At 40.4% G+C, this 113,642-nt stretch overlaps 1 protein-coding gene across 3 annotated transcripts; it reads right to left on the reverse strand.

The window, feature by feature from the left end:
- Positions 1–32,457: 32,457 nt before the first annotated feature.
- On the reverse strand, positions 32,458–113,399 carry LOC113448614 (sodium- and chloride-dependent betaine transporter-like). 3 transcript variants are annotated; one of them, XM_087935037.1, is made up of 15 exons: positions 113,293–113,399; positions 84,143–84,354; positions 77,023–77,157; positions 72,890–73,030; positions 66,851–66,929; positions 64,505–64,637; positions 59,727–59,861; positions 55,282–55,385; positions 53,983–54,107; positions 53,381–53,493; positions 52,366–52,503; positions 50,057–50,159; positions 44,249–44,349; positions 39,775–39,945; positions 32,458–33,792 (listed from the first exon to the last, which is right to left on the reverse strand). In XM_087935037.1, the coding sequence occupies exons 1-15, from the start codon at positions 113,331–113,333 to the stop codon at positions 33,643–33,645; spliced, it is 1,881 nt and encodes a 626-aa protein (XP_087791163.1). In that variant the 5' UTR covers positions 113,334–113,399; the 3' UTR covers positions 32,458–33,642. The 3 variants fall into 3 exon arrangements, with proteins under 3 accessions (XP_087791163.1, XP_026575151.2, XP_087791164.1); XM_026719366.2 differs by lacking the exon at positions 113,293–113,399 and adding an exon at positions 96,695–96,815; XM_087935038.1 differs by lacking the exon at positions 113,293–113,399 and adding an exon at positions 86,322–86,447.
- Positions 113,400–113,642: the final 243 nt, after the last annotated feature.

A 113,642-nucleotide genomic window follows, 5' to 3' on the forward strand; every position in this document is an offset into this window, starting at 1 on the left:
CAAGTCAAGCTGAACCAAGAATATGTTGAAGCCAGCAGATTCAACCCTTCTTTGCTGAGTCATCAGCAAATGTCCTTGCATTGGCTAATAAAACGTGCTTTACATTATGAACAGGAATGTGAATTTTGGCTTATCAGGAATCAACTGCAATTCCCCTTTATTCCCAGACTTCCAGTTTAGCTTTTGAAGTTACCTTCACAAGATTGATGTTGTTGGAAATGTCTATAAAAGATCAACTTGGCTAATTCTCAACTCTGGGAACTATGATTCTAATGCCAAATTAGAGAACGCAGCTCGATGCTAAAAAAGTTGTTTGTTCACATTTTCGTCTGAGTCAAACAAATATAGGTAGTGTCATGCCCCTGTCAGAATCTGATTCCAAGGGGGAAGCCAAGCAGCTGACAGGGAGTGGGAGTGTGGCTCTGTTGGCTGTGGAAGAAACTGGGGAAGGGCAAAGTCCAGCTGGGCAGAGCAGGGGAAAAAATAGACCAAGGCAGAGGAAGATCCAGGGCCACCCCCTCTTCAGCCTAGGGCATGCAGGGAGGAATGCAGAAGGGAGCAATGTGAGTTGTGTGGCTTACGGGGAAGGAAATGGCTCTGGTTCCCTTCATTAGCTGCAGCTGGGAACACAGTGTTTTAAAAGGGAGATTGCGCACAGCAATTTGTTGGAAGCAAATCGTGAGTTATCTGTTATTGCTGAGGCTTATCTGGGTTCCCGGCATCTTTCCAACTATGGGTGTTTTGCTGTGCTTTCAAGTCTGCAATTCCTTCTCCTGCCCTGTCAAGTTAATTACTGCAGCATGGTTTATGTGGGTTTTTATTTACAGTTTGTATGTATTTTGTTTTCAGACTGAATTTCCTCCACTTAAAGACTGTTCTTGGGAGATATTTTTTTCTCCAGCCAAAGGTAACCTTGACATTGGGGGCAAAATTGGAGGTATTAAAGGGACTCTTCTTCCTTCTTACTTATGTGACTGTGTTACCTTTGTGCCATGCCCTGGGTCATCACAGGTAGTCCTCGACCTACGGCCACAATTGAGCCCAAAATTTCTGTTGCTAAGCGAGACAGGTGTTAAATTAATTTTGCCCCATTTTAGGACTTTCCTTGCCATGGTTGTTAAGTGAATCTGGCTTCCACCATCGACTTAGCTTGTCAGGAGGTTGCAAAAGGGCATCACGTGACCCCTGGACATAGCAACTGTCATAAATATGTATCAGTTGCCAAGTGTCTCAGTTTTAATCACATGACCATGGGGATGCTGCAATGGTTGAAAATGGTATGAACAAAGGTCATTTCTATGTTATTATATAAAATACAAAGAAGAAAAGAAAATGGGAAATTAAGGGAGGGAAAGGAAGTGGGAAAAAGGGGGTGTGAAATACAAGAGGAAACAGAAAAAGAAGAAAAGGGGGCATTGACTTCCAGCTTTTCTTAACACAGTACAAGATAAACATATTCTAACTTCAACTTTTTGCTTTTACACATTAATATATAACTAGCCATTCCTAAAAAAAACCCAATTCTTTCTAATCAGCAAAACCAAGGTCAAAGTTTCATTTCCCCCCCACAAGCACAAATTCCAGAAGTGATATATAAATAAGAACATATTTTCCTCTTTGAATCAAATAATCAATTTAACCATTCCTGCTTGATCTTCCTTGCTATGGAAATAATTTGTATTTTTGTTTGCACCTAGGAATCTTAGTGAACTGCCATCACTTTTTATTTACAAAATTTACTGTATTCTTTCAAATTATTTGACCTCACTGGAAAAAAAACCCACCTTTTTTTCCACCTTTTTTTCTTTCAAAGTACTAAACTTTTTTTAAAAAAAAAAACCACTTAAGAATAGCAGAATAACAGCATTAGAAGAGACCTTGGAAATCTTCCAGTCCAACCTGTTGCTCAAACAGGAGACCCTAGGCCATTGGAGACAAATGGATGTCCAACCTCTTCTTAAAAACCTCCAGTGTTGGAGCACCCACAGCTTCTGAAGCAGTGGTGGGATTCAAATAAATTAACAACTGGTTCTCTACCCTAATGATTTCTTCCGACAACCGGTTCACCAAATTGCTCAGAAAGTTAACAACCGGTTCTCCCGAAGTGGTGCAAACTGGCTGAATCCCACCACTGTTCTGAAGGCAAGTCATTCCACTAATCAGTTGTTCTAAAAGTCAGAAAATTTCTCCTTAGCTCTGAGTTGCTTCTCTCCTTGATGAGTTTCCACCCATCGCTTCTTGTCCTGCCTTCATGTGCTTTGGAAAATAGCTTGACTCCCTCTTCTTTGCAGCAGCCCCTGAGGTATTGGAACACCACTATCATGTTGCCCAGTGGTGGGATTCAATTTTTTTTACTACTGGTTCTGTGGGCATGGCTTGGTGGGCGTGGCTTGGCTTAGTGGGCATGGCTTGGTGGGCGTGACAGGGGAAGGCTACTGCAAAATCCCATTCCCTCCCCACCTGACTAACCTGCTTTCCAGTTCTGTTCTCCTGTGAAGGGCAACAAAAGAAGACCCAGCCAATCAGCTGGGACCCAGGAGGCAGAGAATAGATGGGGGCGGGGCCAGTCAGAGGTGGTATTTGCTGGTTCTCTGAACTACTCAAAATTTCTGCTACCGGTTCTCCAGAACTGGTCAAAACCTACTGAATACCACCTCTGATTTCCACCCCAGTCCTTCTTTTCATTAAACTAGACATATCTAAAACCTTCATGTTTATGATATTTTTGCAATGAAACTTTCCACACTGAAAATGTGCACATGAGCAAACACTGTTTTTTGTGAATAGGAGGCATTCCCATCCCAAGAGATCCGTTTACTGAAAGCAACCAGATTAACCAGGCAACATTGCTGCCAAAGCCAAAGAGCCAAAGTGCAAAGTTGACTGCATAACTCTGAAATAACAGTTGTTGGAAAATTACATGAATAAATATGAGTGGCTGCCAGTTACCCACCAAAGGTGACTATAGAGAGGACAAATGATAAAATGTCCATCATGACACAAATTCTGCAACTTATACTTACATCAGATGCCAAGATGTGTAACAGCCTGATTTGCATCATGTTATCACTGTGGAACATTTTTGCATCCTCCTCCTCCTCCTCCTCCTCATTTATTATTATTGTTGCATTTTTGCATGGCTGCTGCTGCTGTACTCTCTTCTCATAACAATAGCAATAGCACTTAGACTTATATGCTGCTTTATAGTGCTTTACAGCCCTCTCTAAGTGGTTAACAGAGTCAGCATATTGCCCCCAACAATTTAGGTCCTCATTTTACCCATCTCGGAAGGATGGAAGGCTGAGTCAACCTTGAGCCTGGTGGGATCCAAACTGTCCAATTGCAAGCAGCCAGCAGTCAGCAGAAGTAGTCTGCACTCTAACTACTGCACCACCACAGCTCCTCATACTTCATGAAGACTCATTTCTTCATTCTTCATTATTCTTCATGTTTAACTTTTTATTTGAAAACATTATAATAGGAAGAATGGCTCTTTCAGCCATTATTCTCTCTATGACTTCAGTGATGGTCAAAATAATGAAATTGGTATTTTTGACCTACTTTGTTTATCTGAATAAATATGGTAGCCAATGTTTTCTGTTTCAACAACTTGTATTTGATTATAAAAGTATTGTACATGGTCAGGATTCAGGGTCTGAAATAAAAGATTAGCAAGCTGTACAACACATGAAAATTTAGATGTATTTTTTTATAATGGAAATACCATTAGATAGAGAGTCATTTTGGTGTCTTGTTAAAGGCACCAATCTATGAAGTGAATAACTGAACTGTAATCCTTCTTGAGACATGAAGGTGGCTGGGTGACTTTGAACCAGCTATTCTCTCTCCATATCCAAAAATGGTGCCAAGAAAACTTGTCCAGGAAGCTTCCAGGAATCAAGATGGACTTGAAGGCTATAAACAAACAAATATGCAGAAGCAGCAGCACCCTCATAAATGCAGATGCCAGGGAACTTAACTGGGAACAGAGACCAGAAGGTAAAGAGACAGTTTTACATTTTTTTTAAAAATGGGATGTCTCATGGTCAAAATATTTTAAGGAAAGAAGAAACACATATATCATCGGCAGATACATGAATGAATATTCAAGCTGACCCTGGCATCTGGTTCCCAGTGGTCTCCCATCTGGTGAGCTAATAAAAACAAATGTATTTATCTTGAGCTGCGGTGGCGCAGTGATTAGAGTGCAGTACTGCAGGCTGCTTCTGTTGGCTGCTGGCTGCCTGCAATTTGGCAGTTCAAATCTCACCCGGCTCAAGGTTGACTCAGTCTTCCATTCTTCTGAGGTGGGTAAAAATGAGGACCCAGATTGTTGGGGACAAGATCCTGACTCTGTAAACTGCTTAGAGAGGGCTGTAAAGCACTAAACTGCTTAGAGAGGGCTGTAAAGCACTGTAAAGTGGTATATAAGTCTAAGTGCTATTACTATCTTTGGTGATCGATTTGTTATCTCTTTCATGACCAGCGACCAACCATTTTCAAAGAGTGATGCACCAAACCCTTTCTTTGGGACTCCCCCAAATCTTGAAAACTGTATCAGGAAAATGTAGTTGCAAACAACTGAAATGCAGAGACATGTTTTTTTCCTCCAGTTTTCAAAGGAAAGAAAGAAAAATAGATAGATGATAGATAGATGATAGATGATAGATAGATAGATAGATAGATAGATAGATAGATAGATAGATAGATAGATAGATAGATAGATAGATAGATAGATGTCAAGGTTTGGGGTAGAATTGATCCCTGAAAATAATTTAACATATCCCCATAAACATGAATTCTAATCCTTTTTACTAACATAATTGCATTTTCGTACATCCCTTGCTCCCTCTGCCTTGTGTATACTGACTTTTTGTTTTAAAAGAGGTGTAATTAATGAAGTTGACTCTTCTAGACGTAAACCCTATTCTCTATCTATTCTATAGCTACCCTTAGAAACCGGTCTTTTTCAGCCTTGGTAACTTTAAGATGTCTGGATTTCCACTCCCAGAATTCTCCAGCCAGCACTGGCACAGACTAAAATAATTTTGTGCATTTCTCAGTTGTTCAGGAAGTTTGAGAGCCTCGCCAGTTAATAACATCAAGACTCCCCAGAGAGAAGAGATCTGATTGTGCTTTTTGTGAAAAGGCAAAACCAGCACAGTTGCGTCAGCGCTTTATGAAGTGGTCATATTTCTAAATAGTCACAGCCTCAAAACAAGCTGGCTGTCATTAAAACTTGTGGGCAGAAGCAGATGTCAAATTGGGTAAACAACAACACTTTCTCTCTAATTAAATTAATTGTAGTGTACCTGCCTGGATTTAAAAAAAAAAAGTCGGGAGAACTATTGCAACTTCCAGAAAGGCAGTCTGAGTATGCGTGTATATCTACATAAGAGTGGTATATACATAAACATACTTCCCATAGCTTTTTGGGAGCATCCCCCCCCTTTTGTTGTGTGCTCTATTGAAAGTCATTTTCAATTTTATTTCCTGCATGATATGAAGAATTAATGGCTCTTTCCTCCACAAGCTGAAGCTTGTTTTGAATTGTCATCCTTCACAAGTTTAGGACTTCAAATTTTCAGGTAGAAATAATACATTTAGAACACATCTACTGTAACAACAGCCATTACCACCAACCACAGCAGATATAAGGAAAGTGATTCCAAAATTAGGTCTTGAATATAGAATGAATGGCAAAAAACTGGAGGAACTAAAACTTAAACTTTGAAACACAGCATAGAGATTTTGGTCTAGTAAGAAAGATAGAGGTTAACGACTGGGAAAGGCAGAATTAAAATTCCCTAAAGGTGTCCCTCGGACATATGTGCTGGTTGTTCCCAACTCTGGGGGGCAGTGCTCATCTCTGTTTCAAAGCAGGGCTGTCCAAAGACATCTCCATGGTCATTTGGCCAGCATGGCTAAATGCCAAAGGCTCACAGAACACTGTTACTTTCCCACCAAAGGTGGTCCCTATTTTTCTACTTGCATTTTTACATGCTTTCGAACTGCTAGGTTCGCAGAAGCTGGGATAAATAACAGGAGATCACCCCGTTATGTAGCACTAGGGATTCGAACCGCTGAACTGCCGACCTTTTAATTGACAAGCTCACCATCTTAACCACTGAGCCACCGCATCCCTTTTAAAATTCCCTAGAAGAAATAAAATTGAAAACCATATTTTATATATAAAATTTATAAAATGTATTGGCCGTTGACCATAGGGTAATTCTGGGTGACTTAACAATATTAAATATTGTACACACACACACAATTTGTATTTTTTAAACAATAAGATAAAAACTAGCACAAACAAGTGGGCTTTTGGCTCCTTTCAAAAAAAAATAAAAACCCTGAGCATATGATTCTATGAATAACTTTGTCTGGATTGTACATCGTTTCTTTGATTTGGCTTACCATACTGAGTAAATCTTTTTGATAGAAAGACTAAAGTTAAAACTTAATATGATGTTGCAGTGTAGCTATTGTGGCACATTCAACAGAGCATATCAAACCAAACCATGTTTTGGGAATAATGTGTGAATTAGGGTGGAAATAAGTTCTACTGAAGGTTAGCTGAAAGAGATGCTTCATTTTGAATGCAAAACACCCAAATTTTGTCTTCCTCTAACTAGTAAACAGACACTCCCCTCAAATCCATGGGTCTACTTCATAGAATAAGTAGAAGCAACATCAAGAGATGTTCATATAAAAGGCATATATGATTGGCGCAAATACATCCTGATGTGTAGCTGAGCATATAGGTTTCTGTGTGGAAAGAAAATAGAACTGCAACAGGGATAAATGATTCAAAAAGAAGACAATGTTTTTGAGTTTACAAATCGTTTTAGGCCAGTGACTGGTTTGTTTGCATTGTTCAATTGACTATTATTTTAAAATCCACCCTTAATGTTAGGTGTAGGTGTGAAAGATAAGCTTCAGTGGAGTACAAGGCAAACCAGAGGGGAGTCAGTCAACCTTTTTTCCAAAGCATCAGAAGGCAAGACAAGAAACAATGGATGGAAACTAATCAAAAAGACAAGCAAAGTAGAACTAAGGAGAAATTTCTCAACGGTGAGAACAATTAACCAGTGGAACAGGTTGCCTTCAGAAGTTGTGGGTGCTCCATCACTGGAGACTTTTAAGAAGAGACTGGATAGCCACTTGTCAGGATTGGTATGGAGACATGACGGAGAACCTATGGCACACATGCCAAAAGTGGCACGCAGAGCCATCTCTCCAGGCACACACTAGCCGTCACCTATTGCTCTTCCGGGTTCTGGCGCATGCCAGTGATCTTCACGTGCGCAGGAGCACCGGAAACCAAAAGAGCAGTTCCCTGGTACGCATGTGCGCATCCGGAATCCGAGTTTTCGGTTTCCAATGCGCACATGTGTGCCGGCTGGCTGGTCTTCATGCGTGCATGCACACCAGAAACCGGAAGACCCGGTGGAAGGTGTGCATGCACTTACTGAAAACCAGAAGCTCAGTTTAATAGCAGCTCTTCTGGTTTCTGGCACTCCCACATGCATGCACCAGGGAACTGCTCTTCCGGTTTCTGGCACTACCCCACGCGCATGCTCTAGAGGTGGTATTCAGGAGGTTCTGACCAGTTCTGGAGAACCAGTAGTGGAAAGTTTGACTAGTTCAGAGAACCGGCAAATACCACCTCTGACGGTGGATTTTACAGTATCCTTCCCCTGCCACGCCCACCAAGCCACTCCCACAGAACCAGTAGTAAAAGAATTTGAATCCCACCACTGGTGCACTCAGTGCTGAAAAGGTTCGCCAACATTAATATAGAGTTTTCTGCTTTAGAAGACCTCCAACTCTGTTATTCTGTCATTGGAAACCATGATAGCTAGGTATTAATTCTAATACTGAGCATCATATGCCTTTTGCTGAAGAACATGGTTAGCAAGTGGCACTTATTTCAATGACCTAGTTATGGGCTGCTTACTCATTGCAAGAGAAGGCTGAACTTGTTTGATTCAGCAAGGTCTCCTTGTGCTCTTTCTCTTAGATTTTACAAATAGACAGTTTCTGGGATACTAACAGTCTCTAGGGATCTTTTACTGGGGAGTCTATGGATTTGGGACTGCTCAATGGATGCTTATGATAAGTTTCCATTACCCTTCCATCTGTCTCTTTATGATTGCAAATAGGCTTTGAAAGCAATTGGAAAATGCATATTTTGAAATGGAGTTGGTTGGTGGGGCAAGGCTAACCAAACACAGAGGGCGGGATTCTTATTTATTCTATCACAGCCTATTTTCAACTCCACTAGAGGCAAAATTCTGGTGTAACAAGCACAATCTATTTTCATTTGCTCAGTTTAATGCAAACCGGCAAGGATTTTCTTAACATGATTTTTTAAAAAAAAATAAAACACAACTCCTGCTTCAAACTTGGTAAATGATTTTAAAAGGTACTTTTAATAGCATAACATCAATAACAAAACATTTTTCTGTTATATCAGCTGTAATATGAATACCAAACAAAACTGTGAAATAAAATGGTTTTCATTATTCCCCTCTGTCCTCATTTCTGATGTCTTCAGGCATTGCTAATTATCTTGCCATTCCCCAACTCCAACTCCTTTCCCAAAGGTTTTTTTGTCTTTCACCCTCTCTGCTATTGCTTTCTCTTAATAAGCTTTTCTTTTTTTTTTAATTCTATCCGTTTTAAAAAAAAAGTTATTTAAAAGCCAGGCTTTTGGTGGCAATTTTGATTCTGCTATCAAATCAAACTGGACAGACTGAATATCTGGTAATAGAAGTTAATTAAAGTGTCAGGGTTTTTTAGCATCAAGAAATGGTTTGTTCTGGCATGAATCTCAAGGTCTTTTGACAAGCGCATCTAATGTATAGTTTTGTGTTTAGAAAAATAAAAGGACCTCATAAAGAATAGGGGCGGAGAAGCATAGAGGAATAGGATTGTCATGTCCCTGTTGGAATCTGATTCTGGGAGGGGGGGAGGTTGAACAGCTGACAGGGAATGGGAGTGTGGCTCTAGTGCCTGTGGAGAAAACTGGGGAAGGGCACACTCTGGCTGGGCATTCAGAAGAAGACCGAGGCAAACCCCCTCTTCATCTTAGGGCATTTAGAGAGGAACCGATAAGGGAGCAAAGTGGGTTATGGGAGAGAAAAAGGGCCTGATCCCCTTCATTAGCTGCAGCTGGGAAAACAGGATATAAAGGGTGTTTGCGCACAGCACCTTGTGGGAAGCAAAGTGTGCATTATCTTTGTTTGTCAAGTCTTATCTGGGTTCTGGCATCCTCCCAACTGTGTGTGTTTCATTATCTTTTGAATTCTGCAATTTCTTATCTTGCCCTGTCTCGTTAATTGCTGCAGCGTGGTTTGTGTTGGTTTTTATTTATAATTTATGTGTACTTTGGGTTTGGACAGAATTTCTTCCCTTTAAAAACTATTCTTGGGAGAGTTCTTTCTCCAGCCAATGATAACTGGACGTTGTGGGCCAAATTAGAGGTTTTAAAGGGACTTTATCTATTTTTGTAACTTTGTTGCTTTTGTGCCATGCCCCGGGCTATCACAGGACCTCATAAAGAATAGGGGCAGAGGAGCATAGAGGAATAGGATTAGGATTTGGAATAAGGATTATTTTGCGGGAGGGGCAGGTAAAAGAGAGAAACAGACTAATTTCCCGTGATGCCTTTCATGAAGGTTAACCAATGGAGTAAACTCAATTCATGGAGTTAAAAGGGCTAATCTTTTTAGCTCAATATGGTCTACACCAATGTTTTTCAAACTTGGTTACTTTAAGATGTGTGGGTTTCAAAACTCTCAGAATTCCCCAACCTGGGGAATTGTAGCAGCTGAAGTTCACATGTCTTAAAATCAGAGGTGGTATTCAGCAGATTCTGACCAGTTCTGGAGAACCGGTAGCGGAAACGTTGAGTAGTTCAAAGAACCGGGAAATACCACCTCTGACTGGCCTCACCCCCATCTATTCTCTGCCTCCTGAGTCCCAGCTGATTGGCTGGGTCTTCTTTTGTTGCCCTGCACAGGAGAACAGAGCTGGAAAGCAGGTTAGTGGGCTGGGGAGGGAATGGGATTTTGCAGAAATCTTCCCCCAGGAATGGGGTGGGAATGGAGATTTTACAGTATCCTTTCCCTGCCATGCCCATCAAGCCACACCTACCAAACCATGCCCACAGAACCAGTAGTAAAAAAATTTGAATCCCACCATTGCTTAAAATAGCCAAGTCTGCGCAAAAATAGGAAGACCCTTTGATACCTACCATGGAAGAATGTTTGCAGAAGTTGACGGAGTCGGCTGAAATGGCAAAACTGACTAGTCTGATTAAAGAAAAGAACACGAGTACTTTTGTTTCCACATGGAAACCGCTTCTCAGTTTCATCCTTGATGTGGAAAAGAATGTAACTTTGACTTTGGGTTTTATAGATTAGATTGACAGATCGTTGTAGAAATGACTTGTTCATACTATTGTGGAAAAGCAAAAAGCTGCCTTATTCTACTGCAACAAAGAGAGTCGAAAGTCAATGCTTCTTTTTCTTTTCTTTTCCTCACTTTTCTCTCCCCTTTCCCCTCCCCTCTCACTGCTCTTTTATTTACTTTTGTATTTTGCAGTTTATAATACTTTATAACCTAATTAAAAATGTTTAATAAAATGGCCAAGTTTGGAAAACAATGGGTTACATCATTCTTTTCAGGAGTGGGCTGTTGTGGGTTCACATGGGCTCAGGGGATCCTCTCGCTAGGATTCTGCCCAGTTCGGTGAATCCGAAAATCCCACCTCTGGTTGGACCTGCCCACCCTGCCCCACCTTTCCCAGGAGTCCCCATGTGGCCCGTTTTGGATGCCAGGTAAGTACAGGGCCTGAGTGGAGGCCCAGAAAATCCAGAAGGCCAGAAACAGGCTCGTTTCTGGCCTCCAGAGGGCCTCCAGAGCCTGCGGGAGGCTGTTTTTGCCCTCCTGGAGGCTTGAGGAAAGCCTCTGGAACCCAGGGAGGGCGAAAACAGCCTCCCACCATGGTGCAGGAGGCTGACACACCTACCATGGCCACACCCACCCAGCAACCGGGCAGAGAACCAGTTGCTAAAAATTTTGAAGCCCACCCCAATCCTTTTCCAGTCTGCATAATGTTCGGATGGAAGCTTCTACATTTCCTTGCTAGCATGCAAAATATCTGGAGATTATTGAATTGGAAAAGGTTGGTCTCCACAGTTCTACAAGTTTCCTGGAGTTTCCAGCCATCTGTGGATGTCCCGGATTGAACTAAAATGCCAACCATTCCTCAAGAACATCTTTGATGACATTGCTTTCAACTCATTCCCCAGTGCAACCAAAGAAGCAATTTACAATCGTCTTTAATTCTTTCAGTTTTAAAAAAGTAATGTGTTCCCTTTTCCTTGGACACCTCTTATGGGTATGAAACACTTCATCTGCAATGCTGGAGATGATACCTTCAGGGAATGGGAATTGCCCTCTTGTTGGCCACTTTAAGCTAGAGTGGATTTGCATCCTCCTCTCCAATCATTTGGCACTGACTTCCATGACCATTTGGTTTAGGCTGCAGAAGAACCTCCTTCTTCTGGAACAGCTGTTTGTCTAATGCCTGGCAGCACTTTCTGAAACAGCTGTCAGATATTATACAAAGATGGGCTCATTGTAAACTCAGTGGTGTTTTTTTTTTTTAAAGAGTGGTAGACTTATCCTGGAAAAGGATTGGTATCTTGGGTATGTAAGTTGCGTTAAGTGCTTATAAAATGAAGACATGCTGGAGAAATTGACTACAGAAATTAAGATGAGATGCAGTTTTATCTGTTCTGTTCCAACCTGAAATCCTTGGTCATCTTCAATAATAAATGGATAGGGGGCTATCTAAATTTCTTCCCCAATTAAAATATACAGTATTTATGAATGTATGTCCTCTTCAACAACCTTGGCTCTAAATGGAAAAGGAATAGTCAGGACGTAACAGAATGACAGAGATGGAAAACACCTTGGAGAGCTTCTATTCCAACCCCCTATTAAAGCAGGATACCCTATACCATTCCAGACAAATGGCTGTCCAATCCCTTCTTAAAAACCTCCAGTGTTAGAACACCCATGATCTTTGGAGACAGCCCATTCAACCCATTAAGTGTTCTCATTGTCAGTAAATTTCTCCTTAGTTCTTGGTTGCATCTCTCCTTGATAAATTTCCATCTGTTACTTCCTATCCTGCCTTTAGGTACTTTGGAGAATAGGTTGACCCCCTCTTCTTCATGACAGCTCCACAGATATTGGGAAACTGCTATCACATCACCCCTAGTCCTTCTCTTCGTTGAACTAGATATACCCAGTTATGGCTCTCAGTTTCCCATACCTTCTTTGATGGCAGAAGGATATCAAAACTGAGCTCTTACAGACGCCAGAGGTTTGCCCTTGAGATGTATAGGCAGCTAATTCTCTCTCCTTCTTTCAATTCACAATTGCCACCCCATTTCCATACCTATCAGACAGTTTTGGACTTTTTTTTAATTAAAGGATTAGCATTGTTCTAAAATGGCACCATTTCTGAAATAATGTCATTCTGGAACCCGTGCTCAAAACGGGTCTGATCGTCAATCTCCCCATGGATGCCCGCATCACAACACACTTGTGCAAAGGCAGAGGAGAGCTGTGGCTGCTGGCTATACCTGTTGCTCTAGTTACCTTTCAAAACATGCCTCCATCTGCAGCTCCCATTACAGAAAGCAATTTGTAGATGCTTTTCCAATTAGCTGGTGATGTTTTGTGAGAATGCAAATGAAGCCAGGGGAATCCACCAAATGACTTCTTTAATTTGTCTTTCATTAAAACTTGGAAGGTCAGTGCTGGTCTTATGCCTCGTTCCTGCAGCAGAATATTGCTAAGCAAGGGAGGCAGTGTGAAGAATGCCAACTTTTTTTTTTTTTTGCAGCCTCAAGAATGGGAGGAAAGTCATGCATAATGAATGTAGGACAGGTTTGCCAACCTCAGCAATTTTAAAATGTGGACTTCAACTCCCAGAATTCCCCAGCCAGATCTCAGAAATTCCAGCTGTTGAAGTCCACACTTTTTAAGGAGGCCAGAAAATGTGGCAACTTTAAAGAGGAGTTAAAATGATGAGCTGAGGACATAATAAGAGAGGATTATTATGATCATGTACTTTGCTTTATTTTGGTTTTTGAAAACAAAAAAAGCTGTCATCAATCCTATTGAGAAATTACTTCTATTAAGATAAAGGTGTGGGCAATGGTGGGACACTGCCAGTTTGGACCGGTTCTAGTGAACCAGTAGTTCCAACCATCAGTTGGCCCCATCCATCCACCCTATCCTGTCCTATATTTCCTTCTTTCTGGCTCAGTTGATTCACACAGCACAGCTAAGCCTTAGCTGTTTTACTTACCAGGGCTGCCCTAGAAGGTAAGCAGTTGAGCTTCAAATTACTGTATTTTGAATGCTGCATGCATATACAAAGCGCGTGCTCACAGAACTGGTTTTAAACCAGTTGCAACCCTCCACTGGGTGTGGGAAGGATTATCCATCTGGTTCAGTTCCAAGCTGGGAGGAAGGCACTGGAAATAAAATGGAGGCTGGAAGCTGACTGGAAAGAGGGTCCATTTACTGATGAAGCAGAACCACCAAGCACATGTGATTCTGGGCAGCTGACAAAATGGAGTTGAGAGTGAGTGGCTTTTATACCTTCTTTTGGACTTTGTATTTGAGCTTTCTGTTCCTGTGCAAGAACATTTATTCTATTGGCTGTTTTCAGATTTCTATGGGGTCATGTAGAGGTTATGTAGAGATCATAGCTGGCTCTATAGGCAAAACAGGAAATGCAAATCCTAGGTGCTTGTCTGAGCTAATTTTGTCAACCTTTTGTTTGTTGCTTATCTGAGTTTCTGCCTTGACCCAGTCTTTCTGAATGGATTACCAAATCTGCATTTCTAAAAGCTGGCCTCCTCAGTTTCTGCTTGGGGCAGGGTAACTGAGGCTGGTTTCTGAATAGACTAGCCCAATCTTTCTTAATGGGCACAAAATATCTGCTTTTAAAAAAGACTTGGGGGTTGCTTTCTGTCTTCAAGAGCATGTTTCTTCTTTTCTCCTTTAGGGAAATACAATATTCTGCCTTTTTCATATTCCTCAAAATATTTCATTCTTTGGCGGGGGCATCCTGGAAAGGCTTGTCCCATTGGAAAAAAAAGAGTTCTACTTCAAAAGTCATCCAGCTCTTAAAAGTAGAGGAGCAATGGGACATTAAAAATATCTTAGGGAACTCAAATTTGGAGAATATGTAGCAAAATTTATAGTATAGACACACAACAGAAGTTCAACTAAACAAGAATAATTCCATATACACACAATTACATGATTACATGGTACATGTAATCACATACAGATTGATTTTTTTAAAGGGGGTTTAAATGCTTATAAATATTGCAAATTAGTAGATGTATAAAAGCAGGGAAGTCAGACATTCAGCAGCTTCTTTTTTCCTTTTATATTTTTATTCTTTTTTGCCTTCTTTTTATTTTTCAGATTTGCTAAACATTTTCTATTCATTTATTTTTCTCATTAACACATTCAAAAACACACAGTACATCCATATTTATACTGACACAGAGAGCTGCATGCATGCACCAAGCAACAACACAATGGAGATTTTAATATCAAGTATTTTATCTTAAGACTAAACATTTATTATAAAAGAAATTCCTTAATGTATGTTCTTCCTTCATTTTCTCATTTCATTTCCAATGTTATATTTAGTTTTGAAGAAAAGTCAAATAATTATAAAGCTTGTAATATCTAATCCCTCCCCCTTTAGCTGCAGTCTAAATCTTAAGCTGTAAGGCACCTAAATAAAAGAATATTAAGATTCGAAGTATATTGTATAAATACCATTATATTGAAATAACATATTGTACCAAAACTAAGATGGAGCAAGAGATGGTCTAGAAGGCTAGATTTAATAATATGTGAAAGATTTTGAGCTAGTTCTAAATTAATATTTTATGGATATATTTCTAGCTTCTACAAATGTCACTATTCAGTATATTCTTTTCTGATTTTATTAGTGTTCTTATATTTTTGATTGTACTTCACCATATCCTCTGGCTATTATTCTTGCCAGTAATATCCTAGTACGATATGATCTTCTGGAAAATCATGTCTCTTTCCCTAGCTCCCATTACAGAAAGCAACTTGTAGATGATGCTAATTACAGGTAATCCTTGATTTATGCCCACAATTGAGCCCAAAATTTATGTCGCTAAGTGTTCTGACCCAACTGGGTTCCCAAAGAGCAAACACAGACAAAGGCAGCAGCCCCCACCTTTTAGGGTTAATAACGAATTCTGTTCTGAAGGCTGCTTTCCACTAATTAGCCCCGACAAGAAAGAGTCTTGCCAAGTTGTTTGTCAAGGCTGCCAAAAACCCAGAGATAAGAACTAATTTACAAAATTCTCCAAACACGAACTAAGATGTCCACCAGTTGAATTTCAGAGCTTCTTTGCTTTCTGCAAACCTTTTTCAAACCTGGCTTTTATCCTCTTGAGGGAGGGGCCATTACCTTGTAGCCTTACTCCCAAGTCGCTTGTGCTGCTGTAATTGTTCTTTACTCCAAGTAATCCTTCATGCACGTGCACTTGGCACAGGCTCCTTGGGAACCTCCTCCTCATTGCTGCCAGCCCCTGCAATCTCTGAAGGCAGCAGTCCACTCCCTAATGGTCCTGGCCCCTCATCAGAGTCACTAAGTGAGATATTTGTTAAGTCAGATTTTTCCCACTTTACAACCTTTCCTGCCATCATTGTTCAGTGAGTCACTGCAATTGTTAAGTTAGTAACACAGTTGTTAGATGTATCTGGCTTCCCCCAGTGACTTTGCTTGTCAGAAGGTTGCAAAATAGAATCACATAACCCTGACACAATGCAATCGTCATAAATATGAGTCAGTTGCCAAGGGTCTGAATTTTGATCATGTAACCTTGGGGATACTGCAACAGTCATAAGTGTGAAAAACAGTCCTAAGTCACTTTTTTCAGTGCTGTTGTAACTTTGAATGGTCACTAAATGAACTGTTGTAAGTTGAGAACTACCTGTACCCAAATTACCCATTCTTACCCAAGTAAGAATGATGTTCTAGCTTTTTCTCTCAAGTCATGGGATTGTATAGTTATGGAGCCATCATTGGTTGTTTCATATGATGTCTATTGGAATGTATAGCTCCTTCTTATTGCTTTTGGTTATGAACTTTTAAGTGTAGGCCATCCAAAGTCATTCTGGAACTGGACAGCTTCTAAATCAACTGATAAAAAAAAAGAAACAGTCCAATGGTTACTTAATTTCAATCAAAATAGAGCTGGCAGGGACGTTGGGGGTCTTCTACAGCAGTCCAATCTATATCATTTTAGACACATGACTGTCCTGTCTCTTCTTAAAAGTTGTTCTGACTTAGGCTTCCCCAAAAAGCATTAAGCAGACTTTTTGTCCCAGCAATACTGCTACCCTTCAAAAAGACCTTGACTATGTATCAGAGTGGTCAAACAAATGGCAACTTCAAATCTCAACAAATAAATGCTCTGTTTTACATATTGGCAAAAAAAATCAGAAAATAAAATACACGCTGAATAGTCAATACCTTGTTGATGATCCAAGCTCTGTCAAGGACCTTGGAGTTCTCATCTCTAATGATTTAAGTACTAGAGCCCACCATAACTACATAGCCAAAAAGGCATTAAGAGTTGTTAACGTAATCCAACATACGCTAGCTTTTTCTCTGGTAATATCACACTACTAACAACAGCATACAAAACATTTGCTAGACCAATACTCGAATACAGCTCATCAGTCTGGAACCCACATTACGTTTCTGATATTAACACAGTTGAGAAAGTCCAGAAATATTTCACAAGAAGAGTTCTCCACTCCTCTACTCGTTGCAGAATACCTTATGCCACCAGACTCGAAATTCTAGATCTAGAAAACCTAGAACTATGCCGCCTTCGGTCAGATCTAAGTATAGTATATAAAATCATACATTGCAATGTCCTACCTGTCAATGAATACTTCAGCTTCAACCATAACAACACAAGAGCAAGCAATAGATACAAACTCAAGGTTAATCGCACCAAACTTGATTGCAGGAAATACAACTTCAGCAACATAGTGGCCAATGTTTGGAATACTGTACCTGACTCTGTGGTTTTTTTTCCCCAAACCCCAAAAACTTTAACCTTAGACTGTCTACTATTGACCTCACCCCTTTCCTAAGAGGTCTGTAGGGGGCGTGCATAAGTGCACCAATCGTGCCTACCATCCCTGTCCTATTGTTTCTTTTATATATATTTTTCTTATATGTATCCATGTATTCATAACTATGTTTTTACTTATACCTATTATCTTGTAAGCAGTTGACAAATAAAAATAAATAAATAAAAAATAAAATAAATTTTCATTGTTAAGCAAAACCCCTTTTATTAAATGAATGTGAATTTCTTGCATTCACATTGAGCCAAAGGCCTGGCAAACAGTTTTCAAGGGTCTAATTAGGAGCACAGACCTTATCTAGCTTGGAGAGCTGCCAAGTAAATATTTTCAAACGTAGTGCTGACAAGGAAGGATTCAGCACAGAGTCTCTGAGATGCACAGACAGATCTTCACACTGCTGCAACGAATGAACCAACGAATTGTTTCCTGCGAAAGCCCCCTTCCCTTTTGCTCCTCTTTTAATCCCTGTGGGAGGGGCCATTCACCATTCACCTGTGGCCTTACTCCCACGTCAACCCTTAGTTCGTAATTGTTCTTTTCTTTTGGCATCTCTGTGCATGCTCAGTCTGGGAACCGGCTCCAGCTGCTCCACCGTCTCACTGCTGTCTGACTCAGAAGACAGCTGATAACTGCCAGCCTGCCCGGGCCCCATCTCTGCCTCTGACACAGAGTCCTCGTCCGAGCCTTCTTCTGCCTCCAGGACTGGCCCATGTTCCTCCACAACCTCCTCACTGTCCATCTCTGCTGCTAGCGCCACTAGCCACCTGCAGGCCACAACAAAAACCTCCAGTTAAGAAGTACCCACAACTTCATAATGCAAGCTGTTCCACTGGTTAATTGTTCTCATTGTTAGGAAGTTTCTCCTTAATTCTGGGTTGCTTCTCACCTTGATTAGTTTACATCCATTGTTTCTTGTCTTGCCTTCTGGTGCTTTGGAAAATAGGTTGAGTCTCTCTTCTTTATGGCAGCCCCTCAAATACTAGAATGCTGTTATCATGTCACCCTTAGTCCTTCTTTTCTCTAGACTAGGCCATACCCAATTCCTTCAACTGTACTTTATATGGTTTTGTCTCCAGAACTTTAATTGTCTTAGTTGCTCTTCTTTGCACTTTTTCCAAAATCTTTAACATCTTTTTTGTAATGTGGTGACCAAAACTCAACGAAAGAGATACGAGTTTTGAACACTGGAAAGAGGAAAGGAAAACTAAGACTCAATCCACAGGTTTTGCATATTGTGGGGGGTACAATCAGTCAAAACAAATCCTTACAAATACATCAATTAGACACTAATTAATCTTGCACTCAGCTTTCTGGCAATGGATTTGTTTGGGTACAGTCAGATTCCCTTGTGATTAGTCTCTCCAAGAATTCATGCTTACAGATTTAAAGGAGTTCCTAACAAGGTTTTGCATAAGTTCTTTTTGTGACAGCTGTAGGGAGCATCTGGTGGAGGGAACACACACTGAACAGCTCCTGTGCTAGGGGAGAAGTGAGCCCCCTGCCATCATGAGCGTTCTGCTTTCTGTTCTTCCCCAAACACTGTGTAATTACAGGTATCAGACAAGCTGCTCATGAGGTTTGAGCTTGTTTCTGATCAAATCAAGGGATGGAACTGGGAGGACAGGTGCAAGAGAAGACATTTTAGATAGTTTTGGAGTCTTGGACTGGATGGTAGATTATTCAAGGATAAAGGTAACAAAGATGGGGGAGGCATTACCAAAAGTGGAAAGTGGAATTCTTGAATAATTTAAGATTGATAATCTGATCACAGACTTTATATCTAAAGTTGACTGAGCACAGTGGCTAGTTTGCAGGTTAATGACCCTAAGTGGCTATCTGTTTATGGAGAGACTCAATCATCCAGATCATGGTTGGTTATCCCAAAGGTGCTTTTTCAAGAGGCAACTGGACTTTCTTTGTTTTTCCTTGAAGGCATTTTGCTTCTCACCCAAGAAGCTTCTTCAATCCAGAACTGAAGAAGTTTCTTGGATGACAAGTGAAACATCTTCAAGGAAAAACAGAGAAAGTCCAGTTGCCTCTTGAAAAAGCACCTTTGGGACTAAGTGGTTATCAAACAGAGAAGAACACCATAACAGGCAACATTATTCCTATAACTTTTCCTATGCCTTGACAATGTTACCTTTCTGCTTCTTTGTCATAGATATACATCATTCCACCTTCAGATACATGTGCAGCCAGGCAGTTACAGCTGCTTCCTGGCCAGTACAGTTCCATGCAGCCTTCATAGGGCTTTCTAAGCTAGGCTAAGGGTTATCTAGACTCAGCTTGCCTCCTGTTCCATGAAGTCAGTTGACCAAATTACTTTCTAATCACAATTCACAGTTCACTAACTCACATTGCTGTGAAATTCCAATGAATTAGCTTTGTAGCCTGGTCAAAAATTGCCAGCTATTCTAAAACTTGTGGCTAATGCAGAGAAAGCACCCATAGCACCCATACAGATATGTTACATCAGGACATCAATTAACTATGGGAAAGGAAAAAGAAAATGGATTCTGAAATAAAGAAGAAACAAATAACATTTACATTCTGCTTTTCACTTTAACCAGACAATGCAGTTTATTAATTTATGAAAAACTAGACTGACTGGATATTTTGTGGTCTGTGAGCAGAATCTTCTACAAAAATATGAAAAATTCAGGGTCTATTAAATAATCAACTAACTACACATAGCACACATCATGAATACTCAAATCTCCTACCAAGACTTAAAGCAAATACTCAAAGTAATAGAACTTGTGACCTGATGTTGATACATAGCTGGTGATCATTGTTGTCATAATAATACCTCACTCCAAATAGATGTGCTACATTTCCCAAGCATTTATGTTAACTTGGGATTCTACAAGGCATTAAAACAACATCAGAAAGCAGAGAAGATAAACATAGTGGGATAAATAAATCAGATTAAAATATAAAGTAACTATGTTAGCTAACAAGTTATAAAATCATGTGCCCCTCAGGTCTCTTAGTTGCAACCTCCACCTACAGCTAAAGTCAACTTAAAGCCATTATTTCCCTAACAAACTGAAGATCCAACATGTAACATCTGAACTGGCCTTGCTTTGATCTATCCAGACCCTTTCTTCCTTGAGACATCAGGTCAGCATCTGATATAGACTGGTGGATGTTGATGCATAGCTGGTGATCATTGTTGTCATAATAATACCTCACTCCAAATAGATGTGCTACATTTCCCAAGCATTTAAGTTAACTTGGGATTCTACAAGGCATTAAAACAACATCAGAAAGCAGAGAAGATAAACATAGTGGGAAGAGAAGGAAAGAATTGTATATTCTATGTGGCTTTGTGAACAATTACAGCTTCCACTATACAGTCCCAAAGGTCCTTTTTCAAGAGGCAATTGGACTTTCTTGGGGTTTTTTTGTGGTGGGGGGGAGATGTTTTGCTTCTCATCCAAGAAACTCCTTCAGTTCTGACTGGATGACTGAATGGTAAGGAATGGAATCCTGTCAGAGATGAAGAAACTTCTTGGATGAGAAGCAAAACGTCTTCAAAGGATAACAAGAAAGTCCACAGTCCTTAGTAAGGCTGATAGCCTGAAATGTCTGAGCAAATATAAATGCACCTTCCAAGTGGACCATTTAAAATCACAACTGCCAATCAGGGAGACATTTATCTGAGCAAGATTTGAACAGCTTGATACAATAATTAGATTTGGGCAATTCCATTCCATCCCATACAATGAACATACATGTATCTGTGGAGCTGAAGAGGTAGAAAATCTGACTCATATATCATTCGATTGTTGTTTGTACAGAAGGGCGAGAGATAAGTACCTTGACCCACATATTAAACATATGGCCCAGTGCGAGGCCCATATTAAAACAACATACCTCATATGTGGCCAGAATCTGAAAATGACATTTAATACTGCACAATTTCTGACTGAATGACATCAGCATATATGGGCCTGATTTGAGTAGATTGCAGGGGTGATACAGAAATATAATTTTATGTCATTTTATTCTATTTTACATATTCATGTATTAAATTATTGTATTTTATCCTATAGCTATTGTATTTTACCTTATTTTCATTTTAAATTGTTTGTTTGGAATTTTATTGGGAATATGTGTTGGAACCTGTATGTTGATATGGCCTATAACAGTGATGGCTTTTTTGGCACCGAGTGTCCAAAGTGCGCACGGTGTGCATCCCCAAAATGCAATGTGTGCATGTCCCCCAAACATGCGCCCCTCCCCCAGTGCATGCATCCCACCCCTCATGCATATGTGCACGTGGGCCACTTCAATGTGCGCCGCCACCCCATTGTGCCCCTACCCCATGCATGTGTGGCAGAGACCCAAAGACCAGCTGGCCAGTGGGAGGCACATGCGCGTATGCACAGCAGAGCTGAGCTGGGGCGATGGCTCACGGGCCCACAGAGAGGGCTCTCTGGCATGCGTACAAGAGGTTCACCATCACGGGCCTATAGCCTAATCAATAAATATTTTAAAAAAGAAAAAAGAAAGTCCAGTTGCCTCTTGAAAAAGCCCCTTTATGATCATGACCTGGGTGACTGATAGTCTCCATAGATGCTTCCACTATGTAATGCTTGTACCTTTTAAAGCATGTGTTACATTTACATTATAGTTCCACCGGCATATGAAAAGCTTTAAGCAAACAACAGGTTGGCCTTAATGAATAGACTGCAGCAAAATGAAGGAAACGAGAACGAAGAAGGAAAGAATGGCAGAAGTAATGAAGGAACAAGGGCTAGGAACTTGACTCTATTGGGAAGAGTGTTTAAAAAAGAAACAGAGCAGTGTAACACATGATAGAAAACGTTGCAGCTGAAAACAGCTCATGGGCCAGCTGGCAGGAAATGAGCATTCATTTCTAGAATCATGATTTCATCTCCCTCGGGAGTTATTGCTGCCAATGGAATTGGACACTTGGACATCACTTTGCCGTCACTTTATGAGCCATGCGTCAATCCTTTGGCAGGACGGCCGCTCAAAGGACGTGTAGGTGCATCTGATACCTCTGCCTGGAGTAACAGCACCCTTGCTCCCTGCTCCTTCCTTTCTGTTCTATTCTTATTTCTTCCAAAACGGGAGGGAGACTTTTAAACATTTTATTCCCATTGCAAAGTAATCTCTATTTATAGTGCCAGACCAGTCACACATGCTTGTAATGCCAACAGTGATATATTTCAATCAACTGAATCCTGTCCTAACATGTCCATGAGGGTGGAGTAATTAAGAAAGTGAAAATGCAGAGGCATCCGCTTTCTTACAATGCTTCTATCCGAGTGCTGAAGAGCAGAACAAATAAACTGCATACAGAAAGCAATATCCTGATCTGGGTCATAAATCAATATTTTAGGGAAAACAACTGAAAATATTCCTGCGTCCCTACTGCCAAAAAAAAAAAAATGGGTAAGAAGAATTCTGGATTTTGTAATCCTTGGCACTGTATGAGCAGATGTTTTTTTTTATTATTTAAGTTTTTATTGGTTTTTAAAAACAAACATAAACAAACAAAACATAAAAACATCAAGCCATCTCCCTAAATCTTTTTTTTAAATGGTAGATGAAATAAACTTAAAAGATACATGGAGAGAGAGAAATGCTAAAACTAAACAATATACTTTCTATTCAAATAGACACTTATCATGGTCCAGAATAGATATGATATGGATGTCAACAGAATTGTTAACTAATATTCAAGAAATAAATATTGAAACAAGTACTTGGGCAGACCACAATCCAATGACAATTAAATGGAAAGGACAAAAAAGAAGATCTAGATGGATGTTAAATAATACTATTTTAAAGGAAAAAGATTTTACACAATGGATGGAGAAAGAATTGGCCTTTTTCTTTAGAGAAAATACATCAATTCAGAATGTATGCGAAACAATGAAGGTATATGCTAGAGGCTTGATAATAGACTATACAAGGAAAAGGAATACTATGAAAAGGCTAGCCTCTAAGGCCCTAGAGGATGAGCATAAAAGACTTGAAAAAGAGCTACAGAAAAGGCCACAGAAAAAGGACATCAAGTTAAAAATGGAAATAATTAAACACAAAATGGGTCAAATAGAAAAAGAAGAATTAGCACAGAAAATTAGAGGTGCTAAACAGAACTACTTTGAAGACGCAAATAAACCAGGTAGATGGTTAGCATATAAATTTAGAAAGGAGAAAGAATCAAGGAAAATATTGCAATTAATAGATGACCAAGGCCAAGTTTGCCATGGTAGCAAAGAGAAGAAAGAAATCATTCAAGACTTCTATGGAAAGAAGAGAATATTGATGAAGAGAGAGTCAAGCAGTAATTACAGAATGCTAATTTACCTCAGATACCTAAAGAGACTGAAAAAATGTTAGAAAGCAACATAACAATGATGGAGTTAACTGAAGCACTCAAGAAGCAAAATAATGGAAAGGCACCAGGCCCAGATGGACTTCCGGCAGAATTTTATAAACATTACAAGAATTGTTGAATCTTCCATTGCTAGAAGTTATGAATGAAGTTATGTTAAAGAAGAAGATACCTAAATCATGGTCAGAAGCCTATATTACACTTATTCCTAAAGAGGAGGCTGTCCCATTACAAATTAAGAACTATAGACCCATTTCTTTACTAAATGCAGATTACAAAATCTTTGCTTCAATATTGGCAGAAAGATTTAAAAAATATTTAAATAATTTTATCTATCCTGATCAAAATGGATTTCTGCCAAAGAGACAAATTAAAGACAATATGAGAGTAATCTTGGACACCTTGGAATACTACGAGGCACATCCTGAAAAACAAACGACTCTGATATTTCTAGATGCACAGAAGGCATTTGACAATGTGAATTGGCGATTCATGTTATTACTGTTGGAACAGATGGGTTTTGCTAGAAAATTCATCCAAGCAATAAACTCAACATTAGAGATTCATGATTTAGGTGAGTACTAGCTGGCTAGAATGACTGGGTTACATCCATGTAGTTATTTAGGTTAGGCTATTTATTTAACTGGCCAAGTAATTCATTGCTAGTCAGTTGTTTAATTCTACATCTTCATTTTAGTCGAGTGAACTCTCATTTATATCTCCATGGGATGAAAAAAAAGATCTAAAAACTTTGCAAAATGCATAATTCTCTACCCCATTATGACAGTTTCTCAGAATTAGCCTTACCAACCTCTTCTTTGCTGAGATACAGAAAAGTTTCTTTTTCATCTCCCCTGCAGATGATCAGATGGGTATCTAATATTTTTTTAAGCAGGTAGCCCATAAGGTCCCATGCAATAATTGTTTCTCTAGAGTCTAGAATAGGGGTGTCAAACTCAAGGCCTGAGGGCCAGATGCAGCCCACAGGGTGCTTAGATCTGGCCTGCAGGGCTGCCCTGGAAACGGTGAAGAACCAGCCTGCGGTGTCTCTGCCAGTAAAAACAGCTTGTGAGGGCCCTCTTGAGCTCCACTTTCGCTGACAGGGGTTGCAGGAGGCCATCCCAGCCTAAAATGGAGCTTGGGAGCTTATTTTCGCTGGCAGAGTGCTGTGGCCACCATAGCACCCCCTGACATGAGTGATATCATGCTGGCCACACACCCCTGGTTCCCCCCCACCAAGGTCAAACACTACCCTGATGTGGCCCTCAATGAAATTGAGTTTTATACTCCTTGTCTAGATAGATATACTTTCTGGAAAATCTATTTCTTCTTGTCTCCAGATCAGCCTGCCTAGATAGCATGGGACATCCCATGATAAACTTTCCTAAGCCGGCAGTCTTCCTTAAGCTTTTAACACTGTGCCATACTTAATTTAGTGGCTCCTAAGGACTAGTTTGGAATAGTGGTTTAGGCATCAGCTAGAAACTGGAGTGTTAGCCACACTTTAGATGTGTCACATGACTTGGGTGAACTTAGGCCACAGGCTCTCCCAGACCTAGAAAGCAGATAATGGCAAACTACTTCCCAAAATCTTGGTAGGAATACTGATGACATGTCTAGACAGTCATCAGGAGTCAGAAAGTGACTCAAAAGTAGGGGAAAAAGCCACTACTCGGGGATTACTCTCCAGCTAACTAATATGAAAACAACACACACACACCAAATTCTAATCAGTGACCTGCTCCTTGAGCCCCCACAGGTTCTGTAACATCAGAAACCTCTTTCCCTCCACTCCGATGAAAAGGAAATGAAACAAGCTGCTAGCATCTGCTCCCTTGACATTGTCAGGTTATGTCGATTGCATTTGCAATACAGCAATAATAATAATACTTAGACTGATATATTGCTTCACAGTGCTTTTACAGCCCTCTCTAAGCAGTTTACAGAGTCAGCCTATTGCCCCCAACAATCTGGGTCCCCATTTTACCCACCTCGGAAGGATGGAAGGCTGAGTCAAACTTGAGCCTGGTGAGATTTGAACTGCCAAATTGCAGGCAGCCGGCAGTGAGCAGAAATAGCCTGCAGTACTGCACTCTAACCACTGCGCCACTGCGGCTCATATAAATGCCTCCAAATAGTCACTATGAAGGGAAGCCTCCTTACTGCAAATTTGCTATGCCTCTATTGGATTTAAAAGCTTATAATAAGTTAGAAAGGTAAAAAATGATAGTATATCTTTTGTAGCTCGATGCTTTCTGCAATAGCTGCATGCTGCTGCAGTGACTGACCATTGGAGAAGATGGATACTGAAGCTGTATGCTGGGGGACAACAGTAAGCATGATGACGAAGAGTTCCAACCAGCAAGAAAGCATCTTATCTTCAACTTCTGTTGAACTGCAAAAGGTGTGGGGAGACTGGGGAACAGCCTTGCTTCAATTTCAAATAAAGCAGCATAGAGCCAGAAAGAAATCAATTCAGCTTCACAAAGCAGTTGACTCCTGATGTCAGAATTCTGCCCCAGTGCCTTATGTAGCACTATATCAGATACGCTGTGATCACTTGGGGCATGGCACAAAGGCAACACAGTCACATAAGTAAGAAGAGTCCCTTTAATGCATACAACTTGGCCCCCAATGTCAAGGTTACCTTTGGCTGGAGAAAAAAGTCTCCCAAGAACAGTTTTTAAATGGAAGAAATTCAGTCCAAAAACAAAGTACATACAAACTGCAAATAAAAATCCACACAAACTATGCCGCAGTAATTAACTTGACAGGGCAGGAGAAGGAATTGCAGACTTGAAAGGCCAGCGAAACACACACAGTTGGGAAGACGCCAGGACCCCAGATAAGCCTCAACAATATCAGATAAGTCACGATTTATTTCAACATTTGCTGTGCTCAACCTCCCTTTTTAAACACTGTGTTCCAACTGCAGCTAATGAAGGGAATCAGGGCCCTTTCCTCCCCCGTAAGCCACACAACTCACATTGTTCCCTTCTGCATTCCTCCCTGCATGCCCTAGGCTGAAGAGAGTGTGGGCCTGGGTCTTCCTCTGAATTCCCTCTCCCTTGCTCTACCTCTTCCCTGCTCTGCTCAGCTGGACTTTGCCCTTGCCCAGTTTCTTCCACAGCCAAAGGAGCCACACTCCCAGTTCCTGTCAGCTGCTCAGCCTCCCCCTCAGAATCAGATTCTGACAGGGGCATGACACATGCCATCTTCAGCATACCTTGCTTGGCTGGCACCCTGCCCTAAAATGCAGGGTGGGGGGAAGGATATTGAGAAAGTAGGAAAAGGGCATGGGGAGGAAAAGGGGGAATGACAGGTTGACAGGAACCAGAGGTGTCAATCCAAAATGAATTGGTTGATCAAGAATGAATGCAAAACTCCACCAAAGAGGCACCAAACCTCAAAGCCATTCCCAAAACATCCAAAACAAATGCTGTTGGACACTGATGGACTGGTCAAAGGGGAAGGGCTGGGGAGATGGGAAAAATACATGCTTTTTGCAGGAATATTAGAGCCAGCTTTGCTTACACTGTAACCAGAGGTGGACTGCTGGGGGGTCGCAGGGGTTTGGGAGAGCCCCTAGCTAAGATTCTGTGCAGTTCAAAGAACCCCCAAATCCCACTCCTGGCTGGCCCTGCCCTCCCCTCCTCTCCCAGGAGTCCCCAAGCAGCAGGGCATGCATGGAGGCTCAGGGAGGGCAAAACATGGGCCTCCTGGAAGTTTGGGAATGCCAGAAATGGGCCCATTTCCGGCTTCTAGAGAGCCTCCGGAGGCTCGAGGAAAGCTTCCAGAGCCTGGGGAGGGCAAAACATCCCCCCTACTGTGGTGCAGGAGGCCAACTAGGCCATGTCCATCATGGCCACGCCCACCCGGCAACCAGGCAGAGAACCGGTTGCTAAATTTTTTGAAGCCCACCCCTCAACTTCGTAAAAGTGAACCCTTCACTTTACCAACAAAATTCTATGTTCCTAACACACTGCTTTATGTAGCTTTCCACATATGATGAGCTAGAAAAAACCTACAAGTCTAAAAATAACACCTCTCCTTTATGAAGGCAGGGATTGACAATAGGAGATACCGATCAATGCCTATGTTCTCCAACCCAGTAAGGAGGAGTTGATGTTATTTTCCTTTAAAGTGCTTTTAAGATTCAGTTGTGTTGTGCCCTGGTTCCCCAGGCTGAGTCCCTGCTTTTTTTGATAATTGCTGTGGTGAGCAATGAAGCATAAAGGAAGATAAACATTCATTGCAGATGGGGAAAGGCAATAACACACACACAAAAAGAACTCTTTCTGTGGGTTATCATAATTTGATGGATTCTAGTCAAAAATGCCATGTGATCTGCATTCTGATCCAATACTTTGCCACCCAGAAAGGAGAATGTGAATTCTAATTTACCTCAGAGTTGGCTAGCCAAATTCCTCCCATTTTGCAATGATGGGCTTCTGGGATAGAATAGAAACTAGGAATATTCAGGGGTTCCTTTGGTGCCCACCACACTTTCCCTGCCTCACCTTTCTGAATGTTTTTATAAAGATGATGCTAACATTAAAAAAAATATATAAATGGGAAACTGGAACGTAACAAAACAGTTTTCTGTGAAATTATCTTTATTTTCACAATTGCTTCTGATCTCCACATCAGCATTCTTTGAAAATAAACACCATTGAGATATACAGCCTAGTTTTCTGTTTGGAAGAAAGGCTGGATAGTGAAAAGCATTTTCATCCATTTTCCCCCATCCCTTCCACAAAAATACATGTTGTGTGAATTTTCATACATATAGATTTTGGCCCGCATTTATTACATGAAGTTTCAGATTTTTATGATAGCATGACTTTCATAGTTTTTAATAGATCACAGGCACTAAAATATTTCTCATAACTTTCATTTATGTCTTTAGTATCAGCATGGCTATCTTGTTGGCACAGTGTTATTTATCTAAGCTGTAGCACATAATAATGGCCGAGGAGCATGTACCTCTAGTTTATTTCCAGTGAAAGCAGAATGCCCTCACTTTAAAATTTATTAGCCCATTTCCGGCTCTACCAGCATCTATGCAGAGGTTGAAGGCCAATTATAGATCTACTCTATCAATAATTTTAGCTGCCCCCAACAAATCATAGCAAAGTGACCAATTTTGATGAGGCAACAAATCAGCTACGGTTTTCACCTAACCTTCTGTAATCGATGTATGAGCCAGAGGCTCTCAAGTTGTAAAAATGAGGTGCATTCAATATCCAAGTTTATGGCTCAAAAGTGCCATTAGCTACTAATTAATTACCACATTTACTGCATTTCTTTCTTAGGCACAGATCACCTCAGTTTCTGAAAAATCTGAAGGAAATTTCAACCATTGCATTCATAAATTAAGGAAATGGGACTGTATCTTATGTACAAAGGATTATCATATATATAGATGTGCACTCATGAAATATAGCTCAAGATACTTAGAAGGAAGGAAGCTAACATTGTTTCCATGTGGGGTACCTCAAAGAAATGTCTCAATTGTCATCATCTCCTATTTAAATACAGAGGCAACATTAATAGATGAGAGGCATTCACATTGAAGTGAGCATCATAAATTATACAGAGGTTCTTTTTGTATGTAGTGAACTGACCAATTGGAATGGATTGAAAAATAATTAGAAATTAAAGCTTGGTTGATTTGGTTGACTTCCAAACTGGAATAGAAGCCATTCACATGCTAAATAACTGCAAGTCAGAATATTGTGGAAGGCCAGAAGTAGGGCTAATTAAAAAAAAATAGTTAATTGGTAACTTTACATGGACCACCTTTTTTGCATGACGACGCTGAAGACAAGAGTGTTTCTTATGATTTTGCTTCACAGTGGACAATTAGGAATGTATAAGTTAGAGATATAGAACATATGTGATATGTCCTTAGTTCATATTTTCATACAGACAAATCTGCTTTATCTTTCCAGTCAATATGCAGAATGAAACAGCTACCCATTGGCATTTACAGTTTTCCATATTCTACAATGCAGTTCTGTTTTTTTAAAAAAGGCATAGAAAATGCACATAGCATGATACAGTGCATACAAAAATGCATATCTTGGTGAAAGAGCACGGCAAATATAAACATTGTTTTCATAAAATGTGTGCTTGTTAGACAAAAAATTGTAAAATGTATTACAATACAAAAGATGTATCATTTTCATGGATTTTCTTTTTAAATCAAAGGATCAGAAACACTATAGCATTATATCAGAAAAATTAAAAATTGGAAAAAACCAAAGCGTATTAATTTGGTCTGATCAGAGGAACCCTCTACATGAAAAATGTCTGTGAAGGGAATGCTGATGGGAAAGCGTTCCCATTCCAAACATAAAATTTCTATTGAATGAATGAATGGATGGCAGTCATAAAATCACCATGCACCTATACTCCTTAAAATGCCTTTCCTCCTTTCAAGTAAACTAAGCACATAGTTTATTAAGCACATTGATTAAGGGTTATAGATAATGGAGATTAGTACTTTGGAGGTCTTCTAGTCCAATCATTTGTTCAAGAAGGAGACTTTATACCATTCTAGACAAATGGCTGTCCAATCTCTTCTTAAAACCCTCCATTGATGGAGCACTCACAACTTCTGAAGGCAAGCCATTCCATAGATTAACTGCTTTCACTTGACAGGAAATTTCTCCTTAATTCTAGGTTGGAAATCTCTCTTTCTCTCTCTCTCTCTCTCTCTCTCTCCCTGCCTCCCTCCCCTCCCTCCCTCCCTCCCTCGTAAGCTTCCATCCAATGCTTCTTGTCCTGCTCTCAGGACAACCTCCTCTTCTCTGTGACAGCCCTGAAATATTGGAAGATTCCTAGAATTCAGCCTTCAGTATAGTCTTGCTTCTTCATCCATCTAGTTCTCAGAGACCCCAGTTGCCTGAATAGGTCTCATTTAAATTTTCTCTTTTTGGTTGATGAAGCTTACAGATTAACAGAGTTGGAAGGGATCTTGTAGGTCATCTAGTCCAATCCCACCATCCAAGCAGAAGACCCTATAGCATTTCTGACAAATGGCAGTCCAATCTCTTCTCGAAAGCCTCCAGTGATGAAGCTCACACAACTTCCATAGGCAACTTCTGTTCCATTGGTTGATTGTTCTCACTGTCAGAAAATTTCTAATTTCTGGGTGGAATCTCTCCTTGTTCAGTTTCCATCCATTATTCCTTGTCTGGCCTTCAGGTGATTTGAAAAATAGGTTGACCCCTTCCTCTCTGTGGCACCCCCTCAAATATTAGAACTCTGCTATCACATTTCCCCTGGTCCTTCTCTTCACTGATAGCTGAAGTTTACAAACATAGCCATGCTACATCCATTAATGAAACTTAATATGATAAATTAGACTTAGCTCTATCCTCATCTCACTGAGCATGTAGAGCTCAATGGAAACAATCAGCAAATGTGCAAATGAGGTTTCTTTTATCCCATTGCTATGACCATCTTATTCAGCCCTTTCTATCTCAGCTCCTCCTGTTAGTCAATCTTGACTTCCAGTTATAATAGCTATTAAACTGGCTGAACATTCTGGCAGTTGTCATCCCTAGACATTGAGATAACACTTCTGGTTATGGAAGGAGGAAGCTAGGGGCAAAGAGAAGCTACACTGGAAAGAAGGAATTGTGGAAAAGATATGGGATATTTTGCCAGGTTGGAAACTCTTTAGGGCAAACGTGGACCGGGAAAAGTTAATTATTCCTCAGAAACTTCTTGTGAGCTATTGTGTCATAAAAATAAAACCAAGCAAACTATTATGAAATGCCTTGACTTTCTTTCTTTCAAGGGAAGGTAATCCTCAATTTACAAGCATTCATTCAGTGACCATTCAAAGTTGCAACGGCACTGAAAAAAGTGACTTACGACAGTTTCCCACACTTACAACCATTGCAGCATTCCCATGGTCACGTGATCAATGCTCAGGCACTTCACCACAGACTCATAGTTATGACAGCTGCACTGTCCCGGGATCACATGATCTCATTTTGTAATCTTCTGACAAGCAAAAGACAATGGGGAAGCCCGATTCATTTAACAACTGTGTTACCAACTTAACAATGGCAGTGATTCACTGATCAACGGTGGCAAGAAAAGATGTAAAATGGGGCAAAACTTACTTAACAAATGTTTCACTTAGCAACATGAAATTTTGGGCTCAATTGTGGTTGCAAGTCAAGGACTACCTGTGCTACGGGTGTCAAACTCGCTGCGTCATGTGATGTTTTGCACGTAGGCCATGCCCAACATTTTGTGACATAGGGCATGGGCTACACTTGGTGCATCCGACCCATGGTCCACCAGTTTGACACCCCTAACCTGTACTATGTACTTGCTCTCAGATAAATGAATATAACATTTAATCTTCATCTCAAATAAACCTTAAACATTTTCTACTGCAGTCTGAAATAGCATCATGCAACCTAGTAACAATAGAAAATTTCCTGCTTTGGGCAATGTTATTTAAAGGTAGGTTGGAAGCAGGGCTGTTAGTGGCAATCCAAATGGGGACTACAAGCCCTACCCCTTTTTTATATGCATCACTGGTGCAACTCCTGCAAAAAAAAAGCAGGGGGGGGGCAAGGCTTTAATTATACAATTATGGCCACCGTTTTAACTTTTTATATTTTACAGAAATGCCTCTGCGGAAAAGTCAAATTCACAAGCACTATCACAGCAAGGGACAATGACTTCAATTGTATATACAATTTCTTGAAAACTGCATTGCTTGGGATACAGGGCATTTCTGAAAACAGATGCAAAGAAACAAAGAATTCTGTCAATTTGTAGGAGTACTAAGTGCTATGGGAGAAATTCTGAGGACATTCATGCTGCATAAGAGTATATTAAATTGTCTTTTTAAAAAAGAGCAGTTACATAGGAAATACAGGCAGGCAAACCAGCTAGCTCTGCACAACTCTCGTTCTCCTGGCTGATTGTAAATTGCATTTCTTATTTTGTTACTTTTGTGTTATTGATCATATGCAAGTTTTTGCATCGCTGTGCCAAGATACTTGTCCAGGAGTGGCTCATTCTCAAGTTGGTTATTTCTTACTGCTTCCCACAAACACTAAGGCAATTTGAGTATTTCCTTTTTGCAGCAGTTCCCACTTGAGTCACTTTTCCCCCTTAGTTTTCCAACAACTCAAAAACATCACATAGAGCACTGTCAGTTGAGGTATATTCATCCTGAAAGACTGTCAGCCTTTCAGTGCCAATCTTTTCTCCAAAAGATAAGGGAGAGAATGTGAAGGAAGTATCTCACAAAATTATTTTGCTTCCAATTTGCCACTTTTCCCTCCTCTGGGCTGTCACCAGTGGGAGAGACTGTTCAATCAATCTTAATTTAGAAACTCCAAATAGATTGGTATGATGTTCGTTGAAAGAGGCCCTCACCTGTAGCAGATTTATGTAAACCATTGAGAACAATAGAAAAAAAAGTAATCCATCAAATTCGTCCAAGACGCATTCATCCTGCTGTCACATGAGTACAAATTTGGCTAATCTCAGAGGTTCCTGGATTAGGGATTTTTCACAGAATTGTTAACATTGCATCAAAGAGTGGAGGTAGCAGTAGAAGAATGATTAAAGAAATGATGACTCTGCTTGACCATCTTCAACAGATGGTTTTCAGGTAACCTGATTGTGCTGCGTATTTAATTCTTGCAAATAGAACACAACACAGTTCAAGATGATAGATCATAGATGTATATGCAGCATGCACAAAGTGATACTCCATTCTCCAACAATGTCAACGAGAAGGGTTTCATGGAGATCTTGAGCCATGATCCCCACCGCGATGATTTTGCTGCTGCTCTTTTACTCATGGTAAAACAAGGGTTGGTTCTTTTCCATCCCATGATCAGTTCTTAAGCATTACTGACATCTGAAGAGAATAAGGAAGACCTCGGAGGAAACTCAGCCTGGATATAAGCAGAAGTCTTCAGAAACATGGAGAGACTCTTCCAGAATGTCAGAAAGCTCTAGAAGTTGGTTTCCTTCCCCGTCTTGCCAAGTACTTCCTTGATTGGCTGCTGGGATCCCACTTCAGAACATTCCCACTGAGAACTGCCAATCAGATGCTTCTTTGGCTGGGGCAAGTCTTCGGATGGAGCAGTGAGTTGGCATATGCGCTGTGGAGAGACAAGGAGAATGGCAGGCAGTATCTCTGTTAATTAAACATCAGGAAAATTGACACCCAAATTAATCTGCCTCAGTTGGGGTGGACAAAGGCAGTCCAAAAGCCCATCCATGAAATTTTCATAAGGCAGGTTTATTGGAATATACATTTAAAAGAGCAGATGGGAAATGGCTTAATGCTTTGTGCCATTTTGCTTTTAGAATCACTGCTTGATGACACATGATAGCACACAATAGAATCCCCAGCAATGCTTACAGTAGGGATGTTTTAATAGATTGCATAGTTATAAAAGTATGGGATTAGGAAGGAAAACACACTCATTTATTGTGGCAATTAGAGATGAGAATTTTGTTTCCATTAAGGCGTTTGGGTTTTTATTTTCCAATCTTAAATTTGTTTTGCCCCATTCCTATAAGAATTTGCTACTTTGTTTTTACTTCTCATGAGAATATGCATATTGTCACTGTCATTTCTCCAGTACATGCACATTCATGCAATTATGGCTAACTAGATATTTTTATATTCAATTTTTAATCAGAAAACAACATGATAACATTTGCAGTATTGTTGTTTTTGGTTCATATATTGGTTTGAGAAGTGTAAATTCGATAAATGTGCATTTAAATGCAAAGCAAACTAGCTATTCTTCCATACCCATGTGGGGAAAGGTTTCATAAGTCAGACTCCTATGTGAATAGTTCTGTCTCTAATAGCTTTGTAATAATCAACAACTTCATCTTTTCTCTCTGTAATGGTCTCATGAATAAACTAAACAGTTTCACAACCTGGAGACCCACACAGGCCGTAGGACTTCACTGGGCCTTCAACTTCACTTCGAAAGCCCTGTGCCAAAAATGAGCTAAGACTCCTGAAAAATGCTATAGATTTATTCCCTGCTAGCCTCTCTTTTTCAGAACTTCCTTTATTTGCTTCTCTACCACCTTCACCCATTGCTAGTCATTTGAGAAATGAAGATTCTCATACAGTGTTGCATTAAGTCACCAGTTTTGTTTCTGAGAACCATCTGTTCTTAAGGCTCTAATACAACTGTGGTACAACAAGAATAGAATCTCCTCAGAAGGTTCATCATGAAGATGGAAGTGGAGATACTGTTTCTATCATGGAAACTGGTATAAATAGTAAATAAAATTAATGAAACATTTTTTTCATTGCGTTACCCAACAATCAAGAAGCCTCCACTCAAATTCAGAGGTCCTTGTACAACTCTGGCTTGCTCATGTAGATTTCTACCCATTTGAGATCAAGTTTGCTCTATGTCAAAGAACAAAATATTGTCCTCTCCTTACTACAGTTAACATAAGAGCTCTTCGTTTTCACAGCTCCTGATGTTTTCTAAGAGATTCTCTTTACATTCAAAGGGAGGCTTTATCATGTGAGAAGTTGCCAAATGGATATGATTAGGCCACCTCCGATGCAAATTGCTGTACTCCAGGAGTTATATGTACTGAAGAACAGTATGGCTGTTCTCTAGAGTATTTCAACATTATTTTTGTAAAATGATTATGTTCTCCAGAATGGTTGCGCAAATGGAAATATTAGTAGTTATAGTACTTATATTATTTGTTTATAGCACCCAACATGAGCCCTATAATCAAATTCACTGGTGGTGGCTAATATGTTTTTAAGGTACTTGGATTGTAGAATGTTCATAAACCATATGTTGGTTTGAAGAGTAAAACTGGGGTTGGCTGTGCTTTTCTCTGTGGAAATAATTTTAAAAGTTTCTACTTCTGCTACTATTAATTAACAGATTTTCTCACTATGATGTTCCACATCTCTACTTTTCTATTAAATGATGCACAAAATTTACTCTTGGTCAAATGGATTTTTTAATTTTAATTATTGTGTAATAACTGATGTTTTAACATTTGTTCCAGCTGTTTATGTTAATTATATTCTGTGCTGTTTGTTTTGGCCCCTGGCAAGAACAATAAACTGAATTGCAAAAAGCAACCCCAATATAAATTATGTTTTCCCCTCACCTTCATCATTTAGTCTTGTTACAGTCTATTACATCAAGCTCCATTCAGACTCAACCTACACTGTTCCATATTCAGATTGAAAGGATTCTACCCTAGATTTAATGCAATGTGGTTTTCCCCATTCCATTCCATAATATACATTTGCAGAGCTGAACCTCAGGTAAACTCCACATGCTGGATTGATCCTATTTTTAAAAAACAAAAATGTGATCTAAGAGCACAAGACTTTTTTAGATTAGACTTCCTCAAATGGAATATTGTCTAGATGAAGAATTTGAAAAATTTGAATTCACGACCCGACGTAACAGTTGCTGAGATTTTGAGAGATGATGGCTGAAGCATTGCCAGGTTGGCAGTTAAAAAGTAACTTGAAAATGACTCCCAATACTATGATGCTACCTCAGAGGAGTATCTGCAATCTATCATAATCTTTTAATGACCCCATAATCCCTTGTCTGAACAACTGAATGAAGCTAGCAAAGTGTTTAATGGCTGGATGCTCTTCCTATCACCAATGCGGAGTTTTGTTTAGCTGATAAATTCTCGTTGTGCACAGAGAGAGAAATATCAGCCTCCACCTAGGATCAAACTCACAGCCTCCTGACTGTGAGGCAAGAGCTCCACCTCTAGGCCACTGCACACTCCTAGGAACATCTGCAATCTATGTAACATGTAAACAAACAAATGAAGGTGATTTCAGAGGAAATGGCTAATAATTATATCTTGGTAACTCTACTATTTCTTTCAAGCTTAGGCTCCAAATGATAGAAAGGTACAAACTAAGGTTCATAATGTAGGAACTACAACAGGAGTAACTCTGGCATACAAACTCATGCAGACAAATTATTTGTGCCAAATAAGTGGCCAGATGTGAGAACAAACGGACCCTAGAACTGGGTGTCCAACCTTAGTAACTTTAAGACTTGTAGACTTAAAGTCCCAGAATTCCCCACCCAGCAAGGCTCACTGAAGAATTCTGAGAGTTGAAGTCCACATGTTTTAAAGCTGCCAAGGTTGGAACCCTTGGAGGGAAAGATTTGAGTTAAATTGGCAAGAGCTTGTTTTCCAATTATTTAACAATAAAAGCAACAACCCAGGTAGCCCTATATAAATCAAACTACTTAAAAGATGATTATTTTAAATATCCATAAGTGATATGTGAGCTGTCATTTCAGAACAAATTTTTAATCTAGAAATACATGAATTATGTCTGCATATATTCTGGTTGACCTTCAGTTTCTGAGAAAATGTCGGGTAGAACTTTCAAACTCAAAGAAACTAATTCTTGGTTTAAGATGGAATCATACACATACATAGCATAAATCCCATTTAATTTCATGGGATTTCAGTTTGTGCAATCTTCTTGCAGCAGCTAACTAGGTGTTCCACTATTTCTTCAGCTTCTTTGCAAAGATGGCATTTGCTATCTGCTTATCATTATTGGGTTTTTAATATGTTAATTAAAATTATAAAAAGGAGATTAAAAACTAGCAAGAACTAATAGAAAGTAAGAAAAAAAAGAAAAAATAGGAAAGAAGTCAAAAGCATAAAAAGAAAGAATGAAAAGAACTAGAAAAAGAGCATTTCTGATTTCCTTTACTGTGGTTATAACTACAAATACTTACTTTATGATTACAAAACACCTTACTTTTCCCTACAATCTATATAATCTATCTGTGGTTTTTCCTCAAAACCACAAATCATAAGATCAACTGTTTCTGTTTGATGCAAAAAGTATATACTGAAAGAGGAAATCCTCTTTTAGACATATATATAGACATTCTCTTTTCTCTGGTCAAGGAAGTCAGTTTAGCCACCTCTGCAAATTCCATCCTCTTCAACAATTGTTAGTCTTGGTTGTTTTGGCTCTTTATCATATTTTGCTTTAAGCTTCACTTCCTTTCCTTTGCTCTCTGGGTCTTTGTCTCATGTTATCCACGTTAGGTGGATATTAAACCACGGCTGACATATAATGTCATTTGTTACTACATTGGTATCCTTAATCAGTAAATAACGTTCTGGGGATATGGCATCACCTTTCTAAAGTCTTGGGGATGACATTGCTCTAAGGTTTATTTCAGGATTTATGTGGAGTTTCTGTGATGACCCAGAGTGTAACACAAACATAACAAACTCCAAAACGTAAATAAATGTCCTTTAATGCCTCCAACTTCGCCCCACAGTTCAATAATTCTCAGTTGGAGATAAAACGTATTCAAAAATAGTCTTCAAAAGAAAGCAATACAGTCCGAACTTAATGAGCAGATAGAGGTGAAATAAAAAACCAAAACAAACTACAATGAAGGAATTTCCACAATGGCCCAGGATAAGTAATTACCAACTTCAAGGAGATAATAAGGCACAGTCTGTTGGAAGGACGCCAACCAAGATAACTTCAGCCCAGAATAACACATGCTTTGCTTCTGGCAACGCTGTGTTTTAACCATCTCTCTTATATACTATTCTTCCCAGCTGCAACTAATGAGGAGGATCATGGTCACTTCCTCTCTCGTAAACCAAGTTGTTGCCTTCTCTGTTCCTCCCTGCATGTCCTAGGATGAAGAGGGGATGGCCCTGGTTCCTTCTCTGACTGCCCAACTGGCCTCTGCCCTTCCACAGCTTCCTCCACAACTTCTGGAGCCACACCTCCACTCCCTGTTGGCTGTTCCTCCTCTCCCTCAGAGTTTGACTCTAACAAGGGCATGACAATTTCCCAGCGTTTTCAACTGAATTGCATTTTGAGTTATTCCACTAAGATAAATGTTCATTTGCATGAAAGTATTGAGTTCTATTGTTCTCCTCTATTGTCATCCCATAATCTACATGTATCAGTGAAGAAACATCTATCAACAAGAAGAAATGGCTGGGTTTACACATTGGCTTCTGCTGTAGTTTATTTTAATCATGGTTTGTGGAAACAGAAATCCAGGACTTTTTCAGTGGTTAGATAAATCGTAGTAATTGAACATGTAAAATTAAACTGTCATGAATGCATTATTTATAATGCTGAAACCAAACAATTCACATTATGGATCAGTGTGATTTCTGAATTCAACCAATGATTACCTATAGTTATTGCAACATATTATATTAACCATAGTTATAACCCAAAGCAAGTTTTGAATTTTACAGGTATTTCTTAGCTTGCATCCCATTTGCTCTGTGCTTCAGTCTTCTGAGGTAGAGCAATAATTATAACCATGATTGTCAATTAGGCAACATAATCTATGGTTGGCAGTGACTGGGTTTTGATTTGTTATCATTTGCACAGTGTTAAGTTTCTAAGTTGGAAGACAAAAAAATGCATAGCTAGAAGAAATAAAAAGTGCATTTTGTCATCTTGAAAAAGGATCGAGGTGTGAAACATTTCTTAAGGATTTGGGAATTATTTCTCCATTCTGTCTTTGATTATTTGCACATATTTTCCACTTGATTTGATCAATGTAATGGCAGTGATGATTCAGAACAAGAGGCAGACAAACTAGATTAAAATACACAAACAGCCTTTATGAAGAAGTTTTTGAAGCACTAAGGCAAGGCTGTGAAACTTGTGTTGTCACAGTAGTGTCATGTGACCTATTGCGACTTTTTCCCCTTTGCTAAACCGGGCATGGGCGTGGCCAGTGTGTGACACATCTGGGCCCTGGGCCCAAGTTTGACACCCCTACACTATGGGTTTAGTCTTCTACAATTAACGGTAACCAAATTTGCTTTTGTTAGTTAGTTCTTTCATGTATCAAAAGGCATCTGACTTTCTTCCATTATAAAGAGGCACCAACCCAGCTTTTATGGTGTTGCTTTACTTTAGGGCTTATGTTACCTTGGAAAAACAATTGTCCTAGGATGCAGAATACATCTCTTTCAGTAACACAAATGGCCTGAAAGAACCTGTCAATTCTCTCTCTTATGAATGATCATGTAAAATAACCAAACAAGGTTCTGTGACCTCAGAGAAGTTCTGTCGTTATTACCTCTTTGAAAGATCCTTTGGTTCTCAGGAAGCTGAATATAATATAAGATGGTATGCAGATCATAGAAGACAACGCCAACACCCAACCCACTGCAATCCCCCACGGAGGATATTCATAAACATTGTTGTATTTGAGGGGTTGGTATCTAATGAGTGAAAACAGGAAGGTAGCCTGAGGATGACAAGAACAGACAGCATGACAGCTATGCAGTAGTAAATTAGAAACATCTGTAAGAGATAATTAAGGAGAAGAAAAAGTACATTTAATCAAGGTCTTTCAGCATGACCTTTTTTCAGCCTTGAGCAAATAGTGTCTATAGTCAACTCCGATTGAGATGGTTATTAAGATCTGCTAAGTAGCTGCTGGCTTCTGCTCAGACTTTGGGTTTTAGCTCCCCATTTTTGTTTTTGCTTTCCACCCCTGAATATAGGAAGTCCTTGACTTACGACCACAACTAAGCTCAACATTTCTGTTGTTAAGTGAGACATTTGCTACGCGAGTTGTGCCCCGTTTTATGACCTTTCTTGCCACAGTGATTAAGTGAATCACCGCAGCTGATAAGTTAGTAACATGGTTGTTAAGTGAATCTGACTTCCTTGTTGACTACCATTACCTGGTTTAGGTAATGAAATCTTTCCAAGAAAACAAGCAAACTCAGAGAGCACAGACCCCCATTGACTTTGCCTATCAGATGGCCGTAAAATATGTTCACATGACCTTGGGACACAGCCATGGTCATGAGTCACATGACCATGGAGATGCTGCAATGGTTGTAAGTGTGAAAAATGGTCATACTTCACTTTTTTTCAGTGCTGTTGTAAGTGGTCACTAAGGGAATGGCTGTAAGTCGATAGGACTCTTCCATGGTTACAGCCGGAATGGTTATATTAATCCAGAGTGCCCTGCATGATTTCTTAGGCAGCTCAGCAGAACATGTGTCAACACATAAAATATTTCTGTGGTCTTTTAGAGTTGCTAATAGAAAGGGAGGGGGAAGCAGTTGGTACCTTGCATTCCATAAATGTTTTCAAAGATAGTTTCTAGGTGACCGAACTTTCTGCCATGCAAAATTCTAACTGGAGAGCATGATTGATGACTCTTGGCTATGGATTTGTCCCATTGGAGAATATAAATTATGATACACCCAGGGGGTGGGGGGAAACCAGGGCCAAGGTTGACAATAAATTATGTGTCTCAGAGTCAGATACACCCAGGCAATACCCGCATCTTTTAACTCCCAATAAATCCTTTTGGAGATTGGCTAGACTCATGATTTAAATGGCGTTAAGTGTTGGAATCCTGACAACATGTTTATTTTGACTTCACAACACTTTCCATACAGGGATGGATTTGATTGAGAAAGGGAAGGTTGTTGTATTTTCCCTTCAAAACCCCTGATGGCTTCTCATTAAACCTGGCAAGACTTAAGGCTGTATTGTGAAGGAGAGGGAGAATTTTGTATAAATATTTCAGAAGAGATAAAGTTACAAAGGTCAGTGTTGCAGTGATAAAAAAAAACAAATTCTGCTCCTCTGTTCCTTCTGTGATTCTAGATCACTTGCAAGGCTCTCTCAGACTGACCTAAGAATCTACAAGAGGTCAAGTTTGAAGCTATGGTACATGTCCATGAGGAATCGTACTTGTTGACAAGGATTAACTCGATGCAATAGGCCGCTTTTCCCCCAAATTAATTTTAGGAAATATATCCGCTGGAAAATCCTGGTGCAAAACTATTTGAACCTAGGTCTAGCTTCAAGCATGTGTTTGAAATGCAGCAAGGGACATGGCGCATAGCTCTTAAGGACTTGGATTGAATTGCCTCAAATTTCTTGATATCTTTATAGACACAATTTCCATGCCATCGAGTATTAGCTCAGCAGTTTTGCTCTACAGTATAAAATGAGACTGCAGTGGAAACATAATTATTTCCCTGCTGGCTGACAAATCTAATTATTACATCAGAATTTTTTTTCTGCATGAGATGAAATATATTTTTTTATTACCCTTTCCAGGTATTACAGAATTGAAACACAATTCCTAAGGCATTAAATGTTAAGATGTTTAAAGATCTTAATTTCCTCAATCAAATTGTGGGTAGTTTTCCATTCATGGATGACTTTAATTCATTGCTTTGTGCATATAATCACTTTTAATTTACTACAATTAATTCCTAGTTTTTGTTCTCCACAATAAGCATTTGAAGCTTGTAAACTCATGAATACCAACTTCAAGATCTTCAAGAAGTTGATCACATCATTGGTGTAAACTCTTTTGTTAGCACTATGGGATAGAATTCAGTTTTCCTTAGGGTCTGAGTTAACGAGTGGATTAAATAAAGATTAACTAAAAAGGGGGCCAGAATACAACCTTGCTTAGTTAGCAATAGCACTTAGACTTATATACCAGTTCACAGTGTTTTCCAGCCCTCTCTAAGTAGTTTACAGAGTCAACATATTGCCCCCAATAATCTGGGTCCTCATTTTATCCACCTCGGAGGGATGGAAGGCTGAGTCAACCTTGAGCCTGATGAGATTTGAACTGCCAAATTGTAAGCAGCCGGCAGTCAGCAGAAGTAGCCTGCAGTACTGCACTCTAACCACTGCACCACCACAGCTCTTCTTCTTATAGTGAGAATTGGAACTGAAACAACTGTGCTTACTGTACAATCGACATATAAATATCTTGTAAAGCATCATAATTAATCTAGTAAAACAGAAATCCATAAATGTCTTTAATAGTTTCTACCACAATCCTTCAAACTTTCAAATCTATAAAGGCAGCAACAAGGAAGCCTCCAGATAAAAGAGTAACGTTTTTTTTCTGTTGGATGGTTTACAAAAATAAAAGTATTCAATAGTTGCTTGTTCTCTCTTGAAATGTATTTCTTAGTCAGTCGAAACTTGCTCTTTTTCTAAACAATCACTGAGTTTCTCACATGGATGTTTGGCACCTGGTTTATTAAAACATTTCAGAGATTGATCAGATGGATAGCAGGATTAGATTTATTGCCTTTCTTAATGATTGGGACTACAATAATAGCAATGTTTAGGCACCCGGAAACTGCACTCAATATGTGTGAGGAGGAAGACTAACACAGAGGACTGCCATTCTGCATTAGCTTTTTTCTAAATTCTGCAAGAATCAGAACTCCTCCACTGCTTTTCCGTTGTTTAGATGGGATATGAGTTTGTAAGTTTCCATAGTTGAATCTGGAAGCCTGCTAAAAAGGGACTTCATGCACTAAAAAGATTGCTAAAATATTCAACCTATTTAATAGACACACAATTTAACAGAAATGTTGGGCTTTATGCTTGGGCATAAAGGATGCTGAACTAGCAATCAACTGTCAGAAGGCAGGTTTTAATTGCTTATAAGAATTTTCTCCACTTTTATGCTTGTGTTCTCATTATATTCTCTTTGGAAACATACAGAACCTGGTCTTGGGTCCATCTATGTACCCCCGCTTCTCCTATGTGATTTACTTCCTGGAAACTTGAAGGGTCATTCCTCAAAGATGAACCTGTAATTCATTCAGATAATCCAAAGTGATCATCCTAAACACCCTGTCATTATTTATGGTTCCCAGGTCATGATGTTGTAGATTATTTATTTGTTTTTTGCATTGCGTTGCACTTCCTTTATCCTGGAACTCCCCTAACTACAGCCATCTTATTTAAATAGTCTTGACGACATTTTATTTACCTGTAAACTTCCTTCATTTTGTGCTATGCCATCTATTGATGTAAGTACCAATAGAAGAGTATAATTGTAGCTCAGGTTTAACTGTGGGCTACTTGGTGCTGTCTGAGCTTGGTGGTTTTCTTGCAAACATTTCATTACCAAATGGATGATATTATCTAGTTTGGTAATAAAATGTCTGCAAGAAAACCACCAAGTTCAGAGAGCACCAAGGGTGTATCTGTATCTGTATCTCTCTTTTTCTGTAGATTCCTATTTTTGGCATCTCATTGTAAGCCACCTGAATAGCTCATGACATGTAAAAATATTTAAACTAAATTAAAAATAGCTAACAAGAATTACTACAGCGAACTATGCTAATAGAAAGAATTATACAATAGTTAGTAGTAATATTTCTGTAATTTCAGGCAAGGGAAATTAAAGGGTTTTTTCTACACCATCACCACCAATGCAGAGGTGGTATTCAGCAGGTTCTGACCAGTTCTGGAGAACCAGGAGCAGAAATTTTGAGCAGTTCGGAATGACTGGCCCTGCCCCCATCTATTCTCTGCCCCCTGAGTCCCAGCTGATTGGCTGGGTCTTCTTTTGTTGCCCTGCACAGGAGAATGGAGCTGGAAAGCAGGTTAATGGGGTGGGGAGAGAATGTGGATTTTATAGTATCCTTCCCCTGGAGTGGGAGGGAATGGAAATTTTACAGTATCCTTCCCCTGACATGCCCACCAAGCCACGCCCACAGAACCGATATATGTGTAAAAGACACAGTCAATGTACTTACCAGACAAAGACCAGGTGTGAGGTAGAGCCAGCAGTATTTAATCAGGGGCCAGGGTTTGTAGCCAATCATATCTTCAATATTGTCAGAAAAACGATCAGCTCCTTGACCATTGCAAAAGAGAACTTTATATAAACTCATGCTGTCAGAAACCAGTCAGATAAAGAAAAAGCCACCCCTCTGCCTCAAATTCAATTGTATATCTTCCCTAGGAGTTCAAAGCAATCTAAAACTCTCCATAGGAATCTGCTAGCTTAAACCAATTTTCTTTAACCCTCCAATCATTCAATATTTCTCACGATTCTGGATTAGAATTCTTACCATTTTTTTAAGAATGTTACCTGTTACCTTCAGGTAAATTGGATTATGGCTGCTTTAATCTCCAGCCTTCATGGGCAATGGAAGAGACATTTGTATTATTAGACATTAAGCAAATGTGAGATACTCTGAATGATGGGAACTGTAGCCTAACATATCAGCAGGCTGAGATAGGCTGGTCCAAGGAATAAAGAAGCAATTTTGTCACCTTCATGAGTGGATTATTCATGAGTTTTAAACCAGGTCTCTCAGACTTCTGTACAATATGCTGTCATTATTAATATTGATCACATATGAAGAAGCAAATAAAAGGGATATTATCCAAATCATTAGATATAGTCAAATGATGATAGAAAAAAGTTAGTACTGACAAATTTATAGAAAATCTGTAGAAACCTTTCATATTTATTTACCTCAACTTCTGTATGAAGACTTTTAGAACTAATCCTTTCAAGATGACAGACATACTAAAATGCATATTTATAAAACTGAAATGAAAGGCGAACATTAGAGTTTTTATTGAAACATTAGACTAATAACAATGGAATCAACTTGGTAGTAAATGCCTACTAAATTCAGGGAGACTTCTGGCCATAAAAAGCCCTTATATTACCCAGATAAATTGGATTTTAACTCTTATAATCCTTTATCATAAAGGCGGGCAATCCCATTGCACTAGTGGACATTTCTAATTTGTATTTGTCAAGAGGCAGATATGGAAGAGCCTGATTTAGTAATAAAATAGTGGCCGTTGCATCATGTGACAAATGATGCCAAAGGAAACAATTGGATAATTCAAGGAAGAAAAGTGCTTACAGGGCCTTCTTGTTCCATCTGAGTCTTTCTAAGCAACATACCATAAGAGGACAGTCATGTCCTTTAGGGGACTGGAGGCTAAAACACATAAAGAATGGTTGATGGAACTGGGTATGTCTAGTTTGATGAAAAGAAGTAACAGGGGTGACATGATAGCAGTGTTCCAATATCTCAGGGGCTGCCACAAAGAAGAAGGAGTCAAGCTATTCTCCAAAGCACCTGAGGGTAGGACAAGGTGGAAACTAATCAAGGAGACAAGCAACCTAGAACTAAGGAGAAATTTCCTGGCAGCTAGAACAATTAATCAATGGAGCAAACTTGCCTCCAGAAGTTGTGGATGCTCAAAACTGGAAGTTTTTAAGAAGAGGTTAGATAACCATTTGTCTGAAGTGGTGTAGGGTTTCCTGCCCAAGCAGAGGGATGAACTAGAAGTCCTTCCAACTCAGTTATTCCATTATATTCTATGTTAGTTTACAATGGCAAAAAAATCCCCAAGAATCTTCTCTGAGTAAGGACTAACTAACTAACTAACTAACTGACTAACACATTGTGTTTAAAGGCAATAAACTGTCATAAGCTGAAGCTCACGACATGTCTACAGTAGCTAAACTGATGTAGAGTTGAAATTGGGGTGGGAGAAGGGACTGGAAAGACAGGTCAGTTATGCAGGGCCAGTTACATGTCAGGTAAATTACAAGCACCTCATCAGTTAACAATGATGATGTAGGAGAGGAGCCTGAGGGAGGTTGAGCCTGAGGGAGGGGTCAAACATGTCATCAGTCATGAGTTCCTTTGTGCCCACAGGAGATCTAAGTCCAGCCCATCATGAATTCCTTATTTACTTCCAAATTGTTTTGACCGTTAGTAGTACAGATTCAGATGTAGGGAGCGTAAGCTTACAATAAATCTTTATACCCATTTGAACTGCCTGGATCTCCTGATTTCCCTGGGTTTGACAGATGATGTATTAAAAATCTCTGACATATTACTATAATCTGAATTGTTTTTTGGGAACAGTTCCTCTCTTGCTTATTTATCGTGCTAACTGATTTGCCTTTCAGTTCTGAATTATTTCTGGCCATGTCAGAACAGCCTTTGCCGTTTCTTTAGGTAACACAAAAGCAACACTCTCCCCCCACCAGTCTGCAAAGAAGTTCACTTCCTTGAGATTTTATACTTCTGACCCTCCAGAACTATGTTTCTCAATTTTAGTAAATTTAAGATGTGTGAACTTCAACTCCCAGAATTCCCCAGCCAGCAACGCCGGCTAGGGAATTCTGGGAATTGAAGTCCAGGCAACTTAAAGTTGCTAAGGTTGAAAAACACTGCTCCAGAGGTTCCAGCATTGTAGCTTCCCACATCCATCACTATCGCCTGTGCTGTCTAAGTCTTCTGCAATAATCTCAATGGATCTGATCTACCCCTGATCTTTTCAGCATAAAGAGAGAGAGAGAGAGAGAGAGAGATCTGTTCTCTTGCTTTTCTATAACCTAATCAGCAAAAGAAGATAGCATGAGCCTTCACTTTGCTGATAAGTTCCAGAAGGGAATGCGTTGTGCCCAGTTGTTAAGGCAACACGAGGACGCTTGCTTAGCTTTCAAAACAATGCTACTGTTGAGAATGAATATTTCCCGGTTGCTAAGCAACTGGGTTCCAAGGCTGTAGGCCCATCCTGGAAGTTATACAATCGTCTCTGCACTAGCAGTAAAATGTATCTGCAAAACTGGAGGTAGACACAGTAAACAATACAGACTGGTTTCCTTCCTTAATTTCCATTTCCAATAATAAGTGACAGTGAAGCGATGCGGTTTGAGATCCTGGCTTCCAGTTTACAGCAACTCCCAAAGTGTTTTGTAGAGAAAATTTTGTAGAGAAAAAAAAACAGGAATCCTTCCACCCTTTTTTAATCCTCACAGGCTGTCCCCTTTGGCCATTGCAACAATAGCAACAAGAAACTAGCTGGAAACTAGAAGTTTGGTCAAAGGAGTAAATCAGAATGCAGTAAATCCTCAATTTTTAGCAACAACCATCTGTTTGACAGGCAGGGGGAATCCTGCCAAGCTGTGAGCAGTATTTTGAGGCTGGCAACAGATAAGCCTAGAAACATGTGTCTTTATTCACAACATTTGCTATTACGCTTCGTGGTATAAACACAGAGGATCTGAACTGCCAAATGAGAGCATGGTTTTTTCATACCAAAACTGGGTAAGGGTTTCCTTGATGGGGGAATGAGGGAGAACTGAAAGAGTTCAAGATAAAGAAATCAGGGAATTCTTGATCATTTCCAGATGCCGTATTTTGATACAAAAATAGGCATGAATGTTTTGCCTTGCAATAATCTAAAACAGCCATCGTTATTCTGAGTAAATGAGAAGAAAGTTCTTTTACCCAGTCATGCATAGCTCTTCCCCTTCAGTTATGCTGTAAGAAAATCTAAACCCAATAAATTGTCTGTAGCCTCCTCCTCTTCCTCTAAATAAAAGACTGAGTGAGAAAAACTGAAAAAATTTCCTCAGTTACAAACTGATTTAACAACCCAGAACACATCTCTCAAACATGATAGACTAAGACAGCCCAGTCTCTCTGCTAATGGGAAGGATTTTTTTTTTCCATTTGATTATCCCACCTTTATTTTTACAAATGTTTACAATAACTTTACAAATAGTGACAGACATAGCCAACACTCCTTCTTCATCTTATTTTTCCCAACCCTGTGGTTTTTCCCAACCCTCGAAAGGAGAGAGTAACTGGCCCAAGGTCATTTCATGGCTAAGGCGGGATTTGAATTTATCATTTCTTGCTTACTTGCCTGGTGCCTTAACCACTAAACCAAAGACACTAGTGATACAATGAAAAATAATCTCCCGAGGCACTTTCCAGAAATGATGGCGGGTAGCATGATTTTACATTACTAGAGGTACAGGTAAAAATGGATTGTATTAGTAGGTAACTGGACTGAACATCCTTTAGGAAGTGGATAATTTGAATCCATTAAAATTAGGTTATAACGGAGAGACATTTCAGCCCAACTGCAAGAATGTCCTACAGAAAATAACTACTGGTAAATAATGAGTCTGTTCTGACCTTGAAAAGTACTATCATCTCACTGGTGGAAAAAGAAACCCTTCAAATTCAAATCTAGAAACACAACAAAATAAGTGCAGCTCACTCATTTAGAAAAAAATAAAAATAGGAAATGAGGTTTTCATCCTAGTCTAAGTATTATGAAGCATTTAAGAGCCTGGGGACAGCATCTATTTGAGATACTTAAAAAACATTATATAAGAAGTGCCCTGGATCAAATCAAAGCCCTGTCAGATTCAGTGTTTGATTCCCACAATAGCTACCAGATGCTAAAGGGAAACCCTCAGTTGGATTCAGTAATTCCTCTTGCTTTCTTCCTTAGCAGCTGAGATCCAACATCAGTTCCCTCTAATGCTTTAGAAATGCAAAATCATCAAGACCAGAAATCCTGGCAGCTTGAGCCAGCAACAAATGGGAGAAATGTGTGTGCTGCTTGTCTGTTGTTTTTCCTCCTCTAAAAGGAGATATGTCTAAGTTTTAGCTTCAATACTTTCAATATTCAATATTTGCATTACTTTCCTTGATATTATGTAATTATATGAAGAATAGAATAGAATAGAATAGAATAGAATAGAATAGAATAGAATAGAATAGAATAGAATAGAATAGAATAGAATAACAGAGTTGGAAGGAGCCTTGGAGGTCTTCTAGTCCAACCCCCTGCTTAGGCAGGAAACCCTATACCATTTCAGATAAATAGTTATCCAATCTCTTCTTAAAAACTTCCAGTGATAAGTCATGTTGTGGTGGCTGTATTTAAAAGAGGAAAATAACTGCAGTACTTAATTCGGATTAAAACATGCACTCTTGAACTGCATATATACCCAGTTTACTCTAGTGGTTAAGACATCAGATTAGAAACTGGGAGACTGTGAATTGTAGTACCACCTTAAGCATGAAAGCTGGCTGGGTAATTTTTAGGCCAGTCATTCTCTCTCAGCCCAGTCCAGCTCACAAGTTGTTGCCTTGGGAAAAAAGGAGAAGGAAGGGGTAGTATGTATGTTCACTTTGAGTTATTTGTAAAAATAATAAAGGGGAGATATAAATAATAATAATAATAAAGTAGCCCATCGGACTCTATGTTGGGACTCTCGAGTAGATTGAGGCAAAAATTTGACTCTTCCCTCTTTTTATTTTATTTTTTATTTCTCTTTCTTGTTTGGGGGAGCGGGGGGATAATAGTTTAGGATTTGGAACAGTTTTGTCCAAATGTCTGACTTAACCCTTGTTGTTGTTTAAAGTGTGATAAAAAATTGGGCATCAGAAGCAGGCAGGAGTTGTGTTTGTCTAATGTATGAACTGAAAAATGTATGCACCAGAAGATTTATCCCACTAAAAGAATTGGAATAGGCATTGTTAAATGAGAGGTAAAAGGTGAGATGCAAAAAGACTGACCAAAAGAGAAAGAAATAACATCTGCTCGGACCTGCTGCCTTTTGGGTATATTGGATTACAATTCTCAGAATTCCCAGGCATGCAATTGAGCCATGCAGTCTTGACACATCTAGTTCTACTGTGTCAAACATGTCTTCATTCTCAAAAGGAGCCCTGGGCATGAAACATTGCCTGCATGTAATTGGAGGCCTTACATACCGTAAACCCACGCAATGCAGATGACTTCAAAGATGGCAAGAAAGAGAAGGCACGTTCCACTGGCTGCATAATAATCAAACAGCTGGAATATGTACATCCCGCCCTACAAGAACCACAAAGCAAAAGGGTCAGAACCCAAAGCAACAAACATTAAACCATTCATTTAATGACTACTTTAAGTTATGGCAGCACTGGGGAAAAACGTTTTTCACACTTAGAACCATTGCAGTATCCCCGTGGATACATATTTCTGTCCTCTCCAGCCCAAATTAACATTTAGGAAACGTTAGCCAGATTTGGAGGACACAAATGGCAAAGCTTTGCGGTTGCCATTCTGATTGTCTCCAGGTCTATAGTTCTGAGTTGGAATTTGAGCTGAGACACCAGCAACAAGGAAACAAAGCATTCTGGGTAGAAGTGCAATTGGCCTACAGCATACTGAGGAAAACCAGCTGCCAAAACCCTTCCAGAACTCAGAGATGGTGTTGACTGAGCAAATATCTCTGAGGAAATGATGAATTAGCAGTCCAGGAAAGAAAATAGTGGGTGTTATAACTTTTGATTGAAGGAGACATAATCCCATTAGAAAGCTGTACTGGTTCAAGATTATTTTTCAAATGCAGTGTTTGAAAACCTGTCATTCCCACCCCTTTCAAGATTCTGATGGACTTCAGGTCCTACTCTCAGGTCAGGGGGTTGAATTGTAACCAATGACAGCGAGCAGTCAAAGGCCTTTTGGAGCTGTCCAGGGTTGAAAAGCTTTCTCAATCTTCTTGCTTTCTTCTCCATGCCACTTTGCTTTCTCCTGTGGATAAGTGGTGCCCCTCCTTGGTCTCACACAAATTCAGTAAGCATTCTTGGTACTTTTGAAGCTTAATTGGTTGATGCAGCTGTGTGATAGAGAGCTGAAGATAATTATTTAGCCTATTGAATTATTACTGATTGCTTCCTTAGGATTAATGTCATGTTTCTGTTGATTTTATAACAGATTCTATTAGCATCCATTTACACACTTAAAACTTATGGGGCAGCTTTCCTCTCCTCTTCTCCTTTTCTCTTCTTCTCCTGTTATCATGGCTTCATGGCATCCCCTTTAGCTCTTTCTCTCATATAACCTAGCATAAGAGTAAGAAATCAGGATAATAGATGTCATATCTTTGTAGCTGTCTCCATACCCACTATTACTCCTTCATTAAAACATTCCTTCATGTCCAGGACAATGAATCTCATTACCTGCACAAGTATCTTCTCTATTTGGTTATGAACAATTGATCATTAAAGTTCCATTTTCAAGTTTCAATTAAAAATAATACCACAATAATACTGGTAATTACAATACCACAATATACTGATATAGACATTCTGCAACTTAAACCCACTGTACTAACTTCAGTAAGTATGAAAGAAGGAAGCAAAGTAGCACACTTGTTACTTGAGTAGCAATCAGAATGGAACTAACCATTCAGTTTGATTAATTGGGGGTATTAACTGGGGAGACAAGAATGCCATATTTTTTTTAAAAAAAAATCCTGTTCATGTGTTGAACAAGTTCAAATTGTAACTGTGCACATGTGATGCTTCCATACATTGTATGCATATCTATTAGCAAGTGTATATCTTTCCTCCCTCCCTCCCTTCCTCCCTCCCTCCTTCCTCTTTCTTCCTTCCTTCCTTCCTTCCTTCTTTTCTTTCTTTCTTTCTTTCTTTCTTTCTTTCTTTCTTTCTTTCTTTCTTTCTTTCTTTCTTTCTCTTCCTTCTTTCTCTCTCTCTCTCTCTTCCTTCCTTCCTTCCTTCCTTTCTTATCAATCCAATTTTGAAACAGTACATATTCTTCATAGATGGATAGAATGGACTTTCTTTTATACCATCTTTCTTTTATCACCTTTCCTCCTCACCTTTCTAAAACTTTTATTTTTAGAACTCGGAGGAAAGGTGATAAAAGAAAGATGGCATATTTTGTGTGACCTTCTAGATGTTGGATTGCAAGAGTCAGTATTCCTAAATACTGGCTATGTTGCCTTGGGCTGATGACAATTACAACCCAAGAACATCTGAAGTAGCATCACTTTCAAAAGAAAGCACAACATGGGATAGTAATTTCTTGGAACAGCTGCCTGGAAACAGGGAAGAATGCTGGGGGAAGGGAAGAGAAGAGAACATATGTAAATAGAATGCATTTTGTGACCTCATGATGATTTGAGTAGCTTAATCATATGGGCTGACATGTTGCAGGATAGTTGCTAGTATCACAGTAATAGCACGTTGTTTGCAGTTGTCCCTTTTCCTCCCCACTGACCTCCACTTCTCACCTCTGTGACCAGCAGCAAGCCAATGAGATAGCAGATCACAGCAATGCCCAGGATCAGCAGCTCCCTACGTCCTTTCTTACGGAAGACTTCCGGGAACAAGTCAACAATGGCAGTCACTAAGCTCTCAACACAGACAAACTAGAGAAGAAAGTATGTCAGAAGACAGTTGTCAGAAAGTTGCTGGCTCTCAATCTGTTTAACTTTCTCCTTCTCTTTCCTTTTCTTTCTTTACTAGCTCTCAGCTTCCTGTAGCAATTTTAGCACATGGGCACTTCTCAACACATCCTGCATTAGGCTTGTGATATATTGCTACATGTCAGAGATTTTCCCATCATTCACAACACACCCATACCCAGATGAGTTTTAAAAATTCTTCCTACATGTACATGATCCCTGAACAGTTCGTATGAACTCTACGGTAGCAGAAACTGTAAGTTTTGCCTATGGAGGGCTTCTAATACTTAGGATTTTTCTATAAAAAATCTGTTAAAATTCAGAGTCTGGATAAAGAACTCTGCTGGACAATCCAAGAGCCTCAAGAACAATGTTTATCTAAAAGGATCAATGGTCAACACAAAACCATCCACTGGTATCGTTATGCACCTGGTGGCCATGTGTATTACACATAAATATATGAGTAAATCCATTGCTAACTTCTTACTTCTTTCTTAAAAGTGACTTGAGAAAAAACAGTTCCTTTTGAAGAAGAAAAGGTGAAAGAATCCATGACAAGAGAGCTTACATCTGCATTTGTATTACAAACAATCTGTGCATCTTAGCTGCATCAGATCAAATGCATCAGATTAGTTGCATCAGATCCTGTTCTCCCAAGTTATATCATCAATTAATGCTGGGCATCATTTATTCATGGGGCTCCTTTCTTTCCAAAAAATGAAACTGTATTTCTTCTGCAAGATACATTACATACAAAGGTAAACAAATATTCTACATTCTACAAATTAAATGGAGTTAAGAATACATTAGAGTGTCCCGGTTTTAAAAATAATAATCATACTTGACTGTCCAGCCCCAAGAAGATCAACATAAGGAAGAACAAACAGGCCCACAGCTGGGATATAGGCATCATGGTTACTGCTTTGGGATAAGCAATAAATGCTAGGCCAGGACCTATCAATCAAACAAAAAGAAGCAAAGCAATGTTCTATTAGCTTAAGGTAAGGGACCAGTATCCCTTCAACAGTTATCAGATCACAGTTCCTGTTAAAACTTTATCCCAGTGGATATGATGATTGGAGTTGAATGGGAATTCATGCAAAGAATACCAGTTTTCAGCTTCTGCATCATCAAACATGCTTACTGGATTAAGATAGACAAATACACAGTTATCAGCGGCTACCTGTGTTTTCTAATCTAGTCCCTTCTGGGTATGGGAGACAAAACCAGATAAGCATGGAGAACATCAACAAAATCAGACACATGTGAGTTTCTCTATCCATCTTGTAGAGCAAGGGTTTCCAACCTTGGCAACTTTAAGCCTGGAGGATTTCAACTCCCAGAATTCCCCAGCCAGCTCCCTATTCCTATGGCTCCCTATTCCTAAAATGCAGACCATAATTTATATTTAGTTATCTCCTTATGCAGCCATCAGCTCCTTACCTGATTCAGCCACTTTTGAAATGGGGACACCTTGTTCCTGTGCCATGAAGCCCAAAACAGAGAAGATGGCAAATCCCGCCACAAAGCTTGTGGCACTGTTCAGGAAACAAAGCATGAAGGAATCTCTGTGGAACATTCCAGAGAGAGAGAGAGACAGAAATTGTTGTCATTGGATGGTGTTAAAGATATTGACAGAGTATGCAAGCTGTTCCAAGTAAAGCTACCTTTCACAATTGACTGATGGTGAATTTGTCAATGCTTTTTAACAGATAACAGATAATCAGAGTTGGAAGGGACCTTGTAAGTCATCTAATCCAACCCCCCACCCAAGCGGGAGATCTTACACCATTTCTGACAAATGGCAGTCCAATCTCTTCTTGAAAGTCTCAAGTGATAGCTGATCATGTTCAAGAGTTGTTCCAGTTGTTTTGAGATTACTCCCAAAGCACCTATGACTATTGGTACTACCTTTGCTTTCTTTTGTCACAGTTGTTTTACCTCTATTTACATGTTTATTTGTTCATTCTTAATTATTGTGGGTTTTTTTTGGCTTTATTCCCCTTTATTGTTTTGGGAAAGTATTATTTGAGTAAGTTGTTATACCATTATTTGAACAAAAAGTCTACATGTCAGATAACTTGCTGGTCTTCATTGTAAAGTATTGTAACAATGAAGACACCAATTTAGTCCACAATATCTCCACACACAAAAAACCTTGAGCTTCCAATTAGATTAAAGTAGATATTTTAAGCTAAATGGAAAAATATGATTCAATATAAGGAAGTTCCATGTGTGTGCATTTGTATGTAAGCATATGAGAGTCAGGGAAAGTCCATAGACACACACATACATATGTGTACTTAACGTATATTTTCTTAGAAATATTGATCATTGAACTAGAAGAAATCCATGCAAGGAATGCAAACATAAAATCATGTCTTGTTGTTAGAATATCTTTACAGAACACATAAAATATATTAAAGGATATTATACACATAGATTAGAGATAAATATAGATATATCTCTCTCTCTTTGTGTGTGTTTGTGTGCATGTTTATGTGTCTATATCTATATTTACAGAAATGAGTTGTTATATGAAGCAGGCAGCAGTACAGAAGATGAACTGCAATGATTTGAACCATCCCTGGAAGATCTTGCATTCCAGAAGAATTGTCAGACTACAGGGAAATATATATTAAAGAATCCAATGGCTTACAAACACAGGTGGTCAACGCACAATGACTGATACTACAAAACTCTAAAAGTCTGCAGAAATTAAAAGTGGTGTTTTACTTCTACCTGTAACAATTGTTGTTATATTTGTTGTAGCTGCCAAGAGCTGTCAAGCATCCTTGGCATATGGCATAAGAAAAGAAGATCTGAGTGCCTGCATCCATCCATACCTGAAACAAGAAAAGGACAATAATTTTACAGTAAAGAAGTAGATCATCAAGAGGAACATGTTAACAGGCAATGCCAACCCCAAGAAAATAGTTGGAGAAGAAGTTGAAGTGGTAACAGAGGTCCTTGGTTGAAAAATTCACACATATTGTATCTGTATCCACAAAATAGAGAAGAATGTCCTACAGTACATATTAAAATATAGATGCATCACACTGAAAAAAATACATATTGCTGAATTCATGTGCTTTTCTAGAAGTACCGTATGGATGTGAAAGTAGAACCATAAGAAAGACTTAATGTATGAAAATGGATGCCTTTGAATCCTGGTGCTGGAAAATCTGTTGAGAATACTTTGGACTGTCTTTGAAGAGAACAAATAATTCAATATTAGATGAAATAAAACCAGACTGCTCACTAGAATCATTAATAATGAAGCTAAAGCTTAAAAATTGTGCATATGCAATGCAAAGGCAAGAGTAACTACTGTAGTGAAGATCCCAAGGCTTAGAAAAATTAAAGTCAATGGAAAAAAGAAGTCAACAGAAGATTGCTCCTATCACTGATGACACAAGCAGGAACTTACAAGAACTCAAAGAAGCAGTTATATTGGACCATGAAGAGTTGGAAGTGATGGAACGACTGATCAAATCAAAGGGTGTATCACTGAAAAATTCACAAATGTTGTACATGTATAACTCAAAATCTAAAGCCTTTTATATCAATGTGAAAATAAGTTACTTTGGAAGCCTCCACAAAAGATCCTGAATAAATTTCTCTCACTCAGATTTTTTTTATCTTTAATAAAATAAGTTTTTAGCCTTTGTACTCCTTGTAGTAGTGCAAAGTCTAAGGATGGTGCAGGAGACAACAGAAAGGGAACAACCTTTTCCAAACTGGTGGGTTGAAAAGCTGCAGGACTTCCATAATTGAAGTAGTCATTTTTGACATTGTCCAGAAAATATGGGAGCTGAAGTCCAACACATCACATGGAAAATATTGAATTGCAGAAGAAACAAATAACTGCATTCTCATGAACACACACATTCTTGAAATACCCAATAGAGGCTCTGAATAGTCTGAAACTAGAATATCCAAAAGGCTGCCTCTCTAATGTAAACGTTCCTTTGTACTCAATCAATATTATATTTTCTAGGTTTAGCTGTGTCATTCCAGTGTCAGAAGTCCAGCAAGTGAATGTGTGAGATGATAAAATACCCAACAATAACAAAAATAAAACCAGCAAAAATAGTACTTTTGTTATTGTTTTAACATTTACAAATATTAATTTGTATTGATATTACAAATATTAATTTGTAACCACCTTATGATATCTCTAAGAATTAAATTTAACGGGTAATAATAATATTTGGCAGACAGTTGCCCTACCAAAAAGTCTTGGATGGCACTTAGAAAATCTGTGCATTGACAAAATTTCCATCTGTCAATTGCAAAAGGCCACATTGCTTGGATCCACATATATTCTACACCAATACATCACAACATCCTAGGTTCTTGGAAAGAACTCGATACATATGAAAACAATACCAGCTAAAGAACTGGCAGCAATGGTTTCACACTGTTGTATATATAATAATAACAGGCAACCATTTATATATTTGAGGACTACTTCATTTGAATGTGTGTACTGGTTTTGGTTGGTTGACTGACAGTTTTTTTAACTTTTAGCTTGATCTAGATTTATAAGTATTTTATTGTTTTATTTAATAAATGTATATGCTGCCCAACTCTCCAATGGGTTAACTCTAGGGAGATGGGAGGCATCTTCTGCTTGTGGTTAATTATCTTTTGGCATGAGTCAAAAGTCACCCCAAACTCATTATGTGACTCAAAAAGAAAGTAGAAGTTTTCTTGATAATAAGGGATAAAAACATGATCAGCTGAACCTTCCTCAATTCAAAACGAGCAGCAGCGAAACACAAATTGCATCCCATTTAAAGTAAATTGTAGCAAAGTAAATTTAAAGACATAGAGTTCTGTCTGCACCCTAAGAAATCTTTTTGCTGGGTTTCTCTTGCTAGGAACACCAGTCCCTTGGGGGAAATTTTGATATTTGACATGAGAAACTTGCACCAGTTCCCAGTAAATTGGAAGAAACGTTATCTTTCTCTTGCCTAATCAGTTTCAATTAGGACATGGCAAAACCATCTGTCAGATGTTGAATATTTAATAGAAGAAACAGCAGTGCTGTGCCTTAACTGGCAGTGACAAGTATGTCCATACCTGGGTGCATCCTTCAGTAAAGCTGGAACTGCTTTTTAGGAAAGGTCCTTTGCCTTTACAATGGTATGCTTGTGTCAGCTTTGGAAGCCATATTTTACTTAGAAGCTTCCACGCTGCCACATCTTGGTGCCTGGGAATTTGGGGGGAGGGGGGATTTCAGAGAGAGGTGGAAGTTTAGACATAACAACATTCTTCTTCTAAAGTCAAGGACAAGTTATCCTGCACCTGGGAAGGAGTGGTTAGAGGAATGTCTCCAGTTGGGACAATGTGTGATTGGACCATGTGATGAACAGGTGGGTACAGGGGATGGGTTTTGATTTTCAATTATGAAGGGAAAACCCGGAACTCTCAGGTTCGGTTTTCCCAGATGTGCCAATATGACTTCTCTAATAAATTCTTACTTGGGTAAACTTTGTTTCTGAGTGCTGAATGAGATGGAGAGTTTCACTGTAATGCTGACAGCTTGGACTTTGTCTTTCAAAAATTAGGTTTTCCCTAAGTCACAGGTGTTCAACTCACTGCGCCATGTTGCTGTCAATTGATGTTTCACAACAGTTTTCCCCTTTGTGGAGCTGGGATGGGAGTGGCCTGCATCAGGCCCGTGGGCTGCCAATTTTGATGCCCCTGCCCTAAGTAACTAAAACTGCTTTTGTCTAAGGTCTAGCAACACACAGCACAAATGAACAATAACAAGCACAGTAGTCCAACAGGATATGTACATCCAGGTTGGAGAGGTGCTCTAAAATACAGCACACAGGAACACTGTTCATGCTAGCTGGGTTTGCTAGAAATTGGAATTCAGCCATACCTCCAGGACCGCAAGTTCTCTGCCTCTAGTAATAAGCCCTGTTCAGAGATTCCTACTTCCATCCCTCTCTCCTTATTGCACAATGTCTCTGAAAGATTCTCCAGGCCAGCTCTCTTCTGTTTTATATGGGCTGTTAGGTGGGCAACTATGGTGGTGGCTTTGAAATACCTTTTCTGTGATGATGTGCCTAGTAACCTCATTTATTTGTTTGGATTTTTTTCATTAGACTTCCATGGTACACTGTGATTGTTGGATGGCTTCGAAGATTACAAAACATATATTGAAGAATTGCTAGTGCCCAGGTTGAATGTTTCCAAGTTATTCAGAGTGCTACCATGGGAGAGTTCTTAATGTATGTGTTGAAATTTTCTCCAACGTAGCGATTTCCAGACCATAATGCTCATCACCTCCAGCTACCAGCACAACAATGGCTAGGGACAACAAGTGTTTAAGCCAGTGCACCTTAGAGGACCAACCCAAAAGGGAAAGTGATAGATGGTATTTTATGCTTTTATATGCATTTTGTTTGACTGGATTTATTAGGTCATGCTTAAGATGTTATATTACTGACAATCCCTCAGGTAAGCAGTTAAGAATAAGCATGTCAAATAAATCCTTCAAAGCTTTCTTTTCAAGCAAATGGTGCAATCATCCAGAAAGGAATTTGTTGCAACAGGAATGAGCATGCAATCATCCACAGGGGTCTGCTAGAATTCTCTTGAAAGATTCTTCTGTTTAAACATTGAATTTTAAAAATGAATACTTGGAAAAATTGTATGCAAAATCGATGTATCTTAGGAAAAGATGTATACAGGATAGGCACACGTCAGACAAAAAAATCAATACAAATTATCCTGTGTGAATGTTTGCATAAGTTTGTAGATGATGCAAAACTTTGAGAGAAAGGAGTAACACTAAATAAATGACAATAACTAAATGCAGATGAGTCCATGCTCCTTGTATTAGTTAGATAGGAGCTCTGATCCTCTGAAATTCATCTGCTCTTATTTCATAGAGCTCTGAGAACATCAAAAATCGTTTTGATCTGGCCAGTAAAAGGTCATCATTTCTTTAAAGCAACCACATATTTTTCCAGGTCATTGTACAAGCCTGAAAAATGCCTCTACTTTAAAGTCACTTAGCTTTAATGACATGATTTAATAAAGCTGCAGTAACACTTTTGGAATTGTGCAGGAGCACTGTGTCCATGAAAAGTTGGAAGCACATTTGCCAAATCCATTTGAAATGTGGATGATCTGCCCATTGAAATGCAATAGAAGTTACAACTCACCTGAGGATCAGCCAATCTGGAAATGTCTGGGTTTAAGTAGAATATAATTCCATCTAAAGCCCCAGGGAGTGTGACTCCTCGAATTAGCAGCACGATCAACATTAGGTAAGGGAAAGTGGCAGTGAAGTAGACTACCTGGGAATAGAACAGAAGAAGCTTCAGAGATCATTAAAACTAGTGAATAACCAAGACCCCTGATCTTCAGAGCTGTTAACAGACCCTGACCAGGGCAGACAACCTCTGACCCCAAATCTATATGAGGACTTTCAACCCATTGCTTCAGCTCAAGGAACCTGACCACAACTTCAGAAGAAAAAATGCCAACCACCCACACTGCCAGCTGGATGCAAAAAAAATGTAGGGAAAGACCTAAAATACAGATAACATCAATTAAAAAAGAAAACTCTTATCCCTTGAATGGGGGGGGGAGAAATCCTAGCCCCAGGGGTGGGCTGATACCGGTTTGCCCGGTTTGGGCAAACCAGTAGTTCCACCTACCCCTTCCCTAGTCTGTCCTATATTCCCATGTTTTGCAGCTCAGCGGATTTGCGTGGCACGGTGGATTGCTGCACAAATCAGCTGTTGTACTCACTGGGGCTGCGGTAGAAGGTGAGTTTTAGAGCTGAAAATGGGCAGTTTTCAAACGCTTCATGCAAATCACATGCTTACCGAACTGGTTGTTACACTGGTTGAATCCCACCACTGCCTCGCCCCATGTCATGCATATGATTTGGGTTCAGTTACTCTGCAATATCACATTACCCTTAGCAGGTTGATCCTAAAAGGCAGATATTATTCACCACTTGTCAACGTTCCAACTGACGAACCCAGCCAAAGCAAGCACAGTCGAGACCTTCCAATCTCTGAATGCAAAACTTTATTGAGTACATCATTTTGGCACTGATGAAGGGAAAACCAGATCTATCTAATTCCCATGCAAACCCACATAATGACAGTATAGATTTCTCCCTCCCCCCTATTAGTGCAGGTCACATTGTCATTTTATTGTTATGAGAAAAAGTCTCTGGTCTTGGCAAACACCTGCCAAAGTGCCCTTGGCTGTCATAGCTTGTCTTCTTGAAGTCTGGAGCCTGCATTCATCTCACCCTTGTCTCCCCCCTGGTTCTTTGGCAACTTGAGAAGCAATAATGGTTGCAACAGCGTAAGTGCGCTTCAAACTTGACACCACTTTAATATCTTCATTGTCAGTTTTCAGGCTGGTTATTCTATCTGTTGTCAATACTTTGGTCTCCTTTGTGTATTTAATTTTACTCCCATTTCTCATTGTGCTGCTTTACTTTTATTACTAGAGGGTGCAGGGCATCTGCATTTTTGGCTATTAAAGCAATGTCATCAGCATAGAGTAGGCCAGATTATTGATATTTCTTCCCGCAATTTTAAAACCATGCTCATTTTTTCCCCAAGTCCACTTCCTTTCATAAATATTCAGAATATAGGTTGAATAATTAAGGGGAGAATATGCAGACTTGCCTCACACCTTTAGTAACTTGGAATCAGTCCATCTTACCATATTCTGTTCATATTGTGTCTTCCTGACTTGTGTATAGGTTTCTCATGAGGACAATGGTTCTGTTGTTGTTTTTTACACACAACTGAATGTGATCCACACAATTAATGGCCTTTTTATAATCAGTGAAGCACACAATGGCTTTTTTTTTTTTTTTGTATTCTTTGGCTTTCTCAGTTATCCAGTTGCATTAGTAATAACAAGCCACATTATTCTGTCTTTTCTAAAGCCACTTTCAACATCTGTCATCTCTTTTTCCATGTAAGGCTTGAATATGTTTTGGATTATCCTATTATTTTCTAATATGTGATATTAAGAATATTATTAACACTCTGTTAAGTCCCCCTTTTTTGATATTGGAATGTAGATTGACCTCTTTCAATCTGTTAGCCAATATGCCATCTTCCAAATTTGTTGGCATAGCTTTTTAGAACATTTATTATTCCTTCTTCTATTGCTTGCCATGTTTCTATGAGCAGAATGGGACAACTCGCTGAGGCCAACACGTCGTGGCCAACTTGTCGTGGCCAACTCGCCACAGCCAACTCACCACTGTCAACTTGTTGCAAGACAACTCACCATGGCCAATCCATTGCAGGACAACTTCCCATGGGACAATTGAACAATTCAGTTCCTCCTTTTGCATCCTTTCTTTAATACTAGCCCCCCATTTCTTTGATATTAGTATAACTCTTGTCTTGCAGCAAGTAATCCCATGGTGAGTTAGCCATGCATAGTTGTCTCTTGGCGAGTTGGCGGCAGCTTGTGTGGGCAGCCTGCTGGCCTCAAGATGAAGACACTTGCCTCAGAGGTGAGGTTCAGAGTTCAAACTTAGGCAGTGGAAAATGTTTCTCTATTAAGGTGCAATGAAAAAATATCTGCTGTGAACTCTGCATAGGAGTCAGGAAGAACATCCAGCCAGTAAACTCTTAGCTCCATTCAGTCACCCCAACTCCACTTTTAATCCATAAAGGATTAAAGGGATGTTAAAAGAAAAAAAAAGAATCCAGACACTTGTCAAGCAATGTGCTTCATCAGCCCTTTCCTCTCCATCCACTTTGACTCTGGTCTCTGCTCACAGGGCATTTGCAGATTTGAATAAGAAGAAGGAAGGAATAAAAGGAATTAATAGCAGTACTTCAGTGCATATGGCACATTTCAAATAATAAACAAATGAATGAATGAATGAATGAATGTTGCCATGTGAAGATCTCTCTTTGTCCTTCCAAAAGAAATAGCACAACCTACTTTAAATTATGGTCGTGTAGCAGCTTGGGTTTCCCAGCCTACAACAAGAGCATGATGGAACTGACAGAATGGTGAAATATGCAATGTTGTAACAGCAGTACATGATACAAGTACATTTTGAAATCCAAATACTGATCTCTGTGTGCTCCTGGAATCAATAAAAGCGTGTTCTTTTCCCTGAATAGTATTCATTTGCATTTTCTTAATTCAGTGTAACTTTAATGCAATGCTAATTTAATCAAACAGACACTTTTTATTACCACTGGATCCTATAATGTAAGTAGCCAAGTGGGAATATACTTATGTGTTTTGGCTTTCAGTTAAGGAATATCAGTTAAGCTCTTGAATTTGCTTTGTCTGATTTATATTTCTCATTTCTATCCTGGCAAATACCAATGTGTCTAACCAAAAACATTAAATGAAATCAAATATTCAAAATTTAAAAACACAGATGAATATGAATAATAATGTAATAATTAACAGTTGGGAAAGAGATGTGTCTTTACGGGGGCTGTTTTTAAACTGGGAAAGTGGAGACCCAATGCAATTTCCAAGAAATGTGTGTCATAATCAGGGGGGCAAATGCAAGAGAAGAATAGAATAGAATAGAATAGAATAGAATAGAATAGAATAGAATAACAGAGTTGGAACTTGGAAGGGACCTTGGAGATCTTCTAGTCCAGCCCCCTGCCTAGGCAGGAAACCCTACACCACTACTGTATCTCCTGCTTGCCAAAACGATAGGCGTTTAGCAATGATGGGAGTACTGTCAAAAAGGAGAGTCTTTTAATAATCAGATACTTTCCTAACTGCAAATGTGCTCCTAACCGTTCATAGCTTTAAAAATTAATACCAACAATTTTAATTATGTCTAGGATTTGGCAACCAATGCCATTAGAGATTGGTTAGCAGTGTAGCTATGCATTTTACAGCAACTGCAACTTCCACGTACTTTTCAAGGATAGACCCATTTGATCCCCATGCAGTCAAAGCATGAACAAATATTGCCAAAGCCAACAAGTTCGGATCCAGTTTCCTATTTATGTATAACACCTCTCTCTCTTATCCAGAGGTAACGTCCGCTTGTTTTCCTCATCTAGCCCATTATTAATTTAGGCAACATTCAAAAGTATGAATTAACCTCTGATGTTCCATAGAACACCAAGGTTGATAGTCTAAAGATTAAACAATAGCTTCCCAACAACAACTATTTTCCCTTCTTAAACTATTTTCCCTCTAAAAAGGGTCCCAATAGGAAAAAAAGCAATTATTGTTAACAATGTTCCTCAAACACAGTCTCACAAATGGACTAGACGTATCATCAACAATAGTTTCTAATATTGGCTACTTCGACGGTTCTGGGAAATCCAGAAGCAGGAGAACTCTTCTGCCTCTAATTTCCAACAACTGGTGAAACCTAAAATAAGATGGTTCCACAGGAAGTTTACAAAAGTTGAACAAAACTATTGATACTTCAAATGCTGGTATACCTACCCTCCATAAATTTTCCTATGTAGTATCCATTGTCACCTCCTATTGTAAAAATTCTCACAAGTGAATGCAACTTTTGAAATTAATGTAGGTCTTAGCTACAGATTTTGATCGGGCAATGTAAGCCAACTATGGACTAGACTAGATCAATTTTTCCAACTTGGAGTCTTTCACATATGTAGGATTACAGTACCTATCACACTATTGTTCCTGTACTACACTATTGGCTGTGATGGAATTTGTAATCTGAAACATCTGAAGGTACAAAATAGAAATAGGTTGGTTGTGATGATTTCTTTTTGGAAAGTTATTTCTAAAAGAATTACAGCTGGGGCTCTAATTTGACCTTTTTCTCAGGTCTTAAAGGCCCACTAAAATGGACCAAATTATTTCTAATATTCCCACTCCACATAGACATGTATACTTTTATCCTGCTACTCTCTGATACAAAAAGACTGACAGGATAGAGCAAAGCAATTTAAGCATTAACCAAGCACAGGGTAACTCCTACTTTGCCAGTGGACTTGACTCCTTTCCAGATGCAGAAATAGCAGATGATCCAGGCCAGCAAGAGGCAGAGGGCCAACTCCCAGCGCACAGTGCCCAGGTTGTGAAGACCTTCTGTTATTTTCAGCGTTCGTCTCCTAAGAGAACAGATAAAAAGATGGAGGAGGTGAGCCATCTTTCTGCCAGCTCCTATTAACCCTTCATACCTGCTTCCTTGACAGCTTTTCCTCACTAAAGGTCTTTAGTTTAACTTGGCTATTGCAGGATAGACCCAACAGTATCTGTTAACCCAGGGGTGTCAAACTCGATTTCATTGAGTTTGGGGGGAAGTTCGATGTCACTTGTGTCAGGCCTGTGGTGGCCCAAGTGCTCTGACAGCAAAAATGGGCTCCCAAGCTGCATTTTCAGCTGCGACAGCTGCCTACAACCCTCTGCCAACGAAAACAGAACTCAGGAAGGCAGCCCTCCCAAACTCTGTTTTCACTGGTAGAGGCACTGCGGGCCAGACCTTTACTGTTTCTAGGATGGCCCCATGGACCAGGTTTAAGCATCCCCTGGGCCAGATCCAGCCCCTGGGCCTTGAGTCTGACATCCCTGTGTTAGCCCTTCAAAGTCCTCAAGCCCAAAACCATTATTAACACTACTCTTATTCTAAGCTACAGTAACAGAATCTTGTAAGTTTGAAAGCACTTCTCCCTCTTTGAATTTCCAGAAGAGGATTCCTTCCAAGATGTTTCCATGCCAACTTTTCTTGTGTGGGCTGAGATACCTTATGCATGATTATTGACAAAGCTGTGGCTCTTCCTCCTGTCTCCAAGGTCATTCTCACAGACCATTACTCTGTCTTACCAGAAAAATGATACTACTGGTTGTCCTTGCTATCCAGACTAAAGGCTACAAACTGTACTGCCTTTATTGGTGACAGAGTGTTGAGGGAGAGAGAAAATAGGTTGACGATACTGATAAGTTTATGGATAGACAACGGCATGTATTTCTCACTTGCCTTCATAAGATTAGGCACTTTCCCCAGAAATTAATCAATAACTTAATTAGGTTTGAGTTGATCACATGTACGTTCCTCCTCAAAGAGACAGTGGGGGGTGGGGAAAAACAGCTTAATATTTATACAACATAATTGGCACTATGATTCAACAGAAAAAACTGGTCAATGTTTATAATATACTGTAGATACTTTTTGCAATAAAAACTGCAAGTGCAGAAAGCCCTCCCTAATCCTATGAAGTATTTCATTTAGAGGCTACTGCTATTATCAGGTCACCATCAGGTTGCTTTCCTGCTATTTATTTACCTTCTCTTATTAATCTAGATATTTGGATTTTTCTCTCTGCTATTCTCAAAACAGCCTCCTTGTCCAGCCATCATACTGGAACTGCAGTGATATCTGAACTCAGGAGGAAACATAAGATAAAAAGGTGACAAATAAATACATTAAAGTCTACTAACAATTTACATGCCTCACATTATTTTAGAAGCTTTATTTCTGGGAAGATGCTGTCCAGATGTTTAGGACAGTAAAAAAACTGGTAAGAAGTGGGAAAAAGCAACCGTCAATTGCAGATGATATAAAATGCAGTGCTGCCATATTGATATTTTTTAACCATCTCTCACAGACATCCCTGGGATGGTGTATATACTATAAGTAAAGGTAAAGCTTCCCCTTCCCCTCGCACATACATGCTAGTCGTTCCTGGCTCTAGAGGGCAGTGGTGATCTCCATCACAAAGCTGAAGAGCCAGAGCTGTCCAAAGATGTCTCCTTGGTCATGTGGCTGGCATGACTAAACACTGAAGGCGCATGGAACGCTGTTACCTTCCCACCAAAGTGGTCCGTATTTTTCTACTTGCATTTTTACATGCTTTCGAACTGCTAGGTTGGCAGAAGCTGAGATAAGTAACGGGAGCTCAATCTGTTACGTGGTGCTAGGGATTCAAACTGCCAAACTGCTGACCTTTCTGATCGACAAGCTCAGCATCTTAGCCACTGATCCACCGCGTCCCTGGATATACTATGCATGTATATCCAGGGATATACCAGTGGTAGGATTCAATTTTTTTTTACTACTGGTTCTGTGGGTATGGCTTGGTGGGCGTAGCAGGAGAAGGATACTATAAAATCTCCAGTCAAAGGTGTTTTTGCCAGTTCTCCGAGCTACTCAAAATTTCCGCTACCGGTTCTCCAGAACTGGTCAGAACCTGCTGAATACCACCTATATACAGTATATAATTCCCTTTGAACTTCAGCAAGGCCAGATCTACAGCTATCCCCTCTAAATCTCAGGGAAGACATTTAAGCAAAGGAAATAAATAACCCAAACAATTGAAATACGTACTCCCAAAACTCGATAACTGGAGAGGTGGCATTAGTGTTATTCCCAGGATCGGAGACATTCAGAACATCCATACAGTATTCTGCCAGAAGAAAGAGATGTTTAAGAGTAAGAAGGGATACTGAAGATCAGCTGCTCCAACTCCATAATTGGTACAAATTTCCATGTGCTTAGAACATCTATTCACGATCCAAACTGTCTGGTGTGATACAGCAACTAAATAGGACAGGTACAGATTCCAACAGATAGTTAAGACTGCAGGGAAAAAAAAACAATTGCAACCAGCCTGTTTTCCATAGAAGACCTGTATGTTGCCTGGGACAGAAGGAGAGCTGATAAGGTATCTGCAGACCCCTCGCATCCTGGACATAAACTGTTTCAACTCCTTCCTTCAGGATGGCATCGTAGGGGATTGCAAGACAAAACTACCAAACATAGGGACAGTTTTTTCCCTCATGCCATCACTCAACTGAACACCTAATTCTCTCAGTGCTGCCTAATGTCTATTAACCCATATACTGTGACTGTAATAGCCTTATTATCTTCTTTACTCCCCTTTTTATTGGCCGTATTATTATTATTCTGTTGCTTTGCATACACACTAAGTGTTTTTGTACCGGGGATAAATTCCTTGTGTGTCTAATCACACTTGGCCAAATAAAGTTCTCAATTCAATTCAACTTTTCTGAGTTGCTTTTAGCAACGTAAATGTTTCTGCTCCAAGAAAACTGACCCTGAGAAAGACCCTGAGGCTTTATTAAAACATCCATCCTTCCTTTTATTGGATTCCTCCTGTCTGGGGCTCCCAAACAAACATATATGAAATCCAGATGTCTCTGGAATGCAGATTGTTATCAAGTCATGCTGACTGTTGTAATTTAGGATTGCAGACCCAAACCCCTTCCTTCCTCTTCACATTTGCCTCTCTGTGTACATTCTGTCCCCCACACCCCTTTCCATGTATGCAGCTGCCCCAGAGAGCAGTTTGTAAAAACATTTAGAAACAGAGAGCACTACCAAAGCATCTAGGAGTGTTAGATAAATAAGAGGATGAGAGGATATTGTGGAAAAAGTGTGACTAATGTAGAGAAGAAAAAGCAGGAGAAAGGTCATGATGCACAGAATAGGTGGCTTGCCTTTAAGGGGCTTGGAAGTGTAAACTGGGAGGAAGGACTAAGTAGCCAAAAAGGGGAAAAGGTTTAGCTTTGGTGTCAATATGCTGTGTTGCAAGGAAGTTGCTTCTAATAAACAAGTTGTAGTAATTGATTTAGTCAGGCAAATGCATGTTGCTACAGAACCAAATGTTACTATTTTTATGAAAGAATAATACTGGTTTTATTTCTCTTGGATAGAAAATGATGCACCACATAAAAGAGAGGGAACTGACATCGGATCAGCAGTTTGTATGTTGCTGGAGTCTGCCTGTGTTCAACATGTTGACAGTTTGGCATTTAGTTTTTTATTTCGTTTATTACATTTTCATCCAACATTTATTACTTAACAAGTAACTTAAGGCAATGAATATACACAATACTCCTTCCTCCTCCTATTTATCTCACAACGACCACACTATGAGGGATGAGGGTGAAGGTTTGTCCTCTGAGTTTATGAATTGATTTCTGAACGTTTCGTTACCAGTCTTGTAACATCTTCAGTGGAGTTTAGGAGAAACTAAAGTCCACAGAAGATGTTACCTGGCCTGGTAATGAAACATTCAGAAACCAACCCACAAGCTCAGAGAACACATCTTCACCCACATCCTACATCTGAGCTACAGATATTCACCACTATTGCAAAACTAGGAGGTGTGTTGGGCTGAGGGAAACAGCTTTCATGACTAGCAGTAGAACTCACAGTCTGCTGGGCCTGGTGCCTTAATCACTAGATCAAACTGGCTCTTTTTAAACTCAATGCCTTGAAAAAGTAAAATTCAGGTATGTTTACCTGTAAAGGTAACTTTTGGTTATGTAGTTCAGCAGCAGTTTCTACTGTCATGGGTAGGAGAGGTTTGCTGCATGACACCTGAGGAAATTGAATGGATGGGTTACACCATTTCATCTAAGCGACTTCCAGGTCCATCTTCAAAGAATGTAGTAATTGACATAATAGGACTCTTTGATAGGATTCCAGTGGGTTACCTTTGTGCTATAATGTTGATTGATTAAGTGGCCAGAAGTAGCTTTGGTATCACACTTCAGCAGGAATGACTGAATATTGTTCTGTTGTTTTTAGTAGGGAAGGAGTTCTTCTCTAATAATGGGAGGCAATTTACTTATGAAAATGTTTAGCAAAGAATAAAATTACAGAAGAGAGTGTCAATGTATTATTATCAAGCAAACATGTTTGAGAGATTCAACAGAATCTGAAAGATAGACTACTTACAGCAAAATTAGAAGGAAAAGGTTAGGAAAACTTGATTATGGAATATTAGCAATTATATGCCATTGAATAACACATAAAAGTGTTGCACGGAAGCTCTGGTATCGCGAAGATAAGATGGCGAAATGGTCATGATGCAAGCCTTCCTTACATCATCATCATAATCAACAACAACAACAAACAAACAAACACACACACACACACACACACACACACACACACACAGAGGATGCCAATAAATGGAAAAGAGACCAGAAGAATATGGCTGGCTCAGAAGATCAAAGCCAGATGCTATCTTAGGAGAGCAGATGAGTGGAAAAGAGTGAAAAAGACATGAGAGGAATGTTTAAAGTATGCAAGCTAGGGTAGTGGTGCTAAGGGTTAGAAATGTAAACGTGTTTGAGGTGTGAAAGATTTTAAAATATAGGTACTAGAGATAAAAGAGATACAGTAGTAGATTTATATCCCTTTATAAATGTTTTAAAATAAATGAGTTTCATATTTACAAACTGTTTGATGGATGAGGGGTAGAATGCTTCCCACTTTCCTAAGAGATAGGGATGTCCACAAAGAAAAAAGGAACAGGCCTCGAAGTGCACAATCATGGCTGCTATCTTGATTACCTCTCCTTATTTATTATTTAATCTTTATTATTTAATTAAGCAGGAAGGACGGGCAACCTTTGACAGTGCTGTATGAACCCCAGGTTGACCAGTCAAATCAGAAAAGCTTCACAGGAGGTAAAGTTGAACAAAAACAGTGAGAAGTTGAAGCTGAAAGATGGCCAGTCCAAACAAGACATCTCCCAATTTGGACAAAACACTGTGTTATGTAAAAGCTGAGTGAGTCATGCAATGTTATAAGGAAGAGAAATGTACCCTCTGCCTTTAAGAAACTTGGGAGAGTAAGACAGCAGGAAGACAGGAGTAGCCAAAAAGGAGGTTTGGATGTCAAAGTAGTACATTGTGAGGAAGTTGCACCTGATAAACATTATGTGAGGTTTATTACTGCCTAGGGGACCCAACAGAAACATAGGGGAATACATAATGTTGCACACCATCCTGTAAATTTCTTTCTTTGCTAGGACTCAGCTTAATTTCTAGTAGTCCCATCAGTGGAGGACTTAGAAGTTTTAGTTTCCCTTTGGTAAAATCAGCTAAAGGATCCCCAAATACAGCAAGATTGCATAATTATGTTTCAAAGGAAGTAGTGTCCATCGTTACCATCTCTGGGAGGGTCTATGAGAATTTGCTGTAGCCAACTCGCCATGGGTAACTTGATGTGGCCAACTCATTATGGCCAACTTACTGCAGCCAACTTGCTGCAGGACAAGACATACAGTAATATCAAAGAAATGGTAGAACAGAATCATTACAGGAAGGATGCAAAAGGAAGAACAGAATTAAATATGGATGGTAAAAGTTAAAGTAAGGTTTTATTTATTTTAAAAAAAATAAAATAGAATTGTTAAATTGTCCCACAGCAAGCTGGCTGTGGTGAATTGTCTTGTGATGAATTGGGCATGGTGAATTGGGCATGACGAATTGGCCGCAGCAAGTTGTCCCATTCCTCTCTGGAAAGACAATCCTCTGATGCAACACTAATTCCAGGGTTTAAAATTATCTAGTTGCACTGCTGTCTCATAGATATGTGTACAGAAAAGGCTGCCTACAAAACAGAAGTAGAAGGCTGTGTCTTCAGTGGGACATAAACATCTGGTTATAGGAAGATATAGAGGGTAAGGGAATGGCCTTGAGAGACAGGAGGTAAAGATAATGGTCAAACAAAAGAGGTCTGAGTTCAGGGTAAGAATGTAATGTGAGTAAATGTCTCAGACCTAAGATGAGGTGGTGGGAATGCATTCAATCTTCTAGGATTCTGTTAATGTAGATTAACATTAAAAATATTCCAGACCTAATGACATTTATTTAGTCGGATGTACCTTCAAGGATTGACTGACAGAAGATGGAGAATACTACTCATATTCTACATTCCCCATCTCCCAGAAAAAGGAGGTAAAGTGAATATGCAAAGCAGATTATATCAGAACACGAAAAACATTCAGAGGTCAACCTGAATCATGAGATGGATAGCTCATATTGAGCTGTCTTGCTTTATCCATTTCCCCAAAATAAAACAAATAGAATTCTGCCTAATTAAAGATATGGATAGCATGTAAGAGGTAGGCAAGGAATTTTGCTGCATCTAATACTATGGGGAAGACTCAGTTTACGCCCTCATTCTTGAGGCCAAAGGTTGAGACCAACTTTTTAAAAAATGGTCTGCAACCCAAGGAATCAGAGAGGTACGCTAAGATTGTAGAGAAGAGCTTGAAATTATTGATGGGAAAACAGTTTTCAGCCCTCTCCACTAAAGGAGCATGGTAGCTCAAGTGGTTGGAATGATGAGCAGGAGGTTAGCAAGCCCATGTTCGAGACCCGAGAGCTGCCATTGGGTGGGATTGAGCTCTTGTCCTTCACACCAGCTCCTGCCAGGAACATGAAAGGGGCTCCCAACTGGGCATTCCCAAAGCAAATGATGTCACTGGCTAAACTTGTCAACCCGGAAGCACTTCAGTACTTCTGACTCAAGTGCAAAAACCACCCCCACTAACCTACCGTCCAGATATGCTGAGATCAGAAGTGTGAAAATGATAGAAGCCAGTGACGGGATTCAAAGATTTTTACCACTGCGCTTCAAAAGCAGGGAATAAAGGTGAGTATGGGAGCCCAGGTGGGCGGGTGGGCCCAACAGCAGAGCGGTGGAGGGAACTGCTTTGGTCACTGTTGCTCATCGGCACTACCGGCTCGGGAGAACCGGGTGGAACCGGTAGAATACCACCACTGATAGAAGCATGACCATACCATCGTGACGTAAGTTTCATCACTTTCGTATATCACAATGCACGTACAAAGAAGTAGAGCTTACATGATGTTGGCATGATGATCCTTTCATCATCTGCTCCCTCTTGAGCCTCAGTCTACCCAAAGATACTTCTGGTTGGACTACATTGTTTTTAATGGGATGGGATTTTTATTCCAATTCATTGGAGGTGTGAAAAGTTAGGGAACACTCATCTACAACATGGCTGGCTAAGTGGGAAAGAAGAGATGGAGATGTAGCCTCTCTCTGCTTCCTATCCAAACAACACAAACACAAATCTGGGGGTTGCAATCCACTTCTAATCATGCAACCTTCCCTTAATGAGGAGCTGCATCAGCACCCCCACCAACCAAAACAAGAAGTTTTACCATTTTAAATGGTCTTTTTTACATAAGGAATTTGTTTTCTAAGTGAAAACAATGCCAAGGTTGTTCAATTTCAAGAAGTTCACATCTCACCACGTATGTAACGCGTTTACTGAGTCAGAGGAAGAAAACATGACATGCCGTCCATCTAAAGCAGTGCTTCCTAAACTTGACAATTTTAAGAAGTGTGGACATCAGCTCTCAGAATTTCCCAGCTGGCCTTTCTGACTGGGGAATTCTGAGAGATGAAGTCCACACAATTTAAAGTTGCCAAAGTTGAGAATCACTGACCTAAAAACACCGGTACACATATCATAAGTCCATGCTGTTTTGTCACTCAAAGCCAGTAGATGTACTATTATTACTGTTGTTATTTGCAGCAGACAATTGCAGGCATGGGTATTTATGCACCTACCTGAGTTCCAGTAATTATTGCAATTGGACCAGGGTAATACAGCTGAGAAGGAGTTAAAGAGGTAAAATAGGGCCCAAGACAGAATGACAATGTAATAAATATTCAGATAAGATTCAATCACTTGTGAAGCATATCCAATTCCTGAAAGAAGAGAAAAGACAGGTAAGCGTTAAATCAGGAAATGGGAACTGGGCAAATTGACTTTGATTCAATGAGTATTGATTAGAGTGCAGATGGAGTCTCCATCATTCTTAATGACAGAACTGTACAGAAGCTGTTTACAAAAAATACCAATCCATGGGTAATCAAAGTGTGGTTTGTTCAATTAACACTTTTTTGGTTCACATGTTCACAGTGAACCAACTATTAAAGGGGTGTCAAACTGATCAATTTGTGGGCTGTATCATGACGTATCACGATGTTTTTGCCTTTGCAGAGCTGGGTTGGGCATGGCCTGCCAGGGCATATATAGCCCGTGGGCCGCCAGTTTGATAGGCCTGAACTATTAGCAATTCTAGCTATAATATGCCAGCTAAAATTAATATCCTTTGGACAACATCCAAGAGACCAGGGGCGGGATTCTACCAGTTCGCACCTATTCGCTAGAACCAGTTGTTAACATTCTAAGCAGTTCAGAGAACCAGTTGTTAGAAGAAATTACTGGCCTAATCCTGTAAGGAAGGCAGGAAGGAAACATTCTGGTGTTGCTTACAGAAACTGCCTCTCTGTTAACCCTTATTACATTCTTGGCAGGACTAGACTTCCCGCCTCAGGAACTTCTCTGGAGTTTTTTCCCCCTCCTTTGCTGGAACTTTGCTTGTGTGGAGTGATCATTCAAAGTTACAATGGCAGTGAAAAAAGTGACTTATGACCCTTTTTCACACTTACGACTGTTGCAGCATCCCCACAGTCATGAGAGGCCAGGTGAGGAGATGTGTGCCTCGATGTGTATGCTATTGAGTTGGCCGTGCCCAGCCAATAACATGGTCAAGCCACGTCCACCAGTCACATGACCACCAAGCCATGCCTACCACCTAAGCCACGACCACAGAATTGGTTGTTAAAAAATTGAATCCCTTCCCTGCACGAGATAATAGGATTCTTCCAACCTCCTCTCCAAAGTCAGGCATAGGAGTTGAAGGAGGAGGAAGAGGAGGAGAAATCCAATATTGGTTTTGACAGCTTCCTTGCTATACATTTTTGGAAGCAAAACTCAGCACGGAGTTTTATTTTAAAAACGGTGCAGTGCCCTTGATCTACATCTCAAATGAAATTGTTAGATTGAGAATTGTTGATGAAATATGTATTTATCATCACATGCAATTTGGCCTTTAGATTGGTCATGCTTTATAGCCCAAACATAGCCCTTGTTTGGAATATGCACAATGGAAAGCCCGTGGGATGAGTTAACTCTTCTTTGCTGGTTGTTTCTGGATGCTAACAATATATATGAGGCAAAATGGAAAACTTTGGAGAAAAATAGTAGATTGGATCTATGCAATGTAAACTATAGCATTAAGTACTGTACTTTACAGGTTTAACCTGGAAATAAGGAGAAACTTTCTGACAGTGAGAACAATCAACCAATGGAACAGTTTGCCCTTGGAAATTGTGGGACGGTCATCGCTTGAGGCTTTCAAGAAGAGATTGGACTCCCATCTGTCAGAAATGGTGTAGCGTCTCCCACTTGGGTGAGGGGTTGGACTAGATGACCTACAAGGTCCCTTCCAACTCTGATTATCTGTTATCTGTTAGGACCTCATGCTTTAGCAAGGGGCTGGACTAGAAGACTTCTCAGGTCCCTTCCAGCTCGATTCTGATGGAGGGATGAATGGATTGGACTTTCACACTGTTTCATTATACAATCAACTTAACCCACCTTAACTTTAGGTCTGCAGTTTAGAGTGCAGGGTTTAGGGACCTTGTATGCTTATTCCTTGCCCCACCCTAATTTATAAGCTGCCTTATTGGTTCTTCTTTCGACACCACTCCAAATGTTTAGGCTGGCCCAGCTTGGTTAAAAAAAAATCTGCAATGTGGCAACAAAGTTTCCATCAGGGCATTTTTCAATGACCATAGTCAGAAGTACCACTTTCAGTTTGGCACTATACATTTGTGTGTGTGTGTGGTAACTGGCATAATTTGTGCTTTCATATAAATAAAAGATTTAAAAAATTATCAATATGCATTTGGAAAAAAAAATCCTCGCTTTTCAGATTTCTTTTCTAAAGTTGTTTGTAGAGCAAAACATATAAGCCAATGTACAATTTATAAACTTTGTCATATTCTGTTGGCTGACTTCCTTACGGTTGCTCTCATTAGACACATTCTAACGCGGATGACCTCTGTTGTACTTCTGCCAACCCTTCTCATTTTGCTGCATGAGATAGACTCAACGAGCACCTTCCAGTGGTGGGATTCAAATTTTTTTACTACCTGTTCTGTGGGCATGGCTTGATGGGCATGACAGGAGAAGGATACTGTAAAATCTCCAGTCAGAGGTGGTATTTGCCGGTTCTCCGAACTACTTAAAATTTCTACTACCAGTTCTCCAGAACTGTTTGGAACCTGTTGAATACCACCTCTGGCACCTTCCCATTCCATTTCCAGCAGCCAATTGGGATTGGCCTTTGAATCATATTCAGCACTGGTTGTAGTCCTTCGTCACATCTGGAAAAACAGCAGAAAGCTTAAGGAATGCTGAATTGGTTGAGTAGCATAAATAGGAGAATGGAGTAGGAACAGCTGAAAAGCTCTACTTCAGGGCTGTCAAACTCCTGACTCATGGGCCAGATGCATCACCTGTTGGCCATGCCCACTCCTGGTTTAGCAAAGGGGGGGAAAGTCCCGATACGTCATGTGACATTGCTGTGACAACGCGAGTTTGACACCCCTGCTCTACCTGATCCAAGAAGAGTAAGTTGGTGGACAAAATGTAGGAGGAGACCAGTACTCAGTTCTGTGTCCTAGCAGTACAGATGGCTGGCTGTATGATGTGTGGTGTACCATCAGTTACTACACATTACTCATCAAAATGAAGGGACATCTCTAACTGTGCAATCCATCTTTCTTCCACTTCTCTGTACACAAGAGTAAAATTAAAATGACCCTTGATCTCCAAACATCTATTTATAACATGGTCCTCCTATATTAAAGCTGAGGTCAAAGAACTTGCGGCTATGGAATTCTGGGAGTTGAAGTCCACAAGTTTTTAAAGTTGCCATATTTGGAGACCTCTGCTCTAGTGCATTCAATGTTATTCCTATTTTCTTCAGCCCATCTTCCAAGCTGTTTCCTTGTTGAAACACATCTGCAAAGCCCCATGCAGGAAACTTAGGTTCATGATAAATGACTATAATTGACACTTCCCATCTGCAGATTGAAATTATGTAGGTTGGCTGTTTCTGAACAACCCACCAACACAATCGACTGAGGCTGACTGAGACATTGATTTAAAAACTAACTCTATACTTTGGGGTGGTGCAACCCACTATGCTAAAATGTGTTAAGCTAGTCCATGATCTGAACGGAGCCAAGAGTTTTCTCTACTGGGCAGGGGGCAGACACTGATTTGCTGGCTGGCCAGAAAGAAAAGATCTGAGTGCATAATTAACATAAATAAAGTCTAACTCTTGCAACAGAGAATTAACCTCTATTCAAAGTTTTCAATTCCCAGCTGCTTCTTGAAAGAGATTCCTTCTTAAATTTACCCAGCCCAGTCCATAATTTGCTCTGCTGCTACTTTCATCTAAATCCCATCACTGGACATGTTTAAATCTAACCACTGGCATATCTTTTTGTTTTCATTCCAGACTCCTTTTCCAAGTATCTGCCCTTTGTTTTCTCCATCATCCTGGATGGGTTCCAACTCTACGGCATGCCTTGTTCCAGTCCCCCCCAGTATGGTCATTTCTTTAGCTCTCTCTTTGGTTGCACAATAGTAATTCTACTTCCAACAGAGAATCTCAGAATGACTCACACTTTTATCTTTCAGGATAGGATGAAACAGGCGCCCTGTCAGCATTTGGCCCTCGGCCATGCCCTGTGGCTAGGAAACTCAGAGGGAATCAGATCAAGGTACACCGAGTTCTTGATGGAAAGTTACCAGGATTTCTGATGTACCACCAACGTACCTTCAAAGATAGGACAGATCTTTCTCCAGGCAGTGATTCCTCCTTGACTGGTATATTGTCCCAAGGCTGTCTCCAAGAGGAAGACTGGAATTCCACAGATAAAGAGAAAGATGGCATATGGAATTAAGAAGGCCCCTGTTGGTAACAGAAAGGGAGGAAATGTTGGTGGAACAAATGTGATTGTTAAATGAGCTACCAAGAAGAAAACAGAAAGAAAAGAACCACACCATCTATCTCCAATCTACAACACAGTCCTTTCAACAGTTCCAAGAAGGCTCCACACCCATTTGCACCACTCAGGTGACTCTGATGAGACAGATAAATCTCCAAGTGGCCTCAACTACTTGCTAAAAGAATGCAAATGATCAGCTGTCTGCAAAGGAGTATAAATCCTTCCATTCCCCCTGCTCCCCATCCAGTCAGAGCTGAAGAAGCTTCTTGGATGAGAAGCAAATGTCTTCAAACAAAAACCAGAAAGTCCAGTTGCCTCTTGGGGGGAAAAAGCACCTTTGGAATAACCGTCTCCTTATATTTTTAAAAAAGAGCATTTCACATTAGGGTAATTATGCATATTATCCACTAAAGTTTTGCAGCACTGTGAATTTCTTTCCCAAAAGGTATTTAAGAGCAGGTGGACTACAAATGTCCCAAAGGTGCTTTTGAAAAGGTAAGTTTCAAAAGGCAATTGCCTTTTGAAAAGCACCTTTGGGACAACCATGACTTGGATGATTAAGAATCTCCATAGACATGTAGCACTTCTTTGCAGCTTTTTGAAGTGCCCTGCTTTTTTCCCCAGAGTTGTGCAACTAGGACATGTTCTGCAAGATTCTTTCCAAATCCCTTTTTAGGAATTGCATCTGAAGCACTGCACACCCTTGTTTATTGATTAAATCTATACACTGCCCATTGTCACTATTTGAGGTAACTCTAGGTGGCAAAACTGTGACACAAATTCTTGTATGAGGCCAAGAGTAAGCAACAACCCAAGGCATTCCAGCTTTTGCTGACTAGCAATATTGTTCTTTCCAAGCAGGTCATACCTCCTAGGAATATTGGTAGTTCACCAACTTCTGAAGAATCACTTGCTGTTTATCATTAAATCAGATCCTAATGAAAACCGCTTGAGAAAGAAGACAATGGTGAGAATATAGAAACTGTAAGAAAAGTTAAAGATACCAACCAGCTATGGAAGGCTCTGTTATAGAATCGAGAAGACGTTGAATAGTTATTGTGTATGACTAACATATCTGGCCTTGAAAAAGTCAATGCTTTCTCGATCTCTTTGCTACTGTTCAGTGGCATCTGGAATTTGGCAGTGCAGAAATGGTGGTCCTAATATAAAGAGTTCTATAGATAGAGGAAATTCCAAAGCTGCAAGCATTTTAGCCAAAATGTGATTCCCTGGGAACCAGGCCAGATGACTCTTAGCAATGTCTTTGTAATACATGGTTTATTTAGTTATAAACCACAAGCTAAACAAAAGTAAAAAAAAATCAGCCTCATTACTATCCTGGCAGATTTTTTGAGACGATCAGAGATTTATTTATTTGTTTGTTTGTTTGTTTATTTGTTTTTTTCTCCCTATACCCACCGATCTGAGCAAGCGACTTTGGGCAGCTCACAATTCAAAAACATGTATTAGAATTAAAATCTTAAACACATTTCAGAAGAATAAAAAGAATAAAAACCTTTCAAATACAAAAAACATTAAAACATCTCATTTGAGTCCAGGTAACCCTCAACTTACGACAACAACTGATCCCAAAATTTCTGTTGTTATGTGAGACATTTGTTCAGTGAACCTTGCTCCATTTTAGGACATTTCTTTGCCACAGTTGTTAAGTGAATCACTGCAGAGGCTATGTCACTAACATGATTGTTAAGTGCATCTGGCTTCCCCATTGACTTTGCTTGTCAGAAGGTCAGAAAAGCAAAAGGTATCACATGACTCTGGGACACTGCAGCCATCATAACTATGAGTCACTGGCTAAATGTCCAAATTTTGATCCCCTGACCATGGGGATGCTGTAATGGTTGTAAATGTGTGTTGAGGCCCCAACAGCGGCCAGGGGAGCTCTGACAGTGAGCAGGTTGGGGAAGAACATGGGCCAGTCCTGGAGTCTGGGGAAGGTTCTGGTGAGTGCTCTGCGTCGGAGGCAGAGATGGGGCCAGGGCCGCCTGACAGTTATCAGCTGCCTTCAGAGTCAGACATCAGTGAGGCAGAAGAACAGCTGGAGCCTGTTCCCAGTGTGTGCATATTGACAGAAGAAGGGAACAGCTGAGGAACAAGGGCCAACTTGGGAGTTGTTGTGGTTAACCGGCAGCAGGTACAGGACTGCTGAGGAGAACGAGGACTCAGATGAGGGGCCAGGACCATTAGGGAGTGGACTGCTGCCTTCAGAGATTGTGGGGGCTGGCAACAGTGATGAGGAGGTTTCTGAGGAGCCTGTACCAAGTGCACATGCATGAAGGATTACTCGGAGGAAAGAACAATTACAGCAGCACAGGTGACTCGGGAGTAAGATAATGGCCCCTCCTTCAAGAGGATAAAAGTCAGCTTTGGAAAAGCATTCTTTGCAGACAGCAAAGAAGTTCTGAGACTCAGCCTCGTGGACATCATAGTTAGTATTTGAAAACTCTTGGAAAATAGTTCTTATCTCTGGGTTTTTGGCAACATTGACAAACAACTTGGCAAGGCTCTTTCTTGTCGGAGCTAATTAGTTGGAAGCATCCTTTTACCTGTGAAGAAACAGAATTCGTGGATTAAACCTTAAAAGGTGGGGGCTGCTGCCTTTGTTTTGTGTTTTCTCTTTTGGAACCAGGTTGGGTCAGAACAGGAGTAAAGGCAGAGGTGGAAAGTGAATGGCCCCTCCCCTAGAGTATAAAAGAGGAGTGAAAGGGGAGTGGGGCTTGGTGAAACTATTAGTTCATTCCAGCATGCTTGCCAAGTATTGCGGCCTCTGAAATCGGCCTAGCCACTCTCCAAGCCTGATAAAGGTCTGTAACTGAGAACTATTGAAAGACTGTTGGCCGGGACTTTGTTGAAGAAGAAATTCATTGTAAATTAAATAAAAGAGGTTTATCGGGATGACGACTTGGCTCCGTGCTGTTGGGGAAGCCTAGGTCAGAACAGTGTGAAAACTGTCATAAATCACTTTTTCAGGGCTGTTGTAACTTTGAATGGTTACTGCATGAATTGTTATAAGCCGAGGACTAGGTGTACCATGCAAGGTATGTAGAATGCAAATGAACTCAATGGATCTTTGGACTTGAGAATGCTGAAACAACCCTTTTTGTCTATGCCAAACTTACTTTTTTTCATTTGTTATCTTATCAGTACAACCTCTGTGCAAATTGCTTCCCAAGCCCATAAAAGTTGATTGAAAGTAGGATCATATAAGACAAAGAAGGCTCATCAGCAATGGATTTTTAGTAGTGTAGTCATTCATTGATTTAAGAATTTCCCACTCTCTTCCTTAATTGAAATACAAAAGCAGCAACCATTAAAGTGCTGTTTTTTTTTTTTTAAAGAGATATTTCACAACTTGATCCTGGGTTTGTGGCCAAGGCAGAGATCTGTGAATCAAAATCAGCAAATTTATTTTCAGGGTGTTTCATGATTCTAATCTTTCCATAGACAAAGGCACATGGATTTCCATGTGCAAATCCATTCAGATATAAAGAAAAAAAATGGGCCTTCTTTCATACTTTAATTTGGTACTTTTCCCTATTATTAAATCACTCACTTGATATAGGAAATCTGGAAAACACCTGGTTTAAGCTCTGATTGTGTATCAGGGCCTACATGAATATCAGAACTGAATTAGCAAGGAAGGCACTAATAAGAAGCTAAAGTCCAGTTTCTGTTCTGAACATAAGATACTCTTAAGAATTTGTGGACATGGTAAATGAATAAAAGAGTTAGAGGGAATACGCAACACCACAATAGTACTTAATCTACAAATAATCTGAGACTCAAAGTTTGGGGGCCTTTAAGTGAACAGGAACTTTGAATCCTCAGACTTTTCCAAGAGTATTTGTGGAGCTTGGAGTTTTGGAATGCAAGAATTTTCTCGCTCACACTTTGTGTCTTGCAAGCTATCTGTTCTAATTTGCTCAAAGGAATTGTCTCAGTGGCCAACCCATAAGGTTATAAACTCCATCCATTTTTTGAAAAGAAAAAAGAAAAAAAAGAAAAAGGAAATATGCTTTGTACTCCACACTGACCCGTGTTTTCGGGACTGTTGCAATTGTCCATCTGTTTGCCATACTCACATTGTGTTTCCTAGAAAAAAAATCCTGATTTTGTTTTGTATGGATGTTTGTCTAGTCCTGACAACAATAACTCTGAGTGAGATGCATTCCCAAGATGGACAATTAACTACAAGGCCTCAGCAAGGAGCATTTCCCTCTGGCCTGAATGCTAGACATGTTAAAAACATTAGATCTCTGACATCCTCAGCTATTTTCTCAGCACCAATTTAAATCCGGATAACTGGAACTTGAGACCAAAAATAAAAGGACAGTACCTTATTTTGCAACCACACTGAACCCAATGAGATACATGGAATAATGTATCATCCGCTGTATGTTATAAAAATGTGGATCATTCCGAAACATCAGTTTCTAGTACATCAAGTGTGCAATATTTCGTTAGCCTTTGGTTACCAGAACTTCATCAAGAGCTTCTGCTGACGGATAGCCTGTTCCCAGTTTCTCAAGCACAATATGTTATCACTGGGAAAATGTGATTTCCTGTACCATTATTTAGTCAACAGTCTACACTGGGATTACAAGTAAAATATAGCCAGTGGTGGGATTCAAAATTTTTTACTACCAGTTCTGTGGGCGTGGCTTGGTGGCCATGGTGTAGCTTGGTGAGTGTGACTTGGTGGGCATGGCAGAGGAAGGATACTGCAAAATCTCCATTCCCTCCCCACCCCACTAACCTGCTTTCCAGCTCCGTTCTCCTGTGCAGGGCGACAAAAGAAGACCCAGCCAATCAGCTGGGACTCGAGAGGCAGAGAATAGATGGGGGTGGGGCCAGTCAGAGGCGGTATTTGCCAGTTCTCCAAACTACTCAAAATTTCCAATATCGGTTCTCCAGAATTGGTCAGAACCTGCTGAATACCACCTCTGAATGTAGCTATAGAAATGTGAGGAATCCTTATTAAACTAAGTATGTTGAGCTGTTAAAAATCCTAATGATTCTACCACTCTCTGTAGATTCTCCATGCATATCAATATTTTAAATTAATTCTTACGGGGTGGTATGCTCATTTATCATATTCATTCACTTTGGTATCTGCAGTGGAACAAAGGGGATCAAAAGATGAAGGAACGCAATATTGTAATGCAAGCCCCGCCCCTTTTCTATATGCACTATAATGTGAGATACACATATACAGATAGCCCTTGACTTACAACAATTCATTTAGTGATCATTCAAAGTTACAATGGCATTGAAAAAAGTGACTTATGACTGTTTGCCCACAGTTATGACCTTTCCAGCATCCCCATGATCACCTGATCAAAATTCAGATGCTTGGCAACTGGTTCAGATTTATGACCATTGATGTATCCCAAAGTCACGTGATCCCCTTTTGCGACCTTCTGACAAGTCAATGGGGAAGCCGGCTTCTCTTAACAACCGGATTACTAACTTATCATCTGCCTCTTAACAACTGAAGGAAGGAAGGTCATATAATGGGGCAAAATTCACTTAACAAATGTCTCACTGAACAACAGAAATGTTGGGCTCAATTGTGGTCATAAGTCAAGGACTATCTATATAAAGGGAAGTCCTTGTACTGTGAAAATGTGCCATAACAGCCACAAAGGCTGTTTATGTTTGTTAGACTTACATATCCTATTAGCCAATAACCAAGTGTAGCCTGGGTATTTATTTATCCCAATCCTGTATTATAAAATCTTGTAGTTAGGACTCATGCTGTTATACTGTCTCTCATGCAGTGTCGCAAGTCTTCTATTCCTCTCCTCGGGAGCTTCTTGTCAATGCTGGTGTTTCATTTTTGTAGCGTTTGATTGCACTTGGCCAATCACCTGACGTTTCCTTGGAGGGCTGAGAGGTAGCCCTCTTGTGGAGTACTGTGAAGCCATTACCATGGCAAGCCCACTGTGCTGTACAGTAGAAGCCATTTTAAGGCACACACACACACACACACACACACACACACACACACACACCGAGGGATTTTAGGGGTGTCTTATACCCACAGTATTTGTTTCCAGAGGGTAAATAATCTGTGTACCAAGTTTGGTTGAAATTGCTTGAGACATTCCAGACTTATGCTGGAACACACACACACACACACACACACACACACACACACACACACACACACACAGGTCTGTTTTTATATATATAATAAAGAAAGAAGAAGATTGTTCCTCCAGAAGTTCAAGAACCATACCTAGCACTTCCTCCTACAAATTCTTCCAAAAGTTAGATTGGACCAGGAGCGATGGGCTAGGGGTAAGTTCACCCTTACTCATTGAAATGGCTTGCATCTCCCTGTTTCTTTTCATTTCCTTAAATGCTACACTAATGCTGCTCATTACAGACTCTTGCCAACTATAGTAGACACGTAAAACTCCAGACAACAGCTGCTACTATCTAATAGTCATATAATATAAATAGGAATATTTATGACCATTCGATAGACATGGTCATTTTCCATTCCCATTCCATGTCCGTTCTATTTCTTCCCTCGACCAAGGATTTTGGCACAATTTTAAAGCAGAAAGTCTAACATATGGAAGGCTGTACAGATTTGTGATTTTCCTACTGATAGGGACAAATATGCGGCTCGTAACATTTTGCATTGCCAGCACAAACAATGTGCAAACAATCTGTCACATCAAATATGATGATGAGATGTTATCTGACGATTCACAGGTTGATCCATCACCCAATGATTTTATTATGAGTTGTTCATTTTACATTGTAAATGTTTATAGCCAGTTTTATGTTTTAATCTCTATATTGCACATGGTGTGCTAATTTGCAACTTCACGTTTGTTTCAAAGCTGTTGCCTAATAAGCAATGGTCACAAGCAATTACATGACACTGACAAATTAGGGATATGGGATACTTACCACCTCCATTCTTGTAGCAGAGATAAGGAAATCGCCAAACGTTTCCCAGACCGATGATCTCTCCAGCCACAGAAAGCACATATTCTACTTTGTTGGTCCACTGGCCTCTTTCTTCTAGCTCATCCTCCCCCTTCCGTGGCTTTGCCTTTGTCTCTGGCACAATCACAGTCCCATTGAGCTCCACATCCCAACTCTTTTTGTTCCCCATGGCCCTGAAAGTTTAGGAAAGATTGAGAGAAAAGAAGATCACAACGTGATACAAGATGGTGGCATCGTAAGGTGCTTGGTTAGCATCCTGAGCAGGTATCCTGGATACCTGAAAGTAACCAAAAAGAAAAGCCATGAATTTGTTACTTGAAAATGAACAGAGATGGTACAAAGCACTTCGCTGCATGTCTTAGACTAGCAAATGGTACCTCCAGGGGTGGGCTGCTGGGGGTTCACAGGGGTTCAGGAGAGCCCCTAGCTAAGATTCTCCTGGCTGGCCCCATCCCACTCTACCACACACACACACACACACACCAGGAATCCCCATGCAGCCCGTTTTGCATGCAGGTAAGTGCAGGGTGCGTGCAGAGGCTCGGGGAAGCTGAAAAACGGGCCTCCCGGATGTTTGGGAAGGCCAGAAATGGGTCTGTTTCCAGTTTCCAGAGAGCTTCCAGAGCCCAGGGAAGCCGTTTTCGCCCTCCTGGAGGCTCAAGGAAAGCCTTCAGAGCTCGAGGAGGGCAAAACGTCTACCCGCCTACTGTGGTGCAGGAGGCCAACTAGGCTACATCCACCTTGGCCACACTCACCCAGCAACCAGGCAGAGAACTCTTTGCTAAAAAAATTTAAGCCCACCCCTGGGTACCTCTCTTTCCTTCAATCAGGATTCTGGTCTCCAGGCCTTCAGATTATTTCATTGACACACACACCCAGGTGGATCCTTTAATTCCTTTACTAAAAATCCCCCAAACTCCTCTTTCTGAGCGTAAAAATATAACACTAACAAATTAGACAACTGGCTTTATATATCAGCCAAAAAAACACGATTGCTTAAAGCGTCGGATTCATTCTGCTTAATTGGTCATGCAATTTTCTTTGGCTCGGTTCTGCGTTGCAATTCAGTTTCCCTAATCCCCCCAGCCAGCCTGGCTTTCTAGCTAGAGAATCTGAGAGTAGAAATTGTCTTTGTGAAATGACTGTGGGGCTATGGCAGGTCCAGAACTTACTATGGTGATTAATACCTATTCTGAACTTATTGCATTAGCAATGGGTTTCGATGGTCAGTTGAAAACATTATTTATCACATATAAGCATATAATGTAGCACCACGATATGTCAGAAACAGTCTTGACAAATGTTACTTTCCTCAACCAACCCAAACATCCAGAGAAAGTCTCTAGACAATCTCATTCTCATGGGGGATAACCCGGATATCTTTTGCAACACGAGTGCTCATTCTCTGGAATGCAGTCCCGACCAGAGGTATGTTTGGCCCTCTGGCCCTCTTTGCATTTCATCACCATATAAAATTATATACTGAAGGATAACAGGTTCAAGAATTATTTTAACTCTCTCTCTCAACACGCCACCTTTTTGCATTTCTTTCTTTTTAGCTCACTCATTTCCCCTTCCATTCCAATTCTCTTTCCTAATTTGCATCTTCCACTGATCAGTGGAAACCACTTTCAATCTGGCTGAAATAGTTTTTATCTACCACCAACTCTTTTGCGCATTTACTTTTTCCGTCAACAAATTTGCACTTGCTGTGCAAATCAGCCTTGTTGTTCCTCAGTCATCTCACCCTGCTCCTTTTGTCAAGAACTTTAGAGATCTTTCTTTGAGACATGGCATCTGACCAACCAGCTAGGCTGAAAATTCATTCAGAGCAGATTCCTCCTCCAGCTTATTACTTCAGTGCTCAACAGATTGAAAAACATTATTTTCTAAAAGAACCTCAGTGGAGCAGCTGTCACTCCAAACTGTTACTACAAATGCAAATCATTCAGCACAACGGAGTTTTTTTTCCTCCCCACACTGAAATTATTGAGATTAGCATCAGTTCATCGGCATATTAAGGATGAATCAAGCAAATCTACAGTACATTACTGTAACACTATTACTGTTTTAATTATTATTTATTTTAAGACGGTGGTAACATGATCTTTCTCATTAAACGCTCAAGTAGCAGACTCACCCGACCAACTGGAAGTCAATAGATTGCTGTCCCTAACTTTATGATCTCCAGGTTTATCTCCAAATCACCCTAGATTATCCACTTGGGAAGTTTGATGTGCTATAAAGTAACAGAGCTGAAGACTGCTTTTCCTTTACCATGCTGGCATAGATTTCTTGGCCCTATTGCAGAAACTGAAATCTGAGATGCAGAGCCACAAATGCAGAGAGGCAGATTCTACTGGAAGAAATTCCTAACAGTGCTAATAATTTCACAACTCTGCAGAGAAGTGAAATTTTTCACTTGAAGGAATTTTTTTCACTGGAAGTGCTCAGATAAGAGTCCATTCCGCATCTTTTGGGAATACATTAGTTTGGCTTCTTGTAGTGAGAAGAGCATTTTGACTTATGACTTTCCCCCAACTTCCCATGGTGAAATGCCAGACAAACCGTATTTTGACAAAATGATTAAATTAGCGGGCCAGCGAAATGCCATGGACATAGTATACTTGGGCTTCAGCAAGGCATTTGATAAAGTAGATGACTACTTCTTAGTAAGATTGGAAGATATGCAATAGGCAGCATCACCACCAGATGGATTGATAACTAATTGATGTAGTCCTCAATGGAACTACATCTACATGGGGGGAAGCATATAGAGGGATACTCCAAAGTTCTGTCTTAGGCCCAGTACTCTTCAAAATCTTCATAAATGATGTTAAATAGATGAGGGAATAGAAAGGGAAATAATCAAATTGGCAAAAAAAGCAAATGCCGTCCTAGGCTGCATCAACAGAGAGATAGTATCAAGGTCACATTCATACCCCTTTATACTGTTTTGGAAAGATCACATTTGGAATACTGCATCTAGTTTGGTTTTGGGTTTTTTTGAAAATTGTATTGATTTTTAGAAACAAACATAAACAAACCAAACATAACACAGAAACATAAAACATCTTTTTTGAAAGCAGCATGATCCCGGGTTACATCTCTTCGTACAGACACAAATTCAAGTTCATGCTCATTTTTATATTCCATTCCATATCTTATTACCACTCTACATTTTCTATATAGCTTCTCCCCTCTTTTAACTTTCTTAATTTTATTTTATTTATTTCATCTCAATTCAAATCATTATACTTATATTCTTTGTCTGTCCTGTTTCAACTGTCTATTATCTTTTCTCATTAAACAAAATTTCTCCTCCTCTCTTCAGTTCATCCAGAAGTGATGCCACTGTAGATTTTTTTAAACAACCACCCAATTGTTTTTAGTCATTCAAATATAATTTCAAAAAATCCCAAAGTCACCAAGCAATCCAAATATACACAAGCTGTTTCTTTTAACACTTTCTTCTTTTTTCACTTTCTCTTCCTGGGGTTACTATTTAGTTGCAAAGTTCCAGTTAAAATGTATCTTTTAGAAGTCTTATTAAGATTTAACTTTAGATTCTTTTGAATTCCAGGCAGACTCCTCCTTCCAAATCCTGCCCTTATTCTTTTCCTCTCCCTTTCCCACTTATAGCAAAAAAAGGATTTTTTAATGTTCAGAAATCTTTATTGTCCCTTTGGCATTTAATTGTATTTTCAGCTTAATTGCCTATTGATGCCAAAGCAGATTTTTCTGATTTCTTACTCAGCTCTCTTCGTTATCAACATGAGGAAGGAGAGTGAAGAAAAAAAAACCTTTCCCTTTTCACTTTCATTCGCTGCTTCCGATTCTTCTTTGGGAGTGATGTTATCTTTTATAAAATTTAAATTCCAGGGTACCTTGGTTGTTGTTTTTTATCCCAGTCAGCCAAAACTTTCACTTCTTAGCTTCCTCCTGCACTTTCTTTTCTGGTTGAGTGCTTCTTTGAGGCGGCCATTTCTGACCACCACTCTTACCGCCTTCGGGAAAGGGAGTTTGGCCAGCTGAGGAGGAGAGATGCGGCTCTCCTCGACCCTGCTGGCGCTCCCCTGTCTTCACCACCTCTACGGGGTGGCTTAGCCCCGAAGCCAGCTGGCTTGGGGCACTCCAGCGGCGAGCCCAGGCAGAAACCGTGCACAATCGCGGATTCCTGCCTGCCGCCGAAGCCCTGCAAACTGGAAGTTCTGAATACTGCATCTAGTTTTGGTCAATAGATAAAAGATGGTTACACTCTAGAAAGAGTGTAGAGAAGAGCAACAAAGATGATTAGTGGGCTGGAAGCCAAAGCATATTACGAACGTTTGCAGGAACCAGGTATGTCTAGTCTAGCAAAGAGAAGGACTGGGGTGACATGATAACAATCTTCCAATAATTGAGGTGCTATCACAGAGAAGAGGGGACTCCAAAGCACCTGAGGGCAGGACCAGAGGTGGTATTCAGCAGTTTTGGAGAACCGGTAGTGGAAATTTTGAGTAGTTCGGAGAACCGGCAAATACCACCTCTGACTGGAGATTTTACATTATCCTCCCCTGCCATGCCCACCAAGCCACGCCCACAGAAGCAATACTAAAAAAAAAAAAATTGAACCTCACTACTGGGCAGGACAAGAAGTAATGAATGGAAACCTATCGAAGAGAAATCCAACCTAGAACTAAGGAGAAATTTCCTGACGATGAGAAGAATTAATCACTGGAATTAATCAGTGCTCCATCACTGGAGGTTTTTGAGAAGATATCAGACATCCATTGGTCCAGAATGGTGTAGGGTCTCCTGCTTGAGCAGGGGGTTGGACTAGAAGACCTCCAAGGTCCCTTCCAACTCTGTTATTCTGTATTCTAAATGAGGATAATGGAAAAGAGATTTCACAAACATAAGAATGAATACCAAGCAGTCAGGGACTGCAAAGTTCCTGAACAATGTTGCATGGTTTATATTTCCCCAAAACAGGAAAACAGATCATCCACAAGCTCCAGTTCTGCAAAATAAAGGACCTTCTTTCAAATCATTTGGCTCAGAACCAGAAAAAGCTGACTAAGCTCTCAGGAGGAGCCAAAATCCAACATCTAAGTCATGTCGAAAGCTGATTTTTAACTGGTAGAAAGTCTTCACGTGGAAGGGTCTAACAGTAGAGAAGAACTGGGCACGTACACCCAAGGTAAAATGGAATCCATTTGGTAAAGCTTAGTATGAGTCAGATTCTTAAAAGTCCACAATATTGGCGTCAGGAAAAAAAAAAGTTTGGTAGATCTACATTCAGCTATTTTCCCTAACTGTGAAAGTGTTATAAAGGCAGATTTAAGCCCTATATAACATAGAATAAGACTTGCAGAACCCAAGTCATATGTCTGTATAATTATAGTGTAGGGCAGAGGTTCTGCAGGTTCTGACCAGTTCTAGAGAACCGGTAGCAGAAATTTTGAGTAGTTTGGAATACCACATCTGACTGGCCCCATCCCCATCTATTCTCTGCCTCCCAAGTCCCAGTTGATTGGCTGGATCTTTGTTGCCCTGCACAGGAGAACGGAGCTGGAAAGCAGGTTAGTGGGGTGGGGAGAGAATGGAGATTTCACAGAATCCTTCCCCTGCCATGCCCACCAAACCAAACCACGCCCACCAAGCCACGCCCACAGAACCGGTAGTAAAAAAAATTGAATCCCACCACTGGTGTAGGGACATATATGCATGCGTGTATGTGCATGTGTGACCAGGCATGTATGCTATGAAAGAGAAAAAGGGAGAAATGGGGGCGGATTCAATAGCATCTCTGAAGTCTATATTGCCAACATGACAAGCAAGAGAACATCAATAGACAAGATAATATTTTCTTGTTCGTGTATGAAACTCTTCGTCATATCACTTGACTTTAGTCATATCACCTGGTCTAATTAAAACAAATTAAAATCAACATAAATCCCCGTCTTCCAAAATCCAGCCTCATCAATTTGGTGAGAAAATGATAAAAGGCTACAACCCCCACGCCTGTCCGGAAATGAACCCATCCCAAGTAGAAAAAAAAATTGAGCAAAGGTAGAAGAAAGTGTCTTGTGGACTGGGAAGCATGAAAGGATGGTAGGTACCAGGCGTCATAACTGGATATTTCCCCAACTACCCTGTTTTCCAAATTACAGGGGTGGAAAACCTAATGAAAATCCAGGCCTTATATTTCTAGACATAGAAAATTGACACATTCTGTTTTCCAGGAGCCTAGACTGAAATTTGATTCCATAATATGCATTTATACGATATTTCACTAGACTGGGAATTAGTACAGGTAAATTCTCTTTTGCAACAGGTCATTTAGTGACTGTTCAAACTTGCAGCACTGAAAAAAGTAGACTTATGACCATTTTTCAGTTATGATCTCTGAAGCATTCCTATCAGAGGTGGTATTCAGCCAGTTCAGACAGGTTCTGGAGAACCGGTAGCAGAAATTTTGAGTAGTTCGGAGAACCAGCAAATCCCACCTCTGACTGGCCCTGCCCCCACCTATTCTCTGCCTCCCAAGTCCCAGCTGATTGGCTGGGTCTTCTTTTGTTGCACTGCACAGGAGAACGGTGCTGGAAAGCAGGTTAGTGGGGTGGGGAGGGAATGGGATTTTGCGGTATTCTTCCCCTGCCATGCCCACCAAGCCACACCCACAAAACCGGTAGTAAAAAAAATTGAATCCCACCACTGATATGTGTGTATGATTTGAATTAATTACTTGGAAAAGACTTCATTCACTTTTGCCCTCAGTCCCTTGGCAATGAAAGTCTAGTCTGGAGTTCTTGCAACTCCATTCCCAGAAGTCATGGGAAGACTTGTTTTGCAATCTATTCCACTGACATTTTCTGTCTACAGTAGGGGTGTCAAACTCGATTTCATTGAGGGTCACATCAGGGTTATATTTGACCTCAGGGGGCCGGGGTGGGCATGGTCAGGGCGGGCATGGCCAGTTTGACATCACTCATGTTGGGGGTGCGTGTGATGGTCCGAGCTCTCTTTCTGACCGCGATGGCCTCCTGGAAGCCTCTTCCAGCAAAAATGGAGCTTGCAAGGGACTGCACACAGCCCTCCCAAGCTCCGTTTTCGCTCACAGAGGCACCCGTGGGCTGGTCCTTTGCTGTTTCCAAGCCAGCCTGCAGGTCAGATCTAAACATCCTGTGAGCTGGATCTGGCCCACAGGTCTTGTGTTTGGCACCCCTGGTCTACAGTGTAGTCATATAGACAAGATGGGGATGGTTGTTGGTGGTGGTGGGGGTCTTTGTTCCTTTTAATTTTGCTTAAAAATAAGCTGGTAGAGATTCTTGAAATTTTGATTTAGCAGCAAGGAAAGTGAGGTCAATGTGCTCAATGATGGGCATAAATGACTACGCAGAATTTCCATAGATGGTCCATTCAAGAAAAACGGAACAGTTGTCATTAGTTAATGATACACGGACAGATAAGAGAATCAACATGATAAGGCATCAATCCTTTTGTAGCTTATCACAAATGACACCCAGCCAAGCTAATACCCACTTGGATCTCTTTGGAAGCAAGAGAGACAATGTTTAGATCAGGACTGCCAGTCCTGGCTCTGGCACAACTCCAGTAGTAAAGTCCAAGTCTGACGAAGATACAGCAGAAATCCGGAGGATTGTAGCAACTTTGCTTTTCATTACAAAGTGTCTGTAAGAACTTACATAGATTAAAGTGATTTTCCATTTATTTATTTATAAACTTTTATGCTGTCCATCTCCCCTACAAGGTCATTGGTTGCCAACCAGTGGGCTGGGGACCACTGGTGGTCCACAGAGAAATGTCGCTCCCAAAGCACCCCTCAAAGCAATTAATCCAGGCTGCATGGGAACACAAGGCTGTGCTGCTCACATGGCCCATGGAAACACAAGTCTTGTGTCACTTGCATTGCGAACAACACAAGGTAATGAGGGGTGGGGGGAAAGGACGGAGGCGGGAACCTGGCCACCGGACTGCTTCTTTCTGCTTCTTTCTTCTTCTGCTTTTGGCTGCATTCAAGGAAAGCAGCAAAAGTCCTTCTTTCTCTCCCGTAAACTCTGCCACAAATGAGGCTTTGGGACCCTGTAAGGCATCCTGCTCCAAGAGGCTGTGCCTGTGTGACAAGTCTCATAAAGACTCATTTCTGGCAGAGTTTGGGGGAGACAAAGACAGACTTTCTGCTGCTTCTGCTGCTTTCCTTGCATGAAGCCAAAAGTCTCTCTCTCTCCCCCCTCTCCCTCTCCCTCTCCCTCCCTCCCTCTCTCCCTGAGAACAGATCTGGAAATACTATCCTGCGATGCCAAATAAAGAATGATCAATCAGTAGGAAACGGGGTGGGCAATTTTCCTGCAGTCTTTTGGGGGGATTTTCCCAGGGTCTCTGCTGCTTCTGCTTTTTCTGCAGAACTCCAGGATGACCAAAGGCCCGTCTTGTGACTACTGCAGCTCTGGAATTTGGGACCAACTTTCTCACCAACGTCAGCAAGCCACTGTCAATCAAAATTCACATTAGTGGTTCGCGGGATTTAAAATTATGAGTTTGGTGGTCCCTGAGATCCAAAAGGTTCCACTGGCACAAGTAGGGGAGGCTGTCCCATCAAGGGAGAGATGCAGAGGTACTATTCAGCAGGTTCTGACCAGTTCTGGAGAGCCGGTAGTGGAAATTTTGAGTAGTTCAGAAAACCAGCAAATACCACCTCTGACTGGCCCTGCCCCCACCTATTCCCTGCCTCCCAATTTCCAGCTGATTGTCTAGGTCTTCTTTTGTTGCCCTGCACAGGAGAGTAGAGCTGGAAAGCAGGTTAGTGGGGTGGGGAGGGAATGGAGATTTTGCAGAAATCTTCCCCTGCCACGCCCACAGAACTGGTAATAAACATTTTTGAATCCCACCACTGGAGAGAGAGCTGCTCAGATACCCTGGACCCAGGCCGTGTAGGGAGTGGGTTATTGTTTAAAGTAGTCACAAAATTATTTAAAGTATCTCTTGCAAATTTACCAGCACATCTTGTCCATAGCCATTCATGCTTTTGTCACCTTCTGTTTGCCTTTGTACCATGCACTCTAGATGGTTTGTCCTTGGACATCCAGATGTTGCAACTGTTCCAAAAGGCAGTTTTGAATGCTCTGATGGTCATCCAAGGAACACCACTGCTGAATGAGATGCATCAGCTCCCAGTTGCTTTCTGGATGCGGTTCAAAGATCTGGTTACCAACTTTACAGCCCTACCTACATGGCACAGAGCCAGATTATGTGTGGGACTGCCTGTCCTTGAGGATATCTGTCCATCCTTCTAGTTTAGAATGGATGTGCTCCAGGTCCCCTCCCTTAAATGTTGCTGATGGGATCTCAGAAGCTTGCCTTCTTGGTGGCTGCCCCTCTGCCCAGACTTTGGAGCATCTTCCTATATGAAATCCAAGAATCCCTACCTTTTAGCCTTCTGGAGGCTAAAGCATTTTGGGAAAGGGACTTTTGTTTTTAACCATGTTTTTATGGAGTGTTGTGAGCTATCTACAGTCCTAGGACATAGGCCGGGGGTCTTCAAACTTGACAACTTTAAGACCTGTGGACTTCAATTCCCAGAACTCCTCCTCCAGTCATGTTAGCTCAGGAATTCTGGGAGTTGAAGTCCACAAGTCTTAAACTTGCCAAGTTTGAAGACCCTTGACATAGGCAGTCCAGTAAATATATAAATCTGCAGCAATAAAGTATATGGAAGCTTATTAAGCAGACGTCTGCATAGAAATGCATGGAGATGAGACACTTATGGAAAAAGATACTTTGCCAGATGAAATCTTCAGTTGAACCATAGTCACAGGCCATTCCATTGAATTACTTCTGCATGGGCATGTATATTTAAGAACCTAGTGCCATAATTCTCTAATGGGTTGGTTCGGTGTTTCTCAACCCCAGCAACTTTATGTAGACTTCAACTCCCAGAATTCCCTAGCCAGGATGGGGAAGATCTTAAAGTGGCTGAGGTTGAGTAATACTAGACTAGGTTATTCTGACAAGCATATATTCAGTGTTCAAATTATTCCAGAAAAAAACAAATATCCTGCGTAACACACCTTTTTAAAGATAAGTCAAAGGCTGGAATTTGTAATAGTGTGATTAGCCTAAGCGCTGAAAGATTTATAACATATTTCTCTGTATTCTCACTACCAGTTCCCACTGAATCTAGCAAATAAGCAGATTTTGGTTTCTAAATGATAAATCCTGGTGGATCCAAAGCATATAAGCTAACGTTGCAGGATAAAATTGCTCCAGCAGCATACAAATAGTTCAGTTCCAAGGGTATATTCAGTTATTCTTAGCTTTGAATCATACAGTCCAGAATTTGAGGTGTCAACTTGCATTCCCTTGAAAGCAGAACCAATGGGAAGGGACAATTCCCCAACATTTCCAAGGCTGTTATGTTCCCCCCCCCCATGTACTCCAGCCATATGTTATTCATAAACAGTTGTCTGTATGAACTGAAAACTCATTTGATCCATGCCTTCTCAAAAAAATCTCCTCTGTCTCTAGAGTCTTCCAGATGCTGGTTGTGTTTACTGGGAGATGTGGCAATTATAATCAAATACATCTGGAAGACACTATGTAGATTCAGGATACTTATGCACAGATTTAAAAGTTGGTATTTTGCTAACTTTTGCGATGCAGTTCTGCGTCACCTCCCTCTCCCAAGAAAATTACAAAAATGTTTTTCAAAGTATGTTTTGCAGTAAAATTGAGCTACACGTGCTACCATCTCAATAATTTTTAAAAATACTACTATGGGGTGGGGGAATACACGCCTAAATACACACACAAATGTATGGGATGATAATTCATCTCTGTTATTTAAAAGAATCCTACATTCAAGAAAACAAATCACAAGTAATCCACTAGACCAGAAGTAATCTATCTTCACTTGTCTTCTCCTAGATCTTAAATGTAAGAATTTCTTCTTGTATCCTTGAAACAGGTGCAATAATAACAGTATTTCCCATCACACCAGAACAATACAGCTGTTAATAGTGGTAGACACTGGTATCAAACATCCGATTCAATCTTTCCATCCTAAATGGGTCCTTTTGGACATGAGGCCAGTCAGAGCCAACTAGAGCTAGCCCAACCATTAGCCAAAAGAAGCAGCTGCCTCAGGAACAGCATTAACAGCTCCCCGATTATAACTCATTGGTGGCTCAGTCAGTCTTTCTCCTGAGGGACGTCATCTACGCTGAGCAGCTTCTCTTAAGCTATGCCGGATGGAAGATCATCTCCCTTGGCCAACGCTAGAAAGTCAAGTGGGCATCCCACAGACTTTGATGCATGGGGTGGAAGCATTCCTTGCTTCCCCTTAGCTCTGTTGAGTTTGGAATATGGCCATCGAGTTTAAAACCTGCTTTATTTGTATTTATTTTTTATTTCATTTTGTCGAGCTTGTATTAGTTAACAGATATAAGTGTAAACATGATTATTAATACATTAAATGGATACGAATAAAAAGGAGTATTAGGACAGGGATGGTAGTCACACTGGTGCACTTACGCACGCCCCTTAAAGACCTCTTAGGAATGAGGTGAGGTCAACAGTAGACAGTCTAAAGTTAAAGTTTTGGGGGTTTGGGGAAGAAACCAAACACATCTGTCAAGTGTGGCAGGGCACAGAGAAAGACAGCATGATTTCTCAATCTAAGACAAACCAGTTCCCAGCCCAGTTTTATTTATTTATTTATTGGTTGATTGATTTGATTTGATTTGATTTGATTTGATTTGTCAATAGCTTTCAAGATAATAGGTATAAGTATAAACATAGTTGTGAATGCATGAAATGGATACATATAAGAGAAATAAAAATAAACAATAGGAGAGGGACGGTAGACACGTTGATGCACTTATACACGCCCCCTACAGACCTCTCAGGAAAGGGGTGAGGTCAATAGTAGACAGTCTAAGGTTAAAGTTTTTGGGATCTCCAATCCCACTTATCCGTGTGGTCTCTGTTGCTTTATTTGTCCACCTGGACTTTCTTGAGCATTGCTTGCCTGCATCCCATCCTAGCTCTCCTTTCCAGAAGGAGCCAGCCTCTTCCTGCCTCTTTCTCCTGAATCCTTGCCACTGCTGGCAGCTCAGCCTCTCCTACAATGCTGTTCTGTGCAGAGCTGCAAAACACCCATTAGTCTCTTCCCCCCCCACACACCTCAATTCCCATGTCTCCAGGATCTTGTCTTGTCTCTTTGGCTCCTCTCACTTTCTAGGTGGAAAGTTACAAACAGAAGGGGAAAAAAGTTTATTGGAAGCTTAGCTACCCTTTAAATCAGCTCCTTTTCTTCAGCTGAAGCCGCTAACGAAACAAACCCGAGAGTAAATCCCCCCAGAAGACCTGGCTTTTCCCCACTGAGTAAACTAATGATCAGGGGGAATTAAAGGTGGCTTTACACTACAGCTCGCGTTCCCTCGCATGCCCAGATGTTTAAGTTCCGTCAGGTTAGCAAACATGGAAAAGGCAAACTGAAAAGTCACTCACCTCTGCTCTTAACTTGTTCCCCTAGAAATCAGCTGTGGACTAGAATGAGAAATTAACAGGGGAGGTTCAGAGCCATGTGGAGAAAAAGCGTTGTTTGAGCAAACAGTGAGTCCGCTCCTCCCTCTCCCCTCCTCCTTTCCCTCCCCTACACTACAAGTGATTTCAAACAAATGATCCCCAGAGAGATCTGGGGTGGGTGGAGGTCTGGAGAAAAGCATGTGTGCGCTTGTTTGGACGTTTTGTTGCAAAGGGAGGGAGGGGCGAGGAAGAGGAGTCACCCACAGCTCCAATCTCATAATATTTCTCCCCTTTATGAAGTTATGCAAGAGGGTGGGTGGAGACGGGACCTGCCAAGAGGCAGGTTGGCTGGCAGACAAAACACAAAAGAATTAACTTCTTCAAGGTATTGGGGACGGGGTGGAAGGAGACGAGGCTGGGGTTCAAGACCACAAATACAGCCCTGTGATAATAAATGTGTCTGTTTGTGTGTGAGTGTGTGTGTGTCTGCTTGCCCCCCACTTTTTTTTTTCTTTTTCTCCTGCATCTGGAACATTGCGATATGGATTCCATTTGTATTCCCTGCCTTGTTCCCTTCAAGAATTTCAGGCCCTACAATAGCCCTTTGAAGGAAGCACAGCCCAGGGCTATTGGCAGACGTTCCTCATTGACAGGGCAGCTGAAGAGAGTTTCTCGCATTGAACAACCTAGCTGTCTTCTGTTGTTGTTTTCTCCTGCCCGGCCAATGTTCAGAGAATGCTAGGCAAGAAGCACCAGATGGGTTCTAATATTTAACAGAATAACAGAGTTGGAAGGGACCCTTGGAGGTCTTCTAGGCCAAACCTCTGCTCTTGTGGTTAGCCGGCAGCAGGTGCAGATGGCTGAGGAGAGCGTGGACACAGATGAGGGGCCAGGACCATTAGGGAGTGGACTGCTGCCTTCAGAGATTATGGGGACTGGCAGCAGCGATGAGGAGGTTCCCAAGGAGCCTGTACCAAGTGCGTGTGCATGCAGGATTGCTTGCAGGAAAGAGCAGCTACAACAGTGGGGGAGACTTGGGAGTAAGGCTGCAAGGTAATGGCCCCTCCTTCAAGAAGATAAAAGGCAGCTGTGAAGCGAACGTTCTTTGCAGGAAGCAAAGACATTTTGAATCTTAGCCTCGTGGACATTACAGTTGGTATTTGAAGTCTCTTGTGTTGTAAGCTATTTCTTATCTGTTGTTTTTTGGCAGCCTTGCAAAAACTTGGCAAGGCTCTTTCTTGTCGGAGCTAATTAGTTGGAAGCAACCTTTTATCTGTGAAGAAACAGGATTCATAGATGAAACATTAAAAGGTTGTGCTGCTGCCTTTGTCTTGTGTTTGCTCTCTTGGAACCAGGTTGGGGTCAGAATACCTGCTCAAGCAGGAAACCTGTACCTTTTCAGACAAGCGGTTATCTAATCTCTACTTAAAAACCTCCAGTGATGAAGCATCCACAATTTCTGGAGACAAGTTGTTCCACTGATTAATTGTTCTAACTGTCAGGAAATTTCTTCTTATTTCTAGCTTGGGCCTCTCCCTGTTTAGTTTCCTTCTTGTTCTTTGAAGAATAGGTTGACACTCCCCCGCCTTCTTCATGGCAGCTCCTTAGCAGGGGTGGGCTGCTGGGGGTTCACAGGGGTTCAGGAGAGCCCCTAGCTAAGATTCTGTGCAGTTCAGAGAACCCCCAAATCCCACTCCTGGCTGGCCCCGCCCACCCCACCTCGCCCCTCCCAGGAGTCCCCATGTGGCCTGTTTTGGACGCACGTGGAGGCTCAGGGAGGGTGAAAAATGGGAAGGCCAGAAATAGGCCTGTTTCCAGCTTCCAGAGAGCCTCCAGAACCCAGGGAGGCAATTTTCGCCCTCCCAGAGTCGCAAGGAATGCAAAAGCTCACAAAAACACCCCCCACCATGGTGCAGGAGCCAACTAGGCCACGCCTACCATGGCCACGCCCACCCAGCAACCGGGCAGAGAACCTTTTGCTAAAATTTTTGAAGCCCACCCCTGCTCCTTAGATATTGGAAGACTAGATATTGGAAGACATATCACCCCTAGTCCTTCTTTTCATTAAATTAGACATACCCAATTCCTGCAACCATTGTTCATATGTTTATATAATGCAGAAAGACTAAATCCCACAAGGTCACAGATAAGGAGCCTCTTTACACAGTGCTTTGTAACAAGGGTGTCACGTGACATGTCGGGACTTTTTTTTCCCCTTTGCTAAATTGGGCATGGATGGATGGCCCATGGGCCAGGAGTTTGACAGCCCTGCTGTATAATGTAGTCCACCTCAGTACTGTCTTCTCAAAGCCAGTTCTCTCTACAATGGTGGTTATTTTGCCCATGCACAGAAGATCACACAGTTAGCTGGTGTTGGTGGAAGAGACAAGTCCAAGAGGTGTGGAAGATAGTCATTAATGATATCCAGTTTTCATGAGATATACCAGGAAATACCTCAGCTTCCTTGAAGTACGCAAGGAGAAAAGTTGTCCAATAAAGGTCCAAAGTTGTCCAAAAAACTTTGTCCAATAAAGGTCCTTCACCTCTATGTCAAACATATCATTAAAGTGAATAAATTTCTAGCAGATATCTACATATTGTTAACTGAAAACTAAACAGGAAATCTTATATACACTGCTCAAAAAAAATAAAGGGAACACTTAAATAACACAATGTAACTCCAAGTCAATCACACTTCTGTGAAATCAAACTGTCCACTTAGGTAGCAACACTGATTGACAATCAATTTCACATGCTGCTATGCAAATGGAATAGACAACAGGTGGAAAGCATAGGCAGTTAGCAAGACATACCCAATAAAGGAGTGGTTCCGCAGGTGGTGACCACAGACCACCTCTCAGTTCTTATGCTTTCTGGCTGATGGTTTGGTCACTTTTGAATGCTGGCAGTGCTTTCACTCTAGTGGTAGCATGAGATGGAGTCTACAACCCACACAAGTGGCTCAGGTAGTGCAGCTCATCCAGGATGGCACATCAATGCGAGCTGTGGCAAGAAGGTTTGCTGTGTTTGTCAGCGTAGTGTCCAGAGCATGGAGGCACTACCAGGAGACAGGCCAGTACATCAGGAGATGTGGAGGGGGCCGTAGGAGGGCAACAACCCAGCATCAGGACCACTACCTCCGCCTTTGTGCAAGGAGGGACAGGAGGAGCACTGCCAGAGCCCTGCAAAATGACCTCCAATGGGCCACAAATGTGCGTGTGGCTACTCAAACGGTCAGAAACAGACTCCATGAGAGTGGTATGAGGGCCTGACATCCATAGGTGGGGGTTGTGCTTATAGCCCAACACTGTGCAGGACGTTTGGCATTTGCCAGAGAACACCAAGATTGGCAAATTCGCCACTGGCACCTTGTGCTCTTCACAGATGAAAACAGGTTCACACTGAGCACATGTGACAGACGTGACAGGGTCTGGAGACGCCGTGGAGAGCGTTCTTCTGCCTGCAACATACTCCAGCATGACCATTTTGGCAGTGGATCAGTAATGATGTGGGGTGGCACATCTTTAGGGGGCCGCACAGCCCTCCATGTGCTCGCCAGAGGTGGCCTGACTGCCATTAGGTACCGAGATGAGATCCTCAGACCCCTTGTGAGACCATATGCTGGTGCAGTTGGCCCTGGGTTTCTCCTAATGCAAGACAATGCTAGACCTCATGTGGCTGGAGTGTGTCAGCAGTTCCTGCAAGACGAAGACATTGATGCTATGGACTGGCCCACCCATTCCCCAGACCTGAATCTGATTGAGCACATCTGGGACATTATGTCTCACTCCATCCACCAACGCCACGTTGCACCACAGACTGTCCAGGAATTGGGGGATGCTTTAGTCCAGGTGTGGGAGGAGATCCCTCAGGAGACCATCCAGCACCTCATCAGGAGCATGCCCAGGCATTGTAGGGAGGTCATACAGGCACGTGGAGGCCACACACACACTACTGAGCCTCATATTGACTTGTTTTAAGGACATTACATCAAAGTTGGATCAGCCTGTAGTGTTTTTTCCCACTTTAATTTTTAGTGTAACTCCAAATCCAGACTTCCATGGGTTGCTAACCATGGGTTGATTTCCATTGATAATTTTTGTGTGATTTTGTTGTCAGCACATTCAACTATGTAATGAACAACGTGTTTAATAAGAATATTTCAATCATTCAGATCTAGGATGTCTTATTTTTGTGTTCCCTTTATTTTTTTGAGCAGTGTATATACTGTAAAGCCTACAAACTTGAAATTTGGCACATATGTTCCTCTTGGCTTCTAGGTGCTCACTAAGAAAGGATTTTTCGAAATGACCATCAGAGCATGAGTATTTTGTATATTATTATTAACACGCTCTGATGCTAAGGAGTTCTACTCCCCCTCCCCACCTGAAAAGAAAACTGTTCCAAATGCAAAACACAAGCAGAGGAGAGGAGTTTCAGTTTTAGTTTCACAGCAGCAACCAGCTTGAGTGCAGAACGATTGAGCTAAGCCATGTCCAGACTCCTTGCTGTCTCCTTGCTCAGACATCAAATACTGTTTCAGTTTCCAAACAGCTATCAACTCTCTCACACACTGACAGGACGCTAGCCAGATGAATACAGATGGATGCTGGTAGGCAGAGGCAGTATTTTTTCCCCTTATTTTCCTCCCCCAAAACTAAGCCCGACCACATAGTTTCGTAGCAAAGCACGGGTATCGAGCTAGTTGTAAATAAGACAATACTTCAAACTAAGTTTCCGAAATATCTTTACTACCATTTCTTCTTCCTTTAAAAAAAAATTAAGATAGGAAGTAGAGAACTCACCAATCCCAGATATCTAAATTAATACTAAACTGTGATAAGAAGTGGCTAGAGAGAGAGGACCTTCTTAGTGTAGCTCGCCATTTGTACAATTTTTTTCCCTGGAGACCCCTGAGGGTTTTAATTTTCCCAAGTTTTTAAATATAAATCTATTTTGTCCTGCAAGTTTGTGAACTGTGGAAGGATGTCTCATGGGACCCAGACAGGTGTGTGTGTGTGTGTGTGTGTGTGTGTGTGTTTTGAAAGTTTTTCCCCCTCAAAGCCAGAGAAAAATGGTTTTTGGATCACCTATCCACTCACTGGTAAAATCACACTATAATACATTGAGGTATCTTATCACTGTGTGTTTAACTTCTTTGTTACATGCCTGAAAAGTTTATCTGAGAGGTGGCATAACATTTTTTTAAAGTTAAAAATTATTTAAAGAAGTATCAAAGACTTCTGAAGGTTCAGTAGTTAGGACAAATATGAATGTTCATTAGATGTGGCTTTTGTAACGTTTTAGCGTTGTTTAAAATAATTAAAATAAAAGCTGGTGATGAATGGCCTTCTGAAATTCTCCCTTGAATGTGTGGGCAGGGAGATAACGGGCCTTAAGGACTGAAAAGTTGCCTGCTGATGAGGTTCCATTTCTGACGAAAAATCATGTTCATGATTTGAAAGTGCTCTTCAATCTTCAACAATTCAAGCAGCAAGAAGCATCTGTGCACAACTACTACATCTATTATACCAGCCTCAACTTCGTATGACGTGTAACAAGATTTCATATGTCTTGACTTCTGCAAAGTGCTTTAAAGGAAGCTACTTTTCAAAACTGTCCAGAAAAAAAAATGGTGTAAAATAAGCAGGATGTTAATCATTGCAAAATACATGGATTACAACAGATTTATCTTGAAAGATCTACTCTGGCTGCCATTTGCCTACCAGCACAAATTAAATTGTAGAGTTATGTTTGAAACTCTCCAGTTATTTATTTATTTGATTTATTTGATTTGTCAATTGTTTACAAGATAATAAGTATAAGTGTATACATAGTTATGAATACATGAAATGGGTACATATAAGAAAAATAAAAGAAAAATAAAAGAAACAATAGGACAGGGACGGTAGGCACGTTGGTGCACTTATGCACGCCCCCTAGAGACCTCTTAGGAAAGGGGTGAGATCAATAGTAGTCAGTATTATATAGTAGAGTAGACAATAGTAGAGGAGTAGGTGGGACCCCTTTGAAGATGTCTCCATTGCTAAACCTATTTTGTATGGTTATTTAGCGCAAGCCGGCTTGGGTGTTCATAAAATACACAATCAGAGTATGAATTCAACAAACAAACAAAAAAAGAATGGATAGTTTCATTACATTTCTCCAGGGGAGGGGGAAATTCTCCAACGGGGACTCAATAGAAGGATTCTCTCTTAGGGGCGAAACGGTACCACCTATCCTTCCCCCACCCCCAAGGATGCCTGGGAGATGACAGAAAAACGAAGAAATCATATCAGCTTTATCCTGAGTCAAGCGCATCAGAGCAAGACATATAATGACAGCTGAGAAATTGCACAAGATATTTAAAAGATTTTTGTATCAAAAGGTCAAACTCCCCAAAGGTTGTATTCCTTTATCTCATGGGATATATTATAGGATTGATAGAGCAATCTAAGTTGGGAAGTGGGCATAAATTGTCATGGCAAACAATCCATTCCACCCATGCCCTGCCTACTAATATTGGCCAGGGGTTATAGGAAGGGAGGGTTTTCTGAAAAGAGGCCAAGGAAATCTTTGCTGTTTTGCTTTTTATCTTTATACCATCAAACATGCTAGCTATAGAATGCTATGGATTTGAACCAAGGCCACTTTGGAGCCATAAAAGCATTTTCAATTCTATAGATACACCTGAGTCAGTTTTTACCCTAGTGAAAGAACCACATCAACCAAGATATATACTCCAAACACACTTTCCAGCAGGTTCAGCAGTATTTTTATTTCCAAAGAAGCATGTATGAGACCATGCTACAAATCTGGGATCCTTGGCGCTCTCTGAGTTTGTTTGTTTTCTTGCAGATGTTTCATTACCAAAATAGGTAACATCATCAGTGCTAGTAGGGAATGGTGTGGGTCTCATTTAATATACTAGTGGCTTCTCTTCTATCTATACCACAAATGCTATATAAAACTAGATATTAACAAGCATTATGGTATAAGCCATGGTATTCCCGATTGAAGCCTAAGTTAGACTTTGAAGAAGCAAGACAGCAGGTTGATTGACTGACAGTGCCATGGATAACCAGGAAAACAAACAAATGATTAAATCAAATAAACCAGACCAAAAGTTTTCACTTAATGCACAAATGACCAGGCTCAAATTATCCTACTTTGGACAATTATGCAAAGACCCAGCTTTCTGGAGAAGGCTGGAGTGTTGGGAAAGGTGGAAGAAATGACAAGAAGAGAACAACCAGCAGGAAAGTTATAGTGGTTACAATTACAGTGGTGATGGGGTTGGGCGAGGGTATTAGAATTGTTGAAGAACCACCCTGGAAACAGCAAAGGACTGGTCTACAGTGCCTTCGCCAGCTTGACATCACTCATGTTGAAGGCACCCCTCCCGTGCTCCATTTTTGCTGGCAGAGCGCTACAGGATGCCATCACAGCTGAAAACAGAGCCTGGGAGGGGTGGCCCTGACATGAATGATGTTGAGCTGGCCATGCCCATCCTGGCCACACCCAACCCGCCTCCAAGGTCAAACACAACCTTGATGCGGCCCACAATCAAATTGAGTTTGATACCCCTGATCTATGCAATCACTAAGAGTCAACCAGGACTTGAGGGCATACAGTCAATCAATCAATCAATCAATCACTCAAGGTAATCTTATTGATCTCATGCTTTCCCATTTGGTTGGGATTATAACTCTGAGCATTTGGAGCTGGAAACTCTTAGAATTGTCATCTTATTTCTCTGCATGGTGCATAGCGGGAGGAAACTGCTTTAAAAAAATTTAAATACAAAAATACAACTACTAAAGATGTAATTATAGCATTTTCCTAAGAAGAAAAAAGTATCAACTCAAATCAATATTATGGGCAGTTAAGCATTCAGTTCATATTAATTTGTTGCACCTTCTCGACCATTTCAATTTATCAGTTTATGATGAAGTTGTTATGTGATTGCATATTTATGAAACATCATTCTACAGTATCTATTATTGTTTAGTATTTATCTATGGCCTGAGGTTTAATCAATCAATGCATTATTTTCATGCATTTATAGTTAGATTATAACTAGAGTTGTAATCTATAAGAAGAAAACCTTTTAATGAATCTGGCATTAGGGTAAACCTTCAATATGTATTGACTAATTCAAGCAGTTTGTATAAATGATTTCTGAGACAGTATAAATATATGCATTATATCAAATTATGTACACATTTTAGATAATTTTTATTCCAAAGTGCACAAATGTAATATGTTTAATCAATATGTTAACAGATTGTTGGGCAAACATTCTTAATTAAAAAACAGATCTCAGAAGGGAATAAATATAACTAATTTTCTGGCCAAGACTGGTTTTAATAATATACCATAGACAATGAAAAAGTGTTCTGGTTTATAATGAAAACAAAGCACATACTCAACCAAACTTTCTAAATCCTATTAATCTCAATGGAAAAATAAATATCTCATAGTGACTTTTTATTTATTTAATTAATTAATCTTCATTTAAAATCTTGTTTTTGCTCTTATAGTTACCAGTCTACTGGGATAGATTGCAAGAAATACATTAAATATGGACCTCTATATATACAGTATAAGATTCCTTCAAGGAAATCAGGACATATATTTGCAGTGCATATATTTGAAATTTTCTCAATGACCCAAAGACAAGAGTCTAGCCACCATGCCATACCAAAATTAGATTCATAATTTAAATGTCCCAGCCCATCACTTATAGGCAACAATACAAAGTTGTTTAAGGTCAGTAAACAGATTTTCTATAAAATTCAAAAAAAATTTTTTTGGCAATCTAAAGGTACTGTCATCAGCATGCACAATAATCCTATTATTTATTGTGTACATTTTACACCCCACCCATATGGTTTGCCAAGCAATTTCTTGCAGTCATAGCTTCCAGTATTGGAAAACCTTTGCAATGTCACAGAAAGTAAATTTTTAAAAATAAAAATAAAAACAAGGATAAACAGGATTGGGTAGCTATCCATGTGACCAGAAAGACAAAAATAGAGTAACAAAAACCAGCTGCTGTATTATGAATGCCACCATTTTCATTTCCATTGGCTAGGACCAGAAAAGCCACATAACATGTTCTCCATGCTCAGATAAATTTCTAGGACAATATCTATTATATTCTGCAAGAAATCCCTTTGAAATCTGCAGTTCAAGAAGGGTGAGCACTTTGGGATTCATAAGCACCAAAATGGTGGAAGACAACTTCATTGGCATCTGTCAGTTTCTTATCTGCTCTGACTCTAATTAAAAATAAACATTTGAATGTTTTTTTAAAAAAGTTAATGGGAAGCAAGCCTGCCCCAAAGCAAAGCACCAATCGCTAGCACTCTGAGGTTTTATAATAATGCCTCTTGGTCCAATGTGCTGTCCCACCTGAAAGCCATCACAGATCCGCTATTAGATCCCATGCAGTTTGCATACTGAGCAAATAGACCAACAGATGATGCTGTTAATATGGCTCTGCATAACCTACAACACCTTGAATCTCTAAATACCTACGCGAGGGTCCTCTTTGTAGACTTCAGTTCAGCATTCAATACCATCATTCCAGACACTCTTCTAAGTAAATTAAACCAACTAGCGGTACCTGAACACACTTGTAAGTGGATCATAAGCTTCCTAACAGACAGGAAGCAGCAGGTGAAGCTAGGCGGAATCACATCCGATACCTGTACAATTAGCACAGCCACCCCAGTCCCAAGGCTGTGTGCTGTCTCCACTTCTCTTCTCCTTATATACCAATGACTGCATCTCAAACGATCCATCTGTTAAAATACTGAAGTTTGCTGATAACACAACAGTGATAGGTCTCATTCGAGACAACGATGAATCTGCATACAGGCAGGAGGTTGCACAACTTGCCTCGTGGTATAACCAGAACAATCTGGAACTGAACACACTCAAAACCGTAGAAATGGTGGTAGACTTTAGAAGAAACTCTCTCTTACTACCACCTCTTACAATACTAGACAACACTGTATCAACAGTAGAGACCTTCACATTTCTAGGTTCTACGATATCACATGACCTAAAATAGACACCTAACATCAAAAATGTCATCAAAAAAGCACAACAAAGAATGTTCTTTCTGCATCAACTCAGAAAGCTCAAACTGCCCAAGGAGTTGCTGATACAGTTCTATAGAGGAATGATTGAGTCTATCATCTGCACTTCTATAACTGTCTGGTTTGGTTCTGCAACCCAACAGGACAGACACAGACTTCAGAGGATAATTAGGACTGCAGAAAAAACAATTACTACCCACCTGCCTTCAACTGAGGACCTGTATACTGCACCAGTCAAAAAGAGGGCTGTGAAAATATTTACAGACCTCTCACATCTCGGACATAAACTGTTTCAACTCCTTCCCTCAGAACAACCCTATAGAGCACTGCACACCAGAACAACTAGACACAAGGACAGTTTTTTTCCTGAAAGCCATCACTCTGCTAAACAATTAATTCCCTCAACACTGTCCAACTATTTACAAAATCTGAACTACTAGTACTGTTAATCTTCTCATCACTCCTTATCACCCATCCCCTCCCACTTATGACTGTATGACTGTAACCTTGTTGCTTGTATCCTTAGGATTTATATGGACTGTTTCCTAGTATGAGTTGATTGCTTATTGTACCCTATGACTATCATTAAGTGTTGCACCTTATGATTCTCAACTCTTGACGAATGTATCTTTCCCTTTATGTATACTGAGAGTATTTGCACCAAGACAAATTCCTTGTGTGTCCAATCACACTTGGCTAATAAATAATTCTATTCTGTCCTGTCCTGTCCTGTCCTGTCCTGTCCTGTCCTATCCTATCCTATCCTATCCTATCCTATTCTATGTAGGGCAACACAGACCTTCTAAGAAAATAACATTGGCAAATAGATGTAACCAGAGGTGGACTGCTGGGGGTTTGCAGGGGTTCAGGAGAGCCCCTAGCTAAGATTCTATGCAGTTTGGAGAACCTCCAAATCCCACCCCTGGCTGGCCCCGCACACCCAGGAGTCCCCATGCATGCAGGTAAGTGCAGGGTGCAGGAGGCTCGAGGAGGGTGAAAAACCGGCCTCCCAGAAGTTCAGGAAGGCCAGAAATGGGCCCGTTTTTGATTTCCAGAGAGTTTCTGGCGCCCAGGAGCAGTGGTGCATTTCAAAAAAAATTTATCACCAGTTCAGTGAGCACGGCTTAATGGGCGTGCTTTGCACATGCGCACATACTTTGCATGTGCACGCATGCCAAACATGCAGTTTGCGCAGGCACAGAGGCGTTTTGACTCACTACCTGCAAGCCTGCACTCTCCTGGTCGCTTCAGCAGTTGCCATGTAGCATTCTCCTATGATGTGCAAAGCAGCTGCGCTTCAAATTCAGAGGATAAAGATGAGTATGGGAGCCCAGGCAGGTGGGTGGCCCCAACAGCAGAGTGTTGGAGAGGCCCAGTTCAGTCTCCGCTGCACAGCGGTGCTACCGGCTCGGCAGAACCAGGCTGAACCAACAGAATACCACCACTGCTGGGGAGGTCATTTTCACCCTTGGGGAAAGCCTCCAGAGCCCCGTGAGGGTAAAAACACCCCCACACACACACCGTGGTGCAGGAGGCTGACTAGGCCACGCACACCCAGCAACCAGACAGAGAACCCTTTGCTAAAATTTTTGAAGCCCACTGCTTTCCTTAGAAATGTGCCCTACTCTCTCTCCATAATGAGAGAGTAGAATGGCAGACAATATCCTAGAAGGAAGAAGAGAAGCAGGGGAATAGCCTCTCACCGAATTTACCTTCTGATATATAGATCTATTTTGTGACTGTATATTATACAAGGGCATAATAAAATGTACCAACAAACCAAAAGGCATCAGAGACTGGACCAATGAACTATGGTTCTTTCCTTAGATATATCCTAGAGATTTTTTTTTCCCATCCTGCTTTTAAATATTAAACTTTTATTGAAGCATTGTGAAGCCCTGTGTGTCAATACTATCACAAGAATTGCTAACTCAGAAAGGTTATTTGCTTTTGAAATTGGGTTTTTTTGCTTAATCAGCTTCGAAGAAGCACGTGATACTAGCCATGTGATCAAAAGTGATGTGCTATGCCATTTGTAGATAGCCACCCTAATCTGACTTCCAGCCCTTTTTTTCTGGCTTGTCAATGGAAGTTGGCCCTTCAAAATCAAACCCTAATGAAAATATAATGAGGACAAAGCTGGCTGTTCCATTTCAGGAAGTCCCCTTAACCAGACACAGTAAGGTTTCCTGCAAATGTCTCTGGATCTTTTAACTCCTGCCCAGAGAGAGTAGGCAGTCTGGAATCCAAACAGACATTTTATTTACCATGAAGATTCAAAGCTTTATTTACTCCCTCCAGTAAGCCTACTATAAAGCACAGGAAATGAATTCCTGAGTCCTATCTAAATGTCTTATCTGAACAGATTGACATGTATGGTATCTCATCAGTCCTTAAGTGGAGAGGGGATAATGCTCCATAATGAATTAATGGTCTGGCCGATACTTTGATTTCCTTTTAACTGTTCTTCTGTGTCTTCCAACTATCACTAATCCTTAAGTTATATAACTTTAATCCAGTAATAATTGTTCTATTATAGCTCATAAAACAGACTGACAGTGTGGCAAAATAGAATTTCAGACCTCCTTAAGACATCCCCATCTTCAGGAATTTTCTTTCCTTACCAAAAAATAGCAGGGTTAAGGCATATCAGAGGTGGTATTCAGCAGGTTCTGACCAGTTCTGGAGAACCTGCAAATACCACCTCTGACTTGCCCCGCCCCCATCTCTTCTCTGCTTCCCAAGTCCCAGCTGATTGGCTGGGGCTTCTTTCGTTGCCCTACACAGGAGAACGGAGCTGGAAAGCAGGTTAGTGGGGTGGGAAGGGAATGGGGATTTTGCAGTATCTTTCCCCTGGAGTGAAGTGGGAATGGAGATTTTACAGTATCCTTCCCGGCCACACCCACCAAGCCATGCCACGCCCATCAAGCCACACCCACAGAACCGGTAGTAAAAAAATGTTGACTCCCACCACTGAGTCATATGTCCTCTTTTAAACAAAATACACAATTTCTGTCCAACTACCAAATAATAATATGAGTGGTGCAGTGACCTAGAGGAGGAGCTCTCACCTCACAATCAGAAAGCTATGAGTTCGATCCTAGGTAGCAGCAGATATTTCCTCTCTGGGTACGATGAGAATGTATCGGCTAGATATAACTGCATGCTGGTGACAGGAAGGGCATCTAGCCAGTAAACATTTAGCTCCATTCAGTTGCCCAAATTCCATCCCGCACGGGATTATGGGGTTATTAAAAGGAGATGATGATGATGATGATGATGATGATGATGATGATGATGATGATATCAGATAATAATAGGTAATCCCCCTGAATATTTCAGAGACCCGCAACAGCTGATCTCTTTCTCTTTCCTGCCCACTTATTTTCTGTTGGAAAATGCTCTTCTATTGAAACTGCTGATCTGGGTAAATCTACATAAATTACAGGACTGATACAAAATCACGCTTCAGTTTGGATCCATACTGGGGAGATGGAGCTTGTAAATGTCACCATATCTTTTCTTTTTTGGAGGAAACTTTCTGGTTTTAGAAAGAAGCAAATTTAGAGAGGTGAAGAAGATGCTTCTAACATCATATTTCTCCTCTGGACTCATGAAACCCACACAGGGCAGTCACAAAATTGAGTTTAAATAGTACTAACAGTAAACTTAGTCATCAATCACCAACAAACGTTAGGCTAACAAGTCACTGCCTCAATTTAACTATAGCAGTGAAGGTCGCTTAGCACTGCTGCAGTACAGATTGAGTGGGGACTCATGCCATAGAATGCTGCCATTGATATGTGTGTGGCAGAGATGGCATTCAGCAGGTTCTGACCAATTCTGGAGAGCCGGTAGCGGAAATTTTGAGTGGTTTGGAGAACTGGCAAATACCACCTCTGACTGGCCCCGCCCCCATCTATTCTCTGCCTCCCGAGTCCCAGTTGATTGGCTGGGTCTTCTTTTGTTGCCCTGCACAGGAGAACGGAGCTGGAAAGCAGGTTAGTGGATATGGGGAGGGAATGGGATTTTGCAGTATCCTTCCCATGCCATGCACACCAAGCCACGCAACTATCTGTTGCCAAGTACTGTGATGTACACTGCACCATGACATCATCACACAAAGAATTAAAATTACATCATCCTGACAAGTGTGATGACGCTGTCCCCCTTATTATGACCCCTTGATTAAAAAGGGGCCATCATAGTGCCAGTCTCATTCCGCCTTGCTACATTGTAAAGTTGTGATATTGCTGGAGAGAAATTCTAATGAGCCTTTATGGAACACAATATTCAAAGTATATCCATTTACAATAAAAATGCTAAGTCAGGGATACGAAAAAGAAACACAGCATATTCAACAGAAAATGCTCTAATGTGAAATACAAATGCAAATTGATTGTGTTGGTGATATTCTAAGGAAAATTGTTCATGAGAAAATAAAGAAAAATTAGCTACAGTTTTTCATCCAGTCAACAAGATATAATTTCTGTTTCTATCCTTAATATAGCATGTGCAGATTTTTAAAGAAGAAAGTTATAATAATAATATAATAATAGCATCAAGGAAGTTCATGCATGTTCCAGCAATAACCAAACTGCATCAGAAGTTCCATTGGAAACTTAGAAGCCATCATGCATGAAAACTGAGTTATGTACTCTTATATATTCTCATATATTATGCAGTATTTAATAACTGGAAATACAAACATATACCTCATCATTAATTGGTTCCAACAGGCACGATAAGTAGTAAAAATGATTTTCTCATAAGGAATAATGTAGTGAGCTACAAGACAGCCAACACCAACAAGTTCCAGCTTGTGTGTTGGGTACCAAACAAACAATGAGTACTGGGACAAAATTTTCACGTCAAAATGTTGTTAAGTACTAAATTCAATGAGTTTCAAGGCATTGAATACCAAGGAACTACTGTACTGGTCTTTAAAATATCAAAGTGGAGAACATGGAATTTAAATTTAAATATGTATATGGCCATTTACATTGGACATAAATACCAAACATAGCTAATCATATACAACAAAAGCCACATATAGCACATTAAGACTACTTGGTATCAATAATTTATATATTGATTAAAATTTAATTGAGAGGCAGCTTGTAAGAGACATGAGAGTTCATGCCATCCAAACCAGGGGTGTCAAACTCAAGGTCTACAAGATGGATCTGGCCTGTGGGATGCTTAGAACTGCAAATAGCAAAGGACTGGCCCACAGTGCCTCTGCCAGCAAAAACAGAGCTCGGGATGGCCACGTACAGACCTCCTGGCCCCCGTTTTCAGCCAAGATGGCCTCCTGCAGTCCTCTGCCAGCTAAAATGGAGCTGGGGACAAGGGCACAGAGGGCTAGCAAAACAAACTAAAAACAAAACAAAGGGATAAATGTTTCCCCTTTTCCATTTGACCATACAAGAAGGGACAGGAAAGGAGAAAGTGAAAGAGAAAAGACAAAGAAAAAGAAGGAAAGATAGGAAGAGAGCAAGGAAGGAAAAATAAGGAAAGAGGAGAATGAAGAATGAAGAGGGAAGGAAAAATAAAGAAAAGGAAGGAAGGAAGGAAGGAAGGAAGGAAGGAAGGAAGGAAGGAAGGAAGGAAGGAAGGAAGGAAGGAAGGAAGGAAGGAAGGAGATTATAATGAGAGTGAGGGAAGGTCTGAGGGAAGTCCTGTCTAAGCACTTGGCCACCATAGGTGCCCTCAACACAAGTGACATCAAGCTGGCCACCCACACAGGCCATGCCCACACAGGCCATGCTCACACATGCCCGCCAAAGTCAAACACAACCTTGATGTGGCCCTCAATGAAATCAGATCTGACACCCCTGATCTAAACAATGAAAAAACTACCTACTTAAAAGAATAAAAGCAGTAACGGATTATGACTGAAATATATGGAGCGTGCCTTGTTGAAGAAGACTGCAATGTATGTATAAACTGCAACAAAGATTTAAGTGGCCCACTGAGACAACTGTTTTGCAGCTCTAGACCATTACAAATGTGATTTTTACATCCTTCATTTACAAGAGATTGACTACAATAGCCATTTTCCACACCATTATCTGAATAACAAAGATCCCAAGGGCTATAGCCTGTATCAAATTCTGTTTTAATTTGAAATCATCCTATTATTCTAGGGAGAAAAAAAAAACAAGATTTCCAGCAGTCAACTAGAGATCCTTTCTACTGCTCCCAGACACAGCCAGGTTGTCCTTTACTCAATGCACAAATTCAGAATTTCATTAAAAAAAATGTCCAATAAAACATTGTGTGTCCTTTCAGGGGTTGAATAATGGATCCCAGCAGCAAAACTACTGGCTAAGAATACCAAGTATTACACTTCAATGATACCTGAGAATGTGACTCCACATTTCTCTGACCTGTGATAAAGATCACATATAAATAATGCAACTCTTCCTCGTGTACCCATCTGGCATTTGGTATAATAAGGTATCTCACCAATCCCCCAATCCTTCTTTGAAGCTTTGCAAACACAGCATATTTACGGTCTATTCAGAAATGATGAGATTTCTGTGGTCCTTTGGCTTGGTTTTCTCTTGACTGTCCTTATGCCATAATCCAGGTTTGCAAAGCCCAACTCCCGTTGTTAATTTCTGCATTTGAACTCTAGTAAAACCATGTGATGTACTCCCTATCGAAGGGACACAGGCATGAGATTACATTTTGGCAATCAAACAATGTAACATTGCCTCTGGAAATTTCTGGGATAGAGTAGGCAATCCAAGACATGTGAGATCTGTGTTAGATTTAGATTCTGATCTTTTAAATGTACCAGAGTCACCTAATGT

Source organism: Pseudonaja textilis, chromosome 5 (assembly GCF_049901715.1).
Source record: "Pseudonaja textilis isolate UNSWEBS1 chromosome 5, rPseTex1.2, whole genome shotgun sequence".
Lineage (NCBI taxonomy): Eukaryota > Metazoa > Chordata > Lepidosauria > Squamata > Elapidae > Pseudonaja > Pseudonaja textilis.

What these genes read in the sequence shown, in the direction of transcription:
- LOC113448614 (XM_087935037.1), bottom strand. Translation starts at nt 113,333, where the DNA reads ATGCTGTGTTTGCAAAGCTTCAAAGAAGGATTGGGGGATTG. An exon ending in CAATAATTACTGGAACTCAG is followed by an intron (nt 66,930 to 72,889) that starts GTAGGTGCATAA and finishes TTCTTCTGGCAG; the next exon opens with AATACTGTATGGATGTTCTG. An exon ending in CCAGATTGGCTGATCCTCAG is followed by an intron (nt 55,386 to 59,726) that starts GTGAGTTGTAAC and finishes TTCTTGTTTCAG; the next exon opens with GTATGGATGGATGCAGGCAC.